Below are 140,590 nucleotides of genomic sequence, written 5' to 3' on the forward strand. Positions count from 1 at the left end.
CCACTACTGAAATTGTTAAGTAAGCAAACTTTGAGTTACATGACATGTAGCAGGATTTTCACAGATTGAAATGGTGAAAAAAAAAATGTTGACAGTGTATGCACGTCGGGCTTGTTCAAATAGTAATTGTTGAAACCGGTTTCAACAATTATCTTAAAAATATTAGCCGGGGGGAAGTCCACCTCAATGGCAGGAGACTAACAGCATTTGGAGCATCCAGCCAGTAACATTGAGAGGAAGATAGCACCACTACTGTGCTACAGAACAGCTAGTGGGTAGGGGGGAGTGAAATATTGTCACATTTTTAAAGGGTGAATTATCCCTTTAATCCTCACCTGTTATCTAGCCTCATACAACCACAGCTGGCTACAGTCATTGCAAACAAAAGCTATGCTGGTTTTCGACGGGGCTGTTTACCGATCAGTTTCAAATCAGTGCATTGTCTAGTCATTCCTTCGGTGAAGCCGGTGTGTTTTGTTGTTTAATGGACGTGAACCTCCTTATTTAAAGGACAGGGTGACACTTTCTTTACCTTATGAAGTGCTGAAAGAGAGAGAGGAGATGGCATATAGTGAAGACTCCCACAGAATCAAATTAAGACATGTTTGAGAGAAATTCTTTTGAAGGCTGGTTTATATCCCAGAGAAGATAACCAGTAGTACATGTAGACACTTTTAGTTTATTTTTTAATATCTTAAGTGTACGCTGTCAGTTCCTACAGTTGAGATGAATTGTTTTTACAGTAAAACTAATGGTACTTATTTTTTCTTTTTTATATATGTTTAGTGAGCTGTGTTTGCAATTAAAAATACATTTGTACAACCGCTGTTGTTTCCTTTGAGTTGATTCTCCCTTTTTCTTGGTATATCGTAATGTTTACATCCAGCTGTCACCCCAGCACACAGAGGCGAGCATGGTGGAGGTTCGGCTGTGTAATACATTGCTGCGCTCTAATCTGGGTGGTGAGACTTGTACCCTGAACAAAGACTGAGCAAAACTGTGCACTCTGTAGTTGCATGTGCATTTTAGTTTTGGAGCACTTGCAAAGTGATGTTAAACCTTTTTGAGTGGATTAAGGTGGTTATTTTTAAGAATGTTAGTGAGTGAAATAAAATTTTGCAAAATGGGTGAACTATCCCTTTTACCGCCTTTCCCAAAGATCAAAAATAGATGCACATGAGAATGTACATGCTTGAGGCAAATGAAGATCATTTATGATGGCCACACTCACAGACTGCCGACAGATTTCTCAGAGGTTTCTCCTAATTGGCCCACCAGAGAATATTCAAATGCATATTACGGCACGGAAAACAAAATGAAAGAGTTAAGTGAGAAGCATGTACCACAGTGAGACATTCCAAGGCTCATTTCTCAGAAGCAGGATTGCACAAACAAGTAGGCCATGGGAAAATAGTCATATGTCACACTGGCTGTAAGTGTGTGACATATCCATGATGGTAAATTAGAAGAGGAAGAAATCTTATTCAGAGTCTCCACACTGCATGGAGGAGGCTGGACTACAGCACAGCCTTTCTCAAGAAAAATGAATGTTGTGTATTCATTGTGATGCAAACACTGAGTCTGAAGCTGGTCTAACAGAATAAGCCAAAAACATGATACTTCATCAGATCTATATTTAACCATGCTCAGATACAGTATGTGGTGACTGTAGTGTGGCATGGTTTGTCAGTGGTTAACGTCCCAGCGCTGTGCTCCGTCCTGGGTGAAGGTTGTGGGTTTCCTCCAGGAGCCCTAGGAGAACTTTGTGGTTGCTTGTAGGTCATAATAAAAAGTACCACACTGCACTTATAATTTAATCCACTAGGTGGCATTGGCACTCTTGCTCTCGTTTGGGCTGCCTTGCCTCCCCTGTCATGGTGTGAAGAACATGTTAGTTTAGCTGGTGCATTGCTCTCTCCTGTACCTGCTGCCCTGCACAGGTGTAGCCTATGGAATATGGAAGCCCATTTCTGTGGCTAAATTGTGAGATTTGTCTATAAACTGTGACCTGATATTTCAGAATGCTGAGGTATTTTTTCCCCACTACTGGCCTTTTTCACAGCAGCCATGTTGACATGAAATAGCAGGGTAAACACAGGTGCTACTTTTTGCATTTGTATTTCCAGGTGGCCAGCAGGAACAACAGCAGGATCCTTTCTCTGTTCGACCTCAATGGGACAGAGCCTTCATTGATATCATTAGTAACACCCATTACCCTGCTATTTCATACCAAAATGGCTGCTGTGAGGCCTCTGTTGTGACTTAAGATCTCAGAATTTGGACTTTTTTCCTCTCACATTTGTGTTTTAATATCTCAAAAATGTGAGTTTCTTTTCCTCACATTTTGTTCCATCAATTATGCAGTAGTTTACAGGCTATATGCATTCATTTTCTATGGGTTTTACCGCCACGGGTCTCAGTCTGTGGTTGCCCATTGGTCTAGCCTTTCTGTGCAAGATGGATATTATAATAAAGGACTATTTTTTTACACTAACTGGAGGAATCACATAATATCAAGACAAAGCCATAATTTAATAATAATAATTTAACCATAACGCAGTTAATGTTGCACTATCTCAATGCAAATAACAAACTATTTCTGTTGAAGAACTGTATCTACTCTCTTCTCATATCATTACCAAATGTGAGCAAAGCTGCTGAGTGAGGGGATTATTCTGCCCCATTTGTCACTCTGTTTCATATCCTCCAACACATTCCTTGAGGCACTCTGGAGGATGTTTCTCTCTCAAAGGATATCATCTTATAGTCATCACCCTGGCAACCACTTTGCTTTGCTTAATTAAATATTTGATCAATTAAGAATGCAGTTTGTGAGCAGGATGTAGATACATACATACAAAGATAGGTCTATATGTGTGTGTGTGTGTGTGTGTGTGTGTGTGTGTGTGTGTGTGTGTGTGTACTAACAGTATGTTGGGGTGAGGATGTAACAGTATGTCTGTGTGATTACTAACAGTAGTCATTGTTGCTCGTCAGATAATCCGATATAAAGTGGTGCCTGCCACATATAATTTTTTTCTTGAGTCTTTGCATGTCATAACATTCTCATTCTAGACTATGGTAGACCTGTAACAGATAAAATCTTGCCGCAAAGGTGATACGTTTTCTTGGGTAGCTGCTGAAACAAAGAAAGCGCCATCCGCTGACTAAAGGAGGTAACTACCACAAGTACAGCAAGTGAAACTGCAAGAGCATCCATATGAGCTCTGTTTCCTACAAGTGAGGCAAACACAAGCAGTGAGAAATGAGCCATTCCCTTAAAAATTTGCCCTGACTACTTAAAATCAGTTGTAGTTCTGACTTTTTTTTGTTGTTGTTGTTGTTGTTTAGCGCTTCATTTTTTCTTATTCCCATAGAAATAAATGGCCCTCAGCAAAAAGAACACAGCATGTCAGCTGCTCAGTTTTTGAGTTAGAGATTTAGACACTCCTGGATTAGATTTTCAGATGTTTTTCTCCTCATAGTATTGCCTTTTTATGTTCTCCTCAGCAATTTAAAGGATTTGAAGTTGTGTAGGTGGCGATGAAGTTGTTTTGCGCTTATGTTAAAGTAAAAAAAAGTATTTGGCCCTGAAATGTGAACATCTCATGAATTATTTCAGGAATCAGAGCAAAAACCTACAGATTTTGTTTTTGGATTTATGTCACTGCTTCCCCTCCTTACCTTGCCCTCAGGCTATAGCGCTGAGATCCAAACTCTGACTAATCTGTCAGTCAGCACAGACACATGTAAACGCTGCCAACAATAACACAGATAGTGTGCTAAAAATGACCTGTCTGGCTGGGAGTCTGACGGTCTGATGGTAATCCAGCATCTTTGATTGTGATACTGCAGGCTTTACTAATTTCATTCCTATTATTTGGTCCAACAGATTTGGCCAAATGTTATCACAAACACACTGTGGCTAAATGCAAGGCTGCTGACATCAAGATATGCCATAGTAATGTCAACCTAAAAATATTTTAATCCTTTTATACATCAGTGCTACTCTCTTACAGATGATCATTATTCTTAAGTCACTAAGTTTTGTCTGAGGATATTCTGGAGTTCAAACATGTAAATAACTGGACACTGTTTATTTACCATTTTGGTCTGGATCTAGGACTCTATTTGCGGTGATGTTTCCTCAAACAGGACTGGACCTGGTCTTGGAATTGACTTGGACTCTACTTTTAATGTGAGAAATGCATACCTACGTAAATGCTTTTGTGAAAATATAATTGATTTTTTTTTTTTCTTTTGGAGGCTGCAGGCCCACAAGATGATCATAGATTGCAGCACTTGCTTTACCCACTTTACACTGAACACTACATCACGGCGTATATAGGCAGTCCATCACTTAAATGAAATTACTTCAAGATCTGTAGTGACAGCCGTGTGCCACGCCCCTCTTTGCTACAGTTGTTTTGATTGGTGCTCCCGGCGTCAGGACTGGCCCAAGACTGCCTGTCCCGCAGCTGATGGACGTCACTTACGTGGAGTTTGTTGGCGGCACGAGCTGCCGATCACACCGGGTGGGCGTGGCTTCCATCCCCAGGCTGCGGAAACAGACTGAGAGATCAAGAGGCACAGAAAGAGGCAGGAACAACTGGACCAGCAAAAACCACCAGAACCAGCAAAACCACACCAGTGCTGACTGGAAACACTGTCCACAGCAGGCCTGAGGAGATGGGGGACAAGTCGGGGACCAGGTAAGAGAACCACACTCTTGACTTGATTTGTTTGCTCTCCAGTATCAGAGGATGTATGTGGCAGGGTAACCCCAATACGCTCCGCGCTCTCGTAATGAGGCAATTTAACGCCGAGCTGTGTTCAAAAACCTGCAAATTTCATCTCTTCCTTATAGCTAAACGCACATATCTGGTAGGACGTTGCAACCGACCTTTTGAAAATCACAAGGGGCTTGCTATAAATTCGGCGCACATAACTAAGCAGAACAAATCTGCAGTAAAATGTAAACTTTTAGAACTGATTCTCAATGCTCGCTGCCGGTGTCTAGTTTGTAACACGGGAATTAGTGTGTAACCAATTATTAAAGTTAAAATTGTATCGAAATAAGTCTCACTATGCGTATAGCATCAGTGCCGAATGTAAAAGCGAGTCTTACTACTGTATAAAATATTGAAGATAATGTTCTGCCTCGTGTATGCATTTACCGACAAGCGAGGCCACGCAAAGTTCCCATATTTTTCAAAGCAGACTGGCGTGAGACCGCTCGCCATACGAGAAAACGGGACGTATCGGCGCTAGTTGCAGGAGGGGTGCGTTACAAAGCGGAGGAGGGAGGCGTACAGTCGATGTAATATTTATCTCACACATTTATCATGTAAAACTTGGTGCCGGTGCGGGGCTCCGTTCGCGGTGGCGGTGGCGGTTTGTGTCAGGTTCGCCACAGGCAGGGCGGGGTTGGCAAATCGAACGAACCTCGCTTGAACCTCTGTATACATTCCTGCCTCGACAGCCTTTACGTAAACACGAATACCGTCATGAATATGCGGTGCGTCTGACATATGTCACTGGAGCTGGCCTAAATTGATGTGGTGTGTTTTATTCTGCGAGCCGAGGCCCTCAGCAGTTGGAGTGTAAACACTGTACAGCTAGTTGGGCTGAGGAGCCACTTCCTCTCTTCCTCACGACTGTCGACTACAGAGAAATTGGGCTGTATCAAACATGTCACTTTGCCTTGATCCGGAAACTCCCATCACTGCATTTGGGGCGAGGATGTAAACACACTACACCAAAGTTCATGTGGATTTGAATGTCTGTAAAGTTAAATACCTCACACAGTGCCGAGGAAGATGTCACTTACTGACTTATTGCCAGTCTCTACTATCTTAATACACTGCATTTGACGTGGTAATGGTCAAAGGACGCTCTTCTGTGTGTCATGGTATATTTTTTTATCTATTTCTTTAATCATATGAAACATGAATCATGTGATTAAATGTGCGGTCACCACTATAAGTTAACTTATGAGTCTCATCAGACCACTCAGCTAAGCTCACCTTTGTATAAATATATAAATAGCACCATTAATGAAAACTGCAGCCCAGAGTGCTTCACATTGCAAGATTAAAAGAACACAGACACAAAATAAAAACAATAGACAACGCTAAAAATTTATGCTAGACTAAATATTGCAACAATTAAAATGATAAAATTTTAAAAACAAATAAATAAAAGTCAATAAAATAAACACAAAGATAAAAATAAATATGAAAACTATTGATTAAAATCAAAAACTAAGGCTGTAACATTACTTCAAAATAAAAGCCACATTGAAAAGATAGGTCTTTGAGTTGTCTTTTTAAAATACCAAGCGAGCTTGCTGTTGTGATATCTCGGGGCAGCGTGTTCCACAGTTTAGGGGCACAAAAACAGAAAACAGCCTCATCAGTACTTTTATGGGAACATTTAAAAGATAAGCTTTGGGGAACCTTAGTGATCTGGCTGGAACATAAAATGAAAGGAAATTCTCTGGCGGAGCAAGGTCATTAATAGCTTTATAACCAAGTAAAACAACTTAAAAATGAGTTCTAAAAGCTACAGGTAGCCAGTGGCAGATAAGCATCATAGAACAATGTGAACTTTATGATCACAAGTTCTCTAACCATTTAACATTTAACTGATTTGGTCATAACAAAGATACAGCCAGTAACCATCAGCAGAACTACAGTGTACATTGTGGTAATTAACCATTTTTAAATGGAAGTTTGACAGTAAGATAACATTGTTTAGATCAACCACCATTTAAGAAGCTGAGTGGAAAAAGAGCAAGAGGGACGGGCTTAGGGAGCTATAAGCTACACACACTAAGACAGGCCTATAGGTCTGACCACAATCTCGAGTGGAGAAAAATACACAAAAACTGTAAACTGACAGCTCATATGTGTTAAAACGTACAAACATAGTTACTTGAAATAAGGCAACAACCCCATTTACTGAAGCCGTGTTTATGTCACTGAAAACTTCCTATTTTGCACAACTAACCTGTAACATAAAACCTCCAACCACACCACAAATGTGTTAACAAGTGCTTTACACCTGTCAGTAACAAAATTGTTACATATAGCCTTATTAAATGGGAAAAAATGCCTGAGTACACTTAAGGTAACACTATGTGACCTAACCAAAAACAAAATTTAATCATAAACTTACCTGCCTGACTTAATCTAGCTTCCAACAAGGTGTCTGAGGTTGAATTACTTCAAGGGTGGGATGGTGCTTACATTATTAAGTGTGTTGATGATTTTATTATCATGATCTTTTTTTTTTTTTTTTTAACAACCATGATGATGGAATTTGTGTTTCCCTCCTAGAATACTAAACTAACTAGTAGTTTTTAACGCTAAACTGAGCTTTGGTAGAGCGTTGGGTTGTCCTGTTATCTGGATGTGATCACATCCAGATAACAGGAAATCTCCTCATTAGTTTCTTGGTGCTCCCCTCGACTGCTAATCGACAATACTGGGTTTCTGTCTCACCTTTCACTTGATGGCAAGATGGCTCACCTGATTCGACCATTATCACACCATTGAATGGACATTACCAGTCATAATCACCCCCACAGGTATGGGTTAGTGGGTCCCTACTCTACCTTCAAGTGGCTCAGAGGCTGTTAGCATCTGTTCCTGTCATCAGTCTGTCTGAACCAGTCAAATGGGACTTTGGAACCAGATGTACTGTAATGAAGTGTAAAAACAGATGAGGTCAGGAGGTGGTTGGGATGGTGGAAGGATAAATCACATGGACCTTCACTCTGGAGCCCCGGGATCAAGTCCTGACTTAAGCAAGAACCGGGTTCATTTTTAGCTAGCTAACATAAGCAAACGTTGCTAACCTGAACTATTAGGGCTGGGGTGATATGTTTATCACGATACCTTGCACCACGATTGCAGCACGATACCTTGGCCCCGATTCAATAAGTATTGCGATTCTACAAATATTGCAGTTCAAATGTTATGATTTATTGTGATTTTTATTTTTTGAATTATCCTCTAGTTTGTGGATGTAAAGTTTCATGAGGCTGTTATTATCTTAAAGGTCACTACAGGTCATTTTATACAGTGATGTCAATTTCCAAATAATCTGGTTTCACTTCAGTGAAATGACTCCTATGGGGGCTGACATCAGCACACATGACTCAAATGTGGCTCATTGAATCCCCAAGAGTCTCAGTTTTCCAGTCAAACCCAACTGATGCAACTCCAAGACTGTTTAGGCCCCAGTCTGCACAAATACACCATTTTACAACAGGCCACAACAACACAGCTGTAATACATGGTTTGTGGCCCAAACTGCAGAGGAGAGCCATGGCTGGAGGTCAGAGGTCAAGGGACTTCGCTGAAAATGGCCATGCCAGAATTCCCCTCTGCAAAATTTAGTCTAACTTTAGAGAGATATTTAGTCCCCTTGTTGTCAAGCTAACATGACACGCTTGGTACAGATTTCTTAGGTCTTCCAGGTTCATAAGATACCAATATGTTTACTTCAAATTGATTCATTAAGGAAAAGATCAATTACAATACACATTTAGCAGACGCTTTTATCCAAAGTGACTTACATGTGAGATTTTTATACACCACAAACAAAGATCTATTCAGTAGAGAACAACGACATCAAGTGCTGTAAAACTCTGGTTCTGATCCAGAGGACAGAGGAGCCACAAGTCGAACGTATAGAGTGCATAAAGTGCACAGAGGAAGGAAGAAAGCATAAAGACATTTTTTTTCCCAATTATATGAGGGATTACCCAATCCATTAGGTGAGAAGATGTTCCCTAAAGAGCTGGGTTTTTAGACTTCTCTTACAAATTGAGAGGGACTCTGAGATCCGAATGGAGTTTGGAACCTCGTTCCACCACCAAGGAATCACAGAAGAGTCTATCTAGTGAGCTAGCTAGTGTTATTACGACTAACAAAGACCTTTCCCTAACCTTAACCAAGTATCTTACGAAAGATAAGCTAATGTAAGCTAATGTGACTTTTGAGTGGTTAAGAGCAATTGACGACAGGAATAGATGATAACGACCCTCTATCCCACTAGAAGGTGTAGCAGGGACCTACTAACCCATACCTGTGCGGGTGGATACGACTGATAACATCCATTCACTGATGTGATAACAGTCAAAGAAAAAAAGTAATTTCCTCAGAAAATGGGTTGTGCCACTTGTTGCTTTTTAAATGTGCATTATCCAATTTGTTCGCGTTTGCTTAAGGACACGTTTAATTGGCAGATTTTTTAAAAATGCAATTTGGGTTGCTTTTCCCCCACACAAGACACCTTAATATGGGGCTACGATTACTGCTATTGTCACTACTATTGTCAGTACTATTTGTGTGGACAATCTCATTTCATTCAGTAGAAATGATCTCAGTTTGAGAATGTACAACAATGACTGTAATCCTATCTTCCACTCTCAGCACTGTCGTCTCCCTACTTACAGTGAAGACACTGAAGCTGTCTGTGGGCCAGCTTCTGTAATATGACTTATACTGAGAGCCACCACTGTATGTACATGACTACTCACTTGACCAGCAGGGTGGTGTTACAGAGGAATTAGTTGTAGTTTAAGTGGTGATCTCCGTGTTTCTCTCATTTTAAAATGATGTCCCCGTCTTTGGTGCAAAGTGCTCATATCTGTGGTGTTTTCTTTCTTTTTTTTTTTTTTTTTAGCAGTTTGTCTCCATCTGTGATGTTAAGCACACATCGCTGTGGTTGTTTTTTTTTCTGTCTGCGTCTTGGCCGTTGACTGCTTGTTGCTGGGCTGCTCCTGCCTTGTTTTCAGCAGTGGTTGCTGTCGGTGCTCATGCAAAACAGTATTTCTGCTTTTCCCAAGCAAATCACAAATGAAAATCACGTCACCTCTTGTGTGGTCTCCAGTATCGTTTGGAGAAAGCTTTAACACGTTCCCTTAGAATTGTGTTTCCTTTTCTGTGTGGGGAAACAGGCCAGTCAGTGTTGTTCTGCTTTCTGCTGGTGACGCTCCAGTGCAGTGGAGGGTATTTAGGAGCAACCAGGCAGCTCTACTACAGTTCAGATAGGAAACCCATGTACTGGATAAAACTTGTTGAACTAAGAATGACAGTACAAGAATAACTATTCAAACCTGCTGATTTGAATTTTGTTCCTACAAAGTGCACAGTCCATCTCTGAGTTATTTCTTTTGGATTTTTGATAATCAATACAGTTTCTGTATAATTTGCAATACCAATTTGGAGGCAGGACTTAATTCCATAAGTGAATGCATGGATTCATGCAAAATCTGGTCTTCTGAGAGTAACCTGACTACTAAAGTGCATGTAAATGTAAATGATATTACAGGTTATTGCTTTGCATTGCATTGCATCAATTCAGGAATTAAAACAAAAATCAATTTCAGAATGGAAGAAAAACAGGATAGCAACACTTAAGTGAATTGATTTTTATTTCTATACATTCCTCTGACCATCTTGTGAAGATCTGGTAGGTTAAATCAGAAGAGCAGAAGCAGCAAATAACAGCAAATGGTGAGGAAACTTGACAGAGGGGGGAAATTTATATATAAAACTGGAGAAAGCATGCAAAAGCAAGTTGTCTTCCTGTTTAAACTTTCGCAATAGCTCCAATACCATCTAAATCAGCCGTGTTTCGCAGTGTTTTAATATGCAGAGCGACTGCAGCATGGACATGACAGAGCAGTTCCAGTTCAAATAGCTAAAGGCAGGGAACAAACATGCCATATGTTCACTCAAATGTGCATCTGTGCAAATTAATGTGAAAACTCAAACATTGATACTGTGCACAAGTGAATCTATAATGTTTCACAAGATATTAGCAGACACAAAAACAAGCACCCTAACATAAACCCTATTCTGGGTGCTCCCTTTAGCCCTGTTGCCTTTAGTCTCTATTCCTTCTCAACTCTGTCCTCTCTCTCTCTCTCTCTCTCTCTCTCTCTCACACACACACACAAATACACGCACTAATCTGTCTAAGTGAATTGCACGGTGGCTGTTGTAGAGCTACATGTTGATAAATCGGCCCATACTGGAGACGGATGGGGTGTCTTTACCTTTTTATCCATGCCCTTTTTTTAAAAAAAAAATTAATTTTTTTGCTCATGCATGTTCCCACTGGTCTCTTTGTTCCTCTGTATCTCTCTGTGTTTTACAGTGTGCATATTAGTATTTGTGTGTTATCTGTTTAGATAAGCTTTGTGTGTATGGAAAGTATTAAGATAAGTGTGTTTGTACATGTGATTTGTGTGTGTGTGTGTGTGTGTGGAAGTGACGCTGACCACTCCCACATCCCCCCTCGACCAGTGGAACAACTCCTGGAAAATACCGCCGTCCTGTTTTTCACACTTCGCCCGCTGTGTGTGCGGTGTGTGTGCGCGCTAACTTTAATGTCATGTTTACAACATCGCCTCTGCTGTTTGTGTGTGTTTGTGCGAGTGAGTGTGTGTGCATGTGTGTGTGCGTGTGTGTGTGCGTGTGTGTGTGTGTGTGTGTGTGTGGCTGCACAGTTGATACTAATTGTTGACATTTTCTCATGCTTCTAAATATGCACTCTGTGTGTTTATAGAAATATCCTAATCTTATTTGCTTGAGAGACAGAGGTTATTCCAGATAGTGAAATGATTTTGGGAATTTTTGCATGGCTGTAACACATGACAAGCTTAAGACATTCATAACATAATGGAACTTTGTTTTGTAGAAAGATTTACACTCCAGCTCTAAATTAGAGACTTGGGAACAAAGAGCGTTTGTAAGGAGTGGCATTGATGTATTGTATAAAAAGAGTGAAGTCTTTATTTTTAGGTCGCACATTACTGTGATGTCATATCTTGATGTACGGGCGAGCACAGCAGCAGCAGTGCATTAGCTGCAGTGTGTTTTGCAATAACATTTGGCTAAATCCGTTGGCCCAAATAAAAGGACTGCAATTTGCAAAGCCTGCAATTTCACAGAGAAGGGTAAGGTAGGAGGGCTGAAAGGACAGCTCGATGTAAAACCAGCAACAAAACCTTTAGGTCTCCCTCTTATATTCACCAGATGTTCATGTTTCAAGGCCACTTATGGTTTTTAATTTTACAAAGCTTGGAAAATCAATGGAGAACCACTTCATTTTTCTGCCTTTTCACCCATGGAAGGTCAGTTTTTGGCAGTGCGGTGAATTCTGTTTCATTTACATCTGAGTTAAGGCTCATTTCTACTCCCTTTTACAGATCAAAATGAATACATCCGTTTCAAACAATGTAACCTTCACTGCCCGCTTACTTCCATGTTTCCTTTATGTTGGCATGGATGTGAAGCAATTAATCCACTAGGGGGCAGCACAGAGTCGAAAGTTTCTGACGACAAACTTGGCAACGGCGGAGGAAGTCGTAATCGAAAGAGGCAAAAGTGGAGGCAAAAGTGGAGGCAGTGTTGTAGACAGCGGTGGTCTGTAAGGCTATTAAATACATTGCAACATTCTTTTGTCTCTCACTCATAGACCGGTCTTGCTTTTGGCCACATTGCCTCCGTGATTTCCGGTGCCGCTGCTCCGTTTCGTCTGCATCCATAAGCTTCCTGAAAATGGCCACAAATACGGACAATGGCCGTATACATATTCAATGTTGCGCATAAATGAGCCTTTTTAAGTACTTGATCACAGGGCTGTAGTGCAGACTACCTCAGCAGAGTCCAAGGTAATTCCAAGGAAAGGTTCAGTCCAGTTGTGAGTGAAGACCAGATCCAAAGCAGTTGGAGGCCGAGTCAAGACCGAGATCGGTGTCGTGTCGACGCTCCCCTGACATTCTTTGCAGTGATTGGCTGTTTGCCTTGTTGATGTCATAGTGCTTTTTCTGTAATAATTTTCACTTTCTAAAAACGTCAGTTTGTGTAAAGGTGTAAAGCAGCCCTATTCAACTACAGCCCTTTCTATTTTTTCTTTAGCCCGCCAGACGCTACCTGCACATCAGGTACATGTCTCTGAACCACAGACCTATATCTGTGCTGAGTTTCTTTGAGACATCTGAACCACATCCTGTGTGTGTTGGAAACATCTTTATGGTATGTCACCTTACCTTTCCCGCGCACGTACGTGCTGTGTGTGTGCTGTGCCACGTCATGCTGGCTGTCTTTGCACCGCGGCCTCGGGTTCGCCAGCATCAAGCTAAGAACATCCTAACAAGCCAAAGAAACATAAAGTTGACGCTGAAAATTGCCAGTTCCAGAGTGAATGGACTGACAAGTATTTATTTACTTTATCAGCTGCAACAAATACTAAACCGGTGCGGTTACTGTTCCACGGATTCATCGCTGTGATGAAGGAGTACGATGTGAAGAATCATTGCAAGACAAGTCACGACTCATTTTCTAGCAGTTTTCCTGCAGGCTCGGAGGAGCGCAGAGGGAAAGCACATAACAGGGACTGCTGACATCTTTTCAACAAAGTCAAGTGGCTTCTGCTCGCTTTTGCACACAACAAGAGAGAGCCATGACCACATCCCTACGTGTTGCCTGGACACTTAGCAGACACAAGAGTCACAAACAGGGACTGTACGCTTGCTGTTATTGATGAAACGGTCACTGATGCAGGTGACCAGTTTATTCCATGAGGTAGTATATTTATTAACACTACCCTCAGTTATTTATAGCCGTTAATTGACAAAATATTGTGTGTGGCCTCCGTGCCTCCAGTGATTTTCATATTTGGCCCCCTTGCTATTGAAGTTGAATAGCCCTGATGTGGTGACAATAAAGAATTTGGCGAAAGTGCACATGGGAGGGTTAGAAGATGTGCTTTTGAGACTTTCCTGAGTTGTAAGAAAGAATCAAATGGACTCCATCTTGCTCAGACATAATCAACTGAATTTGAGGCAGGGCCAACAGGTCGACGCTTGACCTAATCACTTTAAACACTGTCATTGTCTTTCAGAGCATTTTAGCGTGGGATTCATCCCGCCGCGCACTTAAATAGATTAGTGCCGGTGTGTTTCTTTAGGGTAAGCTGTTCACCCTCGCCACCGCTAAACCTGTTTGTGTTTGTGCGCGCGGGCATGTGGGTACGTGAGTGTGAGGCTTAGTGATGGAGGGATGAAGGACAGAGGGATGATGATGATGATGATGAAGAGTGCCCTGTGATCCTGCTGTTATGCCCGGGAGCTACTCACTATCAGGATTTTAGGTATGGCACTTGTGGTGTGTGTGTTTGTGTGTGTGTGATGGTGGTGGGGTCTTGCTGTTCCTGGCAGGAAATGAGCATGCAAAGAGGAAGTGTGAGCACAGAATGATTAAGCAATCTTAACACTCCGTCTCTCTCTCTCTCTCTCTCTCTCTGTCTCTCTGTATGTCTCTGTCTTTCTTTGCAGTCTTCATCAAGTCTGTCATTGTTTTTGGGTTGTTCTCTTATTGTGATTTTTATTTTTTGATATCGTGATTTCTAAATGAGCGAGGTGCATTTAAAAAAAAAAAAAACATAAAGCGCCTACAGCTTCTACATGCTTTTAAATAATTACATTTGTTTTGATTACACAGTACAGCATTTTTTCAGTGTACTCCAGTCAGTGTTTCCATATTTTCTGTTGTACAAACAATATTAAAAATAATTTTGTAGAGGCATAGTGCTTGGCTGAACGGAAAGGCAGAGCTTCCTCGAGTTATAGATGGAGAGGAACGATGGTCAGATATCATGTGATTGTTGTGCGAGAGAGTAAAGGAAGTGGCTTATTCGAAACCGGAGAGAACTCCCCTGTTAATTTGCCTGTAAGCAAATGCTTCTACATGTGTTTGTGTTCTGTGTATCTAAAGCGAACCACAAAACCTAACAAGGTCTTCTCGCACGGCCTTTGTTCCATCGTAGAAGCGGTTTACAGAAATCCACCAGTGGCATGCTGATAACGAAACCCGCTGTGTCCAACCGTTTTAGATCGAGACAAGCAGACACCAGCTTCAGCTTTAGACCACGTCCTGCTTGCTTCTGTCCCTTTGTCCGTCCATCTGTCTGTCCATCCAGCACCTAACTCCAGGGTAATGCATCTTGACATCTGTTAGTTTGATTGCCACAACATTTGGCAAGCACGTTCATACTGCCAAAAGGATCAACCCTGTCAGCTCTGATGACCTTAAGAACGCATCATTTTGACAACACATACGCCGCATTTAGAAAATGAGCCGCAGATTCAGGCAACACAACACGATACAGACGCATGCAGCCTGCAGAAAAATGTGAGTGTTTCCAGAGGACACTTGAGGTGATGAATGTCAGCCTGTTGGGCTTAGCCACTGAGACTGCTGCCCTTGAACAGAGCTGGTCGGTAGCAAGGCAGTGTTAGGTGTTCTTAAAAGGCCACTAAGTCAACTGTCTTTTAAACCTGGCTTTTATTTTGGAGTAATGTTACGGCCTCAATTTTTCAGTTTAATCACTGTTTTTCATATTTATTTTTTTTTTTTTAATTTTTTTTTTATTTTAGTTTATTTTTAGTGACTTTTATGTATTTGTGGTTAACATTTTATAGTTTTTGTTGTCATTTTTGGTCTAGCACATTTTTTATTATTTTCTATTGTTTTCATTTTTATTGTATTTTTATTTTTGTATTCTTTTAATCTTGCAGTATGAAACACTTTGTATGAAAGGTGCTATATGAATAAATTTGAATTGAGTTAGCGTTAGCCTTGCATTGTTTTTAGCCGACTTTACGTTGACCTGGTAACGTTACTCTTCTTCAATCAAAAATGTATTTTCAGGGTCTATAAACTAATTTTTTGAGTGGCTGTTTGCAGTAACCAGACACATTTGTCACTTCTGAGTGTCCTTTGAAAACACCTCCATTGTCGTTTGGTATGTTGTAGCACATCTTCTAACTGCTGCATGTTTCTGTATTGAGTTGTGTATTGTTTTCTCAACTTGCTTGAGTTTTGTCTGTTTGCATGTGTTTTCTTCAGCTACAGTTTGTTGAGCTCTCAAGGCCACCGCATTTTTAGCCCGTGCTCTGTAGCTCCAAATCTGTTGGACAGATTGCCGTACTCAGGCAGAGTGTTGGGCACATTCATGCTCCTCAGAGTATGAACCCTGTCAGTTTTGGTGACATCATGACCTGTGCTGTAGTGCCACCATCCGGAAAATGTCATGTCTGTTTGCACGCAAGATATCGTGAAATCGAGGTAGTTGCCATTTGTAGCCCCCAAAAGAGGATTCCTCTTGGTTGTGGTGACCCTATGACCTGTACTCTAGCAGCCTTGAATTCCTGTAACCTGCACCAAGCCAGCAGGACACCAGCAGCAGAGGGCCCACTCTAGTTCATCTAGCTAGGAGAACAAAAGTGGTGTTGATGTGCAGGTTTTCTTATGTGCCACTTTGAGCTTCTGAAAGTTTAGCCGTGCTCTATTTTCTTTTTCCTGTTGGTTTGTGGTGACTAATTGTTGAAGAAATTACACGGTTGGAGTCGTGGATTTCTGTGCGGATTTCTGTGTTTGGTTTTGTTTTGCTTTTACCAGTCATACCACTTTTTGCGCCGTTCGGATTATTGATTGTTCTCACCAAAGTTCATAGCCGCAGAGCTCATAATTTAAAAGCAACGCTTAAAATTCATCCCCTCTCAGCTAAAATGCATTATTAGCACTGCCCAGATTCCATACCTGTCACATAAAACTGCTTTGCTGGCCCGGTGTAGTTATAACAAAAATATTTGCTGGAAAAAAACATGAAATTCATGCATAGATTAGTCACTGTAGTTGCAATGCGTGGACACATAAGAGGGAAATGCTGGGCGAGCAGGTTTCACTCGACAGAAAATCATACAGTGTTAGATGGCCGGCCCGACTGTGGCTCCTTATGCCCATATGTTGTGTGAAAAACATGGTGGATATCTTTGCAAAATTATTCAAAGGTATTTTAGTTTATTGCCATGACACATTACCATTGTGCAATGCTATTTTCAGCCTGCTTCAATTTGGTTATTGTATAACAACCTCTAACAGGGTTCTTACGCAAGCAAAGAACCCTGTTAAATATCCTTACCCATTTCACACAGGAAGCAAAGGAAACAGAGTCCATATTACAGAGATTTACAGACCATGGTAACCATGGTAATAAGGGTCAGGACCTGATTTAGGAACATAATCATTAACAGTTCCTAAGTGGGTGTTCCTATCCTAGCTTAAATTAGGATTTTCCTGTTTGAAATTTGGAAAAATCTATGCTTCTACGCTTCTTATCTCAATTTAAGATTGGAGATGGGGAATTTAGTGTATTATGGCCTGTGATGACCGATTATAATCAAACACAGTGCTCCAATATAAAGACAGGTGACCTGGTCTCCCTTGATTGATATCACTGATTGACATTGTGTGTAACCAATGACAGAAGTAGTGCAGGAGCCTCACAGGCAACCAGGAGGGCACTAATGGTGAAAAAACGGGTAAAGTTTTTGTTGGTTTTGTGGGTGCAGCTTTCATGGACTTTAATGTAATTAATATAGTGGTGAGAATTTTAAATGCTGCTGTGGGTTGGTTTAGCCTAACCTCATTGCTAATGGGTTCTTATTTAGGGGTTGCTGACCTCAGTAGCAACATACCATTCTGCACTGAGTTATGTAAGTGGTTTTGGCTCAGAGTTTGTGTTATGATAACAAGTTGTTGTTTTTTTTTCCTCGAAGATAAGGGATTTGCAAGAAAGGTTTGAAGTACACTACTGACTAAGGAAAGGCCATTTCGGGCGATAATGTGCTTATGTATTTGTCCTCTCAGTCCTCGCCATCGTTCCTCAGAATGTGCAAGGCAGCACATTCCTGCACAGCTACATGCTAAAGGTCCTCATTTAAAACTACAGCTGTCTGCATATCCTGCAGCAGGAGGAAGAACAACAGTAGAGATCTGCAAGGCAGATAGTTTTTCTCATCACATCCTCATGCCAAGTCACTTCACACAGGATCTGTCTCTCCAACTCTTCTCTTCACTGTTGTGGTGTATAAATATGTGCATATACATTAAAGAGCCTATATTGTCAAAATGTGTTTAATTTGTGTAAAATAAAAGCTTCACTCACTGCTGCCATTTCTTTAGCTCATCCACAGCAGTTGCTCTCTTGTGTTATCTTTATCAGAAAACAATTCCCTGCAAACTGTGAAAACAAAAACAAAAGTGAAAATTAATCATTTTAAGACTAAAAGGTTAAAACTGGGGCGCCCCGGTAGCTCACTTAATAAGAGTGCGTACCACGTGCTAAGGCTGAGTCCTGATCACAGCGTCCTGGGTTCAAATCTGACCTCAGGCCATTTGCTGCAAATCATCCCCTCTCTCTCCCCTGCCTTTCCTGTCTCTCTCTACTGTGACTGTCAAATAAAGCAGAAATGCCAACAAATAATCTCTAAAAAAAAAAAAAAAAAAAGGTTAAGACTAATGAGAAAAAAAGTCCATCACACACAAAGCGATGTCAAGTTAGTCTGACCAGCAGAAATAACCCCCTTTTTGTTTTGTAATGGAGACAGTTATACTGGTATAACTTGCAAAACTTCCTGATGAACTGCAACATTTTAGTTGGAGACATGAAACAGGGGTTGACACACTGATTTGCTAGATTTGCCAGATGTCAAACACGTGATAGTTCACAGTTAATTATTTCTGATAAACACTGCAGGTTTTTTTGTGAATAAAAGTGTGAGGTTTTGCCGGCACCAGCAGTGTGCAGAGCTATCTCCGTTCTACATGTCGACTATCTTTCTTGCTACACACCTGCAGAGAGACACCTCATGAGCAGGAGTAGTTCGTTTGCATTTGGCAATGTTATGAAACTGAGAAAAGCAAGGCAATCTTAGCATTTGTGAAGCTATAAGCAGCAAATGTTTGGCAAGTCTACTTCATAAATTAATGAAAGGACTAATCGATCATCAAAATTATAATAGATTAATTTTATGTTGAATGATTAATCGATTAATCCAGTGGTTTTCAAACTTTTTCATGTTCCAGATGCCCAAACTGACTTTCATTAAGCCCACAGACCCCCATTAGAAGTGCTTTTGCCCTCAGGACCCTGGCATGAAAAAAACAGATTTTGCTTATAGTGTTAAACCTGAGCAAATTCACTTGATTTCTTTCAAAAACAACATTTTGTTGTTGGTGTGTAAGCATCTTCACAACACAACACAAACTAAATGCCTTTCGACAATATGGTGACATTTATACCGCAAAGCCAGATTTTTTTTTTTCTTATTTTCAATCATGCTTTTGGAAATAATGCATCCCAAATGTGGAACTGGTGCTTGATTGATTTTGAAAAAACACAGCAGTTTTTGGTATTTTTATTCTGGCTTTCTTTGCAATGACTCCATTTCCTTGTGAAATCATTAAAGTTTCAGCCACTGTATTCTAATCTCATCTAATCTGATCTAACAGGCACACACGTTCATAGACAGGCCCCATGCTGAACTGTGTTGTCCATTCTGGTCTGATTGTTGGTCTGCATATAGCTATAGACATGATGTGAGCCAGCCTAAATTTGTACACGCAGATCTGAATGATCTTCCAGTGCAAATTTAGTTCTAATTTATCACGTCCGTCCTTTCTGTCTTCAGCTCATTGAGCTGTCAGCCAATCAGTCCTCACTGCTGCTTTTTATTCAGACCAGTCCCTGAGGGCTGGCTTTCTGGAACTGTGTGTGTGTGTGTGTGTGTGTGTGTGTGTGTGTGTGTGTGTGTGTGTGTGTGTGTGTGTGTGTGTGTGTGTGTGTGTGTGTGCGTGTGTGCATACATGAGTGTGTGCATATGACAACAAATGTGATGTGCGTGTGCATGTGTGTGTGTGTGCATATGACAACAAATGAGATGTGATAACAGAGTGCCGCTGGTAGGGCTGGGCAATATAAGTATTTTCATCACATATTTAAATTTAAATAAACACTACTCATGTGGACATGATGACCGAGCACGTCATCAAGCAGGCCAGTAATATAACAGCTACAACAGTCTCATAAATTCAGAAAATGTCACCAGGGAAAGACATCACTTGTGTCAGATCATGATATCACGATATCCAAAATCCCAGATGATATCTAGTCTCCCATCTTGATATCAGTGTAATATCAATTTATCGCGCAGCCCAAGGTGCTGGTGTGTGTTTGTCTGCGATGTAATCCACTGTCAGGGCTGCCACACACCCCTGTAAAACCTGGACATTTACACAAAAGGTTTCCAGTCATGGAAAACACCTGGAAAATTCAAGAACTTGATAAAATGTTTGGGGAAAATTGGTGAGAGCTTGGAAAATAACAAAGTTCACCTGAGATGACATGTTCATACATTTTCCTCAGTCCATAAGGCACATTTTTAGCCACTGATGATTTTTTGACACATAAACAACATGCCGTACAATGTACTAACTACGTATAACAAGGAATAATTTAAGACGTAAATCCAAGATCTCTCCTAAGACCAGTTTCAGTAATTGACTGAAGAATTTAATGAAAAACAACTGTTGTTCTACCAGAACTAGGCAACGTTTTTATGTGAAAATGAAGGCAGATTATCAGCGTCAGTCAGATGGTGTGGCAGAGGCAGAGCAGTGTCCCATCCCCAATAACTGAGGGGCGGTAGATTTTCCATATTGGCCCAAATGGTGTTGGTGTGGTCACTGATGGGAAATCTTATCTACAGAGGAGGCGATGAATCCAAGCTTCACAGTGAATGGGAAATGTGTCTCCTAAACAGCAGTGAGTCACCAACAACAGGCCTGTTTCCATTAAAAAAAAAAAAAAAAAAAAAAAAAAAAGTCTTTGAAACCCTAGAGCCCATGTTATTTCTTCATAAATCTGGGGGGTGATTTTTGTTTTTATTGTCATTTTGTTGTACTCTAATTTTAAATATATAATTATAATATAATTTTCTTTTTTTCTTTTCACATTTTTTTGGTTATTATCTTATAATTGTTAACTAATTTTGTTTGCCAATTTTCCAGGTTTTTTTTTTATTATTATTATTAATTTATTTATTTTACTAATTTTTGCTGTAATTATGTGGTCATTTCATGTAGTATTCTTGCAATTTTTTTTAGTACTTAATTTTAATTTTTTTGTCATTTAATGTTAAATATATAATGTTCTTAAACTCAAGTGAATTTGCTCCATTGCTTGAAGTTGTTGAGCATCAGGAGGCTGGTGGAAATTGAGTTAAAGCGACGTAAGCGCCTGTCTTACACACCAAGTTAATCTGTTTGCGAGAGCTGGATTAGGAATAGTTTGATGCACTCCAGGTTAATGGAAAAGTGTTGCAGTGCATTATGAAAATAAAGGAGGGAAGGAGGGGTGCAGGCTTCTGTAAGTGGTGTATTTGACCTTGTCAGAGCTAACTTTGGCACATGCACACTGAACCATAAATAATAAAACAGATAATGAAGCTGAATGAACGTTTCCATGGTTGTTCTGGGATCAAGCTAAAAACAACCAAAAGACCTTGCCTTCCAGCCTGGCTCTGAGTGTGTTAGTGTGTGTGACAGTGTGGCTTGACATGAGGTTTTTTTTTAACAGACATTTGTGTTCCAAATCCTGATCAGTGTTTATCTGTGGAGTCGAGAGCAGCACAGATCTCTGATGCTCAGTTTACATGTCATTTGTCTTACAAATGAGCTACGAGTGATTTTACGTCATGCTGCAGATGCACTAAACCCAAAGTGGTCCAAACCATAGTGGAAAAGTTGACTTTGGGTATTTGGTTCATTTTAAGTTCATGCTTCCTAATTCCAAACAAGCCAGTAAATAAAAGTCTCATGAGCTCAGTTAACAAATCTGAACAAATCTGATTCCACTCCTCATGAAAATGTCACTATGCTGGTGACCGGCTCTGCTTTACTCAGTGCGCTGGTTTGAAAATGTGGCCTTGGGACTGTGAAAACAAGGCACTTTTAATGCCATTATTATCAGTTCATTGAGCACCCATCAGTCATTAGAGAGGCTGTTCAGTACACTGGGACTATTGATACAACGCTCAGTGGTTTGACCTCAGGTTTCAAACAAAATTGATCTTTGGTAGAGTGTTGGGTTGTGTAGCTGTTTAGTCTTTACATTCACTTTCACAGTGTGGCAAAACAGCTCCCAAAATAACAATATGAGAACATAAACAATCACAAATAAAGTGGATTATGCCAAATAAAGTGGATTTTGCCAATATGAAAAGTCCCACTACCTATTTTTGAGGAAATGAAACAGCTCGTTTATTGTTATTTATTGTTATTTATTATTGAATTGGAAAGTAGATCTTGAGTAAAGTGTTGGAATTTTGAAAAGTCTGTTCTTGATGTTGATTTTCCCCACACCTTGACTTGATCCGAAAAATAAGACCTTGAATACATGGTTGTTTTTTTTTGGTTAAGATAAAATAAAACTGATTATTAAACTCAGAGGAATCAGAGGTGCTTCAGGTTCCTGACATGATGGGACACATGATGACTCTCTCAGATTGTTTATAGCACAAAAACAGTAACTATATTTATTCTCTCATCTCTCCACAGAGTGTTCAAGAAGTCCAGCCCCAACTGCAAGGTAGGGTGTGTGTGTGTGTGTATGCGTGTGTGTGTGTGTGTATGTGCTTGTGTGTGCGTGTGTGTGTGTGTGATTGTGAGGTGGGGTTATTGTCATCTCCCTGGAGATTCGTTACTCCTTCCTCTCTCCACCTCTGTCATCACTCTCAGTTTGTAGCTGTTGTGGATTCATCACTCTATTTCTCTCTTTCTGTTTTTATGTTTTCCCCATAATTTTATCTTGTCTTTCTCTGAATTGGCTCATGGTTTTATATTTCGTTTCAGTTTTTTAAAAAATATTTTCTTTATTCATTTCTTTTGCTCTTTAATTTCTAGTTTTGCTTTTTTCTCAAGCTGTATTTAATTCTCTCTTTCTGTGCCTCCCGTTTCCCTGTTTTTTTTCCCCCCTGGGCCCATTATTTGTTGTACCTTGATCTCTCTCCCCTTTTCCCTCTTTTCCTTTTCTCTTTTCCCATTTTTATCCTTTCTCTTTCTTTCTTTCTTTCTTTTTCTTTCTTTTTAACTTTCTTTGTCTGAATGGAGGCTGTAGATGTAGGTGATGTCATCTGCAGTTTCCCACCAGCAAGCAGGCTGGTCTACAGGAAGGCTGTGGACAGGCTGGGGGTCAGTGTGTGTGTGTGTGTGTGTGTGTGTGTGTGTGTATGTGAGAGAGAGGTAAATTTGTGTGTGTGTGTGTGTGTGTGTGTGTGTGTTGATTTATCTTCATTATTTTGTTATCCCACAGCTCACAGTTTATCTAGGGAAGCGGGACTTTGTTGACCACCTAGACCACGTAGATCCAGTTGGTGAGTGTTTAACACACACACACACACACACACACACACACACACGCACACACACACGCTCAGATCGATCTCACAAGGCCATCATTAATGATAATTAATGCACATGTACACACACACACACACACAAAGAAGTTGGTTTCTTTGTTGAATGGTGGTAGAACAGGTGATGATTAACGCTGAACAACACACACACACACACAAACACACACACCTCAGCTGTTGAGCTGACATTGTTGTTTTAAAGTACAGGCTCTTGGGAGTTGTTCACTTTTGCCATGGTAGCACATCACATCGGGGAACATTCTGTGTGTATTTGTGTGTGTTTGTGATGAATGGGACGAGTGGAATGGAAAATTTCCAGCTGCTAAATCTGTACTCAGTCTGAAAGCTCATGAAACTGCGAGCGCATTTCCATTTCTGCATTCAAGTGTTACCTGTATGTGGATGTCTTACCTGGATTCAAGGAACTGCAATTATTGAAAGTATTAGAAAAGTAGAGAAAAAAGTATGACAAGTCAACATTTTAATGCAATTTCTGGCTGTAAAAAATCTGATTGTATTTATTTATTTATTGGACTTATTTTAGTTTTATGATTCATATCATCAAACTCAAACTCTGTTTCTTTTATTTATAGTGGGGCGGCATAGCTAAACTATCGTTCATTTTGTGATAAAAGCACCAAATTTGGTACACTCATTGCTGAATATATGTTGAATGAATCTGGATATTGGGCCACTGCAATGACTGTGGCAGCCATTTTTAAAACTGGCCACCAGTGGTTACTGGCATGGAATGCTTTGCCTACCCTACAGCTGCTGTTTCATGTTTTCAGCACCACAAATATAATTTAGAGACATTTTAAAGTGGGAAAAAGCTTTATTACAATGTAACACAACAGAACATAGCTACATACAACATAGCTACAGCTTTGCTACATACTTGCTACATTCCAAGCTAGCTACATGTTCCAAACTAACTACCTAGCTTAACTACCTAGTTTTGCTAGCTTAAATATTTACCTCTCCACTGTTCCCCACAATAATTCTTTTTCTCTTTAGCCTTTATCTATGATGTTCAAAATGTATACATCCAAAAACTAACATATTTTATTCATAATTATTACAGTTGATATAAAATGTTTAGGCCTACCTTGATGGACTGTCCACTGCACTGCTTGTTGCAGAAAGCATATTACAGCTAGCTCGTTGGCTAGCTGGCTTGCAGTGGTGGTTGTGGTGGTGGGGGCAGAAAGTGTTTGAGATACTGAGTGTGTATAACTGTATTTTTTCTTAATTTAATGTGTATTTACATTTTTAAAATATTTTAATGAATCATTTTAATATTTTTATTCATTTTAACAAATCAAATGCCTGCTATGGCCACTAGGGGGCGATTTGGTGATGGCCCAATATCCAGATTTGTTTGAAATATATCCACCAACACATCTACCAAATTTTATGCTTTTATCACAAAATGAACGATTGTTGTGACATATTGAGCTAAGCCGCCCCACTATTAACAATTATAACACCTATCGTTATTTTTGAGAATGTTAGCTGGGGGTCAGTCCACCTCAGTGGCAGGAGGCTAACAGTTAGCAGTGGGAGCATCCAGCCAGCATGTCTATCCCGTTAACAACAAGGAGCGTGCAAATTAAAATGCAACTGAACTTGTTCAAGTGACATGGAGGTTTTTTTTTTTAATAGCTGTATTGAGGAAATTATTGAAACGTGAAACATGTGCTCCAGCTGTAGCCACTCTAGATAACACATAACGTTCAGACAGTCTCACCTTTTACACACACATGTACAAAAACACACAGCACGTCTAGATGTAGGTTGGAGTGTGATTTATTTTACATGTGTGCTCTCTCTAGATGGAGTGCTGCTTGTAGACCCAGAGTACCTGAAAGACAGAAAAGGTAAGAAAACAGAGGTGGACACAGCTGGCAAATTGGTTTATGACCTGACTGTATATCTTACTAAGGCTGAGGTTAGACTAAGGGACTTTTCCTCCAGTTATAGGTCTGATTCACAGACGGGCTGAGTCAGTGCAAGCCTACAGACTTTGGTCCAGCTGGAGTGGACATTGGCATAGAGAATCCAGAAGTGTATGAAGGGTGCAGCAGCCACTACAATTACATCAAATTATATACCTGACCCAAATGGTGGTTTATACAGGGCAAGACAAATGTGAACAGATCCTGGGAACAGCCAGTGAGAGTGTGACTGACTATGAGTGAATAACATTATGAGACATCTGTGTGATCTCTATCACAGCGATGCTGCCGTCTTTTCAAGTGCCACTGGTTTTCAAACTGGCAAGAGGACGGCGTCCCCAGGAAGACACTAAAGAGTTTCAGGGGAGGCCCAGAAACTGAAGGAGAAAAAGATCATTCATTGAGCATTTATTGTTTATTAGCTATCAATTTGGTTTCACATTTGGTTAAAAAGGTAGTCCAGAGAGGCAGCGGTTCTCTGTTTGAATTTTACTAATTTTCCTACTTTCCAGCAGTGAGACAAACTAAAAGGTGCCAAAAAAGAAAGAAAAAAAATACAGAAAGGCTTTTTAACTTTATTCCCAACTCAAGTGCCTTGGATTTTTTGCAGTTCTTGGAAACTTTGTTATCCTGTAATGAGGAAGTTACAATGGTGGTGACAAAAGACAGTTGAGAAGCGCCCGTTGCGACTCTTTATAACTAAGAGGAAGCTTTGGAGTCTTTTCATGTATGTGTGTGCAGTTTGAGGCTGTTAAACAACAATATCAGGTTGTATTAGCTCAGTTGTTGGATGTCTCTAGGATCAAATAACAGCTACCTGATCCCGTCGAGAAATTGAGCTAAAATAGGCACATCTGTCTCCACTTTGTCCAAAGGGAGTCCCCCAGTCTCAAACTTTGAAAAGTGCTGCTCTAGCATTTAAAAGTACCCAAGGCTTAACCAGCTGTCTGTATTTCTGACTGATGGAGTGTGTAATTATATATCTGATCCTTCCCATACCTCTGTCCGTGTCATCAGTGTTTGTGACCCTGACCTGTGCGTTTCGTTATGGTCGTGAGGACCTGGATGTGCTGGGTCTTTCCTTCCGGAAGGATCTGTACATCAGCACCTTTCAGGCCTTTCCTCCCCTGCCAGAGGAGAGGAAACCTCTGAGCCGCCTGCAGGAGAGGCTGCTGAAGAAGCTCGGCCAGCATGCCCACCCCTTCAACTTCACCGTAAGCTCGCCGCACGCCAGCATGCCAGCACGCCCGCCCATTCAGCTTCACCGTTACACCACCGCACAACATTTAGTTTCACTGCTCACGCTGACGTGTCCATCGTCATGCCAACAGTACGCTGACGTTACAGACAATAATGAATGAATCAGTCTTCCACTCCATGACATTTTGCTTGCGGAACCCAGTGGTTTCAAAATCACTGGCAAAACGTACAATGTGAAATCACAAATGACAACAAGCACAATGTTTGGATGTAGGAGTTCCTCAAGACTCCTTCTTTATGCAGAAACATGAATAAGTATGTTCTCATTAATGTTTAATTCTATAGTCTTCATTTGAATCATCTCTTTGGCGTGTGTCTTTTTGCCAAATGAAGTCAAAAAGCCACATTGTGTTTCTCATTAAACCAGAGGTGAAAGCACTGAGATGTTTCAGTGCCTCAGTCAGTTTGTGTGGGAGAGAGCCAGACTCTTTATTGGAGCCGGCTTTGTGAGACAAGCGGTTGGCACACCTCCTTTTGTCTTTGTGTGTGGGCCGTTGGCAGATAAGGTCAAAAATGGATGTCATTTTGAAACCAGTTGCGTTAGATGTGGTTTCATCTAACAGAATTGGTTCTACACATAAAAAACACGTCACACTCAGTCTGTTGCAGTGAAACACAGAAGTAGAAACAATGAAGAACAGAAGGTCATTGATTTATAAATACTCCACTGAAGGTGCCACATGTAGTGTTTTGAATCATCAGCCTAAGTAAATGAGTCCATAGTTAGGTTAGTTTTCTCAAAATGAAGACTACATTTCCCTTCAACCCCAGAGCTCCCTGTCCCACCTCCCTTCCCAAGGCATTTTTGTCTTTATGGTAAAGGACAAACTTATTTTAAGTCATTTTTCTCTCTGCTTTTCACTCCTGCCACCATCTACCACTGCTTGTCCTGAAAGTTTGACCTCCATTTGCTATGAGACTACAGAACCCTATTCCTGTTTTGTGCTGTGCGTGTGTGTGTGTGTGTGTGTGTGTGTCAGATCCCGCAGAACCTGCCTTGTTCAGTGACCCTGCAGCCGGGCCCAGAGGACACTGGGAAGGCCTGCGGGGTGGACTTTGAGGTTAGAGCCTTCTGTGCCAAGACTGTGGAGGAGAAGATCCACAAAAGGTACATTACACTCAAACATCTCAGAATAACATCAAAACTGATTTACGTATAGTCCTATCTAGAGATTTTTTTTTTCTAAGAGACTGAAGGTAGGGTTGGACCCAAAATGGCCTTTAAAGAATTTTTTACATAATATAAAGTGTGTGTGTGTTTGTGTGTGTGTAGGAACTCAGTGCGTCTAGTGATCCGGAAGGTTCAGTACGCCCCAGAGAAGCCAGGCCCACAGCCCATGGTGGAGACGACCCGCAGCTTCTTGATGTCTGATAGGTCTCTACACCTAGAGGCCTCCCTGGATAAGGAGGTGCTCACACACACACACACACACACACACACACACTATGACGTGTGTTTGATTTCTGGGTTACACACATGATTATCTTATTGTCTCTGTCCTCTCTCCAGCTCTACTACCACGGTGAGCCCATCAGTGTAAATGTCCATGTCACCAACAACTCCACCAAGACTGTCAAGCGGGTGAAGATTTCTGGTAAGGGCAGCGGATGTTATTGTTCGCATTAATCCATGCTAACATTCGCTACGTAACATTAGGTAGTGTACAAATCAGGAGGTATAGATCTTATTTCACAGCAGCCATTTTGACATGGAACAGCAGGTAAACACAGGTTTTAGTAATGACATTAATTAAGGTTCAGTTTCATTTAAGAGTAGCAGAGTCTCTGCAATGAGCCAGCATGAGCAGTAGCAGGATAGCCCTGGCTCTGTTAGACCCACAGAACTAGAATGGAGTACAATCCGTCTTTCCCACTCATATAAACATACTAGGATGGTTGGAGCGGCAGCCATTTTTTATGTGCGTCGTCGTCATTGCTCACCAGGCCGAGCCTCCACATAAACTGACTTCTGGCAAGTCGCCCCCTCAGTTGCCCCTTTTCCACCAGAAAAAACCTGGTGCTAGTTCGGAGCTGGTGCTAGAGCCGGTGCTTAACTGGTGCCAACGAAGAACCGGTTTGCTTTTCCACCGGTCAAGAGCAAAGTGGAGCCAATTCAGAGCCACGCCATGACGTCTTCGGAAAACGTGATGACGGGTGCGCGAGACGTTCGCTCAGAATCACAATAACCATCATGAATGAATGAATGAATGATACTTTATTAATCCGTTGCAGGAAATTACATTGTCACGGCAGCTTCACCACTTCAACACACATAAAACTGCACACTCATACAATCCAGCGGCTGCAGCGTCTCTGTCTCTGTCCGCCCGTCCTGTCCTGAAGCCGGTCGGGATGATGTTGGTGAGCCGCGTCTCAGTCAAGCATATAACGCTGCTTTCCCGATACAGTTTCTGGCCCCGGGTGGAGCAGGATCTGGATTTATTAGCGATGCAAATACTGCTTGTGTCTTTACAAGCCAACATTTCAATACAGAGGCGAAAAAAACAATTATTGCCGGCTACCTGTCGGATTCGCGATCGGAACGAATGACAGCGATGTTTAGTTATAAAACGGGTGCTTCTCATCCTTAAATCTAATTTGCTGAGCCGCGTTCCACGCCGTTGTAAAATCATTATAACCCGCGGCTTCTCGGGGATTATTGTTTATGTTTATAGCGTTCGCAGTTCCTGTTTTGTTTTGTAACCCCGCCCACCGATGACGCGGTGGGCCGCGTCATCGGTTCTTTCTCTGGCTCCTGTTTAGCCCCTGCTCGGAGTCGGTGCTTGCCTAGCACCAGTTTGGAACCAGTTTGGCACCAGTTTGGCCCCAGCTCGGGCGGTGGAAAACCAAAAAACTGGTGCTAAGTCAGGCACCGGCTCCGAACCAGCCCTGGTGGAAAAGGGGTATGTGAGGAGAGAGATTCTGCAGTGAGAACCAAAGCAGTGAAAAGATGTCTAGCCTCTCAGCTGGTGTCTGTTAGCCATTTAAAGTTAACAAGCACTTTCCTTCTCCGCTACAGTTGGGTTACACTGCCACATTTTATTGGCAACAAGCTGGCAGGCCTAACCAAGGCTCATCTGGAGGTATCTCCTAACAGAGAGGGAATTTAGCAACATGACTAGAAGCTACCTGAAAGATGACTGACAATTTTTCGGCCCTGTAGGCTTGAGTTGAGCTGTAGTTGTGGAGCCTGCACTGCGCCTGGTATGGTGCACCGATTGGATCAAGGCCAAAATGTAACCTCTATTGCTCAACATTGACTGGAACACAGGAAATAGACCTTTAAAAAAAACCCAAACCTAGCGTTTAAGATCAAAACAGAGATAGCAAGCTGACTAAATAGTATGGTTAGCTATCTGACAAGCTGATACTATCTAAATACAGAATCAATCAGACGTGTCAGTCATAAATATAGAGCGGGCCTTGCATCAGCCGAGTCCCAATGCCCATCCTGAGCCCTGAACAGACTTCAACTGACGTCATCTGCGTAATGAGCCCGAGTGTGTGATGAGTGTGAGGGCTTGAGGAAGTAGAAATATGAGAAACGTGGGATAGCACACTGTGACATCACGTTACCTTGACAACACCAGTTGTTGCTACCCTATATGCAATCTGTTGGTTGTTCACTCCCCTTTACACAAAATAGTAATGTTGTGGGATCAAATAAGATGACGATATGTATCTATTTCTGAAAAAATAACCACCACTTAACTGATTATATGTGCATACAAACACCTTGTCACCTCCCTCCATGTATTTTTTTTACATCGTGATAAGTGTAACTATATCAGATATAACTGTATGTAACTATACAGCCTCATCAAGCCTGCAGGTTTTGCATCAAAGGCAATCATAAATCAAAGTACTACTATCTATTTTTCGAGAAATTTTGTGTGGCTAATTAAATGTCCCCTTTCATTTAATAATTGTGTCACCAACAGGATACCATTGTGTACCCACCTAATAAATTATGTTTTGTATTTACTGTTCCAAAGTTATGTTTGAAATATAATGACAAGAAAATTTAAGACTTGTTCATAGGGAATTTTATGCCAACTATTTTCTCAAAAGCAAGATTTGGATGAAATATACCACAGTTTCTGCTTTGCATTAAGATTGTTCTAAATCCGTTTGCCGGGATTTCCCACCCGCGGTCATCCAACCTCACAATGTGGTGGATTGTGGGGACTTCCCTCAAGCGAAGCCTGCAGGACTGCAGACTTAGGGAAAGTGTTCATAAAGTGGCAAAAAGTCCTCAAGAGAGCCCTTGTGCTTGATAATTTCACAGGGGGCCAGCCTTGAACCCTCACACACTTTATGGGGAACGTGGGTCAAAGTGTGTCAGTCTGGAAGTGCAGACATTGGGATTGAGCCATCATCTGAAATCAGTGTATTTCCACTGCCGAGGTTTCTGTAGGAGACGAGGCTCTCGTTTTTTCATGATCTTTGATGTGGCAAAGCTGTGCAGTTGCTGTCCTCAGTCTGTTCATGTGTTGTTATGTGTGTGCACTCATAAGAATCATCTTGTGTCTTCCTGTTGTGATAACCCAGGCCTCTCCTCTCCACTCCGTCCTCTCCCTCCCTTGCCTCTCCTCTCCCCTCCTCTCCTCCTTACAGTTCGTCAGTATGCTGATATCTGTCTATTCTCCACTGCTCAGTATAAATGTCCAGTAGCCCAGGTTGAAGCAGAGTGAGTACCTCCCTCTCGATCCTCCTTCATCTACCCGCCACGCTTTGTTCTGACCAGAAGTGTAACGGACGTACAAACCTAAACATCTTTTCTTCATTATTTTTGTGACCGTTCAGTGAGACCCACTTTTCTCTTTTCAAAACACAAGGGATAATTCAAAAGATCATCATGCTATGACTTATAGGCAATTTAATGCTATTAATCAGGAGTGTGACATCAACAGTGTATTTTCACACTGTAAAAGCTTCTGTGAAATCTGTGTGTTGTGCACAGAGAATATACAGCAGATGTTGAAACTATTGGAAAATGCTGTGATCTGTGCCTCTATGTTTGTGTGCAACTTCACTCTAAGAATATGAGTGGCGAAAGGAATTGGGCTACATTAGACACTCCTTTCCACTTTGGTCTGAACATTGTCCTGCTTTTCCTCTTTTTTCACCCCTTTTTTAAACTTTCCACTGTTCTCATTCGTTCTTCATATCATTCTCAACAATACATGCCAAAGAATTTAATTTTTTTTTTTTTTTTTTTTTTTTTTTTTTTACATCTGGTGTGTGGAATTTGTTGGATTTCAGCTGATGGAGTCACTGTCTCTTTACCATGCGCGCACACACTCACACAGACATGTTGCCGCTGATGGTTTGTGGTTTCTTAGTGCTCCAGGTGACTGAGGTAGTGCTGTATTCCAGTGACACCTACAGCAAGCCTGTAGCACATGCCTCCTCACGGTGAGTAAACCAGTGTGACACTGCCTGATTGGGGCCAACCGCCACTGGCAGTCAAGCTGGATCCTGACATTTCCCCTCCCGGCCAATCCTTTATCACCACACTACAATAAGTATCCACTTTCTTAGGGGGACCATTCCTTTTATACAAAATAGCTGACTTCTCGAGACAGTATGTGACAAGTAAAGTGCAAGAATAAAGATTGCAGACAGGGTAGAGAGATTCAGTTACTGCCCCACCAAATGCTACTTTAAGACACTTAAAATGAAGGTATGAAGCATTAGGCCTGCAGGGATTTTGGAGTTCACCAGTAATAATGTCCAGAAACCGTCCTGTCAGCCCTATGCCTTGCTGATGAGAGAAGCCAGAAGAGAATGGCAACACTGGCTCGAGCTAATGGCAAGTAGCAATATTGATGTGCTGGAGGACATCTCAGGATGAGCCCAGACATGATATGGATGGGCTGCAAGAGCAGAAGACCATTCTGCCTTCCGCTCTTGTTCACAAAGACCATGAAGCCAGTACAGGATCTCGAAAACCGGACCACTCCAGAACGGAAAAATGATGGCTGATGTTACAAATCTGTCACGATGTGTTGACGTCGGGTTAACAGCATGAGCCCATGGATCCATCTTGCCTGCCATCACCTTGGTGAATATAGGTCTTGAAGAATTCACCTAAAAAAGTGGATACTTAGAATATACAGTGATTGGCGTAATTGTTGAGCTTCTTTCCACCTCTTCACCCACTTTATTCACAATGCTTTCCGTAATTTGTTCAAAGCACATTTAGAGATGAATTGGTCCTTCAAAGAACAGGGCCTATAGTTATCTAGCATCTCAGATATGCTCCTGGCAATCATGCTTTAAGTATGGCTAGGACCAAAAATGTGCACACCTCAGAGTAAGAGTACCTGCTTGCTTCCCTGAAGCAATGGAAATTATGGTTTCAAGTATAAATTAATTATTTAGCCATGGACTACATTGCAGAATGTAGTCCATGTAGTTTATGATATTAAATGTTTTCTCAGCAAATACATGGCTACCTCAGACCAGTCATACAAACAAATCATAAAGGTCCTGTACACACACACACACACACATATATATATAGATATATAACTGCACTTTTCTGTGCACAAAGCATGAACATTTCTATACACCTATTAGTTAATCTGGTCCACTGAGAAAATTTGTTTTCCTAAAATGAATACTGGCAAAAAAAAAAAAATGCTGTGGGGAGCAGTTCCTCTCGTCCCATCATTGTCAGTCTTCATAACACGTCCTTCCTCCCATGCAAATTCTGGTGGAGGTGGTGGTTTCCTGAATGCTGATGTATGTTCCTACTTCCAGCTGTTTAAGTTGGAGCAAATTTGCATTACTGAGAAATGCAATGCAAAGCAGGCGGGACCGATTTCTTTGTCTGAGATGCTTGATGACTATGGGCCTAGGTCAGTTTTTTTAAGAAGCCAACATGAGGTCTAATGAATCAGCCCAGCAACTGAATCCGTGTTTTAGTCGCTGTGGTACATCAAAGTAGAAAATGTTAGCAGACATTAGAGAGGGTTTTGAAAAGCTTTTTAACTCACAAGAGAGAAATCAGATACCCAGCTTTTTTTCTTGACATTAAATATTTGTGGCGGAAATTGTAAAACTGACTTCAGGTCAGCATCCAGGCATAACCATTGTTATTCAACAAATTATCAGTTGTGTAGTTGACCAATTTTCATTGCTCTGCATTGTTCATAATACTCAGTAGTATGTATTTGTGACCTAGAGTTAACTTTGAAGAGCTCTTTTCTCTCTCAGCTGTTTTTTCCTTTCCTGTCATTCCATCACAGTTCTCCTCTTCTGTCCTCTGCTGTTATGAGATGCTGTGTGTTTGCTGAGTTTTACACATGATCTGATTTTACTCTGATTTTCTATGGCACAAATACTGAGTGGTGGACAAAATACCAGAAGACCAGACACAAAAAAGAAGCTCTGTGGTGTAGGGATGGGCAGTATATGGATATTATATCAGTATCATCTAAGACCAGATAACGTCCGGGATTTTGGATATCGTAATGTTATGATATGGCCCAAGTGTGGTCTTTTCCTGGTTTTAAAAGCTGCCTTACAGTAAATAACATGCAATTTTCTGAACTTAATAGAAAGTTCTAGCTGTTCTGTTATTTACCTCTACCTGCTTGGTCATCAAATCCACATTATTACTGACTGTTCCAAAAAAATTCAAAAGCTCATTGTGTAAAAATATTTTTACCGACCTTAAACTAGCATTTAGCTGACTGGTGCTGGATGGAGCTGTTGTTTAGAGTCTGGCTTATAGAAGCAATGCTATGCAGTACAGAAGCATAAAATAATCATGTAATAATCCCATTAGAACCATCAAGATTTTTCAGATGATTTTGTTTAACTGTTTAACCGACGTCGTGACAACGCGGTCTACTGCTTCAACTTGGCATCACTGAGCCTCACAAAGCCACTATTTATGGCAGGGGCATTATTATTACTCGATATTCATGTATTGTTTCCATTATTTTGTCCACCCCTTGTATCTCTGTTGGGACTGAAGGATGTAGGCAGCTCAGTTAACAGCACCAGCAGCGTTTCTTCTTGTGTATTTGCTGTGATCTTGGTAATTCGACAAAATTCAAATTATTTTCATGACATTATTTTTGAAAAATGTAACAAACGCTAACGTTGACTGGATATTGAGTATCAGGTTCCATTTGTTGACCCCCTGTTCATGCAGAATGTCCTGAGGTTAAGGCTGGACCAGGACAAAAGAAAAATAGACCAAACTAATCCATCACTCTCTGTTTGTCCTTTCCAATTCCTCCCCTCCTTTTGGACATTTCACCCCAACCCACCCCAGTGACCAGGTGTCTTCCAGCTCTACTTTCTGCCAGGTGTACACTCTGACTCCCATGCTGAGCAACAACAGGGAGAAGAGAGGCCTGGCCTTGGATGGCAAGCTGAAGCATGAAGACACCAACCTGGCCTCCAGCACCATGTACACACACACACACACACACACACTGAGGCACATAGTACATATACTTACAGATATACTGTATGTACTGACCAGCATGCACACACACTGTTACTCGTATCTTTTATGTGTGTGTGTCTGCTTTCCATTTGTTGCAGAGTGAAAGACGTGGCCAATAAGGAGGTGCTGGGAATCCTGGTGTCTTACAGAGTCAAAGTCAAACTGGTGGTGTCTCGTGGAGGGTATGTGAACACACACACACACACACACACACACACACACAGTCATGATAGCAACATTTTTTTTGCCTCTGTTCATGTATATTCTACATGAACTGGTTCGAAGCAGGCAACTACTTAATGTATTTACATCATATTTATCTCTTTATGTCATATTTATCTTATTAACCAGGTGTAATTCTTTATAACTGACTGCATTAACACTTAGTGGTTTTTAGTGTTGGTGAATGTTTTGCTCTATTTACTTAGTGGTACGTTCATGTTCAGAATCTTGTTGGTCACACAAATTTTAGGTGACTTCAGATAACCAGAGTGTAACTAAACTGCAAGCCCAAATCTCTGTGAAGGCTGACCTCTAATGGTGAAAAGCAGCAGGAGATGCCATTTCCCATAAGGTACAACAGGTGCTGACATCACCTGCAACCAGAGAGCAGGCGTCTTACTTTTCACTATTAGAGGCCAGGCTTCACACAGAGTGGAGGTTGGGGTTCAGTTCCCCTTTAAAATTGATTGTGTTAATAGTTAGTAGTCTACAATTTGCACAGTTAGAACCATTTTATGGCTGAACTAGCTAACATTATGGACTGGTGAGTGAATTTTAAGATTTAAGATTTTAATTTTAAGAGACTCTACAAATCCCACTGATCAGTAGTCAGTGGGTTTTTTCAGGCAACAGAAGCTGGAAGATTAAAACGGTGTTGTTTTGTGTGTAGGGATGTAGCAGTGGAGCTTCCTTTTGTCCTGATGCATCCCAAGCCGACAGACCAGCCCAACTCTCGACCGCAGTCAGGTAGGACACACACACACACACACACACACACACACACACACGCCTACATACTCATACATAAACAGCTTTACGTAAGTTGACTTTGCTGTTGTTGCTTCCACAGTTGCTCCAGAGACTGATGCTCCCGTGGACACAAACCTCATAGAGTTTGACACTAAGTAAGTGTGTGTGTGTGTGTGTGTGTGTGTGTGTGTGTGTGTGTGTGTGTGTGTGTGTGTGTGTGTGTGTTTCACATTGTCCCAAGTCAAACCTTTTTTTTCACTCCTTGACTCTGGTACAGTGCATGACTACAGTTTGAATCACTGTCAACTGTTGGATTTGCACGGAAATAAAATATGAAGCGCTCACATTTGGATGCAAAATAAGCAAGTGAAAAGCAGCCCGGATGGATCTGTGGTGCCAGATACATGCCTGCATCCTCTTCAGTCCAACAGCAGGGGGCAGCAGTGATTAGGACTCTGGTACACACTGGGAATTGGACATGACTACCTTGGGAGAAAAGAGGAAAACCCGCCAAAAAACCATGCAGCCTGTAACACATTAATACTCTTTAACACAGAGAAACACTTGCTGTGAGGTTTCAGTGTCAGCTCTTCCAAACGAAAGAGCAGCAGCTTCACTGTGCTCTCTGCAGTTTGCGGTAACGTTAAGCAAAAACAAAGGGAGGAACCCAGCGCAGAGGAAGCAGAGCGCACCTCTTTCTCCTATCGAGCTCCATTGCTTTATCACTGGAAAAACAGAATTACGCCCTAAACCGCAGGGCTAGGATAATATTCTTATCTCTCAATTTGATACTATCACAATACTTGGCTGAATCAATTTGTATTGTGATTCTTAAGTATTGCAATGCTTCAAGTATTGCGATTTGATTTTACAATTTATTGTGATTTTTTTTTGGTTTGCTTTTTAACACAAGATTATGGTTCAAAGTTGAGTCATACACTTCTAGACTGGATATCATGAGTCATGTTTCCAAAAACAATGATCATCAAATATTTTAGTATTTAATCGCTCAAGTATTGAGATTCTACAAGTATTACAATTGTGATTTTTTTTTTTAATTATATCAATTCAGGAATTTAAAAAAATCAATAAAAAAATAATTACAGTGGTCCCTCGTTTATCGCGGGAATTACGTTCTAAAAATAACCCGCAATAGGCGAAATCCGCGAAGTAGTCAGCTTTTTTTTTTAAATTATTCTAGATGTTTTAAGGCTGTAAAACCCCTCACTACACACTTTATACACTTTTCTCAGACAGACATTAACATTTTCTCACTTTTCTCTCTTGTTTAAACTCTCAAAGGTCTACAGTTCCTTAGCCAATCAGGACGCAGAACACAATGCTGTAAAAAAAAAAAAAAAAGAAAGAAAGGTGAACCGCATTATAGCGAGGGACAACTGTAATTCAAAACAGAACCGCAATACTTCAGTGATATATTTCCCCTTACCCCCAACAAACAGAACAGCAAAAAAATGCACTGTAAATCACCGGTCCCTATTTTTAAAGTGTTCATTTTTCCTTTAACATTTAAATATTTCATAAAAAATATGTGAATTTAAACGAAACTTATTAGTAAATGAAGTCACTGTGCATTTTCTTGTATTGTTCCGATCAATAACCAAATAATTGGTCATTTACAGATGTTTTTGTGGAGTTGTTTTGATACACCAATCATAGAAGCACAATATTTTATCTCAAAATTGACTTGCTTCCAAAATTTCGAAGATACAACTAAATAGAAAAAAAGGAATGAAATAAATTACATAAAATAAGAAAAAAGGCAGTTTAACTTGTCCAGTGATGGATGTAGTTCCTCACTATCCTCGGTGTTTTATCCTATCAGTGATGTAAACAAAATGTGACGTTCACTCAGTGACAAACCAAGATGGAGATGTTTTTTAGATGGCTCTCCCTGACACGACTCCCTCTCTGTCTCTCTGCAGTAATTTCTCTCAGGATGACGACTTTGTCTTCGAGGACTTTGCTCGTTTGCGGCTGAAGGGAATGAAGGATGACAAAGATGAGGATGACCACTTCTGCTAGCTCTTCCTCCCTTTGCTAGCGGGCCTCCTGTCTGGGGCCGGAGGTCGCAGGTGGGACGCCGGTGTCTCTCCCCCTGCAGGAGGCCACAAACCAAGGAGACCAGGAGAAGCAGAAGAGAAGAAGAAGAGGAGGAGGAGGAGCAGTGAGCCAGACCTTTGTAAAGACCCTCCTCCTCCATCCTTCTTCCTTTCTTACTTCTCCTTCCATCTAACATGACATTTGTTGATTGTTCATTTTTCGCTGTTTTATTTGGCTGACATCAAATGCAGAATAGGCGTCCTAGAGAAGGATTTCCAACAATTCATCCTGAGGGTGATTCTCTGTCTGGCAAGATAAATCAAGCACATCCCAGGCAGTTTAAAACATTAGAACCAACATATAATGATAGAAATTGATCTGTTTTTTGATTGGGAGGATTGATGAATTCCCATTCATTCAGACCAAGCAAGGCTAGCAGGGTCAAATTGACGTTGACCAGGGGTTGGTATTTCATATTCCATATGAATTTAGATTACGACTTGACATGAATTTTTCTCCCAGAGTGAAATGGCATTTTCATTCCTCACATATTTTTACTGTATGGTTTAGTCTGTGTGGGCTAGCAGATGTTCATGATTGTAACACAGTTTGTAGTAACGCTTGCCATTTAAATTCTGGGTTCTTGATCTCAAAATGGATCTATAATGGTCATACAACCATTATAGATAATGACATAATAACTCATTTTTTTAGGTTGGGAAAGTAGATGTCATTGGGGACCCAGTCTGAAAAGGCTGCCTGAAAGCAAAACTGAACTTTGGTAGAGTGTAAGGTTGTACAGTTCCCTGGTTGGATAGAGGATGTTTCACCACCATGTGGACTCATATCACACCCAGGGAACTGTACAACCCAACAACCTACCAAAGATCAATTTTGCTGTAAGGGAGCTGTGAGTGAAGGTGGAGGTCCTGGGGCGGTGCTGCTGATTTCCTTGTCTAGACAAGACGAGTCAAACCCAGAGTTCCTACCAACCCACCCTGAGCCTGTTTGGGACCGCGGCCACTATCCGAGAAGTCACTTGTCAGGTTTTGAAGGATCTTTTTCATGCAGCCCCTGTGATCCACTGGAAAATTCACACTGTGTATTTCCTATCTACCTGAACGCACGAACATTTGCAACATCTGGCAGACTGCAGGGGCTGATCCTCGTCTGGACACCATATATGTTTGTAAGTTAAACATTTAAAGTCAGTGTATATGCTGCACACAGTTACATAGAGGGAACACGATTGTAAGTTTTATGCAATTACTGTTTATCATACTATTATTTACCAGGTTATTATTATGATTATGCTACTCACACTATATCGTGTGTCCTGTTAAGATTGAGCATAGGCCACCAGAGAGCGAGGTCCAGATTCACAGAGATTATGACGTGAGGACAGTCTGCATTCTTGTATTTGGCACGCTTTACCCTAAACGCTTTTATAATTTGAGCGTCCTCTGATCTGCTTGAAGAATGGCGTGGTGTTGGACAGCTCAGGTTTGTTTAGTGGCTGTATGTAAAACACAAGAGTGTCAGTGTTGCAGCAGTCATAGTACAAACTTATAGTCAGAGGCTCAATGCCAACTTTATTTGGTCTTTGTCTGTGCTACAGTCATTTGTCGGACTTCTCGCCAAGTATGACCGAACTGTGCAGAATGCTGATTTGCATAGCTTTGCCTACAATTAACACGCGTGGCCAAAATAATGAAATTTCCATCTAATTTACATATGCATGAACATGACAGGCACAAAGAGGCTTTATTCTCTGATGAGCACCAGTAAGCAGCTACGACTCAGCGTGAACAGGAGAATAGGACGGCATTGTGATGCGGTGATGTGATGTGGTGAATCTGGGCCTCAGAGTTGTGCTCGCAGTTTGAGAGGAGTGTATTTCCAATGCGTCCAAAAGCCTCGACACAAAGAGTCGGGGAAGCAGTGAAATACAGAGAAAACAGCTGAGAGGCAGTTCATCTGCAATGTTGATCCTTAATATTTTGAATTTTGCCAGATATACAATTGCTTATTTTTTTAAAGTGTTCATATTTTTCGGTGTAATGTGGTTGATGATGATTGTTGACGACACAAAATGAATATAGATTTGTATGGTAAACATTTCTTTGTACGCTACTGTAAAAGGGCCAAATATAGGAGATGGTCATTGCTTCTAGCAGGAATAGTGTGAATTTAGCCAGAGCCGAAGCTACGTGAGGTTTAGTGGAAGTGCTGCTGTCTAACTGCAGGTTTTCATTCTTCTGACTCCTCTCATTGTGACAGGAGTTTCCTTTAACACAAAAAAAAAAAAAAAAAAAAAAGATAGAAAAGTGGCATTTCTTTTTTGTTACAAATCAGCTGTTGTCTTCAGGTATCAGTAAGGCTGGTCAGAGCAATGGCAGAGGACGCTTAAGTCTTTACCGCTTCCTGTCCATCTGTCCTTAACCTCTAATAATGCAAACATAAAATAATCTATATTTGAACAGAACAAGGTAAAGGGGTAGGGGGTACAATGAATAAAAATAAATTTTATTTTTGTTGTCATATTCAAGAGATATATACGTATATGTTGCCATTATATATTGTCTTTATTTTTTCATCTTGTTTCAATGTGTATGGAATGTGGAACAACAGGGTGAACTAACAGTAACAAACCTCCCTGCTGTAAATAACCATATTAACTCTCTGTAAAACAGCGTATAGTAGCTTGCATCTGGCTGTGGACCATCCAACAGGACTTTAGTTTTCTATTGTGGACCCATAGAAAGTGCACTAATTATCAAAAAATCACTGATTTAATTATTATCGTTGTTTTTTACTCCAGGTTAGAAACAATCCCGTCCAACAGTTTAGGTAGATCACCATGCCCGTGCTTGTTAGTGTAGGTCTGGCTTACAGTTTGAACATTATCAGGGTTGTTTTTTTTTTTTTGGAAACAGATGCCAGTACCAATATTTGTAGACTGAAGCTGCCAATAGCTGATATTAGATGTCAGTGTCTTCAGAAACGAAACATCTGTCCCATAATTTGACTCTTGTCAGGGTGGAACAGCTTCTGAAACAACATGTAGACCATAGTGAGTTTCTCCAGTGCCACGTCACTGCAGGTTTCTATGGCTACAGGGCGGATGACACTGGGTGTCTGATATCTGATTGTATTGGTTTAAACCTCGTCTAGACAGACAAATGATTAGGAAGTAGAAATGATCCAGTTTGTTCTTGAATATCATTTTAGAGCTCCTAGTGCTTGATCAATACTGTAAACCAGACATAGATCTATTGTGTAGCTATCGGGTTTTGGAGGCACTTCCATTTCTACTCCGACAGTAGGAACTAGCTAATGGATGCTGGCCTTCGTGCTAAACTCATCTGTTCCCATAACGTTTCAGAGTATTTAGAGATCTTGTGGTTGAACACACCTTTTGTTGCTAGTTTTGCCGGATAATAGGAATGTAATTCTTAGACATCATCACCTTTGCTAATGGATTTCATGTGAGACCCTCCACGCCGTCCGATCGGCCCAGCTGGCGACTGATGATGGAAGGGGCTGTGTCAAAATGATACTGGAGTGCAGAACAGAATGCGATGCTACTAATAATGCTACTGTTGTGAATAGATGCATGGCATAGCAGTCTTACGATGAACTGGCAACAATATGGAGATCAACTTCTTTCATGTGTGACAGAACCTTCTAAACCTCAGCCCCCTACGGACCATGTAGGTGTGTTTTCGCCTGGTCATGCTTTGCCAACTTGTTGTCTGCCAAAACTACATCTATGTACTCGTCTTGCTACAGAATGGACTCATGGACACAGATAGTTTAGTCGAATCACTGATGTCTTGTAGAAACCTTGTACCTCCACAAAAGTCAAATTCAGGTATCGAAGAACTAAGTTATCGTGGATTTTTGTCCAGTCGCTGTCTCTTGTGCTCCATGCTAACACTTGAGCATACACCATATTCATATTGTTGATAGTTTGCTCTACATTAGTATACATTATGCTGAGGGCTTTTAGGTTCCATACTAAAAATTTAGCATACACAGCATCGAGTGCCTGTAGGCTGATATTAGTGTCCAAAAACCAAGATTGTGAGAATTTAGCAACTCTAAAAATACATGTTAAATAACACACAGCTCTGTACGTTTTATGTAGGAGATGGGTAAATTTTGCGAGACATATGACATAAAATGTCTTTAAAAAACTGTTTTGGACCACATTTCCTGAAGATAGTGGGCGATGGTGGAGTATAAAGTGTTGGTGTTATGCCCATTATCATTTTCAGCTACTGGCGACATAGACGATTTTGGTGTGTTATGTTGTGATTACCAAGCAGATATGCTAAACAAAGGAATCCATCTAGCAAAAACTCATTGGATTCCTTTAAAGGGATAGTTCCCTCATTTTGAGCTATGTGATATTATTTCATTTGCTACAATGAGAGGAAGATAGCACCACTACTGTCCTACAGAACAGCTAGAAGGGGAGTGAAATAATATCACATAGCTCAAAATGAGGGAACTATCCCTTTAACAATATATTTTCATTGAGTTGTCTTTTTCATGGAGTCACAAAACACGAACATGGATGGACAGAGTGCCATGGGGACAAGAGGTTTCAGCAGAAGGTTTCAACAGGACATCACGTCTTTGCAGATATGGGCAACACTGTTGGCTTCTTCATCATATAAAGGTGCATACAGTGTGTGTGTGTTGTGTAACACACACCAGCGCCTGTTACACATTCATCTTTTTTTTTTTTTTTTGTAAATCAAAACTGGTGATTGTCCCATGTATGTGTTAAACTGTCTAATGGAAAAAACTGTTTTGTTCCTGTTGTTAGTTTTTGTATCCATGAAGACGCACGCAATCATGTCAGTTTGTAGATTGTGTATCAAGTCCGATTTTCTAAAATCCAATTTTAAGCTACTACAGCTAGAAGGATTCTACTTGGTAATTTAAATAATGCACAATTACAGTAAGATAAAGTATATTGTTATTAAGGAAACCAAGATACTGTATAAGCAATATGTTATTTTAGTCAATAAAACAAAAAAGAAAAAAAGACAACATAAAAAGCGTAAAAATGATTAAAATGTGAAAAACATTGAAGAAAATATGTTGCTTCTTTATTTTGTACTGCATTTTAGAAATGATAAAAAATAACAGTTATACATAGTTGTCAAATGTCTCCTTCTTTGTCTGTGGTTGTCTGTGCGACTACCAACACACAGTTTTACACCTGCCCAATGGAAAACGACATGAGGTCATGAAGCAACGTGCACAAAGACAGAAACAGTTTACACCGTTACAAAAAGTTTCTTCACTTGGAAGTTTGTGATGCTCACCATTTTCCAGCTATCTGCCTTATGCCTTATTTACTTGTGTTTCAGATTTTTCTCACCAGTTATTCACAAGAATAATTAAAGTACATCAAACAAAACAGAAAAAATCACCCAAGTGCAAGACGTATAGCCAATGTCTTTTTTCAATAGTGAGAGCAGTGTTTGTTCCTTAACCCCCTGAAACCTCAGCAGATTCATTTGATTTCCTTTGAAAGCGCAGGAATACGCAACTTACCAAGAAATGACCCAAGAATTAGCAAGACATTAGTCAGAAGTTACAAGGAAAAGACCTGAAAATTGGTTTTCTTGTGAAAGACATCTGAACACTGTTCAAATGTCTTAAACTAAACTCAAGGAATGTGAGGTCCATCCGGGTTTCAGAGGCTTAAGCAGCCGTCCACTTTCGGAGGACATTTCTAGCTTTCAGTCCTGAGCAGATCACCATCAACTTGGGAACTTTCTTCTTCATTCCAGTAGTTTCAAAGTCCCACTTCCTTTTTGCATAATTGTAATTTAGGTGAAGAGGGTCAGTGAAAAACTTTGAACACCAGCTCACACCAGGTAAATATAATACTACAAAAAAATCTTAACAAAAAACAAAACAAAAAAAAGGTGTATCTAACACTGCTGTTGTACCCAGCCACCCTGCATCTGTGTTATGTCTGCTGATCCAGCATGATCTCGCAGGTTCGTCCCAGTTCTCCCAGTTTGACCTTGGCGTACTCGGCTCTGTTCAGTGCCATCTGGCAATCCTTCCTGGCAGAGTATGTGGAGCCTTCATGGGGCTGGCCGGTGGCTACCTGGGGGGGGGGGGGACAGGAGAGTCACTGTCTGGTTTATTTTCCTGGTCACTGGCTAGGTTTCCATCCAATGATGTGAATTAAACTGAAACTAAATCAAATTAGACAAGCTCACTGGAAACATCAAAAACATAATGTCATTCCAATGAGTAGAAAAGCCTCTGAAAGCGGCATTTAGAGCATCGTGGGGCGCCAAAACTCTGAACTGATGTCCAGGAGAATAATACTACACAACTAAATCTGAGCAAAATGTCAAGAGTAAACTCAGCTCCAAGGTATCAGATAGATAATCAGTGTTGTACTGATCCAGAAACTCTACATTAAATAAGTAATTCATTAAACAAAGTCATATCCACTATATGAGTAAATCCTTGTATCAGTCCAGCCTCAGTATTTACTACCATAACACTGGTTCAACTTTGTAGGAAATAGTCTAATCAAGCAATGATCCCTTACAGAGCCCCGCTATTAAAATGTCCACCAAAAGAAAAGAAAAGGAAGAAAAAAAAGCTAACCCTTTTCTTTTAAGAGGTTTATTTTTCCATCTGAAGAAAATGCTTTTTCTTTTTAAGTTTTAGAAGTGAGTTTTTTGGGCAGTCTCGAGATTTTTTTTCCTTACAATTTTTGCTTTAATTGGTAATTTAATTTTAAATGTTGTAACAATAATAGGAAATATAGTTTTCAGGAATTTTCTATTTTTTAGATTTTTTTTAACCATTATTTTCAGATTTTTGCATCATTTTCAAGTAATTTTATTCCTCAGTCATTTCTTCTTCATTTCCTCATTGTCTTTTTTCTCCATGTATTTTCTTTTGGTTTTAAAGTTATATGGTGATTTTTAAACTTGCATTGTGCAAAAATGGACATAAGGAGCATTATTCTAATGATTTGCAGACTTGGGGGGTGAAAACTGTGAGTGAGAGGGCGACAGACAGAGCGAGTGTGTGACCTGTGTGAGGTAGCGGATCTGGCCACTCAGCTCGCTCTCCACTCGGTTGACTGAGCTCTGGAACTGGACCAGCTGTCTGTCCAGGAAACTGGCGTTGTGCTTGTCTTTAGAAAGCTCCAGAACAATATTACCTGCAGGAGCAACCACAGCACATCATACATGTCATTTCAAACTCAGTATCAGTCACCAACTGCACACTGTAGAAACACTTTATAACAGTTTTGCCTGAAGGATGAAAAAAAAATCAACATCATGTCACACTAAACATTTTTACTCTTAGTGAATACAGTAAGTCTAAGCCTGTGGCCCTTATGCTTTCCATTGTTTAGCTTACAGTGTGTAGAGAATCTCACCCCAGACTCCATTCAAATATATGGCGGTTTACTGCCTGCTTTGCTCATTAACGTATGTCCACATCACATGAATCATGACTCAGCACCTTTTCTCAATCATCAGGAGAGCCAAGGAGCCACTGCTCACCTCAACATACAATTACTCCACCAAGCACTTTCTCTCAATAAAATGCAAACATCCAGTAACATAAGTATAATACACATATCCTGCAAAATTGCTTCAAGATATTATGCAGTGATATTATGCAGACTGTATGATGCAGGCTGTGGCCTACTAGAGAGGATGTGTAACCTACTGTGGATCTGAACAGTGATCCCAATGCAAACCAACACAACAGGCTGAATACATTATATCTCAGTTCTTCAGTGTTGCATATAAACATTACTGTATATTATATTAGCTAGATGAAAAGTTTGTTTTGAACATCACCACAGCACAAGCTTTCATTCTGAATGGGCGTTTTGCTTGATGTAACTTCCATGTGATCACATTGAAAGAAAAAAAAAAAAGCAAGAAGCAGCACAGCCAGATTGCTGTTTTGCTGTCTCATAACAGGGAGAGGATTAGATAGAGAGATGCACTTTATTGATCCCAAATTCTTGTGTTCCAGTTGCAGGTTGTTTACACACTGAACAGAAACAAAAGTAAACTACACAAAATATACCTCTCAACACTAGGACAGAGATATATCTTCAGAAAACTTAAGCACAAGAAAAACTTTGCATTTATAAAAAATAAACTATACCAAAATATATCTATAGACTTTTGACCTTTGAGCCATACTGTATGTGTGTGATTTCTCACCAGCACACTGGAGGATCATTGCTATCTCCTTCTCCACATCCTCCAGAGCTCGGAGCCGCTCGTTCGCCATCTGCAGCCAGAAGAGAGGCTCTGTCAGTCTGACAGGGAGCAGCTGATGAGCCCGCCTGCCTGTATGTCTCAGAGACAGAGACTGTAAAATATCATGAAATTAATCTTGTCTAGTTGACTTGCAGTGCAGCATATAAACCTTTGGAGAGATACCAATAATAAGATACCAAAGATATTTTAATTTCATGTATGTTACTCTACCATTTCTGAACTTTCAACCTTTTTCACCTCATCAAGTAGTCCCAAAGCCGATTATGCCCACATAAAAAACAAGCCTGATAGCACTTTCTCCCCAAATAATTGTAATTAAATGATAAAGAAATGGGTACCAGGACATTACGCTTATTAAACTGACATAATCCACTTTGTTTGTTCAGTTATGCACAAAAAATGTTATTTGTCTGTTCAATGTCCTGCATGTGTGCAGCTGATTACTTCAACAAGGAGGAGCACAAGCTTCTCCTTTTCTACCCACTGTGTCATCTATTCCCTCGTCTTCCTCTTGCGTAATTTCTCTGTCGTTGTATGTGTTGTTCTGATTGGCCCCCACTTTCCCTCCCTGGCTGTGAACCATTTCACCATCTTCTGCATGTGAAAGCAAACCCTCCACACCACCAGCTGCTGAGTCTCTGCAGCTTTCATCTAGTCCACACAGCCCGCCCAAGCTGCACTCTGATCTCCTCCACAACTGCAACACTTTATGAATCACAAAGAGCTGGGCGGTCTATATCATAATATAGGACTAGATATCATCTGGGAGTTTTGATATAGGTGTTGTCTTTTCCTGATTTTAAAGGCTGCATTTTAGTAAAGGGCTACATTTTTGAAGTTATGACTCTGCTGTAGCTGCTCTGTTATTTACCTCCACCTGCTTGGTCATCATATCCACATAAGTAATGACTGTTTATCCAAAATCTACATCTTACGAGAGCACCATCAGTCTTCCCTACTATATCGTCACAATATCAAGGTATTAGGTCGAAAATATCGCGATATTTGCCCATATTCATGTACACCTGCACACCAAGCATATCTCAGACAACATTTAGGGCACTGCAGAGACGAAGAGGGTCTGACATGTTATATTTCATATAGCAAACAAAACTTGTCCGCTAATACTGTACCCTTAAAGTTTAAACTGGATAATAATAATAATAATAATAATAATAAAACTCGCTGTCATTCCTCAAACCAGGTTTGTGTGAGCTAGCACACCACAACGCTGCCACTCCTGGAACAAGACCCCCTTTTTCTTGTTTGACTGTCAGTGTTGTATATTTATAGCTATAAAAAACAAACTCTGGACGCTTTCACAGTTTAAATAGTTTACATTACTCCCGGATAGCTGACAAGCCAATGGCAAACTCCAGTTAGCTTCACTAGCTCGTCCCTCTCTACACCTCACCGTCACTTTGTGTTTAATCTTCCCCTAAATTAACTTGAGTTTCCTAGGATAGCGACGGATTTTGTTTTCTCTTTGTTTTCTGAATGTAAGTCAATTAGCAGATCCGTCACTACCCTAGGAAACGCAGAACCCCTTCCCGAAACATTCTTTATCATGCTCTTCATCCCTTTTGGATTCACGTGCTTGTAAACCTGCCCCTGGTTAGCCTTTGTTCCCGCTCGCTCCCTTCTTCTAGCTAACCAGTGTACTTGTTCGCTTCCGTGATATTTACCTTCCCTGTCCGCTCGCTGGTCAGTTTTTACTCAGCTGGACAAAACAGGCTGAGCCAAACCTTCTCCCTTGGTGTTTTCTCCCACACAGCAGCACTCCGGTGCTCCGCGAGCCGCCCGGACCAGAGGAGGCAGGACAACAACAAGGAGCTCAGCAGAAACACGTCACCGCGTCGCGCAGTGATGAGGTAGATCGTGGCGGTGAGGCAAGATGGCTACCTCTGCTTGGCTGCATGGCCCCTCCAGTATGCGTCTAACGGAGGGTTTGGTGTCCGTGCTGAAGGAGCAGCGTCCGGAGTACCTGCCCGCCCTGCTGGCCAACTACAGAGAGCATGGCGTCTTCCCGACACAGGTCAGAGGCCGGGCCGCGGCGGCGGGCTGGCGGGGAGCCGGGCTCCCGGTTAGCCCGCAGCCGCTGCATGCCGGACGGCTTTGTTGCTGTGCGCTCCGGTCGCTTCCATCTGGAGGAAGAGCAGCTCGGCTGTGACACAAGCCGAGCCTCGTCTCATGTTAACCTGTTTCTCTGTGTGTGTGCAGGGTGCAGCAGCCGCCGGGGGGCTGGTGGGCTTCAGCAATGCCAAACTTGGCTCCAGCAAGACAAAGTGAGAAAATTAATGTTTTAGGCTAATATTATACTGTCATGGTGTTGTTGATACATGTTAAAACAATGCTGTTAATGTGATAACCACGTGTAATATTTATCAGTGCTTTACATAATGTGTTTAGTGTTATTCCTGTTTATCTCTCCCCTTACTAAAGTTTGAGTCTTGTACCTCGCAGTAAGAGCAAATCTTTATGGACAGTGGGACTCAGAAAATAGGCTTATCTCCTGATCTGATACTATCACGATACTCTGTTGACGATTTGATTGATGTATTGCGATTCAATATTAAGATTTGTTGTGATTTTGGATTTTTGAATTCTCTTCTAGTTTGTGGCTGTAAAGTTTCATGAGGCTGTGATTACCCTAAAGGTCACTATAGGTCATTTTATACACTGACATGAAGTTTCAAAAAATGCTCTGACTGCAGTGAAATGGCTGCTATGGGGGCTAACATCATCACACAGGAATCAAATGTGGCTCACTGAATCCACAAGAGTCTCAGCTTTCCAGACCCAATTTACTCAACTCCAAGACTGTTTAGGCCACAGTCAGCACAAATACACCATTTTACATCCGGCCACAAGAACACATTTGGACTGCATGGTTTGTGGCCCAAACTGCATGGGATTAGCATGAGGTGGGCACGTCTGCAAAGGGGAGAGCCGTGGCTGCCCAGAGAACCCATTTTCATCCAGAGATCTGGAGGTCAGAGGTCAAGGAACTCCTTTGAAAATGACGGTTTCTCCCTCACCAGAATTCAGCCTAATTCTGGCGTTATATTTCTCCACCTTGTCGACAGCCTAGCATGATATGCTTGGTACAAACATAAATAAAGAATTGGATTGGAAAATCAGTAGTCTACAGTAGTCTATGCAATGTACCTAAACAGACATACATAGCCTACATGTAAACCATAACTAACTCTCGTGGATTGCGTCATGACAGATGGGCAGTGAGTTAAAAAACACAATATACAGTTAAAAGACAATCTGTGCAATGGCAACAATGCGTGTAACTTATTTAATGCATTCCATTAGTTTGGTTAGCCTCATACGAAGCCAGTATCTGTACTTTAAATTGATTCAGTAAAGGAAAAAAAAAAAAAGATTAAAAATCCTAAAAAAAAAAAAAAAAAAAAAAAAATTGCGACACTTAAGTGAATTGATTGTTTTTTCCCGCCACCTCTAATGTATAGAACACAGCGACAAATTCTAATCAAAATTGACGCCTTCTTATCCGAAAAATGCCATATTTCACAAAGTAGGACTCTCTAACCTTTGCTGATTCCCCAGCATCCTCTCTTCACTTTGCAACAGTTAATTCAACAAAACTTGGACTTTTAAAGCAAGTTAATCTGCTTTTCCTACCACTGTTAACTTTGACAGCCAGTTTTGGGTTTAGTGTCTTGGGTTTAAGTCTTTTGACTAAAATGCATTTTAGTTTAGTCACATTTTAGTCATTTGAGTTACATTAGATTTGGTCTAGTTTGACAAAAAGGTCTTCATCAGTGAAAACTAACCCTACTGAATTATTTATTAGATGTTTTTCCTCTGTAAATAACTCATTAAATTATTTGGAGTTCAATGCCATGCTCTCTCCATACCAGTATGTGCATTTTGGATCGTGTATTCACGCTCTGTCACTGTGTGTGTGTGTGTGTGTGTGTGTGTGTGTGTGTGTGTGTGTGTGTGTGTGTGTGTGTGTGTGTGTGTGTGTGTGTGTGTGTGTGTGTGTGTGTGTGTGTGTGTGTGTGTGTGTGTGTGTGTGTGTGTGTGTGTGTGTGTGTGTGTGTGTAGGTTCGAGGGCCTGTGCCTGCTCTCCATGTTGGTTAAGGACAGTTCCAGTGAGCTGTTTCAGCAGCACTGCCTGTCCTGGCTGCGCTCAGTGCAGCAGGTCATACAGGTAAGGTGCACACAAATACACACTCGCACACTCTTTGCTTGTGATAGACTGTGCAATATATGTCCAGTTGTGTACATACATGCACGACATCTGTGCTTGCATGTTGTACAATAGGGCTGCATGATATGGCAAAAAAAAAAATCATATTGCAATTATTTTGACAGATATTGCGATAATATTTACAATTTTAGTGAGAGTGATCATTTTTGAATCCTAATTTTAATTTTTACTGGGAAAAAAACTAGTAAAAAGATGATGATAGGAGGAGAATTTGATTTGTAGGCAGTTCTCCACAAAAGTTCATTTATAATGCCGTACTGTCACATTTTGCCTCTTATCAAAAAACTTCAGCTGCTGCACTTTGGATATTGCACTGATCCATATTGCACCTTCGATATGATTTCAATTTAGAATGAACTGAGTGATGATCTTTAGTCTGTCTCCTACTTTTCCTCCATCTCTTTTCTCTCTTCTTCATCCTCTGCCTGCCACGGATGCTCCTCCTTCCTTTGCTATTCTGACTGTGTCTCCATCTCTCCTCTCTCCTCCGCCCCTCTTGATCTCACCCCCCAGTCCCAGGCTCCAGTTCAGACTATCCATCTAGCGGTGAGTGTTCTGCAGGACTTGTTGCAGTACTCGGCCCAGCTAGCGGAACTGGCCAGGGAGGTTGGCCTCAACTCCGTCCTGGGCATCCTCACCTCTCTGCTGGGCCTCAAGACCGAGGTGAGAGACTAACTGTGAAACTGTACAGAGCAGAGCAGGGACAATATGCTTGTCTCCCGATTCAATACTGTCATGATACTTCATGATAAGGTCACAATGGGTCATTTTATACAGTGATGTCAAGTTTCAAAAAATGGTCTCACTACAGTGAAATGGCTGCTATGGGGGTCTAACATCATCACACATGAATCAAATGTGGCTCATTGAAACCCACAAGAGTCTCAGCTTTCCAGTCAAACCCAATTTACTCAACTCCAAGACTTTTTAGGCCTCAGTCTGCACAAACACACTGTTTTACAACAGGCCACAAGAACACATTTGGACTGCATGGATTGTGGGCCAAACTGCATGGGATTTCATTCAGAGATCTGGAGGTCAGAGGTACTGCGCTGAAAATGGCCAGGCCAGATTTTCCCTCACCGAAATTGAGTCTAACTTTGGAGCAGTATTTCGTCCCCTTGCTGACAACCCAGCATGACGTGCGGTTTCCTCGGGCCATCATAATTTTGCCCTGGTTGAACTGTGCTCAAGAGAAGGGCTTTAACTTTATGGTTGATTGGGGAAAGAAAAGTCAACTGAAAATTGTATGAGGTGATTGAGGAGTGAAAACCTTTTTCTTTTTTAAATTATACAAGTGGCATGAGTGTTATATTGTCTGATATGTTAGTATGTGGCAGTGATTTGACAGGGTCCACTGGATTTGCCTGCTGGGTCATCTTGGCTGGAGGATTCAACGGTTCCATTAAACGCATCCCAGTTGATTTAAATTAAGACCTTTACTATTGCATAATCGAAATGCTCTTTCAGAGACCTTTGCATAGGTTTCAGTGTACAGTTTTTTTGTCTTATAGTCTAAATGCTGTTTCAGAGTCTGGTGGAAACTCTGCCACTTTCTCATCTTTTTTCCATGTGTTCTGCCTGTGATGACAGTGTGAGCTGGCAGCCATGGAGGGGATGACTGCCTGCATGATCTACTACCCCAAAGCCTGTGGATCCCTCAGGGTAAGGGGTTGTATAGAGGGTGATCCCAGTGGGATCTTAAACCCTGCAAACCAGGACTGTATTGTCTTCTTGTTGATCACACTAAGACAGGGAGAGTTTCATATGCCCAACATGGACTTGATGTACCTATAACAGGACGTCAGGTATTTATACCTGGTGTCCTTTTTATTGATCCATTACACCGCTAACTGTAATATAAGGAATGTGCTTCCTTCTCTTACAGGACAAACTCGGAGCCTATTTCCTCTCCAAAATGGACAGTTCCAACAAGAAAACACAGGAGGTTTGTGGTTGTCGGCATCGGTCAAGTTCTTGGCTCTGGTTTTATTTTATTGTCCTGCTAAATATGTCTACTTTGTGTCCCTCTCCTGTCTCACACACAGATGGCCTGTTACTGTTACGGTCGCCTGCCCTGTCTCGGGGGGGTGCTGGAGAGAGGTGTGGGTGCTGGCAGGGCGGAGGGCTGGGCCAATCAGATTCACTGTCTGCTGGCCTCTGCCAATGGCTTGCTGGCTCAGATGTACCAGGGGTCAGAATCAGGTATCAGGGCTTTAATTTTGAAAATACAATGCATATATGAGTAGCCAGTATTTACAAATCGTATCGGTGGGTTTCTTCACCACTCTAAAAATAAAATCTTTGACAGGCCACATAACTGTGCCACCAGCCTGTGTGTGCCTTTGTGCTCCCTTGAACACGACTGTAATGTTTGCTGCTGTGACAAGTATAAGATGAAAGGCTGATGTAAAGCTCGCTGTGACAGATGGAACGGTGCAGTATGAGGGGCCGGGAGTGGAGCTGCCTTTCCCACCTTTCGACCAATCAGACCCTCTCCTGCTGCTGCAGCTCCAGCACAGATACTCCGCCGTCTGCCTGGCACTCAAACACACACTCAGGTAGAACACCCTCACACACTGTACTTTACAGGCCAAATCAGACCGTTTGGAAACACACATGTTAGCGATACTTCTAGGTAGATAACTGGCTTACAGTTTGCAGTCAATCACTATCTTGTCTTTATGTGTCAACTGTGCAAACTTTTATTATTTTGGTATTTTATTGCTTAACATAATGGTTCAGCAATGGGGTTCCTGCTTGGTGCCGGATGGTTATATTAATACAGCAGAATATCTATACATTTATAACACTTAGAAGATCATAAATAGTGTTCCACTCATTTAGTAACAAATAGATGAAACAGCTCCAGCGCTGCACTGACAACAGTCTCCTTAACGCAAGACGCATGCTTCTTGCGTTAAGGAAGCGTTGTAATAACTACAGCCGCAGTTGGTGGTGTCTTAGAGAACTCAGAGAAATTTCTTTCTTCCCTTTTTCCTTTTTCTGCCTTTTTTCTACCGACCATCCTTTGGTTTGCTTCCACCATGTACAAATATTGCCAGTAAACCCATCCAAAGACCAAACCCACGTACACAACCACAGATCCCAGCCACAATAACCATGTCCCAAATATCACAATATACAGCCAACCATGCACACAGACATGTTCACAAACAAATACACAACAGACAAACAGTTTTTTCCCCTTCTGTTTTGCATTCTTTGTTTTTTCTTTCTTTTCTCTTCCTTTCTACCCTCATTGCTGTCGATCACACTGGTTATGTAAGACTGGTGTTATTAGTGTTATTACTACTATTATTAAATAATATCATTCCCTGTCTCTTAGGAGCTCGTTTATATTGTATTTCAATTGTTATATGTACTTTATATTACATGTATTTACATTATACTTTTTCCTTTTTTGCATTTGTCAAAATGTTTTTTTTCTTCCACTCTAAAGTATTATAATAGATATATGAAAAGTAGAACTGAGTGTTAAATCACTTGTTATGTATTTGTCTTGCTTCACCAATAAAAAAGTGGGTTTTTGTCCAAGTGTATTAATAATAATGTGAGTGCACAACCTCTGACAGTAGGAACAAACCCAGTGTCAAAGATGCCTTTGCTTGTTTGTTGGTGTCAGAGTGGATCCAGCCTCAGCAGTGCGTGTGCCAGTCAGACCAGTGCTCAACCTTGTGTGTCGGGCCCTCGCCATCAGCTCCAGGAGCATAGTGAGTACACACACACTAACTCTTCCTCTCTGATAACTGTTTTAGAAATGGCGTGCTTGCATGTTCCCAGTGATTACTTGTCAGTCAGTGTGGCCACTATCGTGACACCTTCTCTGTGGATTTTCCTCTGGTGATGTTTGAGACTCCGCAGGTGATACTACTTTGTTTGTCTGCTCATTCATGGTGGCTGCCATGTGGCCGGGAAATGCACAAACTTTAATGAGCTGTATAATAATTATTGACTGAATGATTTGGTGACTAAAATGATAAAAAGATCTGTTTTTTATATCTGATTAAAAGTTTCCATGAAAATATTGCATGTGTACAGAAACACAGTCAGACTATGCAGAATAACTGTAGTGAACCCAAGTATTCAATTTAAACTGTGTGTGTGTGTGTGTGTGTGTGTGTGTCAGAATGTGACAGGAGATGGAAGTTTGAGGCTGCTGGTGTTGCCCTCCGTTCACACCAGCACACTAGACATCCTGTCAGCTCTCATCACAGTGTGAGTACTCTGTACTATTCAGGCGACTCGGAAATGTTTAAAATGCACCTCACACTGACAGTGAGTCCAATGATTCTCTTCTGCAGTGTTCATTATAATTCATATAATTATGTATACACCCTACCCCTCCACTGGAATATGTGGATAATGCTAGCAGGTATTTCAGACAAACCATAGCATAATCTGTATTTTTGCTCTTTCAATTCCTGTGTATTGGTATTCAGCAAGTAAGTAAAGTTGGTGAGGAAAACATTTTACAAAGAAATGGAAACAAAAGATGACAAAAGGTAAACTAAAAAGTAGACTAAACAAATATACACACTTTAACAAGAAATATATATGTCAAGCACTAACATTAATTTATAGTGTATCTCTCATCTACCCCTTTATTTACTCTTACTTGTAGTAGGTGCATCTTGTCCCTTCATTACCAGAAGATGCTAAAAGATTATTATGTGCTGCCTTTTCCTGCCTTTGGAGTGTTAATGTGGAGTTCAGTTTTATGACGGGGTGGCACTGACGCTGAGTGCTGTGTGTTGTGTGTTGTGTTGCAGCGTGCGCAGCAGCATGGTTCAGTACTCCGCTGTGCTGCAGAGGCTGTTTTCCCAAACCCTCTCTGCGTGGGCGCCTCAGCCTGAAGCCAGCCCGGGACAGCAGAGAGCCTTCAGGTAACAAAAGGGTTTCATACATCACTGTCATGCTTTAATTTGTGTACTGCACCAGGCTAATTTAAAGCTTGCTTACTTCAGTGAGGAAGATGTTTGCAGTTGAATTCAAATTAGAATTCTCATGGTGACACTTTAGTAATCCTCAAATAATGTCAGGCTAACGACTGTGGCAGCCGAGGGGACTTTAGGGTAAGATTTACATTGAAATCACTGGAACAGCTGAGGGACAACAAAGTGTCTTTTAACAAAGGGTGTAGGGAAGTAGATGAGATGGGGGAATCTAAACCAGGGAAGGCTTTTCCCATCTGTTGCTCGGCTTTGGCCTTGTTGAGTCTGAAGAGCATGGCAAACGTGCATTTAGGCCACGTCCAAGTCCATTTTTACTATTTTAACGGCAGAAAAAAGAGTCATTGCCCCATGTGCAGGGATCAAAGGGTTGTATTTAGTCCCTTAATTAATCATGGTTGTGTTTTGGGCATAACATGCAATAAACCAATTGAAATGCTCATTCCCATTAAAAACTAGGTGCGACTGCGCCCTGGCTGATTGCTATCATAATGGCAGATTTGCCTCATAGGAAGGAACACCTCCCTGCAAAGGAAATGGATGTGCTTGTGCATGAAGTGAAAGCACACAAGCAGGAGGGTGGGCACAAGTGCATTTGCTGTTTACACAACGTGGCTGCTGGACGGGAAAATGTCTTTGCTGGTTGGACACTAAAATAGACACTAGATAGATAGGGCCCATTATAGTGATCACTCATGAGCAAAATGCACATTTACCAGTTCATATCCACTGTTCATGAACGAGAGGCAAATGAAATGTGGACTTCCTTTGGTAAAGCAGTTTTATATTTTCCTTGGCGTGGTTTGAACTTTGGCTGGCAAAACTGTTGTCACATCCAAGAGCCAAGAAGTGGGGATCGTTGATCCCACTTGGCTGTCAACATGGTTGTAATGAAGGAACACTTTATTTTAGCCATTACTGCCCAGCCAGTTTTAGAAAGCAAAACCTTCTACTGCCCACTGCAACCGTTCTCCTCTCCTCACCAGTAAAAATTCCAAAATCCTTCGCTGGTCTTAAGAAAACATTTTCCCATGGCAAAACCAACAACCACTGAGGCGGACAAGAAACGTAGCAAGCAAACTGATTTCCTTGTGTATCACATCCTGGACGTCTCACATTCTGCACACCACGATATAAATTTCAATGAGTCACACCAAGTGCATCTTATTGGACAGTCACCTTCGCACTAAATGCATAGACATAAAAAATCAGTTGCATCTGGTGGCGGAAAAAATTTGTTCAAGTTCACATATGTTCAAGGCTGACTGGTCACTTCCACACCTCGTCATACTTTTGCATGTTTGATATGACGCATTGTTACTTTTTTCATTTGGTCTATTTGGCTTACATATGTCTCAAATTAAAGCAGAAAAGATATTTAAACCAAAGTGACATGCTTGTTTATTTGTCAAAGAAGAAAGGGTGTGACAAGAAAAGGTGCCGTTCATTAAACAAGGAATATCCTTAACTATGAAATGTAACACTGATGGCAGTCATCTTCCTTCTGTCTGCATCAAAGAGAATTAACAAACGCTGTCGTGTATTTCAAAGAGTGCACCCTACCATCAGATCCTGCTGCTGATATGTCTGCTATTATTAGACCTTGTTTGCCTACACAATCCACTGATCTGATAAGTTAGCTGTAGCTTCCTATGAGGTACCACAACGCCTCGGTAATAGTAATTTCCATTAATGCATATCGTGTGTTGTTGAGTTTATTTCTCTCACTTAAAATGAACTGCTTCAGAGTTCACTTGGAACCGATCCGACCACTTCTTCTAAGTGGACTCATTCAAATATTTGGTATTAACCAGGGCTTGATTAGAAGGGTGATCTCCCCTGCTGAAATGAGCTGCACTAAGGACGCATACACACCAGGGTCCAATTTGGCCACAGTAACCACAGCAGGTGAAAAAGCTACCTTTGGAAGAAGTTGCATCTGGTGTGACTTGGAAGTCTGAGTCATGGAAGCTGTTGGCCCTGGTTTACCAAACCACCTAGAGACAGTTTGTGCAGTGTTACAGGCAGCCATTCAAGGTTACACTGCAAAAAGTCAAACTCTTACCAAGAGTATTTGTCTTATTTCAAGTAAAAATGTCTTATTTCTAGTCAAAATATCTCATTACACTTAAAATAAGACATGATCAGCTCAGAAATAACTTGTCTTTAGACAATTTTCACTTGTTTCAAGTGAAAATTTACTTGAAACAAGTTAAAATTTGCTAGAAACAAGAAACATATTCTGCCAATGGAACAAGCAAATTTTTACTTGTGACACAAGTGAACAAGTAAAAATTTGCTTGTTCCATTGGCAGAATTTGTTTCTTGTTTCAAGCTAATTTTAAGTGAAAATTGTCTAAAAACAAGTTTCTTCTGAGCTGATCATGTCTTATTTTAAGTGTAATGAGATATTTTGACTAGAAATAAGACATTTTGACTTGAAATAAGACAAATAATCTTGGTAAGATTTGACTTTTTGCAGTGTAGTTTGATCCAGGGACTCATGGTTTTGATTGGCTGATCAGAGAGACTGGCTAGAGGGACAAAGTTTAGCAACAAGCAAAAAATGAAGACTGTTTATAACAGACGTTGGAATGCTGTTGTGTTAAACAGTGACTGAACAATGTGGGGTTTGATCCTTAATGGTGTATTCAGCAAAGATGCATTTTAGCAGTTTGTGGTGCTTAGCAGGTGTTACTCTCAGATCCTGACTGTGTATTCCTATCATTTATTTCTAATGTGTCTCTTGCTTCATCCCATAGTTCAGTGCGGGTAGCCGTGTACAGAACCTTAGAGCTCTGGGTTCAGGTGGGCGGAGCCTCCAGCAGCATTCTTCAGGGAAACCATACCCATTCTGAACTCCTGTTTGGCCACCTGCTGGGTGACATCACACCGGGGGCGGAGTCCGTCAAGGTGAGCTCGCCTTTAGTTGGTGAATCATTGAAGTAGAGGAAATGACAGATTAGACATCAGGGATATAATCCACAGCGTGCTGTGTGCAGTCGAATGCAGGAGGTTTTGGAAAACTGAAAGAAAAGATGGGATGGAAGGCATTGTTTATGAAGTGCAAATCCACACACTTCACTCACATTGGTTTAAACCTGATTCTCTGTGATTTTTGCACAATTCTGAAAGAAAATATAATATATTTGTGCACACACCCTTTTTAAGCTGCAGCATCTAGTTTTTGTGATCAAAAAATTTGTATCTTGAAGGGTGTTACTCATCTGTAGAGCTCAATGTGTTCACGTTCTTAGAGAACAATATGTTCTGGTAGAATTTTCTAGTAGAATTTCTTATGTGAAAGATAAGGTGAACAGCATTTTCATAGGACTTAATTATTTTCTAGTAGGAAACTTGTAAAATGGAGTAGAAGAGTGAAACAGCATGTAAACTGTTTGCAGCTTCGAGCCGGCCCATCATCTGAAATGCTGGTTTCCCAAAAGCCCGGCCCTCGGCGCACAAAGTCTTTAGTTATAGTGGATGGTGGGCCTTCGCTCCAGAAGAAAGGAGACCTTTTGGCCAATCAGGACACTTGCCTGTCAGCCCTGAAAGGTGAGATATTGCCTCATTATGATTACAACCTATTATCAATACATTTGCTTTAGAGACATTCAGACATTTGGTTACTTACCAACACTGCTTTTTGACTTCATATTTATTTTGTTGTAAAACTGGCCTAAAATTTATTTGTCTAACCTTGGTATTATTGTATTTGAAAATCAGATATAAAATGTATTAGATTTAAATGTTGAGTTGTCTTTAAACAGCTGATCTGGTGTAATGACACTGATGTTTCCATCTTTACAGCACTGAGACAGATCGTAATGACCAGTGGTACACTGCTTAAGGATGATATACACAAGGTAATGCATGTGCATGTGCCTGTCTGCCTGTCTCTCTGTCTGTGCACGTACATGCACTAATTATTTTTTTATATGTTTTTTTCATGCATCTCTTTGCATCATCATTCTCTGTCCCTCCAGTATGTTCACAGCGTTATGAGCAGTCACTTTATCTCATTTATGATCCATAAGAGAACTTAGGCTGCATGTGGGCTACACATTAGAAACAAACATGATGTTATTACCATATAAACTAGACCAACTTGATTCAATAAGATCAGTCAGTAAGTCAATATTACTGCAATAAAAAATAGCAGCCTCCTGGGGTTCAGGTTCATCTATCCATGTTGACCCCACCTATTTCTGTCTGACATTACACTCCGCCATTTTGAATTTTTTTATTTGTTTGTTCCTCTCCTACAAATGTGGCCCATTCAGCATTAAATTTACCACATTAACTCTGGGAACCTACTTGATATCTCTAGTTGATCTTCCATGCCATTTGCCTTCAGGGATCTTGCAAATGCTAGCCAGAGTTCATCAGCTGTTCATTGAAAGTAAAGCACAAAACACATTTGCCCGTGTGTGTGCATTATACAGAAGCTCTTTCTGTTCCAACAATAGGTGGCGCTATTATCGTAAAAAGTTTACATCGCAGAATAAGCTGTGAGGATTTGTGTGAAACATTTTCCAGATGTTCTCAGGTCATGTCCAATTCATCATCTAAAAGTTAGCCATGATTCGCAGAAAGCTGTGTTCTTATGCATAAACACTCCTTTTCAGTAAAATTGTAGTCAGACTTTAAAATTATCATCAAAATTCCACCGTAGGTCTGAGAGAGCTATTTTTTTCCGGCGCATTTCATACCCACCTACTTTCTTACCACATCCTCATCCTCCTCCTCAACAGCAAGCCAGCTAATGTTTTCTGAACTGTTTTTCTGTGTCCCTGCAGCGTCTCCATGACGTCGTCCTGCCGCTGTGTGTCCGCCTGCAGCAGCAGCAGTCCAGTAGCAGCGCTGCGCTGGACTCTGTAGGGGGGATCAGTGGTCAGTACAGCAGCGCCCCCCCTCGACGAGCACTCTACAGGTATTACTGTGACATCGAATTTGTTGCTCATTAATGCTGGGATTATGTCTTCTTGATTATTCTTACCAACGTATAGCTACCAGACAACTCCTGCAACTCAGATTCTTGCTTCATCAGATTAAACTTTATAGATCGCTTTGAGGAAATGAAGTAATCGCAACAGCATAATGAGACAATAGAGCAAAAACATAGAATCATTAGGGCAACAGAAGGTCACAAGCAGATGCAGCTGAAGGTTTGACTATTAAAATGTATGGCCACCTATTAAAATAATATTTCTGTTTATTTTGATTAAATATTCATGCATGGACCCACAGAATCCAGGAAAAAAAGATTTACTTGGCAGCAAAAAGTCGAAACTCGACGAACAAACAAAAGGGCTGTTTTTTGTAAAAATTCAGAATGGCAGAAAATCTCCCTGACACCCGTGGGTCATGTGGCCTGCATGGATAGATGTGTGATCGAATGTAAACAAGTGTAGCTGGGTGTTGTGTGGTGGCCTCAGTGTTTTCTCTCCATGGATCCGCAGACTGCTGCTGGCTCTGGTCCTCGTGCCGTCACCTCGCTGCCCTCCTCCCGTAACCTGCGCCGTGTCTATCTTCAGCCGTGGACGCACCGACCGAAGCCTCAAGGTGAGGCTGCTCTGAGACGAAGTGACAGACTGAGTGTGTGGAACAGGGCTGAGGGGTACAAGTGTGTTGGCTCAGTTACATCCTCGCTGTTCAGGGGGGAAGGCTCTTCAAACATCATTTGGATCATGGCAAGATCCATCCTTATTTAACTCTAAGCTGTTGTCTTGGAGGAAGGTGGACTTGCTTATGACCCTGTGGAGGAAACTTCATGAAGACCACATGAAGCTGTTTAAAGCATTTTTGAAAGGCATGCCAAAATGTTTTGAGATCCTGTTTGGTGAAATACAAAAAATTAAGGGAAAGAGAACTAAAATATACAAAACACTGCTCTGATGTCACCCACAAAAGTAGTAGTTTTTCTACCATTAAGGTAGGTGAAGATGGAGATGATAATGCAACTCTAGTGGGGGAGCCTTTGTAAAGATTAAAGAAACTAATTCTCTCTTTATCTGTTGCTGTCAATCATGGCAATTTTGTTTGAAAAAAAAAAAAAAAAAAAGCCACACTATAACCAGACGAGCGTCACCGACATGTTTTATGAGAGGTCTAAATATATGTTTGGATGGTCAGAATATAAACAATACTGATCACTGGCCACTGACACATTTTCAACCTATTAGGCTACTTCCACAATAGCTTATTTCTAAAAAATTTCACCAGCTGGTGGCACTTGAGGAAAGGTCATAAAGTCACCAAAACAGACAAATTTCAGGCTCTAGGCAACATGAATGTTGTCACCAAATGTCATGGTGATCCACCAGATAGATTTGGAGAAATGGGCCTAAATAAAAAGAGTTTTGCATCAGTGACACAGTGCTTGTCTTTCAGTGGAAGTATGACAATATCATCTGAGGTGTGTGATATCTCAGAGTAGATGAACAGGTCTTTCTAGTAGTTTGATATTGCCTGCCTAAAGCCTTGGGTCATCCATGGTGCGATGCAAATGTCAATTCAGATGCTGCATTTGACTGTCAGATCTAGATTATGGGTCCATCCTAGCCTCCATGTCAGTCAAAACTGACAAACACTTAACGTCCCGCTGCTTATGATTCAGATTATATGTTGTTCTGGTTGCCCCTAATGCGCCTCTGATAAGAGCAGCCTTAATTTAAGTACTTTGTTCAGATCTTCTACAAATGCAAAACACACTTTGACAGTCAGTGTTAAACAGACGCACAAACACACAAATACTTGGAAAGGAAAAATACAGTAAAACATTCAAGTCCCATTGTGACAAAGTTAGACTGCATTAAACAAGATGAAAGCACACGCTTGTATTGCTAACAAACTCTGACTCTGGCAGGTCATTTTATATTAAAATAATGATTTGAATGTGCTGTGTACTGTTGGTGAATGCTTTCTTCTCTGTGAGTCAGCGAGGATGATAACTGAAGATATGTTGTAGCATGTCTGTCTAGAGGTCTTCACTTACTAATCCATAATGTAGCTTTGCTGGCAGTAGGGCTGGGCAGTATGGACAAAATCAAATATCGGGATATTTTTGGTAAAATACCTCACCATTATTATGATGGTATTGTAGGGACGATCGATACGATGAACATTGGTTAGTAATGATGACGACGCACGTAGAAGTAGTTAATAAAACAGCTAGAACAATCTAAAAAAAAATCTGAAAACCGCATCCGTTTACTGTAATACAGCCTTTAAAACAAGAAAGAGACAACATTTATGCCGTGTCACAGTGTTACGATGATCAAAGTCCCAGACGATATCTGGTTTTATATCTCAGGTTGGGTGCATTGCTCAGCCTCAGCTGGCAGGTTGGTCAGAGTGAAAGTGTTTCAGTATGCCACACATCCTGCCACAAGTGCTGGTGTGCAAGAGAAGCAAGAAAAGACTGTGTGTTTCTGTAAATTATGATTGTAAAAATCTGGCTTTTACAGTTAGTGATTGACTCTTTCTGTGTCGGCCCCCACCACAGGTGTCTTCACTCTGCACTGAGGCTCTGACCGTCTGTAACTCACTCCTCCACCCCCGCAACCCATCCATCTCCTTGCCCTTACCACCTCTCACCTTCAAACCCACACCTACCGCCCCGGTCCTCCCCCCCTCCCAAGGACCCTCCTCTGGACTCACTCTACCCACACTCCTGGGGGGCCCCTCCCCTGGCCCTCCCTTCCCCACTCGACACTCCCTCAGCCTGGGTCCCGCCGCTCTGCTGGGCTCCCTTGAAAACCACCTCTCCCTGGTTCCCACAGGGCTGCCAGGCCAGGCTCCCACCCCAGGAGACATGCTTCTCTCCCCTCACGGCCACCCCCAGCCAGACCTGGCTGGGCTGGGCCCCCCCGAGGGACAGAGGCCTGTGTTTGTCCGCTATGACAAGGAGGAAGCAGAGGATGTAGAGATATCGCTGGCCAGTGATTCAGACGACAGCGTGGTCATCGTTCCTCCGGGGATGCTGAGCATGGAGAACCAGCAGGATGAAGCGTCAATAACCGCAAACTCGGCAGCACAAAACCTGGCCTCCATCACCCCCGGGGCCACTAGTGTGGCGTTACCAGGTGGAGAGGGCGGGGCTACTGGGGTCACCACCACCACTGCGCCAACAACAATTGATGGGGTTTCACTTGCCAATGACCTCCCCTCCTCCTCCTCCTCCCTCCTCACCACGTCAACCACCACACCCATCAACTCCTTCCCTCCTTCCAGCGCCTCTCTGGTCTCCCTGGTCCCACCACTGAACTCCACCCCCCTCACAGCTCCGCCCAGCGCTCTGGGCGAGTCGTTACCAGGTGGGCCCCAGCTCCAGCAGATGCTGATGCAGCCCTCCACGCAGGGCCAGCCCAGTCCCATGGGCCTGCCGCTGCAGATGCACCAGCTGCAGAACCAGTTGAACCAGCAGGGACGGCATCTCCACCAGCACCAGCCACAGCCCGCCAGCAACGAAGACTCAGCCGTCATCAACATCAACAGCTCAGATGACGAAGAGGAGGAGGAGGAGGAGATGGAAGATGATGACGAGCTGGAAGAGGAGGAGGGTATGGAGGAGGAAGAGGAGGAGGATGGGAGCGATTTTGCTGAAGATGAGTTTTATGAAGGGGAGGAGTATGAAGAGTATGACGAGGAGGAGGCAGAAGAGCTGGAAGAGGAGGAGGAAGAGGAGGAGGAGGATGGAGATATCCCTCCACTGGAGGGAGCAGAGGACAGGAGGGGAGGGCTAGGAATAGAGGAGGGGAAGGTGCTTCGAGGAGCAGTTGAAGAGGAAGAGATAGGTGGTTTCAGTGTGGAGGGAGAAGCAGAAGGAGGAATAGAGGAGATCCAAGCCAACAGGGCGCTGTTTGGAGAAGAGAGGATGAAAGTGCAGGAAGTGGAGAGCATTGGAGTCCTGGAGGAGGCCAGGGAAGGAGAGGGAGAGGAGGATGAGAGTGAACGGATGGATGACCCCACTATGCCTCAGATCCTCTGTGTGACGGGAGGAGCGCTGGATGAGCGGCAGGAGCCAGAGGAGGAGGCAGAGGGAGGAGGAGAGGGAGCACCACAGGAGGAGGGCCGGTCGTGGGAGCAGGGAGCCAGTGAGGCTCAGCTGACTGCCTCCTCAGAGGAGGGCTCAGCCACTCAGAATCAACAGGTAGGTCCCACAGTGTCCAGATACAGTCGTCTTAAAAGCCACTTGAGGTGACTCTGCATTAAAACTGTATTTCATCCCGTGGTTGTCAGCAAATATGGTGTCATGGAAAAGATCACATGTTAAAACTGCATTTGAAAGCAGCATTCATCCTGTAAGAGCTGAAGATGAACTTATGGTTTTGGTCATTTAGTTTCCATGTGAAACTCCGTTATCAGACATTTTTTAGACATTTACTTAAAATGTTCTTTGAATTTTGAAATCGATTACAATTGTTTTCTTTCAGTACATTTTTACATTTTGATTTACATTTTTAAACTCCTCATTTTTTTCATAACCGTTTGATACACGCAAATCAGGAACAGCAAGCAGTCACAACACCATGGATACCAGTTCTGCACATCCCAAACTGAGAATATAATAATGATAATAACTTTATTTATATAGCATCTTTCCAAACCAAGGTTACAAAGTGCTTTACCGTAAAACAAATAACAAATAAATACACATAAAACAATGATAAAACAAGCTATTAAAAGATCCCATACAACAATAAAAACATACAAGTTACATTAAAAAGCACTGGTTAATAAAAGAATAGAATAGAGGAATAGATCAGCTAGTCCAGCTGCAGCTCTCTCTCTTCTCTCTCTACTCTTCTTCATGGCAGCTTCGCTCTGTTGTTGCTGTTGGATGTAAAAAACACAATGTCTTAATAAAGTGTTGGGCCATAGTAATATTTCGAATTAATTTTACAATAAAGTGGGGCCACACACTTTTTTTCTTAGATTTATTGTTTAAGCAGTTTCAGGCCGAGCCTTGGAGAGGGCTTTTTAATGTTGCTATGGTTACGTTACGTTACGTTATGAATTTACAGCGGTGATTAAACTTGAGCTGAACAATGTGCGCAGTACACAGTTTTAATCAGGAAATAGTATTCACCCAGACCATGGTACAATACATTATACAGAGTGATAACATTTAAGTGCACAATATTTTGAGTGTGACCGGTATTATCCAGAGGAAGAAGACGAATGTTTTGATAGTTCAAATTTGTCAGTGGATTTCTTCTATGGCCTATAAAGTCATAAATAAACATAAAATTTCAGGTGAATAACCCCATAATTACCTGCTGGATATTTCTAGCTATAAACAGACTCCCATCACACACCACCCTCACTCATGTGGAAACAGGGAAAGTACTTCTCTGGTCTCTATCTCAGAATAGTTATTAACAGTTGGAAGTTTTGCATCATATTTCCTGTAACTTTTAATTTAAAATCCCGTCGCACATCAGCAGCTCCTTGGTGTCGTAGTGTTCATCTACCCGGCAGTGTCCTCTCCACTGGCTGTTGAACACTGAGCTCTGAAGATGGAGATGGTTTTGTTTCAGAGTCACTCAAGTGAAAAGTGGGTTGTTGACTTGCAGTTGATTCTGCTCAACAGGAGCAAAGAGGAGAAGCTGCACAGGAGGCCGGCGCCAGTGACGGCCAGCCGCCCGATCAGCAGGAGGAGCAGCCAGCAGCCAAACCAGACGGCGACTCGGCTCCCGCACATCCAGAAACCTCAGCCGCCGCCAGCGAGAAAGAGAGTGAGGAAGAGGAGAAAGATGGAGAGAAGATAGAACAAGAAGGAGCGGAAGAGCAGGGGACACCAGGAGAAGGAGAAGGGGACGCAGAGGATGGAAAAGGAGTGAAGAGGAAGAGAGAGGAGGATCAGAAGGAGGAAGAGGCGGGGCAAAGCACAGAGAAGAAAAAGGTATGTGTATTTACTAGAACTGTGAACTGAGCATATTTGTTTTATTTCTTACACAATATGTCCTTTTCCCATATATTATTCAAGCCATGATTGCTGATCTATGATACACTATATTACCAAAAGTATTCGCTCACCCATTCAAATGATCAGAATCAGGTGTCCTAATCACTTGGCCTGGCCACAGGTGTATAAAATCAAGCACTCAGGCATGCAGACTGTGAAACAAGACATTTGTGAAAGAATGGGCCGCTCTCAGGAGCTCAGTGAATTCCAGCGTGGAACTGTCATAGGATGCCACCTGTGCAACAAATCCAGTCGTGAAATTTCCTCACTCCTAAATATTCCACAGTCAACTGTCAGCTCTATTATAACAAAATGGAAGCGTTTGGGAACAACAGCAACTCAGCCACGAAGTGGTAGGCCACGTAAAGTGACGGAGAGGGGTCAGCGGATGCTGAAGCGCATAGTGCAAAGAGGTCGCCGACTTTCTGCACAGTCAATTGCTACAGAGCTACAAACTTCATGTGACCTTCAGATTAGCCCAAGTACAGTACGCAGAGAGCTTCATGGAATGGGTTTCCATGGCCGAGCAGCTGCAGCCAAGCCACACATCACCAAGTGCAATGCAAAGCGTCGGATGCAATGGTGTAAAGCACGCCGCCACTGGCCTCTAGAGCAGTGGAGACGCGTTCTCTGGAGTGATGAATCACGCTTTTCCATCTGGCAATCTGATGGACGAGTCTGGGTTTGGAGGTTGCCAGGAGAACGGTACATTTCAGACTGCATTGTGCCGACTGTGAAATTTGGTGGAGGAGGAATTATGGTGTGGGGTTGTTTTTCAGGAGCTGGGCTTGGCCCCTTAGTTCCAGTGAAAGGAACTTTGAATGCTTCAGGATACCAAAACATTTTGGACAATTCCATGCTCCCAACCTTGTGGGAACAGTTTGGAGCGGGCCCCTTCCTCTTCCAACATGACTGTGCACCAGTGCACAAAGCAAGGTCCATAAAGACATGGATGACAGAGTCTGGTGTGAATGAACTTGACTGGCCTGCACAGAGTCCTGACCTGAACCCGATAGAACACCTTTGGGATGAATTAGAGCGGAGACTGAGAGCCAGGCCTTCTCGACCAACATCAGTGTGTGACCTCACCAATGCGCTTTTGGAAGAATGGTCAAAAATTCCTATAAACACTCTCCTCAACCTTGTGGACAGTCTTCCCAGAAGAGTTGAAGCTGTAATAGCTGCAAAAGGTGGACCGACATCATATTGAACTCTATGGGTTAAGAATGGGATGACACTTCAGTTCATAGTATGAGTAAAGGCAGGTGAGCGAATACTTTTGGTAATATAGTGTATGTGCTTGTGTTATTATTATTTATTGTGTTATTATTATATATTTATTATTATTTTTAGTTTTTTATTTAGTTGGTTAGATATTTTAACAGTTTATTTCTTGGTTTTTGTTTACACAAATCTAACAATTCACTGTATAAACACCTTTTGACCGATAGATATGTCCTGTCCTTTCAAATGAAAATATTCAAGGAATCTAAAAAATAAAGAAATATATAGCTACACAAATAAAATAATAGTTATAGTTTAGCATGTTGGTAACTACATCATATAATGATACTGCCAGTAGTAATAACAACAAAAACAACCACAATGTCGAAAAAAAAAAAAAAAAAAAGTTGTTAGGGGTCTGTGAACTTGCAGGCACATGCTACTTGTCCAACAGCCCTAGTTACACACAAACACCAGAGACATTTTAGTCAGCCATGAACGTACATCACTAAGGAAATGTTGCCATAGCGATGTAAACTTATCAGTCGCCTCCATCTAACCATATACTTGCTTCATAAAATACATCATATTGTGCACATGTTCTCTCCGTCTCATCAGAAGTTGTCACGTGGCCACCAGTGGGACAGGAGACAAAAGACTTTATGTAATGAAAGAGGTTATTATTGCTTAAAATAAGATGTTGTGTTTCCACACCAAATAAGGCAAGGGTGGCTTTAGTATGGATTTAGTCAGTCATTGTAGAAAGCAGATCAAATATTAATTGCCAAAAATTAGACGGCTTAGAACACATCCAAACATTCAGATGTTTTTAGCTCTGTAAACAAGGTTGAAGATTCTGCAACAGTCGAGAAATACTTCCCTCACACCACGCAGTGCAGCTGTATGGTTACCCATCAAGTGCATGATGGGTAACCAACTGTCTTCAACCCTTCGATCTTCAAACTGATAAAACGGCATTTGCATTTGTGTAATTGGAAAAATACCGTAGTTGTTTTTTACACTTTATGTCAAATTTGTTTGGTTGAAGGTTGAAGATTGACTGCTCTACATGTTATATGAAGCTTTTCACTCAAGATATCATTCGGCCTGGATCAACACATCCTGCAGTGCAATAGCTCTCTGCCTGATCACAATCTGTGTTTTAACCATGGTTGTGATTTTTGTCACGATGCATTACGCAAACCAGCACTTCTTTAACCGTCACCAGACCTGTAAAAGACACACTTCTCCTCAGCTGACGGTGTGTGATCTGAGCTGTTTGCGGATGATACTGTGTTGTTCTGTACTGACCGAAGAGTTATCTACAAGGCATTATTATGTGCTGCTTCTGTAGCAGGGCAGGAGACACTGTATATCAATTAGCTATTATATAATCTATACATAATAATGGCCATGTCCAGGCAGGATCCTGCATGGACTTGGTTAGATTGATGAAAATGTAGTCATTGTACTGGATCATGGAAAGGCAGAGGAAGACAGCGCACAGGACGAGGACACACAGCTCCACGTCGAGCGTCCACTTGTTCAGGCGGACCCCCAACACCATGAGACACGTGTGGTCTGTAGAGCCCGAGGAGCCCCCGGTCCCACCAGAAAAACACCCAGTAGTGTTGGACACCACCATGTCACCCAGCCTTTACCGAGCAGTGATGCAACTGGCAGTGCAGTCTGGTGCCGGCTGCAAGGAAGTGAAGCCGTGATGACATCAGAGAGTGTAGTTAATTCCCAAATTTCTATATTGGGGAATATATGAATGATATAATATGTTTTTGTTTCTTTTCTATTTGTTTTGTTTGAACCAGTCTTCCCTCTCTCCTCACTCAGATGGATGATGAAGCCATGGCCTCGATGTTAGCTGATTTTATCGCCTGTCCACCTGATGATGAAGATGGTGCCTCTGGATCCAACCGCTCATAAAAAAAAAAAAAAGAGAGAGAGAAGAAGAAGCCAACACAAACTGGACTGATCCAGTTTAGACTGGACTGGTAACAGCAGGTCTAGGCTTGTCTGCTGTGCACATGAGCGGTGTGCTCTGCTCAGGCTGTTTGAGGTCAGCACTGAAGGACCTGCTTCAGGTCAGTCGGCCTGATTTGGGCTCAGCGTCTCCTCAGTTTGTTGCATCCACATCCATCCAGACTTTGATTGGACAGCGTCTCAGATGATGCCTTCATTTGCATGCTGTCAGAGTCGTGCAGTCATCGAGCTTCATTAGCACAGCTCCAATAGGCCTTCTTGGATTACATGGTCATTTTGTATCTGCTCTGCTTTGCTCTTTGAGCCACATTCGGTTTTCTTTCATATAATAATCATGTTGATGCTACTGTTAAAATACTGGGAACAAATATTTCATGATTACTGTTAAATTCAAACTTAGTCTTGAGTGGTATGAGAAACAAAGCCTCAGTGAGTGCATGTCTTGACATTTGGACTGGGTTAAAAGGCTGTTGTGGAGACAGCAGATACTGTTAGGACATCACTAGTGGCTCCTCCACAGTTTAGTTACCTCATACAGGATCTCTCTCTTATTTCTTGACATCTTATTCTTTGTTCACAATGTTATTATACTCATAAAAATGTGGCCTCCAGTTTCATTCCTCTCAATATTTTTGCCATCTTCGATCATTTTCTTTCTTTTGGGAAATATTACAATTGAATGTGTCACATCTCAGCCTGCTTTCTAAAAGTTTTGCAACCGGCAAGGACTGGTTTCACAGTTGTACAGAAAGTTTAAAGAACTAGCTACCCAGGGAAATTCATTTTATAATGTTCAGCCGAGCTGTCTCAGCAGAGAGGTAAAGCTATATAAAATGTATTTGATTGGGAGGCTTGTTTTCTTTAACACTAGACATTGTTCTTGTATACAGTACATATTATCTTAGCGTATGAAGTGGTGGTCTTGTATTTCTATGTTTTGTCGATAGTGTTTGGTTTTGTTCTTGGTATACATCATTAATGCTCTTTTTTTGTCACTGTTGTGTCATATCCTTTGTTATAAAAGAAATAAACATCACAGAGAGGAAAGTGGTGATAACCAGAGGGTGTTATTGTGTTGGATCACAGATTGAGCGCATCCTGTGAGTCGATTTGAAAGGTTAAAATGCCTGCTAGTTCCTGTTTTTTCAGGCCCTCAAAGTGATAGGTCGGGTTTTTCCACATGGAATTTTTAAAGTGTAATGCGTCCACAAAGTTTGGTCCATTAACTCTTTCCATGTCATTAGAGCAGGAGCTTCACTGCGAGTGTACGGCTCCAAAACAAATGAAGTAGATAGAAAGTGGAAAACAGCACAAGGATGCACAACCCACAGCAGAAAATAGTTCCTCCATTTTGGAAACAGCAGCCAAAGTCCAAATCTGCGTAACATCTTCGATTAATCAGACCATGTCAAAGTGGTGATGATTATTTTTTAGAACAAAACCAGGCACACCAAAGAGGCATTAATTAATCACTTTGGAGGTAATCTGATTTCCTCCCCCTTTAAACGGCTATATGGCTGAAAACAAATGGCTTTATTGGACCTCCTTAAAGAAAGCAGAGTGGTTCAGCCACCAGTGAGAATGAAATTCAACACATTTTGGGCGTAGACAGGGGCGCTGCCAGGAATTTTGGGCCCCATGAAAAAAAAATACATATATATTTACATGATGATTGTTTAATAATTTTATATTGGTTTTTACCTATTTTTTGGGCCCCCTGTTAGGCAAGGGCCCTTGGAATTTTCCTAACTTTTCCCCGATATACGCCGTAGAAGCCAAACATGGCTCACTAGATCAGATAACATCGGAGAGTCTGCTCCAGGTGCTGGTGTCTGCTCTGCTGGCGTTCTCCCGGAACGGAGGAAGAGAGAAACTTATCTCCACATCTCCACCCAAGGCCCTCTGCCAAAGGTAAGTGCCAGTCATGGTCGAGTGATTTCTGTTCATTTAGCTGCCGCAGTGATCCAGGCAGATGAGATGAGAGCAAGGTTTGGTTAATTGTCCAATCCAGACTGTGTTTAGGAATGACCAACTCTTACCATAACCAGAGAGCAGAGGTGGCTGCAATGCAAAAAAGCTTAGATATTTTTTTTTACCCCTGCAGGAAAAAACTGCCTTCATCCATTTAAACTTAAACTTAAATCTTAAAAAATAGGTTTGATTTTTAATGTAACGGTAAAGTTCAAAATAACTGGATAAAGTTAACTATGATAGAGCTGCATATTGTGTTACCACTAAATGATACTGCACTATTAATCTCTGCTAAAGTGTTTCTGCTGGACAGTTTGTGTTGAAGTGTCAGCATGGAGCCTTCTGTCTCTGCATGAGTGAGGCATGAAACAATGCATCAGGGTGACATGGATGACTTTTCTTTCATTGCTGGCTGGACCCAGGAGGGGCCAGCCCTCGAGACGAGTGTGTCGCTGAGTGAGAGTGTGAGTGATCAAAGTAACACGATTGGTTGGCTGAATTTTGGAACGTCCCTATTGGCTGTTGCTCTTTCAAAATGAATTGACTCACGCCGCAATTAACCACAATTAACTGAGCGATTCAGTGGAAAAAAAAATGTTTGCATGGATAAATTCTTAACTCTCACCTTGTGTGTGATGCTGACTCATCCTTGCAACCCACTTAACAGTGATGTGTTTGTGTGTGTGCATGCACTCTGAATGTTTACCCTGCGATGTCAGAGGGACATCTGGTTCCACAGATGAACATAAATACAATTAATTAAAAATGTCCAAAAGCCTTTCACCTACTTGGCATTAATAAACATCTTAGAACGCTCTATGAGGTCAGACCTTGCACACATCATCGCAGGCAATGCCAGGAGACAGGCCTAACTTTCAGTCACCTCGAGGGGAAAAAAGTAGAAAATAACAGCATGAAGAGCTATAAATCAATAATAACACATCAGAGCCACATGACACTTAATAATGTCACACATTCAGAGGGGGCACGCCTAGATAAAGATGCATATAGTCATCAGAACAAGGAAGTAGGCAAACCACCACAGCATCATAACTATCATCACAACTATGTTGCGCTCTGTTCTGACGGTGAGAAAACTTCAGCGCTGTTTAACTGGAGAACTGACGTTTAAAGCAGCCTAGTTTGGAAACGCAGTGCACTGGGTGTCGAGGGGATGGTGAGAGATAAGGGATTCACTCTGATGAGTTCAGATGAAGTTCAGCACTAGGAAACATCTAATGCTTTCCACCTGCTTTGGATTTTTAACCCCAGAAAAAGAGACGTATTCATTGAAAACACGCATTCGTTTCATATCGACGTTCCCTTATATCGATGTAATGCTTTGGATTTGTTTTTGCAATGTTCAGCTGCAGTGTTTTGTTTGCATATCTATGTACCAGTGAAGTTGTTTACATATTTTACATCTGCTGCCACTGGCATGCCAGAGACAGAGCTCCATTATGTGGCTGACTGTATGAACCCCATATAATAACCCGACTTCCCTTTTGCAGTTCGGTGTGTGTATATGTGTGAGAAGGCTGTGGTCTGATTATTGACATAAACAAATTGGCTGTGTGAGAAAGAGAGAGAGAGCCAGAAAGAGAGAGAGAGAGAGAGAGAGAGAGAGAGAGCCCTGCTGAATAAAGAGATTGCAGCTAAAGCGCATCTGAGAGCAGTTGCTTAATTTTCGCCCGCAAGAGGAGATTTTGCAAACATTTTGAAACGCTAAAAGATAACTGTCTGTTGACAGGGCTATGGCTGACTACTCATTACAGGCCTCAGGTTGAGTTTTAACCCAGGAAGAGAGAAGAATAAAGAGAGGAGGGCGGAGGAAGGAAGGAAGAAGAGTGTCAGAATACAAACAGTGAAAGGGAAAAGAAGGGGCCAGACCGGTGACCCAGAAACAGAGAGGAGGAGGGGAAAAACGGCAGCAGAAACATACTGGACATTACTCTGTGTGGACTAAGGTGAGAATATTTGCTTCCATTTGTTTTTTTTAATCATACATACACACTGACTACTGTGATTTCTGTCTTGTGTAATTATTTACACAGTTCTGCTCTTGTGCTGTTCCATTGCTATGTGGAGAAAATGCTCCTGCTGACTTTTCTAGTATGGGTCATTCTATGTTTTATTTATCAGTCTGGATTAGTTTGTAGCTGTGCAAAAGCATGAGAGTAGCATTCATCTGATCTTCATCTGTTGAATGCTGATAACAGTAGTTATGGACTGACGCTGATGAGAGCTGACGTTTTGCATCACTATTCAATACCTTTGAATTTCACCATTTTCAAGCCTAGAAACCTACTCAGGAACTCCCGCCCATTTTTCAGGTCAGGGCGTTTGAAGCCTTTGAAACACGTCCAGGGGGCTGGGGCCAAGCACAATAAGCAGTCTTTACCTTAGGTAAACTTCAGAGGAATTTCAATTTGAATGCATGACATTTTACACGGTTGAAAGGAGCAATGCTTCAATGTCAGCCCTAGTTTTCATGTGGAGCAAAAAAAATACTCTGCAGAATTTGAATCCACAACCTCAGGTCTGAGACCAGCGCTCAGTCTTAGCGTTTCTCAACGGGACAATGGGCACTGGAGGGCAATATTTTTAAAAGAGGGGTGTTGAGGTGTTCTTGTTTTGTTAGAGGCAACTTTACACCAAAGATGCACAATGAGACGGGTTGAAGCTTGCAAGTGCCTGCAGAAGAATGTCGTGAGCAACATTATAAAACCTGCCAGTTTATCCCAAGACCAGATGAGATCGTGTATCGTTTCGATAGCAGCGTCTCTTTACCTCTGTTGCTCTCAGCAGTCACAAGTGCAAACCAATAGGACAGACCAAACCCTAACCCTAACCCTAACCCAGTAGGATTTCAGTTTGGGAGAGAAACACAGTTTCATTCAAAGGGATATGGTGGACGAGAGAGGATGTTTAAAGGTTTGTGAAGGTTTTATTGGTTGAACTTTTAATTTACAGCCACGAGTGCAGGATGGCGTCACCAGACCTGCTGCAACCTGCAGTGAAGAAGCTGGTATAGAACCACCAACAGCACGGCTCACACTATCTTATAATCTTATCACACTAGCTTATAATATAGGATAACCTGCATATCCTTCTGCTTTTTTCTAGAAGCCTCAGAGTTTTTCCCTTGGTAGGCTGTCCAAACATCTTTTCTGGTCCCTATGAAACTAATGATAATGATATTCCAACTGTCTAGTTAAATCAAATCTGTTATTTGGCCTTCAATGACATGCTTTTGATCGAATGAGCAAACACAGAGGGAACAGCCTACATTTAATTTGGTGTGCGTGTGGGGGGGTCTCTTAAAAAGAAACATCATTTTGTCTTTGGTGCCTTCACCTATAGAACATTTAACAAATGGCTTTACAGACATCATCGAGGGGCTACAAACATCAGCAGGGTGCAAACCACCTGGTAACAAGCATAGAGACTGAATGGGTAGAACAAGTGTGAGCTCAGCAAATTAGAGTATTTCTGTGATTCTGGTTCACCATGCCATGGCAACAGCAGAAGCTCACTTTATACTACTTCACAAAACTTGAAAATGTGACATTTCAATACATCCTTGGTCTGCAGAAACATAAAATGCCAACATTTTTTGGTATTGGTACTCAATGTGGAGATCATTTCCTTACGGTAGCCCTTGTTTCTTGTTGTTTGATGCATGAGACATTGTGAAACTCCCCTCTGGACTGACTCACTGTAATATCAGACAACATCGACTGATTGAAAGGTTGTTCCACTGCCACTCATTTGGTCACCTTAGTCAGAGGTGGAATTCATTTCTCTACAGAGACAAAAGACAGTCAGTCTGGTTGTCTGCAATGTGCTGAAGAAGACTGCTACCAAAATGGGGAGGCTCAATCTCGGCAACCTAGAGCACACAGTCACTTTTATAATTTCTTTTTTATTGAATAAGTACATACATGGACAGACAATACACAATCAAAAGAAAGAAGACAGAATTAAAAATAAAGCGTAATTGAAACACAGTCACTTTTACCACTGATGAAATGCTAAGGAAATAAAGTGCTGATGCAATACGTGAGCTCATTTCCCACCTTAACCTCCCACCTTAACTGATCATTGTCGCTGCATCATGTTCAGTCACCATGAGAAGTGTAGCAATGCAGTTAGACTAACTGCAGTAGGAATGTAGTTAGTCATCAAGTTATAGTGTTTCTCATGATCCACCAGCAGATTGTTTTTTGTTTTTTTTTACACCCCCAGACTGGCTTTCAGTTGAGAATTTAAATACACTTACTCTTAAATACTGTCTTGATGAAACTCAGGAGGAAACGGAATAGTTAGTCATTGTTTTAGTTACACTATATGGACAAAAGTATGGGGCCACACCTCTTAATCACTGAAGATGTTTCATTCAGTCATCATGTAGAAAATGTAGAAAATCCAGCAGCTGGCCATGCAGTCTGCCTTTACAAACATTTGTGAAAGAATGGCTCGTTCTGAAGAGCTCACTGTATTTGAGTGTGGTGCTGTAATAGTAATGTAATAGGAATCCACCGCTGCAACAAGTCAGCTGGTGAAGTTTCTTCCCTCCTAGATATTCCACCATCAGCTGGAAGTGGGATTAGTGCAAAGCTGAAGCGTTTAGGAACCACAGCAGCTCAGCCAGCAGGTGGCAGACCACATGAAGTTACAGAGCGGGGTCGCTGATCATAGTGCGTAAAAGTGGCCGACGCTCTGCTGACTCAGTAACTGAAGAGCTCCAAACCTCCTCTGGCATCAACATCAGCACAGAAACTGAGCGCCGGGAGCTTCATGGCCGAGCGGCCGCACGCAAGCCTCACATCATCGAGCACAACACCAAGCATCGGATGGAGCGGTGTAAAGCATGCAGCCACTGGCCTCTGGAGCGTGGCAGTCTGATGGACGAGTCTGGGTTTGGTGAAATCGTTGAAGGGAAATCTTAATGCTTCATGCAAACATTTTGGACAATTCTCTGCTTCCAGCTTTGTGGGACCAGTTTGGTGAAGGCCCTTCTCTGTCCCAGCAGGACTGAGCTCCAGTGCACAAAGCAGCTCCATAAAGGCGTGGCTGGCTGAGTTTGGTGTGGAAGAACTTGACTGGCCCACACAGAGCCCTGACCTCAACCCCATCCAACACCTTTGGGATCAACTAGAACAGAGATTATGAGCCAGGCCCTCTGATCCAACATCAGTGTCTGACCTCACAAATGCTCTTCTGGATGAACAGGCAAAAACTCCCACAGACAGTGGGAGTGGTGGAATGTGAAGGTGGCCCAATACTTTTGTCCCTATAGTGTATTTATTTACCATCTGATATTTCCAACCTTTTATTTTTAATTCCTCAAATCTTCCAAAAGTGAAGTCAGAGTTTGGTAAACCTGGCTTCTCTCTCCGTGCACCTTGGGCATGGAACAAAATCATTTAAATACATTCAAAACTATATTTTAAAGAATATTTTAAAGGAAACTTGATGTTGTCTGAGGTAACCCTGAGCCTGACCTGCCTTGATTGTGAACTATGTCCGAACTTTGATATGACAGATCAATCTGCACTTTTTAATTTGTGGTTGTTTGGTGTGTTTTTGGACGAGTAGTGTTTAGCGCTCTGCTGCCCTCTTGACCAGGACTCCCTGGTAGAAGAGATACTGTTGCTCAGTGGGATTTTGCATGTGTGTGTGTGTGTGTGTGTGTGTGTGTGTGTGTGTGTGTCTGTAGATGGAGGTCTACACTGTAACTGTGGCAACTGGTACATCAGAATATTCCGGCACCAACAACTACATCTATGTGACTCTGGTGGGGGAGAAGGGGGAGAGTGAGCGCACCCTGCTGGACAACCCCGGCCTGGATTTCTGCAGAGGAGCAGTAAGTGTGTGTCTGACCCAAGGCTATTACAGTTTGGCATATTTTTGCATTTTTTGTGTTTTTGTGTTTTTTGCACAGGTGCAGTTTATGGTGCATTTAAGAAAGTTCAGACAATTTAGACTTCACTGAGGACACATGAGCAAACAAATGAACTGACGAGGATGAAAGCTATAAACATTTTCTCTGTAATTTTTGTTCATTTTAGTTTTGTACAGACACAACACAGTTTCAGTCAGTTATCGTTTTTTGTAGTAAAGCCTGATTTTCATTTTTATTTCAGTTAACAAAAATGTTGTTCACCTTGTTTTTCATTAGTTTATCTTCTCTCGCTAAAAGAAGGGGAGGTTGCACAAGGTGCTTGCGGGAAGTTGCAATGGAGGTAAGAAAGTAAAGGGAATCTTGGTTTGATTGGTGATCAGTTCTCATTTTCTTTCTTCTCTTTTTTCCTCTACATCCCCGATTCTTCCATGCCTATCAGGTGGATGAATACAAGGTGTGCAGCCCCTCCCGCCTGGGCTCGGTGCTGCTGGTTCGACTGGAGAAGCAGAGGTACTGGGTGGAGGACAACTGGTTCTGCCGCTATGTGACCGTCAAGCCTCCAGACGAAGACAGAGTGCTGACCTTCCCGTGTTACCGCTGGCTTATAGGAGACATCAAGGTGGAGCTGAGGGAGGGGACAGGTACGGCTCATACTGGATGCCCGGGTGGCATAGCTGCTAGTTGCCCTGTGATTTTGAAAATATACTTGAGAGGAGTAACAAATGCCCTGACTGTCCTCACTTCCCCCCCAGCGGCCCCAGTGGAGCTGCTCTCTGGCCAACATGTGCCCCGTTTCTGTTCTCACATCACAGCTGGCGAGTTACAGCTTCTGTCTGATGTGGAAACTAGTTTTTGTGTTTTTGCCACCGTGGGATTTTGAACCCCAGGCTACTGTCACCTCAGTGCCTTTTGTGAAATTGAAGCTTGCTACACTTTTTCTGATCTCTGCACACCAACCACAAGCCCCCAAACCAAACCATGTATTGCCAAAGCAAACACGTCTTGTCAAACTCTTTTAAAAACTTTTGTTTTTGTGTTGGATACATGACATACACACCATCATTTGAAGAAACAACGTGAAGCACCAACTACACACTGACAGTGAAAATGATTAACTCTTGTGGCTGTTGTTTTTTTTTTTTTTTTTTTTTCTCAACACAAGGCAGCAGGTTGCAGTAAATTAATGTGTAAAATATGGATGTGTATTCTGAACATAACACACTATCAGTGCAAATAAGGGGGGGAAGCTTTTTTTTTCTCATATGCTCTACTGTAAGACTCCACTCCTTTTGTGCTAGAAAAAAGAAGAGAAAAAGAATTGAGCAAAATCTCTGTCTTTGTGGGTCTGGCCATCAGACCTCATCTTGCTTCTTCACCTTTTTTTTCCTCCTCATCCTCCCCATCCTCGTTTAGTTCTCACCCCTCATACTCTGGCCAACATTGGCTTCCATTGTTGTCCAAACCAGATGTTTCTGTGTGGCCTATTTATAGAGCTTAAGTGCTGATTTGTAAGTGAACTCATTATTTATTTTTTTTAATTTGCCATTTTAAGCTGAAACCATGAAGCTCCATGATTTAAAGTCATAGTTGGGGCTCATATTTATTGCCACTGTACAAGTAGATCCTCCATTTTTGCATCCCCACTGCCTTTTTAATACACTGGGGTCATACGTACGTCACTGCTGATTGGCTAACACCTCTGACACACCCACCAAATGAGATTATCACAGCCTTCACTGCAAAAACGCAAAATCTTAAAAGCTTGTTTCATTGGCAAAATTTGCCAGTGGAAAAAGTGAAAATTCACTTGAAATAAGTGAAAATTAGCTAGAAACAAGAAACAAATTTTGCCAATGAAACAAGCAAATTTTCACTTGTTTCAAGCAAATTTTCACTTGAAACAAGAGACAATTGTCTATAAACAAGTTACTTCTGAGGTGCTCATGTCTTATTTTAAGTGTAATGAGATATTTTGACTAGTAATAAGACATTTTTGACTTGAAATAAGACAAATAATCTTGGTAAGATTTTGAGTTTTTGCAGTGTTTAGCACACTGTTCCCAACATTTTGCTGCTGGTCTTGGGCTAAGAGGCAACATATTAATTGCTCACACAAACTGGGCCACAGCCACTTCCATTTTTTGTAGTTCCTTCAAACAGGGCCATGTGGGGGTCCTCTGACTCGGTTGACACACGGCCACGCCCACCTCGGCTTGTGTTCTGTACTACAGATTGTGGACCAGAGCTCTACTGTCTTTCTTTCATTCATTTGTTTGTCGGTGATGTTGCTTCTGTTGGATGTTGTTCGCCTCATGGTGACTGGTGGTCATAAATCAGGATTCCGAGTTAGTTTTCCACTGCCCTTGTATTTGCTACAGGGTGCTATAATACTCATTCCTCCTCTCTCTCTTCCTGTCTTTTTCTGCAGCTAAGAGATGGAAGGATGACTCCTTACCTCAACTGCTGACACACAGAAAGACAGAACTGCAGGAGAGACAGAAAATATACAGGTCCAACACACACACCCACAAACACATACATACATACACACAATGACACACAGTCACACATCTCTTCAGTTTCTTGTGTTTTTGTGTCGTATATATGTATAGCAATATTTTGCATCATATTGTGCGTGTCTGTGTGTGTCTGTATGTGTGTGTGTGTGTGTGTGTGTCAGATGGGTAGCATGGGCTCCAGGTATACCTAAATGCATTGACGCCAGTACAGAAGCAGACTTGCATCAAGACGTTCGCTTTGACAATGAGAAGAGGAGTGACTTTGAGGGATCCTTACACTATGCGTAGGCGATGCATGTGAACACACACACACACACACACACACACACGTATTTGTGCACTTCATCATATATAGTGTAGTGTGACTCACTTTGATCAAATCAAAATCAAATTTGAAAATCTAAATATGTTAGACATGGTGTAATGTAATCATTTCTGGTGAATGTTATAGGGTCTTACATTATCAAAAAAATAAAATAAAATCAGACTGGAGATTATTGTGTTGTCCGTTGTGCACAGTGCCAGCCTGACTGTGCCTCTGGTGTTGATTATCTTCTCATTACTTGAAAGTACTGTGTAAAGCTGTGAAAATAACCTCGTCCCAGATTGCTGGAGTTGTCTTTGAAGAAGCTGGCCATCACCTTTGGAAAGTCCTGGAATGATCTGGAGGATTTCAGACGGATTTTCTGGAAGCTGCGAAGCCCCATAGCTGGTGGGTAAATATGTGCTGCAGACTCTCTAAATAAATAATATCAATTAACTCACAGGAAAAATGGCTCTGGTAAAATACAAGGCCAGGCGGTTTTCTGTTATACATTCTGCACACTTTTTTTTGTGAACAATCCGCATTTTCCATCTGATATTGTCATTTTTAAGATAGGCAATGTTTCTAAGATGGAAGAAAAGCAGATCTGGTGATGTGACTGACATGTTGTTGGGTTCTGCTCCATGTTCTCTCTCAATCAGAAGGGTAAAGAGAGAGAGAGGGAGAGGTGAACAGAGAACAAGGAGTACAGTGCAGAACACAGTACAATGCATGTATCACATAGACAAGTGTAGTAATAACAACAGCAACAACAACAATAATAATAATGAATAACATTAAGAGGAAGAAGAGGAAGAAGAAAAAGACTAATCATAATAGGACTGATCATAGCAGGACTGCATAATAACAATAATAATAATAGGTCTAATAATGATAACTTAAATAATAATTAGTGCTGTTAGTGCTAATTGATGGTGTTGATTTTCTTTCCATGAGACAGCTGGTCAGGGGTCAGTGAGGGGCAGAGCTGGTGGGTTTGGTAGAGATGTAAAGCTGGATGTCATCAGCGTAGCAATGAAACTGAAGGCCATGGCGAGGGATGATGTGACCAAGAGGGAAGACATACAGGACGAAGAGGAGAGGACCAAGCACTGAGCCCTGGGGGACACCTAATGACAGACTGTGGCCCTGTCACCCACTGCCACTTACACCACTGCCTTATTTCACTGTAATCATATAGTATATAAAACTGTATTGTATCTGTTTAACCAAGAGTATTGTATGGAGCACTGGAAGGAGGACTGGTTCTTTGGCTACCAGTGTCTGAATGGCTCCAACCCCAGGATGATCCAAAGGTGCAAGCAGCTGCCGGAGAACTTCCCGGTCACAGCAGACATGGTGCAGGGCTCTCTGTACCCCAGGACCAACCTGGACAAGGAACTCAAGGTAGACCTTTGGAAGCAATATCTGTTCAGAAGTCTGTCTGTATGCAGGCGTGGACAAATAACATCTAAACACATAACAACCAGACTGGACAAAGATTACCAGAGCTTATAAATAAAAATGAAGTGTCTGTTGAAGTAGATTTATTACTGTGACACAGTAAATGATCTTGTCTTTAACCCCAGTCTCTACTTCACAACATGCTGAGTTGTTGATTGAGAGGATCCCAGGTAAACTAAAAAAACAGTTGGCTTTTGGCTTTGTGCACACAGCGGCACATGGTACATGGAAGTGAAACATGCTCTCTTAGCTTCACTCAAAGAATAACAGAAAATACAAGAGACATTCACCCGTTTGAAGAGGAAATCACAAAGTAATAAAATATGCATTTTGGGGGGTACCAGAGGGCGCAGAGGGAGATTCAGATTACTCCGTAAACCGCTCATTTTGCCGGAGGGAACCTATCTACAAGTTCTAGCAAAGGTCAAATTACTTGCTTAGATAAAGGAATCCCTAAAGCTGACCTGTTTAAGTTCCTCATTAAATCAAAAAGTTTCTTTGTCCGTCAGTAAATATATTATGTGGGCTATTACACAATGACCTTGATTATAGGTTAGTCCTTCTGAAGTGTTGAAAACAAAACTTCAACATGGTAGATATTCTCCCTTGTTATTTCAATTGCTGGTAGCTGGCAAAATGTCAATTTCTTTTACACCAAATATCACAAAAATAAACGTATTTACTGGAGCTTTAAATGATCCCTTGCCCAGTTCTTTCCATCTTTTTGGCTGGAATTGGAATTGGAGCAGCATAAGAGACTGCTGTGTCTGTGAGTGAGTGAAATACACTTTTGATGTGAACAGCCAAGCTCAGTTCAATGCAGCAACACATGAACAATATTAGTGTAACTAAGAGATGTACTGATGAAAATAATTTTCATACATGCCAACACTCCCTACACATCCAATTTTTAACCCTTCGTTCCATTGCGCCCTGTCCCAACTGCTAATTTCTCCCGTTAATTATCTTCAATTTTCATAGTGATACAAATCGAATGGCTGTTTTCAACTTTGTAACTGTAAATGTGTCAATAGAATCACAGACTTTTTTCAACAGTCGGACAGAAAGAAGCAGATGATGCAGACAGAACTGTACTTTATTTCACTATTAACCTTATTATTTTCATTTATATGCCTTCTGTGATTAAAAAAAGTACTATAACAGGCTAAGACCTATTCGTGTAAGTGATGAAAACTGCTTTGCTAAATAAGCCTAAATTCACAGTTTTTTACTTCTCATTTATAAACATTCTATAAAGGCTGATTGAAAATAGCAGCATAAACAGCAGCAGTTTCATTTCCCTATAAATCTATAATGCCGTACCAGAGCTACATAGAGCGACAGTCAATGTCACACATTCACAAAGCGCTCACTGCACAAAGGGGCAAGCCAAGGCAAAAATGTAACCGTCAAAACAGGGAAACAGGCAAACCACCATAGCAGCATAATCATCAAACTGAATAATCAGGATTTGAAATCTGCTGTTTTGACCTAGTCTTGTTTTACATCTGTTTGGTCTTTTCTGACTGCGACTGACCATGCCATTTTAGATAGCATAGTTTCCCATTATATTTCTGTCTCTCTTTCCATAATCCCTATTTCATCTCATACTTTGTCCTTCCTCCTCTCTCCTTTACCTCCCAATTCCCTGCCTCTCCTCTCCTGTCCAGGCTGGTAATATCTACCTGGTGGACTACGCCATCATGGAGGAGATTCCTGTCAATGTGATCAGAGGTAAACCTCAGCACATCGCAGCTCCCCTCTGCCTTCTGTACCAACACCCAGATCAAGGACTCATACCTATCGCGATACAGGTAGATAGCATTCACACTCATCAAGAATAATCAAGCACTTAAATATGTGACTGACACACATATCCGTCTAATTATTGTTATAAAAGAACTGGTATGTGCTGTGGTTTTCTGTGGAAGAACTGTTCACCCATCACTAAAATCAAAGGAGAAAATAGAAAATTGAAAGAGAGACTGTTAAATAGATCATAATTGTACTCCACTAAAAATAATCAGGCCATAAACAGATGTTAAATAGAAAAAGGAAAGTGAAAAAGAAATGTTCAAGCTGAACATTAATCAAATAGATGAAAGTATGAAAGTGAAAGACAGTTTAAGAGCAGAGGCATAAAAGAAGGAGGGTCATTCCATGTCAGATCATCAAATGGGTGTCACTGTGGCGACTCAGATTTCAGTGACATTGATCCCATAGTTAGAAAAACATGTTTTATGAGCACTTTTCAAATTTCCCCCGCTTTGGAAGAAAAATAATTTTTTGGCGAATTTTCAAAGTGGGGTACTGTCTTACAAATGTTGACTTTGTTTGACATGGATCGTATGTCGATTTGCATTTTAGCACCTTTCATTTAGTAAATATACAAAGTTTCATTACTCCAGGATGAAAATTAATAAAGTTACAGCACACTGAAGTTGTGCTATAATGCAAGTCGGCAACTGAAGTTCGTTGAAAACTGACCAAACTCATATGACAGTACCTCACTTTAAAAATTCATCAAAAATAAAGTTTTGGTCAAAAATAGCTGAAATTAAGAATTTGTTTGTTTCAGATATAGCTTTATCGGATGTGCGATTTTCTTAGAAATTCCTGAGGTCATGGTGACAAATATATGAAAATTCTGATGATCTGACATGGAATGACCCAGGACCATTATGGAGGGGGATGAGATGCCACAAATGTCCTGGGCTAGACTTGCACCCAGAATGTTGCTGTTACGTGGTATGTGCTCCTGACCACTGAACCACCTTGCCCCTCCTCCAGCTGGGGCAGGTTCCAGGCCTGGACACGCCCATCTTCCTGCCCAAAGACCCGCCCCTGGCTTGGCTGTTAGCGAAGATCTGGGTCCGTCACTCTGAGTTCCAGATCTTCCAGGTGCTGTCTCACCTGCTTAGGACTCACCTGGTGGTGGAGGTCTTCTGTGTGGCCACACTAAGACAACTACCTGCTGTACACCCCGTATTCAAGGTACAAACACACACACAGCAGTGATGATATGGATTAACATTTCACTCAAACCTCAAAATTTGATCTTTGTCTAAGGCTGGGTGATGTATCAGTATCATATCAATATCATGATATAACCATGGATATCATCTGGGAATTTGCATGATATTCATAATATGGTGATATGGCATTAGTGTTGTCTTTTCCTCATTTTAACGGCTGCATTACAGTAAAAGGGATGACATTTTCTGAGCTTAGACTGCTTGGGCTGTAGTTTTATTTGGCTCTAGCTGCTTAGTCATTATTTCTTCATTGCGGATGAATTTTGATCAAAAATCTGTGTGTAAATGTTACTGTCACAATATCAGAATCAAGGTATTCATTTAGAGATATTGTGATATTTGTTGATGTTGTTGTTTTTCATATTGCCTAGCCCTGCCCTTGATTAATTCAAATCTGAAAACTTTATGTCCAAAACAATATTGACAATATTGGACAATGAATATTTAGGTGCCACATGCCGCTAAACCCTAGGCTAAGTCCCTTTATGATGACTGTTCAAATATAATTATTTGGTCAGTGTGATGAATTATTATTCGCAGGTCACCAAACTATCAGTTTAGGGGTGATATTTGTCGGGGATGTTCTCTGATTATTTAAATTTAGCTGTACACTATATTTTGTTTGATTTGTGCTTGATTTTTATTATATATTATATTTATTTTAGTAAAGTTTTTGTATGACAAAAACTATACTGCCTCTTTTTCAATGCAGGAACTTTCCACAGGGACTAGGAACCTTTCCAGGAACTGTTTGCATTTTGACCATGGGGACCAGGGTCTAAATTTAGCTCTAGTCACTTTAATTACCCCATAAACAGTTCCTGCTTGGGGGGGTAGTACTTACAAATGACCCTGGAACTTTGGGGGTGGCGCTCGCAGGGATGACCATCGCTGATTGGTCAAACACACACAGCACAGATGCTTCAACTTGTGTACTGCTTCATCCTTGAAACAAGGAAGTACTCTAGTATCAATACAGGAATTTAGGATGGGGGGAGGGCATTTTTCTTTGATAACAGTAAAAGTAAAATGAGGCTTTGCGGTCTGCTTTCCAACTCATAAAAAGAGAGATAGATAGGGCAAGCGAGGTGAGATCACAGACGAACGAGAGAGAGAGAGGGGGCGTGGCGGTGCTGTGCATGAGAAAGCCAGTTTCTGATTGCTTCATGGCAAGTATGTTCTAAAGCACAAAGAAATGACAAACACCCAACTGATGATTTGCTGTGGAGACCTGCGCTCTTAGTTTCACTTTCTCCTCTGCATTTCTCCTCATTCTCTCTCAGACACACACACACAGCTGAAAGTCTACTTTTCTCTCATAGGCAAGAGAAAGCAGGGCTGCTCACCAGAAAACAAGACGGTAAAAAATGTCAGTAATCTGGAGGTCGAAATAAGTTAAATAGCCTGGTGCTTCATGATTGTAAAAATGACACTGCCACTGCCGCACACATCAGTGGGCTAATTTGCCTGATCTTCGCGGGTCTTTGTAGAAGGAACCTTTTAGTTCTTTGAGTAGTAGTCCCTGGGATTACTTTACCCAGGTACTTTGGGTGGAAAACCAACCTCATTTGGACACACTATGGACAACACCACATCTTTTATAACCCAAATGTCCTCCATGAACCCTAACACAAGTAATTAAATAAGAAATCCCTGAGCTCAGTGGGTCAGTTTCCAGTTTAGGTCCAGTTCAGGTGGAGTTTGAGTAGGGCAGTAAAGCTGTAGTTTGGTTTGGTTTTGCTTTGTGGTCTGAACAGTTCTCTATATCTCCCTGCTCTAGCTCCTGGCCCCTCATCTGCGCTACACTCTGGAGATCAACTGCAGGGGACGCACTCAACTCATCTCTGCTGATGGCATCTTCAAACGGGTCTGTCTGATCAAGTAGATTTGACTAAGGCGTTCAAATGTTTAAATTTATTCCGTGCAGACTTGACTTGTCATCGACTGTTAAAGTCTCCCTCAGAGCATCCTCATTATGCCAGTTACAGTTTTAATGACAAAAATCTGTGTGGTCAGTTATGAGATGTGAACTTTTGTTTTTGAGACCTCCTAGTGGTGAACTCAAGGCACTTTTGTGGATATCAGTGCTCACTCACTGAGGAATGGGGCACAATGAGCCTATTTGGCCTAGCCAATCTGTGTACAGTATTTATGCAAGAGGGTCCAATGATGCTTAACACCAAGTTTAATGTGATTCAGATGGACAGCTGAGGAGGAGTTACAAAAAATGTGTCATGGATAGTAATAATAATAATAATAAATTTTATTTGTAGCACTTTATATCAAACAAATGATCTACTTACAGACGCATGAAACATTTAAACTAATACAACATTTAAACTAAGATAGAAACACAGTACATGAGCAGTGTCAAAAAAGGAAAATATGAAGAGCTAAGGAAAAATCTAGGTGGTTTGTTGTTTGTTTGTTTGTTTGTTTTTTAAACTTGGGGATGGTTCAGTGGGAGCACCCCACTGCCCCCACACCAACAAACAACACACACACACACACACACACACACACATTTATTTTATACATACATAAATTTTATGCAGCCAACTGAGCAGGGCCATTTAAAGTTTCATGTTCATGATGAAAAATTCCTTGAATCTAATCTAAATTCCTTGAATGACACACAATGAACATTGTGAAACACAGATTAGAGAATGTTATGACCTAATATATCCAGTTAAAGTTAGTTTAGTATGCCAGAAAAACTCATCTCATCAAAAACTTCAATATTACTGAAAATAAAAAATATTTGCAACCCTGAAATAACCAGCAAAGGGAGTAAAATCTATGAATGAACAAGTTTTTATAAAACTTCTATTGGAATAAATACATAGCTTGTATAAGCCTATTCTTTGAGTAGATGTGAATATTAAGTGTTTTAATAATGCTTACAGTATAAACTTTACCTTGTTTTATGCAGCTAGCAACTGAGCATGTTGCGATGTTGGTGCAGGTTAATTTCCTCAGTCACATGACCTGCTCCACTCCCAGGTTACACCAGCCATCTATTGTATAAACTATATCTGTGGTCTCCCCTAAAATATTTTGCTTTAGAGGTGGCTTAGCCTGGGGTGAATTTTCAGCAGCACAGAGACTACTGAATGATCACAGAAATATTACAGCAATATTATAGGAACAGTACAGGCAGCACTGTGTGCCTTTTGATCCTTTTCCACTACCACATATTGCTAGTTGTTACTTTGATCATGAAGGTGACTTATATACTCTATAGAGTATATAAGCTATACTATAGTTCAGATTTGAATATTCAGAGTACATAGATTAGAGAAAATTATAGATCCAAGATGAATCTTACAGAAGGCTAGGACAGAGGGGAACAGGCACAGTTACAAAGCTGTTTGGTATTTCAGCACCATGGACAGCTCCATTGATTTATCAATACACAGCACATTTAGGCCACTGATATTTCAGAGCTGTTGGGCCATGGATTCATGGATTCTGCACAAACCTCAGTCAGATGAAGGATCAATGAGTCAGGCAGACTAGACTGCCATATTCAGGGAAACAACCCCTCTTTTTTCTGCTACTAGGGGATGGAGAGGGGAGGTGAAAGGTTAACAAGGGGAATGCATTTTAGTCATTTTGCTAACAAGGGGGATGACCCAGTAAACAGTTTTACATTAACATTGACCACATTAAGGATAATGTTTTTGGAGTCATGATTGTCCATTTTAGGGTGTGTGTGTGTGTGTGTAGGTGGTGTCTACAGGTGGTGATGGTCTGCTGATCCTGGCCCAGAGGGAGTACAAGGTGCTGACCTACCGCTCCCTCCAGCCCTGCCTTGACTTCCATGACAGAGGAGTTTCCCAGCTCCGAGATTATTTCTACAGGGAACACAGTTTGATGCTCTGGGAGGCCATACACGGGTAGACAACACACACATCGTCCCAGTTAGCAGATACACTAGAAAGGCCAGTAGATTTTGGAATAGTAAGCAAAGCCATTTTGATCTGACATAGCAGGTAAACACAAGTATTACTAATGACATTAATGAAGGTTCTGGTCCATTTCAGTCTAACAGAGCCAGGGTCCTGCTTGTGTTTACCATGCTATTTCATATCAATACGGCTGCACCAAGACAATACTAGTCATGAAAATTCAAGTCAAACCACTAGACATGCCGAGTTTTAATACCTTCATTTCTGCTAATGTTACTACTGTGAAAATAAGACACCAAGTCTTCAGTGTCTGACTATAGCATTCTTCATGATGGATGTATTTCTTTCCTCCTTGTCCATGGGCATCAATTCAGTGTGTCTAAATTTGATCTATGTTTTTAATAGTGATATCTTGTCAGTCTCTACATCTGGCAATGCATTGTGGTTATCAAATAATAATACTTTCTTGGTCCCTCTTTCTAAGAATTTATTAAATTGACCAAATAATAATTCAAATAATAATATCTTATCAGTCATTAGTCAATAGTTTAGCAGATATCAGTAAGTTTGGAAGATTTGGTGGTAAATGATATTAGATCCAGAGACATTGCCTGGTTTACCTGGTTGCTTCACATCAAAGTCAGTCAAGCAAGTTAAGAGTTCATTGCATTTGCCTTTTTATGATCTATCCTGGTCTCTGGAGGAAATGTTGAGTGATTAATGTTTGAGATCAAGTCAAGACTGAGTAAAAATACATCCGGGTGTATGACTGACACCATTAATATGTGTGTCTCGAGAATGAATACCACAACTCTAATTCAAACTTGTCATAATGAGTGTATATGGTGTATAAGGATTGTCTGTGAACATCTCTGTCTCTCTCTTTGTTAGTTTTGTCTCAGGTATGATCAGGTTGTTCTACCAGTCAGACAGCGAGGTTCTGCAGGACCCGGAGCTTCAGGCCTGGATAAAAGATATAGCAGAGGAAGGCTTCACGGAGCTGCCTAGTTTTGGTCAGTCATCAACACCAAGTATTTTGATCCTAAACATAAAACAGCTGCATGGGAAAGGATTCAAGACAATCACCTAAAGCAGGGGTATTCAATTAAAATTCAAAGAGGTCCAGTTACTAAAATTTCCTCCCAGCAAAGGTCCGAATCTTACAATATCTTAAATTTAGACATTATTGATTGTTGATTATTGATTCACAACATATGAGACACAGTGGTTTAGAATTGGATGCAGGCAGAATGAACATGTATTGGTCCGTCCATTCATCTTTAAATGTTCGGTTTTCACTATCTACTTTTCTCATTTCGGAGCAAGCCATTTTCTCATCTCATCTCCTCTCTTCCACTATTCTCTGGTGCTGAAAGGTAAACAATCGATATGATTGGCTTTACTCAGGGGCTTTAACATAGCGCGTGGTTTGGTATGTATGGCTATACTGCATTGTCTTTGCAAGAGTAGTGCGTATCCGATGATGTCAGTCATCTAGATTTCTAAATACATACACCTCCTGTCCATGTAGTAAATCACAAACATCATATATCTCTGCCAGTTTTTAAACACACCTGGTATTCCCAAATTGTTGGATATCTCTCTGCATGCTTGGGCTTTTTTAATGAGATCCCGGTAGGACTGTAGTCTGGTGTCCCACAGCTCTGCACACAGAGAGACAGCCACAATGAGGCTTTCCTCCATTGTTGTTTTGCTGTTCTGCCTAAATCCGCCAGATTTTTTTCTGATTCCACTCTTCTCTCCTATTGGACGTGCAAAGTCAAAAAATTTTCAGCTTGGGTGCAGTGTGCACGGGCGCTGGTGCCAGCCAGCTCGGCGCAGACCAGTGCGCCCTTGCGCCTCGCAATCACATACACAATGAATGGCTGCGCTGGCCGAGGTCTGCGCCCTGCATGCACTATGTGAAAGCCCCATTGCTAGTTTAGCTGCGCATGTAGTCTGTAGCCACGGCCGTCAGAGAAAAAATAACAACGAATGATTTATTTAACAATATTAGAATTGTCACGGGTTTGGACAGAACCGTCACTGGGTCCGTGCCCGGACCGCGGTCCGCCATTTGGTGATGCCCGACCTAAAGCCTTTATTCCCTTTGCTTGGTCATACCCTAACCCTAACCCTAACCTAACCCTAACCCTAACCCTAAGTCTTTGGTCAGATTCTGCCAACTATTTATTACACTGACCAAAACAACCTGAACAAAACAAAGCACAAGACATAAAATAATGGGTCCTTAGACCAATGGGCAGTAGCCAAAATGCATCCATATTCACAGTAGTGGGTCTACTAAAGGCCACACACCTAGCATATGTAATTAAAAACATAATATTCATTTTAAAATGTTGAATTTCAAATATAACCATAGAACTTGAATTGGTAGAACAGACATTCCAAATTAATGTAGCAGGATGGACAGAGCTGCAGAGATTTTTAGGTGCAATTCATCATTGCTATTGCAAAGTAGCTGTTGCACCGGGCTAGCTTCCGTATTACATTTACTAGTAACAATAAACATTTTTTTACTACTTTTAGCAAGCAGTCACAGCACGGCATAGCTTCTCATCTCTCAGGAGGAGGTGACACACTTTACTGCTCAATACATCCATCACTGTAGCAGCTCACCAAAACCTAACCGCCATTTTATTCTGAACTAGGACAACAGAAAACAGTTCCATTCTGCTCCATTCAAGTTCTGTGAATAATAAATGACATGCTGAGAGTCTGTGTGTGATACAGTGGTGTGATACATGGTGGATGTATTTCAGGTCTGTCCAGCGAGCTCCGCACCAGAGATGAACTTTCTACCCTGCTGGCAGTCGCCATTTTCATCAGCACTGCCCAGCATGCTGCTACTAACAATGGACAGGTGTGTAACACACACACAAACACACACACATACAAACACACTGACACAAATTGGTAATCACTAACCCTAACATTTAACTTACCCTAACCTAAAACTAGTTTTAAACTTAACTGTAAACAAAGTCCGTTTCCGAAACTAGCCTGAATGCTGTGTCATTGTGAATTTTGTGTAGGAGATAACCACCATATGTGAGTGATACAAGTAGGTCTAACTGCATACTCGCAGTGTAACACAACACACCCACCATACAACATAACATGCCCCCTGAAATAATTTCATGAGTTTACGAAGCAAAACTACTGGGTTAAGTTTAGGTTAAGGCCATGCTTTTGGGTTAAAATACTTTGTCGTCATGGTTAAGGTTAGGAAAAGGTCATGATTTGGGTTAAAACACTTTGTCACAACATGAAATGAACACTGGCATTGCTTCTCACAGGAATCAGACTCCAGTCTCCCACCTGAAAGTCCTGTCTTTTATTGACCCATCGGCCACCCCAACTAATGTCTTGCTGACCTACTTGTACTGTTCTCAAAATTTACTGGCTTTGTAATTTGCTTTTTGAGCTTTTTATTGCAATACTTCCGGTTGCTAACACACGATAATGCACATTCATTTTGGAAATGATGGTCCAATTTGGAGTAAAAGTGGTCATACAACAGGGTATGCTTTTAAAACGTGATTAACTTTTGATTGGAAGGTCACTGTCTGGAGTTTGGTGGAACCAGCTTAGTGCATCATCAAGCTAGAACCACAGCCATGCATAGCAACAGCAATATATAAACTAGATGACAGTGAACTGTTTTGGTTTATATTCAATGACTGGTCATGTTGTGTTTCAAGACTACAGTATTTGCAAAATTTTATTAACACTTAAAATGTTGTAGATGATGCGATTCAGCGTCAGAAGACAATTTACAGAACTAGTACAACTTGGGTAGGCTCGTTATGATGAACGCCTCATATAAGTATAGAAATACAGGAACACACACAACCAAAATACACAAAAACATACACAGACATAGCACGTTCTATCTGTCCATGTTTTTCTAGTTTGACTGGTGTGCCTGGGTTCCCAATACCCCCTGCACAATGAGACACCCCCCACCCACAGATAAGGATGCCATTACCATGGGGATGATCATGGACACCCTTCCTGATGTCAGCCAATCCTGTGTGGAAATGGCCATCACCTGGCATCTGGGGCGACCACAGCCAGATGCAGTAAGTCCAGCACCATCTGCTTTGTAGTGTTATGCATCAACACCTGTAGAAGGCTGAGACTAGAGATCTGTGTGAAATGTTAGAAAATTAGCCGGAGTGAAGTCTACCTCAGTGGCAGTACCACCATCACATCCACAGAGGTAAAGTTCCTTCACTCTAATCTCTTTCTCTGTGTTTTTTTTCTTCCCAGGTTCCTTTGGGCCAGTACACAGAGCAGTACTTCACAGAGGATCAGGCCCTGGAGCTGATTGACACGTTCAGAAAGGAGCTGAAGAAGATTGAGGAGCACATCCTGAGTCAAAATGAAGGAGCTGAGCTTCCATACCTTTACCTCCTGCCCAGCCGCATAGAAAACAGCATTACCATCTAGAAAGTCAGAGGAATGCCAATTGGAGGACACTTTATCATGTCAGAAAATCATCAGCTTTTATGTGGCGTTCACATCACGTTATTATGTCATATTCACAAGCAGGTGACTGGGTAACAGCAAGCAGGCAGTGTCACCAGTGAAGCTCGAGGCCAAAGCAGAAGTGACTAACATTTACCTATAGCTTTGTGATACCAAACACAATATAACATAACCCCCCCCCACCCCCCCTCATGAAAGTCAAATGAAACAACAGTGGGTCTCATATTTAATTTGCAATTTAACACATTTCTGTTACATTTTAAAAATTGTTTGTAAAGCCTATATTAAAAATCATGTAAATCCAGCCTTTTGTAGTGTGTGTGTGTGTCCCAGCCTCACGGTATTAACCTTGTACAGAACAGTATGTTTTCTGTGGTTGTTGATGTCGTGCTTATGTCCCAGTGCTGTGATTGGCCTCCTCAGTGGAGGACTGGGCTTTTGGCTCTAAATCAGACTGGTTTCCGAGTTCACATTCTCTCGGCTACTCAATACAGAGACAAAATGCTTACAGGTGCATGGGCATTGTGGCTCCACTCTTTGGCTCTTTGCTGCTCTGCCTCCAAAATATCAACAACATACTAGCATTTGTAAATAAAATCTGGCTTCAAAATTTATTTATTTATTTTATTTAACCTTTATTTTGACAGGGAAGGTCCATTGAGAGCGGGCTCTCTTTTTCAAGGACGCCCTGTAGCAGCAGAAAACATAGGGATTACAGACACATCAAAAACAAAAAACAATGCAGTAAAAAATACAGGCATAAAAACAAGGTAATAAAAAAATTTTTGTGACATAGTAGAAATCAGGCTAAATGAAGCAGGTGCAAGCCTGGGTCTGGGCCCCCGCTACTGTATCGTGAAGTAGTCTTTTAAAAGCTTCGAGAGAGATAAGTGTATCAATTTTCAGTGAGTCTTGTAATTTGTTCCAGCGATATGGGGCATAGAAAGAGAAGGCGGTTTTTCCTAATTCTGAATTTATATGAGTTGGAGCCTGATGTGTGACTGTGAGCGGGTGGGGAGACCTGTAGGGCAGAAATTTAAAAGTGAAGATAAGTATGGGGGGAGTATTCCGAGAAGTGCTTTATAGATGAATAGTAAGCAGTGCTGTTCTCTGCGGGTGGTGAGAGATGGCCAGCCCACCTTGCTATATAAAATTCAGTGGTGTGTTGAGTAAGGGTCCCCGGTGATAAAGCGTATGACACTGTGGAAGACAGCATCTAGGGGTTTCAGTGTTGAAGCTGAGGCATGCATATAGATTACGTCACTGAAGTCAAGAACAGACATTACAGTGGCTTGGGCAATAATCTTTTTACTCTGCGATGAGAAGCAAGACTTATTTCTATATAAGAAACCAAGTCTAGGCTTAAGTTTGTTGGTGAAGTGATCCACATGATTACGAAAAGAAAGCTTGGAATCCAGCCAGATGCCCAGGTATTTGTAAGTGTTGACGATTTCAATGAGTTGCCCATTTAATGTGTGAATCTTCAGAGAAGAGTTGTTTTTGTGAGACCTTGTGAACAGCATACATTTAGTTTTGCTAGAGTTCAAAACAAGTTTATGAGCTACAAACGACAGTTGGAAATGGTTGAAGGCAGATTGTAGATTAATAACAGCTGAGTGGAGAGTAGGGGCGATGCTATATAAGATAGTATCATCTGCGAAATAATGGACATTGCAGGTAGGAGAAGGAGGAATAATATTGTTAACATAGAGAGAAAATAGAAGGGGGCCAAGAATTGACCCTTGCGGTACACCCTTGTGCAATGGAAGCGAGTGGGATCTAGCTCCATCTGCAGCGATTATTTGTGTTCTCCCAGAGAGATAGTTGGAGAACCAGTTGAGAGAGAGGCTGTCAAGTCCGATAGACGAGAGCTTGTATAGCAGGATGTTGTGGTCTACAGTGTCGAATGCTTTTGACAAGTCAGTGAAAAGAGCTGCACAATGCTGATAAGAGTCCAGTCCATTAATAATGTCATTGACAACAAGTGCTGTAGCTGTGGTAGTGCTGTGACCGGGTCTGAAACCTGACTGTTCTGGTTGAAGGATGCTGTTTGAATCTAGGAAGGCCCGTAGCTGAAAATTTACAAGGGATTCTAAAACTTTAGCTAGACAGCAAAGCTTTGAGATAGGGCGATAATTATCTAAAGTACTGGCGTTACCGCCTTTAAGTAACGGAACAACCTGTGTGGCTTTCCACACGGTAGGGATTTTACCAGATGAAAATGACACATTGAAGATGTGTGCAAGTGGTGCAGCAATTAAGCAGGCACTCAGATGCAGGAGATGTGGGTCAAGGTCATCCTCACCCTTGGATTTCTTAGGGTCAAGGTGGGTGAGTGCTTTCATTACCTCGGCATGGCTTACCGGTCTCAGTGTAAACACTGCTGATGGATTGGATACAGCCATGGATACTGGATCTGGGGCAGGGACAGCTGGGATCATGCTAGTATGGAACAAGTGACCAGAGGCTATGAAGTGGCGATTAAAGGCATCTCACATATCTGATTTGTTAGAGATACAGGTATTACTGCATATTATTTGAGAAGGGAGAGAGGAGCTAGGTGTAAAATTTAGAGATTTTATGGTCTTCCAGAATTTGGCAGCATCACCTTGGCTGGAAGCAACGGAGGATAAGTAGCCTTTGACCAGGCCAGATCTCTGACATGGATAGCTTCAGATAGGTCAGCAGAGAACCAGGGATTGGAGCGTTTTTTAATACGGAAATTCTTGTACGGGGCATGTTTATCTATAAGAGAACTAAAAACACTCGAAAAATACTCAAAGGCCAGCAGAATTAGGTCAACCCTTTTTAGGTCCGCATGAGACAGGTCAATTAAGAATGCCTGCTCATTGAAATTTTTAAAGTTGCGCTTTCTAATGGTGCGTCCCCTGGAAGTCTGCCCTTTGGTCACCCTCACACAGGCTATAGGGCAGTGGTCGCTGATATCCTGAGCTAGGACACCACTACATGGATTTTTCTGTGGCCTGATTGTTAGAATAAGGTCAATCAACGTGAATTTAGAGTTATCTTTATTATTAGGCCTAGTAGGGAAGGAGATCAGCTGGGATAGATTTAGCTCCAGGCATAGCTCTTTCAGTTTAGATGAGCAGGGAGACAACCAATCTAAGTTCAGATCACCCAGAACAATTAACTCAGAGTTGATGAAGGGAGAAAGTAATTTTCCTAGCTCTTCTAAGGCCGAGTTAGGGGCAGAGGGAGGACGATAAATCCCACTAATTGTAAAATGACTATTGCCCTCGACACCAGTATTCAGAATGATACATTCACAACATTTGGGCACAGAGGTTAGAGAGATTACGCGTACAGTCAGATGATCTCTGGTGTAGATTATGACCCCTCCCCCTTTTGTTTTCCTGACTGCTCTAAACATATTGAAACCCTTAATGGCTACGTCTGAGTCTGACACTCTTCCAGAGAGCCAAGACTCTGAGATAACTAAAATGTCAAGGTTTGATTCAGTAATCAGCACATTAATAATTTCAAGTTTTGACAGCAAACTCCTTATATTTAAATGCAGGAATTTAAGCCCATTACAGCAACAAAAATCATGTACTGTCCTGAGATCCCCGTGATGGGGTGGATCTATTGACTCAGCAGAGCTAGGGACAGGAAGGGGGGCTGACGATCTAGTTGTAAGGTGAGAGGAGGGTCTAATTGGAATCAAGCTGAGCGGGTTACTATAATTAGTAGCGGGTAAAACAAGTGATCTGTATGGTCTGTTTGTCACTCTTACAGGGATGCTCTTGGGTGTAGTGGGGCTGCTACGCAGGTAGGGGGAGCTATGTGGGCACGCTGTGAGTCAGGCGGTACATGAGTTGACCGTCAGTTCAATGTTGCAAGTTAGGAGGCGTGAGCCTTCACGGTTTGGATGTAAACCATCTCTCTTAAAGAAGTGAGGTCTGTTCATGAAGGCAGCGAAGTTGTCCACGAAGGGGATACCTTTGTGCATACAGTAGCCCTTCAGCCAGATATGGAGCTGACCAATGAGGAGCCAATGAGTGATGTTATACTCACTTTCTCCACTGTTATTTACAGCCTAGGAATAAAACCATTCATGTACGCCCCTAGTGGCATTTACAATTACAAGTAGGATATATGGGAATTTTATGTTGGCTCCAAAATCTCCCTCTTGGTTTCTCCTATGTCTTAACCAAGTTGAGACCCCCCAAAATGATCTGCCAACCCACAGGTTGAGATCGACTGGGCTAGAGAGATCATCCTTCAACCAGAGGAGCTGGGTTCATGCCCTCTTGACAGCAAGCATCCACCCTGCTCAAGTGTCACTGAACAAGACACTGCATCCCTAACAGATCCAGAGGAGCTGACCTGTAACTGACCTTAAAGGTGGGAGGCTAAAAGAGAATTTACCAAGTTGCATCACAATATTCCTGTGCAGTCACTCATACAGCAGCACACACCTGGCCAATCAGAAAGACACAGCCACTCTGTCTTCATTACCCTGTGTGTTCATGAATGCATGTTTTTCTTTCATTGATTTGTTTTACATGAAGAGTGATCAGCCTTTTACTTCAGTTTCCTGTAGTTTATTTAAGACCATAAGAACCAGATTACATCCCAACTTCTTTATCAAAGACAACACAGTAAAATAATGAACTTGTTTCCATTGTGGGTATGGATAGAAAAACATTGCCAAAGCAACAGAATACAGACACAATATCATAGAGGTGTTTTTAGTAGCCCTTTCTTCATTTTTTATTCTACAACTAACTGAACTTATTCCACATCTGACATCAACATCCAAACTTCCTTTCTGGTGCTCCTGAGTCTCTTGACGACCTGTTTCCAGTCATCAGGTGATGTATCCTGCCCTCTGGAGGCCATGTTGGAGTGGGAGAGACTAAACTGACCTGCTAGGTCTGCAGACCCAGTATGCTGGCCGGGAAGACCTGCCACTATTCTCATTGGATAAACATCATCCTAACCTTAACCTTTACCAACCTAACCAATGAAGGCAGCAATTATCAGCCAGTCAGAGGCAGAGTAACACGGGCATGCAGGCCAAGCAACTCAATTTAGAAACCATACATGAGAATTAAACAAACTCTATTAACCAGTATATTACAGAAATTGCTACATTACACTATGTTCAATTTTCATTTGAAATCTTCAGGAGAAAGTTGGATGATTAGTCTAGTCTGTGTGACTGACAGGAGAGATGATCAGAGGGCTGGAGTTTTTACCACCATCATTAAGACAGGGATTTAAGTATGGGTAGAGCTTCTCAGTGAAGCTGCAGTCAGTATAGGAGTAGATAAGAGCTGCAGCATCTACATCATAAAAGGAGACCAGACCCTCCTCATAATCCACAAACACCCCCACCTTCTGAGGCCGAGACTTCAGAGAGAGAGGGACATCAGGGCCAGCATTAGCTTTGTACTCATTTTCATTCCTCAGCACTACAGTCCACTAGCCATTCTCAGGACACAGTTTGATTCCTTCCTTCCTGTTGATGGACTCTCTGGCCACTCCTAAAGTCCAGTCTGTCTTCCCTTTAACCTGGACCTCGTAGTAAAATCTTCCTGTAGATACGCTCTGTTTTCCTAAAACACAGACACAACGGGAAAACCTCTTTGGCTTGTCTGGGAGATTCTTCTTTACATCACCATGCTTTACTTGTTTCCCATCATCAGACAGGATGAGCTTGAAATGTGCTGTATCAGGATCCAGAGTCACATCCACCTCAAACTGCTGGACCCTCTTCAGCTCAGCCTCAAGCAGCTTCTTCATCTCTTTACTGAGCGTCTCCTCCAGCTGAGCCACAGCTCTCCTCACTCTCCCCTCATATGATGAGTGATGGACTCTGACCTCTGTCCAGTTCTTGGTGTGTGGAGGAGCGCTGAGGGATGGGAAGCTTTGGAGGAGGTGCAGGTGGTCTTCAGTGTGTGAGAGCTGCTCCACCTCAGTGCTCCTCTTCTTTAGCTCAGAGATTTCCTCTTCCAGCTCTTTGATGAAGCCTTCAGCCTGTTTCTCTGCTGTTTGCTGCTTCTCTTCAATCATGTGAAGGAGCTCAGCCTGGCCTCTCTCAACAGACTGCATGAGAGCAGTGAAGAGCCGCACACCGTCTGCTGTCTCTCTGTCTGCTTCTTCCCTGCTGAGCTCCACTGACTCTTTGATCTCCTGAATCTTCACTTGTCTCTGCTGGATCATCTGTTGGATTTCAGCCTCTGTCTTCCCCAGCTCAGCCTTCTTTCCTTCAGATTCTTCTTCCAAAGGAACAAAGTCATGTGGCTTGTGGTCTAAAACAGTGCAGAGCACACACACACACACCTGATCAGTCTTGCAGAAGAGCTGTAGCACTGCATTGTGCTTCTTACACATCCTGTCCTCCAGGTTGTCCACAGGATGAATCAGCTGATGTGTTTTCAGGCCTGTGATCCTCTGATGAGGCTCCAGGTGAGTCTCACAGTAGGAGGCCAGACACACCAGGCAGGACTTCAGGGCCTTCAGTTTGGTCCCGGTGCAGACGTCACAGGGAACGTCTCCTGCTTTGGCACATGGTTGGTCAGAGCGGTCGCTGGCTTTCTTCTGAGCCGACTTCCTGAACTGAGCAGCCATCTCAGATATGAAAGTGTTGACATGCAGCTCAGGTCTTTGGCTGAAAACCGTTTTACACACAGGACACTGGCACTGGGCATCAACATCCCAGTGCTGTGTGATACAGTTTTTGCAGTAGCTGTGACCACATGGTAAGGCGACTGGATCAGTGAACACATCCAGACAGATGGAGCACCAAAACTGATCTTCAGATAGCAGGCAGCTGGCAGCAGACATTTCTACACACTGAGACCTAAAGTGAATGAGAAAGTGTCAACACTGTGATAAAAAAAAAAAAAAAAAATTATGATAGCAGCATAAAAAACCTATTTCATTAAAATTAACAGAACAGAAACAAAAAACCCAAAACAAAGAACAGGGGGAAAACGCTGGGTGCAAAAGAGTTTTGTGAAACAACACTGTGCTCACAGAAGTAAGGGAAGAGCACAAGTAGAAAAATAAAACTTTTCACATTACACTTAGCCCAGGTCTACATGCCCAGTTAGCTCTGAGCTAATTGTCTCTTCTAACTTGCAACACAGAATGTGGGATATCCCCACTCTCAGCCCCTCTCCACAGCAGGTTAGACCTGATTTTGTAGGGATGTCCCCAAAAATCAGGGTTCTGGTCTGCAGTGTGAATCACGGTTCGAATCAAGGTTACAACAACAATATAATACTTTTGAGAAGCAACACAATGTTTGCTGTCCAATCAGTTAACTAAGCCTTGAGCTAACTGCAGCCTGATGCTTAGTTAGCCTAGAGCTGAGGAACCCAAGTGTGAAAAGAGCAAAGAAAGTCCAAGCAGTGACTCCGCTGGTGTTCAAGACACTCTTCAAGTGTACATGTGGGAAGCTAAGGACTGTCCAGTAATTTAAAATGCCTTCATTAGCAAGTGCAGAAACACTGGTGGCATTAATGACCCCCCATACTACTCACAAACTGAACTCTCCACTATCACGGCTTGCTATGGAATCCTAAAATACACAGATCCTGGAGACACACTTGGTGGCTCTATCTGACAAACGTCCACTCACCAAGCCTGCATCTCTCTGTCAAAATACACTGAGGCCCTTTTCCACAATACACTTAGCCCTGGGTTAAGACCTTCATTAGCTAGCAGTCATTTAACACTTGAAGCTGGAATATCCCCACTGTTAGCCCAAAGGTTTCAAAGGATTACACTGAAACCTTGTAAAATGAAAACAGATGAACATCTCATCTAGACAGGAATACAGCTCTATTTGGTGTCATTGCTCTTTGTTTGAGCATATTAAATATTATCTGCTATACTCACAGCTATTTTTATTTCTTTTTGGAAATAATCAAACTCGTCTTGAGTGCACCGGTGGTGTGGTGTTGATGTACTTTCATTTTCATTTCTGCAAAGTGACGTTACACTCTCCTCATGTTCCACTCTGCCTCCTACTGCAGTTAGATAAGTCATGTTGTTGCTTTTTTTTTTTACTCTGGTTACAGAAACATACTTTTGATTTCATTCATCTGTCATTTTTTAAAACTCCCTTTTCAGCCAAATTGTCACCAAGTTTCTGTTTTTCTTGCTGTGCAGTTGTTCATACAGCAGCTCACACCTGGCCAGGCAGAAAGACACAGCCACTCTGTCTTCATTCAGCCTTAATCATCACAGTGTGTTCACAAAAGGCTGTGTTTTTGTGGCTTTGATTTGTTGTACAGTAAGAGAGTGAGCAGTCTTTTACTTCAGTTTCCTGTAGTTTATTTAAGACCATAAGAACCAGATTACATCCCAGCTTCTTTATCAAAGGTAACACAGTAAAATAATGGACTTGTTTCCATTGTGGGTATGGATAGAAAAACATTGCCAAAGCAACAGAATACAGACACAATATCATAGAGGTGTTTTTAGTAGCCCTTTCTTCATTTTTTATTCTACAACTAACTGAACTAACTCCACATCTCACATCAACATCCAAACTTCCTTTCTGGTGCTCCTGAGTGTCTTGACGACCTCTTTCCAGTCATCAGGTGATGTATCCTGCCCTCTGGAGGCCATGTTGGAGTGGGAGAGACTAAACTGACCTGCTAGGTCTGCAGACCCAGTATGCTGGCCGGGAAGACCTGCCACTATTCTCATTGGCTAAACATCATCCTAACCTTAACCTTTACCAACCTAACCAATGAAGGCAGCGATTATCAGCCAGTCAGAGGCAGAGTAACATGGGCATGCAGGCCAAGCAACTCAATTTAGAAACCATACATGAGAATTAAACAAACTCTGTTAACCAGTATATTACAGAAATTGTTACATTACACTATGTTCAAATTTCATTTGAAATCTTCAGGAGAAAGTTGGATGATTAGTCTAGTCTGTGTGACTGACAGGAGAGATGATCAGAGGGCTGGAGTTTTTACCTCCATCATTAAGATAGGGACTTAAGTATGGGTAGAGCTTCTCAGTGAAGCTGCAGTCAGTATAGGAGTAGATAAGAGCTGCAGCATCTACATCATAAAAGGAGACCAGACCCTCCTCGTAATCCACAAAAACCCCCACCTTCTGAGGCCGAGACTTCAGGGAGAGACAGACAGCAGGGCCAGCAGCAGCTATGTACTCATTTTCATTCCTCAGCACTACAGTCCAGTAGCCGTTCTCAGGACACAGTGTGATTAACTCCTTCCTGTTGATGGACTCTCTGGCCACTCCTAAATCCCAGTCTGTCTTCCCTTTAACCTGGACCTCGTAGTAAAATCTTCCTGTAGATAAGCTCTGTTTTCCTAAAACACAGACAGCAGGGGAAAACCTCTCTGGCTTGTCTGGGAGATTCTTCTCGACATCACCATGCTTTACTTGTTTCCCATCATCAGACAGGATGAGCTCGGGATTTGCTGTATCAGGATCCAGAGTCACATCCACCTCAAACTGCTGGACCCTCTTCAGCTCAAGATCAGCACACAGCTTCTTCATCTCTTTACTGAGCGTCTCCTCCAGCTGAGCCACAGCTCTGCTCACACTCCCCTCATATGATGAGCGATGGACTCTGACCTCTGACCAGTTCTTGGTGTGTGGAGGAGCGCTGAGGGATGGGAAGCTTTGGAGAAGGTGCAGGTGGTCTTCAGTGTGTGAGAGCTGCTCCACCTCAGTGCTCCTCTTCTTTAGCTCAGAGATTTCCTCTTCCAGCTCTTTGATGAAGCCTTCAGCCTGTTTCTCTGCTGTTTGCTGCTTCTCTTCAATCATGTGAAGGAGCTCAGCCTGGCCTCTCTCAACAGACTGCATGAGAGCAGTGAAGAGCCGCACACCGTCTGCTGTCTCTCTGTCTGCTTCTTCCCTGCTGACCTCCACTGACTCTTTGAGCTCCTGAATCTTCACTCGTCTCTGCTGGATCATCTGCTGGATTTCAGCCTCTGTCTTCCCCAGCTCAGCCTTCTTTCCTTCAGATGCTTCTTCCAAAGGAACAAAGTCATGTGGCTTGTGGTCTAAAACAGTGCAGAGCAGACACACACACACCTGATCAGTCTTGCAGAAGAGCTCCAGAGGTTTATTGTGCTTCTTACACATCCTGTCCTCCAGGTTGTCCACAGGATCGATCAGCTGATGTGTTTTCAGGCCTGTGAGTCCTGTGATGAGGCTCCAGGTGAGTCTCACAGTAGGAGGCCAGACACACCAGGCAGGACTTCAGGGCCTTCAGTTTGGTCCCGGTGCAGAGGTCACAGGGAACGTCTCCTGCTTTGGCACATGGTTGGTCAGAGCGGTCGCTGGCTTTCTTCTGAGCCGACTTCCTGAACTGAGCAGCCATCTCAGATATGAAAGTGTTGACCCGCAGCTCGGGTCTTTGTTTAAAAACCTCTTTACACATGGGACACTGACAAGGAGTGTTAACATCCCAGTGCTGTGTGATACAGTTTTTGCAGTAGCTGTGACCACATGGTAAGGCGACTGGATCAGTGAACACATCCAGACAGATGGAGCACCAAAACTGATCTTCAGATAGCAGGCAGCCGGCAGCAGACATTTCTAAATGAAACATTAGCATTGTAATGTCATAATGTTTAAATATTTATATTAAAAAACAAAATTTAGACAATACTAGAGCACTAAACCAATTTTATATATAGTACAATATTTATATTCAAAGTGCACTTTACCAAAATCTTCAGCTGACAAGCAAAATGAAAACAAGGAAACATCCGATCTGAGGTTCAATTATGTTACGGCTCCCAGTTTAAGAACAGTAAATCTCATCTGCTGTACTCACTTGTGTATGTCTAGGACACTTCTGTGTTTTTCAGATGAAGGCAGGATGACCTTTGTTATATTTTCTCTGAAGAAAAAGAGACTTTCCAGAACTGCAGCAACACGGTTGCTCTGAGTTTCATTCACTTGCACTTCAGCAAAATGACGGTGAAACATTCCTGTCTTTCAGGTCTTTCTACTTCAGTTACTGCCAGTGAATTTTTTTCATTCTTCTTTCCAATGAGTGTACAATAACAGCATTACAGCAAACAGATGACAATAGGTCATCATACAAGCATCAGTACACTAAATATCCTCTTATACCCTCCACTTCCCTCAACCCCCTGCAGGTGAAACTTGCCAATTTGGGTGAGATTTTACTTTTACTTACCTATGCTATACAGAACATATACTTATAAACCAACCAATCGGAAATCAGGACAGTGTGAAATTGTTGATGAGTCATATTTCAGTGGATCTTGCAGGAACGTGCCACAAGTAGGAGGTTGAATTTCCAACTCTGCAAAATCTCTGAAGCGATTCCATCAGTGCAGAAAACAGCATTACTAGACAGTTTAAGACTGACTGATTTACCAAATATATTGCAGTTGGATTTAATTGAAGATCTGAGACCTGATACAGTTAATAATCTAGGACTGTCCATTTGAGGTATTTACAGTGGTATGCAAAAGTCCCTTTAGGAAAATAACTGCATCAGTTTGTCACTTGCTGAGCTTTTGACGCAGCAACTTCATTTTAACATATGTTATACCTTATGGAAACAGAAACATCTCAGTAGTGAAATCATTTTTATTGGTCCAACAGAAACATTTTTATGTGCATTTAAACAAAAATAGGCATGTGCATAAATTTGGGCACCCCAAAGACATAATTCCATTCATATTTAGTAGAGCCTCCTTTTGCTGCAATAACAGCCTGTAGACGCCTCCTATTGCCACAGACAAGTCCCTGAAGTCCGGCAGATGGTATTTTGGGCCATTCCTCCATACAAAACGCCTCCAGTTCAGTCAGGTTTCTTGGCTTCTGTGCGTAGACCGCCTGCTTCAAATCAATCCATACATTTTCAATGATGTTAAGGTCTGGGGTACGGGATGGCCATTCCAGAACATTGTACTTGTGCTTCTGCATGAATTCCTTGGTGGATTTTGAACAGTGCTTAGGATCATTGTCCTGCTGAAAAATCCAACCCCCGCATAGCTTCAACTTTATGACCGGCTCTTGAACATTCTTGTCAAGAATCTGCTGATACTGAGACGAATTCATGTGGCCCTCAACTTTAACAAGGTCTCCAGTACCTGTGCTAGCCACGCAGCCCCATAACATGATGGACCTTCCACCAAATTTCACAGTAGGCAATAAGTTCTTCTCATGGGATTCAGTGTGTTTTTTTCGCTATGCATACCTCCTATTGTTCTGCCCAAATAACTATCTTAGTCTCATCTGACCACAGTATTTTTTTCCAAAATGCTTCTGGCTTGTCCAGATGTGCTCTTGCATACCTCATGCGACTCTTCTTGTGACAAACACTCAGGAAAGGCGTTTTGCGCTTCACCCTTCCAATGAGTTTTTCCTGGTGCAAAGTACGCTTAAATGTGGAACGATGAACAACTACACCATCAGCAGCCAGATGTTCTTACAGTTCTCTGGAGGTGGTCTGTGGCTTGTCTGTGACCATTCTTACCATCCTTTGCCTGTGCCTTTCCTGTATTTTTTTTCGGCCTACCACATCTTGACTTCACAAAGCCTGTTTCTGTGGCTATCCATTTCTGCACTACATTTCTGACTGTGGAGACAGACAGTCCAAACCCTCCAGATAATTTCTTGCACCCTTCTCCTAATTCACAATAATGAATTATCTTAGTTTTTAGGTCAGTGGAGAGTTGTTTAGAGGCCCCCATGTTGCCACTCTCTAAGAAAGAACCTAGGACAAGCACAGCCAGCAATTACCTATGTTAAACAGCTTTTTTCATGATTGGTTCCACCTGTCTTTGTAACTGAAGGTCTAACGAGCTAATCAAAGCAATTTTGTGCTGCAACCTGTCAGCTATAAATCCCTACAGGTCTTGAAATGAATGCGATTAAAAGGGTGCCCAAACCTTTGTAGGTAACATTTTTTACATTTTATTTTATTATAATAAAACTATGTAATGCTACTCTAAGAATCTGGAAAACACTCAAATGTCTACATCTCTGTAGGAAAACAAATCTTGTTGCTGTGATCTTCTCTTATAAAGGTAGATCAAATTATCATGAAATCTCAGAGGGGTGCCCAAACTTTTGCATACCACTGTACATACACCCAGAATAAATCAACTTTAGGAAATTGTAGTTTGGGGCTTGATCAGGGATCATGATGGTGAAGTTTACTGAAAAGCTAAAGCTACCCAGATGTAATACCCATTCCTTCACAAATTACAGATTACATATAATGGGATTACAGTAAAGATTACAAGACTAGTATCTGTAAAGTGTTGCACAGGAAGTAGTATTAGGAGTATTTACTGAGAGTTACTGTTCACAACATCCAAATATGTATCTAAGGTTGGACAAGCCATTCATACAGCTGTTGACTGAATACATGAGAATACAAATGTCTGTCAGGCAGTTACTAACCTTAGCCTGGAGCGTTGATTTGTTCTTGTGTTCAGGAATATGTATTTGAGATTAGTGGTGTCAAGAGATTTAAAAAATTGAGAGATTAATTAATTATGATCTGTAATTAATTGATCTAATTAATCTCTTTTTTAATCTCACCTAAAATTGCTGAGAAAAGCCCTCAAGTTGAGGTATTTCCCTTTAAATTCATTACATTATTGTAGCAGATCAGTCCGATGCGGGTCGGGGGGACGACCCCTCTTTTTCAAGACCCTTTTTTGGAAAAAAAAAAAAAAATTCTATATGGACAAAATCTTGTTTGAATAAAAAAGCCACCGGTTGGCATCAGGCGAGCCGGCCGCGGCACCGGGTCTGGTCTGCCGGATCTGACAGGTGAGCGGCGCACACATAGCCTACTGCCATATCAATTTTTGTTCATACGCGGCTGCAATGACTGCGCAATGCGGCCATTCGCCGGTAATCGCGGCATCAGGCGAGCCTACCTACTGGTTTACATATGCACAATACACGTGTATTTGCTTAGACCCCCAATATTAGACGAGGGCGTTTTTTCAGGGCATTTTCAATGGAAAAAATATCGTCTTATATTCGGATGAATACGGTAATGTATTAACTTCGATCACGCAACCTTTTCTTCCACCTCTTCTACTCTCCTCTCCTCCCCAGTCAGACACACACACACACGAATCGCGACACCCCCTCCTCAACATGCGCTGCCTGTTTACAACGGACTCGGACTGTTGGGGCGGGTGTTAATCAAAACAAACCAATCATGTCTTGACCTCTTCACAGGTTGCTGGCCTCTGATTGGCCTGGCCTGTCTCTCTGACTTAAAAAATAAAAAAAAATCAGACTGGTGAGGCCAGCTGGACCGGACCGACAGCTGATTGGCCTGGCTGGCGACCTGTTTAAAAAAAAAAAAAAAAAAAAAAAAAAAAAAGACGGGCAGGCCACCGGGCCAGTGACAGGCCGGCGCTTCGGGAAATCTCCCGGTTTTCCACCCCCAACAACTTAAGCACAGGAAGCCCAACGCCTACAAACCGATTTTATAAAAAGTAAAGTTAGAGATTAAAAATTAGATTAACTCGATTAAAAAACATAACGCGCTAAATATGACTGTAATTAATTAATCTCAATTAACGCGATAATTTGACACCACTATTTGAGATATCTATACTGAAAAGAGCTGATGTATACAACATGTTTTGATTGAACAATCAATATATTTAATTGACTAAAAAGATACTGAAAGGCACACAAATTTATTAACAATACTTTCTTGGGGCATGTACAGACAAATAGAAAAATATAGAGAAGAAAAAACTGGACAAATTGATCAGACAAACGACAGAATCTAAACAGGCACAGCTGAAGAATTAGCACCAGAGTTCACTTATTTGATGGCAGACTGTCCATTGGAAGTCAGAGAGAATGAACAGCTATGCACTATGGCACTCTAGAGACAACTTTGCTGGTTTTAAATTAACTTTGAAATGCTTTGATAAATAATTGTTAGTTTCTGCAAGGCATGAACGAATCACAATTCATTCAGATTCTATAGAACAACAAAAAAGTGAAACAACGACTAGTGAAAGTGAAAGAAAAATGATTTTCCTAGACCCAAAAAATCAAATAAGGAAAGTGAGGCATCTGTGATCAAGAGGTAGAACTAATCTCTTCTTAAATATATTAACACACAGGACAATTCCTGCGCTCTCAGGCTGCATCCAGATAAATCTTGGGCCATTTCCATCCCTGTAGCTTCTGCTTAGAAGTTTAAACACCAAAGACAAATGTCAGTGAGCAGACAAAGGATTCAAAGATGACCACGCTGGATTTTCTAGAGCGTCCAAATGCAGCGTCCCTCGCTGCTATGAAGCATCCCTCAGGAGCTCCTCCACCCCGCACAGCCACTAGTGCACCAGGTACTCCTACGGAGACAGGGCAACAACAGGAATATGTGGAGAAATTAATAGATGTTATTATTTAGGTCACAATTACAGCACAAATTCTTTTAATCCATTCTTTGCCAGGCATATAACGTACTGTATATAATTGACAACTTGAGAAAAAAGGATTATACTATAACTACACACATCTGTACCATATACCCTTAGGGACACTAGGGAATTACCACACATTTCATTTTATCCACCAGGTAGAGAGACATTTTCAAACCACAATAAGGACACTTCTAAAACAAAGAGCTATTTTATTTGGGGTATTTCCAACATTTTTCTAACTGTAAGTGTTTGTTTTGTGCAGATTGTAATAAATCTACCAAGTTAAACGCATGAACCTGTCTCTAAAGTTCTTTCAACCTTAGTAGTAAAGTGTATTGCTGTTTATCAGCTGGACGGATGTAATCACCTTGCGCTTGTTGAGTTTGATTTGGCAAAAGGAGAAGGCTCCCACCAGAACGTAGATCCCAGCTGCTATGAAACAGTTGTAGCCGACCTGGTTGTAGAGGCTGTAGACGCTCTGGAGAGGGTTTTCACTGAAAAGGACAAAGAGCAGAGATGTTACCAGAACATTATGGAGGAGCCAGAGAGGCTCAATAAAACAGGTGATATAGAACAGGTGAATGAAAAAGGGATTTGTAAAATAACAAATAAATCAACCAATAAAGAGATTAATCACTTGCTAAATCCATTTAACATAATACATTAAAAAGAGTGTTAAATTAAATCTGGGAGTCATTTTTCATTCAACTTTTTCTTTGCATCCTCAGCAAATGTAAAAGCAAATCGCAGAGTGTCTCCTAAACCATCATAGTGCCCATCATTAATTAATATTTCATTGGCTGACAAAAACAGGAATTAAAAAAAGAATTTGTGCAGAATAGAATCATATCGAATGGATTTATTCATTTATAAATGTTGTATCTCCCCTACTATTGTCAGCAATTTCATGTTGATTCCAGAGAAAACAAGATGGTAAGATGTTAATTGTTTTCTCCCCTGCTATTTAAACACATTTCAGTCATCAAGTATTTCATTGGTGTGAACAACCTTCACTAGCAAGATGACTGGTCAAACAAGCTCCTGCTCTCATACTAAGGTCATTTGTGGCAGGGAGAAACAGTCAAGATTCAACAGATTTGTCCAATTTCCATCAGATCCTGCACCATCTTCTAGTATGTGTGTGTGTGTGTGTGTGTCATATGAGGCTGACATGTGAAGCTACTGTTCCACTATGACTCAGTCCAAACACACACTGGACGCTCATGAGCATTAAGACATTCCCACATGTAAAACCTCCATTCAACACTGTTGTGTTTTAATTCCTGTTTCCCAAAATAGTCCAACCCTGCCACAGAAGCTGTGGCTGAGGCTCCCTACACATTTTAAACTCCTCAACTCTAGACTTATTCCAAGACATTTCTGGATTTAAAGACTGTTTACTGTTCATGTTTGCTGATTGTAGCACTAACTCACATCCCCCTTCCCTAACAGTCCTACTGTAGCCAAATATTCAAAATGAATGCCCATTCAATTTCCAATCCATTGCCAGAGTCTGAAAATGGCCCCTAGTCAGCTGCCACTGTGAAGTTTAGTCTGAAACTGCCCTGCGTTCACTAGTTTCTGTAGGTGAAGGGATTTGAATCCACCATACCAATCAGACCACCTCATTTTTTTTAAGTAAATGTGTGATTCATGGGTCTGGGCTAGTCCAAGACAACAGGACTACAAATGTAAGCACATCACCACGCTTGGCTTGCTGCAGTGTTTGAAGGCTCCATAAACCAAAATACACCAAAACCACGAATACGACATGTTACGGCTAAAATGTCCATGTCTCACCGGGACTACATGAGAAGAAAGCTAGAGTCCAGTCAGTAAGCAGAGGACTTACCCACTGTGGAGGTCTTCCTCAGTCAGAGGCACGTCTTCGATCAGCACTGCTGAATGTGTTTGGAAGAATATCCCCAGCATTGCCTGAGAGGGGGGTGGATATGTATGTACTGATCAAAAGCAGCAACTCAGCTGATATTTATTATTCAGCAATACATTACAGTACAGCAATACATCATACAAAATTTTTTGAGTCTTTGAGGAATGCTCCTAAGAAAATGAATATCTGAATATCTACCCTACCAAGGATTGTTGTCACATCATTTATTTCTTTTAAATATGAAAAGGCAGTGTGGTGAAATGTTACGATGGTATTTGGGGGGCAAAAAACACTACGTCACTTGCAGGAGGCTAACAATTCTTGTCTCACTTCACTCCAGAGCAGCAGCAGCCACCACCGAGACTGAAGTAGATTGCTTGAGTTTGCTATTGTTTCTTTTTTCTTCATTGAACACATGTGCGCATGTTGGAGGACAAAAACAACAACTTTCTCCAGCGTACTAAAAGAACTGGCAAATCTTGTTGTGGCTAGCCTCTTCTTTTCCTTCGCTCCACTCTATCAAACATTTCATGAACCTTCCAGGCTCCTGCCAGCCACCGTAGGAACTGAGGACCAGCACAGAGAGCTGACATCACATGAGAAAACATTTCTGGCCTCAATAAAGTCAGTCATTTTAACACCACTCGGGGCTGTAAAATTCTACTACACATGATCAAACTCTAACTTTGTTTATTTAACTATTTGAGGGGATTAAGGCAGTTATTTCTCAGAATGTTAGCTGGGGGGAAGCCCAGCTCAATGGCAGGAGGCTAACAGTTAGCATGTGGAGCATCCAGCCAGTATCCAGCACTCAGTAACAATGAGAGGAAGATAATACCACTACTGTCCTACAGAACAGCTGGGAGGAAATTAATCTAATTATTTCTTTTAATGGATGAACTGTCCCTTTAAGCCTATTTATTTCTTCAATACTTTAATGTGGCAGTTCCTCTTTCTTTCTCACCCTTGCTCTTGTCTAATTACTTGCTCTTTAACACATTTGCAGGTTTTGTCTTTTCTGCTTGTTTTTCTTAGACCTAAGTTTAAAGTTTTCTTGCCAACACACACACACACACACACACACACACACACACACACACAGTTGGTAAATTCGTCACATATGTAATCCATCATCATATAAATGAGCCCAACAGAAGTGCTGATGGGTGGATTCACTGTGTGGACAAAAGGCAGTGAGCAGCTCCAGCCTGAGTGGCATTAAACCAGCACAGCTTTGAACGGGCTTTGCTTCGCCTTTCTCTCCATACGAAATAGAAACTAAAGAAACGACAACATGAAGGCTGTAAAGTTTGGAAAGTCAGTCTTACCAACATGATAACTCCCCAAATGCTGATGACCATCCCACATGTGGCAAGTTTGGGACCGCAAATCAAAAACGCCATGATTTAAAGAATTAGATAGGCGCTTCGAATAATAAAAAAAACAACAGAAATTTAAAAAAAACAGATTGTGTCGAAGTTTCTCTGGAGTTTGCTTGAGTTTGCCTGGCCTGACTCCTGTCACCAGTTCAGTCAGGTGACTTCGAGTACACACCGGAAGTGAATTTTAGGGGCATGTTCAAGAGTCCGAAAAGTTACTTTTGGTTTATTAATATAAATAAATAAATAAACAAACAAACAAATCGTGCCAGGGCCTCAATTTTAACCCCAGTAGCTATAGTTTGATATGACAAGAATGTATAGAGCTATCAGCAAACAACATTTTAACTTCTAATCATATTGTATTTTATGGTGGTTTGTTAGTTTGAGACACTGCTTTTCTCGTGCCCTATCTTTGTTTTCCTATGTTTGTAATATTATAACGTCATAAGTCATAATGTTACATGAGTAAAGTAACAATGACCCGGTGTAGCGACAAATAAATACAATCCCACACAATGTTGCATTTGCACCAATCAACATGCAGGCGGCATCTGTGGTTCACTTACGCTGCCTTCACGTACTGTCGGAAATATTCAGCGTAGGTAATGAACCAAGCTATGCGGCAATTAGAAATACGGTGCGACAAGTAAGCCCACCTCCTTTTCCCTGTCTTACCCTTCCCCTTGAAGTCACAAGTAAATAAACTATCACAAAAAAGAACAGTCTGGATTTTCCAAGATACCTGAGCAGCAGGAATGTGATCTTTATGAAACGAAGCACATGAAAACCTTGTCAAGGGATGGACCATCCGTGTGAAAATAGATTAAACATAAATTCACATGCTCATCGTAATTTTCTCCTCTTCAGTCTGCTTCAACACAGTGTTTCTGTATTGCTTGATCTCTAAAATAAATTAACCGGCACCTAAACGGATACGCTTGTACAATTCCTGGTTTGTTACGTTTTTACGGTTTTGGATCTTCCGGGGAGACTGTAAATGCAGCATGAGCCAGTCGGCTGTGTCTGGTGAGCTGTGTGCTGAGGCTGACAGGGATGTAGTCAAACCAAACGCCGTGCCACTGGAAACATGCTCCACACTGGTCACTCTCTGGGTTTGTTTGTGGCATCAGCGCTGAGATTAGAGGTTCCTCCGATATCTGCCTGCTGAGTCTGGAGGATCTGTGGAGGCTAAACCAGCTAGCCAGCAAGCACGCTAGCTAGTTAGCATCTTAGCTGTGATTCAGCCCCGTTCAACACATCTCTGTTACACCGCAATTCAAAAGAATGACCTCAGCCTCCACCAAAGTAAGTCATGTAAAGCCGTGCATTACTGGGATGCTGGGTGCAGCAGAGGAGTTTGTGTAGCCCCGTCAGATTAGCATCATATCAGCCGAAATAAATGTATCACAGTCCTGAAGCACCGTGCAGCTTAGAGAGGTGTACCAGGACACAGGCAGCGGATTAGATCCCGTTTCTTGGGAGGTCTTATTGTAGATTTGTCTTTTTCATTAGTTTTACCGTTATTTCTTTTTTTAATTTTTTTTGTTTTAAATTTCCTTTTAGTTTCAGTTAGTTTCCAGAGTGGGTTTGTCCGTTTCAGTTTAGTTTTTATCGTTTCAAAATGTTAACTTTCAGTTTAGTTTTTATTAGTTTCAATATTAGTTTGAGTTATTTTTTTATTCTAAAACGTCAGAATAGGTTTTCCAATCCAATCCATGACTCCCAGTCATGTGGGCGCACCAGTCTCAATAAACATCAGCACAACGCCTCCTCATGCTGGCAAACAGCAAAACTAAGCGCATTTTCTCTTTAGTTTTATGTTATTTTAGTTAGTTTTGTAAGAACATAGTACCTCAGTGGCAGGAGGCTGACAGTTCGCATTTGGAGCATCCAGCCAGTATCCAGCACTCAGTAATAATGAGAGGAAGATAGCACCACTACTGTCCTACAGAACAGCTGGGGGTATGAAGGATAATATCACTTTTTTCAAAATAGGTGAACTGTCCCTTTAAGATTGGCAGGTCCTTCCACAGGAAACTGGACTCACCAGTGTTTTAGGTGTCTTGCCTGTCTTGTGCCTTTGATAACTTTTGGTATAAAGCACTATAGACTAAGCTGTGTTGTGGTAGTTTACACATCACCTCACAGGGTGCTGAAGTTCATGTTTTTCAGACAATCACCTCTTGCTGACAGTTTGGTCTGCCAATATGCTACACAGCCCGCTGCAGTCCTAATGTGTGTGTTTATTTCACAGGTTGGGGAGATCTTTTCTGCAGCAGGAGCTGCCTTCACCAAACTAGGAGAGCTCACCATGCAGCTCCACCCAGTTGCTGACTCCAGTCCTGCAGGGTAGCACACACACACACACACACACACACACACACACACACACACACACACACACACAATAACAGTGAAGTTTACAGGTGTGATGACATTAACTGTTCATTTGAATGAGAGCATGCATAGAAATTTTGTGGAGGATTGTGGGAAAGTGAGCATCAAAAACACTTTAAAGTTGAGAGGGTGGAGCCAAAATCTTTACATTTTAGGTGCCTGAAGCAAGCATCACTTCAACAGAGGAACTAGTATTGGTTTAAAACTGCAGTATATTTTGGTGGAAGACTTTGGGAATAATAAGTCAGTCTCCTCCAAAGATTTATCTTGAGTCACATTTGAAGATGTACATAGTTTCACCACTGAGCAAGGTAGTATTCTAGTGTCAGATTTTGAATGTTCACAGTAATGCTCCACCCATGTCACTGAGAATGGTATGATCAGGTCTAGCTCTTCTCCTGGAGAGCTGTTTTACTTTGACCTGTGTCAGCTGCACTTTCCGCTGGATGTAAATGCTGTGTAAAGTCAGTGTAGATCCCAACTCTGTCTCCCCCCCAGCGCTCAGATGAAGAGCACGGTGAAAAGGAAGCTGTACGAGGATGGTGGCGTGCCTGACCCCTCTGACGGGCCCAAGAAGGTTATCAAGAAGGCTACCGCTGCCGTCGCCATGGCAACCCAGGGTGCCCCGACCGTCATCTCCGTGCCAACAGCTCAGGTTGTCATGGCAACGGGGCTCCAGGGCCCCTCCTCCGGCCAGCCACCTATGAAGAAGCAGAAGACTGCAGGTGAGTCACAGAAATAAAGCCAACATGACATTACATTGAGAGATTTTTAGCACAATGTGTCATCTATCTGAAAAAAAAAAAAAAAAAACAACAAAAATCAGTGAATGGCAGGCGTTAGTGACAGGTCCTGAGAATCAACAGCAAAGGCTTGTCTCTATACTGACCATTTTGTGCGACATTCAGTCATCACAAAGGGAGAAATCCACTGTAGAGGACCCAGAGATGGCAGTTTCTCCAGCAGCAGCAGCGTCTAAAGACTAAAATAGAGTCCAACCACAAGACATGTTGTGATGTGAGAAAGGGGCATGACTTGCTTATTTTCAGCTGAAAAAAAAAAAAAATCACTCTTATGATTGTTGTTACTACAGTTATTCAGGGTTCCTACACATTTTACATTTCACAAGTCCATACTTTCTCCAGACATGTTTCCACACTTCTCAGTAGATTTTTTTCAGGCTATATCAGACTGCCGGTAACTGTTTATAAATGTTTATCAGGCCTGTAAATTATTTTTTACAGACTGTGAATGGCTGCCTCACCCATATTTGATATAGCAAATGATTTAGCACATGATTTACATCCCACTTTTGCTTTGGATTTCGGATCTTTTGCTAACCATTTTGCATAATTTGGATGGGTTAGCCACTTATCTGAAAATTTGCATTTGTCCATGTTGTGGCCCTGGGTGGACTGGAGCTAAATTGGAGGGAGCAGCCACTGTTGTTGTTGGCCGGGCCGTGCGCCCACAACGCAGAAGCCTGAGACAGTCTGAAGAAGTTCTCATACTCTCAATGTAAAACATGGCTTCTACAAAATGAAAAACGCATTATGATTTATTTGTTGCAATTTTATAAATGACACATTTTGAAAAAAGTGTGCATAGAGACAATAGTCTGGAAATGAGAATGTTTTTCCAGACATTTCCCTCATTTGTTCATATATTTCCACACCTGGAAATGGTCCATATTACATTTCGTACTTTTTCCTACTTTTCCAAACTGCATAGGAACCCTGGTTGTTGCTTTCTCAGCCTCCAGTTAAAACCATCATACAGATACATATAGATGTACTAAATCAGTCACATTCTCTGGGGGCTGTTGAATGGCATTTTGGGAAGCAGTTAGGAAGCAGAAGTAGATAAGGAAGGTTGAGAGAAGTTGAGTACATCAAAAAATTAAATTAGAGCACTTCATCACAAACTAAATGGCACTCATTCAAGTGCATATAACACCCAATACCTTGTCATTGTCATCATATACCAGTTCCACGTGCAGGAGATTCACCAAAAGTAATTTTCACTCATGCCCTTTACCAGCTTGTTTCACATCAAGAGGTGTCTTGTAAAATGTTTAAAATTCATGAGGACAATTATGTATAGAAATTATTACAGTTAGATTTTTTGTGAATTGTACACTTAAATATTATACATTTAAAACAATAAATAAGGCATCATTTGGCTAGGTCTTGAGATGATGTACTGTGATTTTGGGCTGTGGATAAGCCAAAAAAAAAATGTGAACGCTGGAAGATTTAAGTTCAAACTTCAACTTTATTTGTCTCCGAGGGCAATGGGTATTGCAACATAAAGTGCAACATAAAAATGTAATCAGTTTTCCAGGGTTTGAAGACACTGGAGTGATGTCAGTTTTGCAGCTTTCATGTCCTTCACACTCACGAAAGCTGAGGAGCTGTAGCATGTACAGCTGATTTTAATGAATGAAACTGAGAAGGTATCCAGTTGGAGCAGCCATTCTGACATGTAATAGCAGGTAAACACGTGTTACCAATGCCTTTTAATAAAGGCTCTGTGCCATTCAGCTCAGGGCCCTGCTATTCATGCTGGCTACCTGGAGAGGCTCTCGTACAAAAAGCAGTATTTCATATCACTGCTTTGTTTTTTCAGAGAGTATCTCCATGATGTTTGGTAGTAGGGGTTTTCTCCATTTTTTTTTTTAGACATTACCAAGTAGTTTTATGTATTTGATGAATGTACCATGACTTTTTTTTCATCTATCTTTAAAGGGCAATTTGCTGGTGTCTCCAATTTTACTGGGATCTTTAAAAAAGTAAAGGGTTATTAATTTACTGTTTAATGTTGTTTAATAATGCCAAAACTGATGCTCCACTTCTGTTTTGTGCGTGTATGTGTGTGTGTGTGTGTGTGTAGATGTGACACTTAGTGCTCTGAATGACTCAGATGTCAACAGTGATTTGGTCGACATCGAGGGACTCGGTGAGGGTTCCAACTCCAAAAAACTCAACAATTTTGATCAAGGTGAAGTTTTAATTCATGGCCACAAGTACAGTAATTGCAGAAATACTCCCTATGTCAAAAACTTTTTTACTTAGTTTTTCAATTTATGATGTAGGTGTTGTGTTGAAGGTTTATGAAGACTGTAATCCAAGTATATTTTTCTTTGCTGAAAGTTTGGGCACCCATTACAATTAAAAACAATCAGCAATCAAGTATTTCTGCTAGTTCCTGTGATACGCTGAAGCCTTATGCTTATCATAGGAAATTTCTCTAATGATAATTTTTACATGTTTTAGTATCTCTTTAAAGACACGTTTTCCTTGACTTAAATTTTTCACAAATTAGCCATTTTACTGCACAAAACATTCAAATTGAACTGCAGTGTTTGAGGAAACAAAATCAAGCAGTTTTGTTTACAAGAATGACAAGATCCGAGTGCCAGTGGGCCTGGTTCACTAACGTGCACACAAATGTTCTTACTTTGTGCAGAGAAATAATGCTGGATTCATAACATATGTACTAGCCAATTTTATTCTTAGACCCGTTTGAGAATCAGAATCATTCTAAGTTGATAGACACGTATGTGCAAATAGCATACCACCATGCCCCATTTCTCTAAATAAGACAAGCCCCTTCTCAAAGAAATGTTAACACCACCACCATTCCCAGATATTTTTTCTTGTAAATTTGTAACTATATAATCCCTGAAAGGGTTTTTCCCATAAATTTATGTTTTCCTCATATTTTTTCTCCCTAAAGTGGCCCTAATACACCATTGTGCTTCTATCATAAGATGGCTAGAACCGTAAATAGATATCTGGACTAATGCAGCTTTAAGTAATGGCAGTTCACTACTGGATAAATGAGTGTGAATATCTTTTTGACCCTTACTGTATTGTCACAGCTTTCATTTTTTCTTCTTTTTTTGTGTCTCTCCAGATAACCTGAATTTAGACTCCAGTCTCATCATGAATCCCAGTGACCTTCCTCTCCTCTCCCGTTAATCTTTCACTTCCTGTGGTTGTCTTTGCTTGGGGGGTATCCCGCTCTGTGGCTCTTGTTGTGCTGGGTCTATCAGGGTTGTATTTGGATCATGTAAAACTTTACTTTTTTCTACTTTATTACTCTTGATGTCAATGTGTCCTTCCTTAGCTTTCACTTTCTGGAAAAGTCCAGAAAATCTCACATATAAAGGACTGATTTTAGTCAGCAACAAAGCTGTTCTGAGATTCATTCTTCTCGTTTTTAAAGAGAATCCAGTGATGCAGACAAACTTCTGGAGGTCTTGCAACAACTGCATCTAGAAGATAAAACACTCCTGTTCGGCCTTCCTTCCTCATCCAGATGCATCTATGTTGTATAGAGAAAGCTCTAGAAAATGAGAAGGCAGATGTTTGCCTTCAGTATGTAAATATTAGTATTTAATAGTATTTTTTTTTTTTGTTTGTTTAATTCATGTTGACACATTTTGCAAACTCATTGTACTGCCAGATGTTAACATGAGCCATGAGTGTAGTCCAAAATAACACGAGAGCAGGTCAGTATGAGCGATGATTTATGTTTTGTAAGTAAATTGTCGAAATTCTTTCCTTCCTCGGATCTTGATAGAAAGTCTCCTGAAGGTTACAAGATAGGGAATTTTTTTAGACAGTCAAAACAAAAAATTGTGTCCTTCAGTTTTGAAGAGTTGTAGTTTTAGGACCACAGTTGACTCTTGCCCATCACAGTGTGGTAAGGTGCAACCACATAACCATGTTCTGTTCAAGCCACAAGCCTTTCAGCATTTTGGATTAACCACAAACATGTTAGTGATTATTAACATCTTGGGTAAAGGCCAGTCAAGTTATTTGTGTCCTCTGATTAAAAATTCTGTTTGATCTGCTGCCTTTAAAGGTGTACAACCCCATGACAGACGTGGTTTGGTGGAGGCTTTGCTCTTAGAAAGGGAGTGACTGTGGAATAGATGCTCTATTGAATGCTGTTAAATAAAACAGATTTTTACATTTTAATAAATCTGATTTGGTCCAGGACTCTTTAAATTAAAGTGCCATTAGGGTTTTTCTCTTAATGTAACTAAATGCTGCTACTATCGAGTACTACTAGTGTCCAAATCAACACTACAATATATTCACTGTCAAAATGCAAACACACATGACAAAGGGCTAAACTTTTATTTATTTGAAATACATGAAAAATAGACTATAAAAAAAATAACATTGAACAGTATAACAGTATTATTTCACTCAATTAGGGATAATGGACAATTACAGGACAGAATAATATAACCACAGCACACCAGTGCACAAACCATTTCTGTATATGACAGAAGTGTTGAGAACACTGCACTTCTTTAATTCAGTTCTTTCTCTCACATTATCATAAGCCATAACACAATGATGTGTCACGTAAAAGGGTAAGAAAGTGGTCTTAAGATATGGAAATGTGATGTGGTGTCATTGACCTCACACAGCTATCCCTGACCACAGCTAAAGAAACCTAAGATCAAATTTCATTTTGTTTGCACATTATTATTTTTTCAATAATGTATTTATAAATTAATTGTTGATTTATAGGCAGTAACACAGCCCAGGGTGTCCCTAGTGAGTTTGAGTTTCATGATGGTGTAAATGATGTTTGAGTGATAAAACATTTATGAGTAAACACTGAATACTTGGAATATTTTCGGTATGAAAACGGAGTAATTTAATAGTTTACATTTATTATTGGCAAAGCAGAGGTTAAGGTCAAGGACCAGTTCAGGAGAACCAACACCAGCCTTTGAGCACTGAAGCTTGACAACCCCTGGTGTAGGGGGTTGTCACCAGCTTCAGTTTAAAAAAAAAAAAAAAAAAAAAAATCAGTCTTCAAAGACCCATATTCATCAAAACATAACAGCCAATATTCAATAAATTAAGCTGTACAAATAGATAAAAGCTTCTTGGCCACAAATAATTTATGAGGTAGAAATATGTTGATTTGTGCATAGTAGGAGGATGTGTGTGTCTGACTGGAGCAGCACAATCATACTGGCAGCCTAGACAAGATAAATACCAGTAATGATGTGCTGCTACTGCCTGGTACACTGACTGGTAGCGTCACCATACACACGCGCGCGCACACACACACACACACACACACACACACACACACACACACAATCTGCACTGAAAAGGAGATGGTGAAAAATAAAAGCAGAGGGTCCTTAGACAAAGATGGCAGGCTGATCCATCCTGATCCATCACAGAAACACCAGGACAGTCAGAAAACACTAGCTCATCCATCCATGCAGTTTTTATGAATGATGTTTTGAATGATAAATACTAAATATAAAGTGCAAAACTGCTCCAAGTTATTTTGCAAATATAGAAATTACACAATAAATGAACTAGCAGGTACATCTGAATATCATATGTTGTTTCTAACATACATGTTTCCATCATGGTTGTATTACCATTGATTGGTTACATTAGGCTGGCTTTACATGGTATAACTAAACTGCAACTACACAACACAGGACAAACATCCAAGAAATAAACTGAATTGGATTTGCATCTTCCGTACATTCCACATGACAGCAACAGAGAAAGTTGCACTGTGTAAAGCCAGTCTTAGAAAACCATTTGTGTTGTTTCCTCTATGGTTGCATAAGCATCGGTCAGTACATTACAATATCATATGCGTTATTCTGAACATGTATACATCACTGTTTTTTTCACCATTAGCTGGCACATTAGAGTTTTTCCAAGGTCATGTCTAAACTGACTAAAGAGTAAGAACTTGCCTAATGCTGTTCAGGTCTTGAAAGACTTGTTCCATTGTGCCTTCTCATGAAACAGCGCATTTATTTGCACCAACTTAATATTTATTAATGCTAGTTCTGTCTTCTGATATTTAGGATTTATTCACTTCAGCCCAACTGATGGAAATATGCCATTTCTAAAAAATTATATTTTGAGGCATTTCAAAAATATAGCTTGCAAGAGGCAGCTATCCTGCAGTAGAACAAATTATAGCGTACTGTCATCCCAGATAGGCTTACACAATGTTCAGAAACATCCACTACTAGATGTGCTAACAGCAGGCTAAAATTTGAATTTGATGAGAAATGTGAAGTGATTCTGTAGCAACAACTACATTTACAATTCACTGTTTTTCTTTTTCTCTAGCTCAAGATGAAAACAATGACATTTTGCAAATAAATGGAAAAAAAATCTTGATCCTGATTGGCCAACAACACCAGCAACTCCTCTAATTCAGTGAGGTAAAATTCTGAGTTCAAAAACTGCAAACTGGCCTGACTGGACAGATTTTAGTAATTCATATTCTCTTAAATATTCAGCAATCAAAAGCAACAAGATTTCAAGTTTTGCACTGACAGTTTTTATTCATTTCTAGTAGAGGTTCCCATTTTCCATTTTTGGGGGTGTTTTCTTCAACAAATACCTGATTTTATCAATGTGTGTTAGCAGGAATACTGTGTGACCTCTTACGTGAGAGCAACACAACAGGTAGAATACTAATTAGAGTCAGCCAATCGGCAGGATGCTCTAGTCTATTTGATAGTTGTTGTTGTTGTTTCTCTTTAAAGCTGTTAAATTTTTTTAGAAAATGAACCAAAACATGGATTTTTTTCCCCTTTAATTTCTTAAAGTTATTTTTTTGTAAGTATATGTTCATCTGACGGCAGGGATGTAAAGCAGAAGAACAGGATGTGTCCACAGATTGCACACCCTCATCTATAAACCATAACAATAAAACACCAAAAATAAATAGAAGAATCAGGGCACACAAAAAGACACACACACACACACACACACACACACACACACACACACACACACACACACCAACATCGCAGAGGACACATAGAAACACTGAGCTGTATGGGAGAAATAAAAAAAAATATAATAATAATAATAATAATAATAATAATTAAAATAAAGACAAACGGGGGGTTATTACACATTTGAACTAGTTATCCTCTGGGTGTGTGTGGTCCATTACCAGTATCAGAAAAGTGTTGGGAATCCCATGGCTCACGGTGGCAGCACATAATGATTTGGAATGATGCGTCAGATATCTGCAAAACATGATGTGCTGCTAGAGTGAACCCTGGACACACTGACTACATGGCATTTACATGGTGATTGTCCATCATGTTTACTGGGGGACAACTGGAGAGATATAGTGAAACAACACATTAGTCCAACACCCAAACAGATCACATTTAAATTAAGACATTATTTCCTCACGTCTTCCAGTATTATATTTAGGTGCATATGTATTTTCATGTTTAATACTTTGGTTGGTTTATACAAAGCCTGTCTGAATGCAGACTTTCAAAGATCAATTGTGAAAACCAAAATGTGACTCAAATTTTCTGACAGAACCGCAACTTGATAGTGTTTCCTACTCAGAAAATTTAAAATGTTCTCTACTATTTCACATGGAAATTCTCCAAAGCACTAAAAAGTAGAAATAAAAAGACAACTCATCCAAGCAAAAGGGATGAAATGTGAGAGGACAAAATAGTGGAAAGAGAAGTGAAGAATACACCCCAACTACTGGCTATCTGCTTTAAGGATTACTCTAGGGAAAAAAAATGTACAAAGCACAAAAATATCCCAATCAAAAATATCCACAACTATTTTTATGAAAATTGAATCATTTTATTTTATATTTTCCTTCATTGCAGCTCATTTTACTCCCCTTGAGATTTCCCCTTCCTCTGCCTTAAGATAGCAGGAAATACATTTTCCCTCTATCCACAAAAATGCATGCAGAGCAAAACTACAGCTAATTTTACTTCGTGTAAATTAAATTGGGAATTAATCTAATTTTCATACATTTTTATTTGCATTACATAACTGCAGCATGCAATATTATTATATTACACACTATACACAATATTAAACAAACTCTAATATAATATGGAGAGCAAAACAAAGAATCTACCATAGGGAATTATGTATAATTTAATTCAGTAATTGCAAAAAAAGATAATGCCATATTAATTGATATTTTATTGGAATATTGCCATGTTTTGTCTATGTTCCCACTCAAGTACAAAACCTGTAAAACTTGTAAAAATAAATAAAAAATTAATTCAGACCTTGCCACCTTTGTTTAATTTGTAAATTTTAGCTGGTGTTCACTATGATCTATGCCAGTAGGCCCTAGTTGTTTTTCCCCTATCAGCTATATTTTATCATTCAATAGCCTTCTATAAAATATCAGAATCTAAGCTAATAGAGTCAGAAAACAGAAAATGTATAGCTGTACATACATATTTCACATAATCTTTTCTGTACAATTTTCAAACTACTGAAGACCTGGAACATACCAATTTCTTTTCCCAGACTTTCCAGGCCTGTGTTGGAACCCAGGAATTTCAGCTGTTGGAGGGAAAAGGGGGAAACAGTTGACAAAAGCTTGTATATCAAAGAATGTCACTCTTTAAAATAATAAATAAAAATAAACTAAGGAAAATAGTGAAAAGGATGAAAGGATGAAATGAAAAGTGAGGCCCGAAGAAGAGACAGAAATTAGATAGGAGCAGAAGAAGGAAAGAGTGGGGGGGTGTCATTAGCTACACTGACCTTGACAGTGTCATTGATACTGAAACCGCAAACTGACCTTAGGAAGGAGGGAGTTTTAGACTTAGAAAATGAATAGATCAGAGAAAGAGCAGATGGAGGTGAATCTGTGTGACTGGTGACAGGGTGGTGGCGATGTGTGGATCCTTAACTGTTTATCTATTGCTGATGTGGCCTTTAGGAAATAATCCAAACTCACATGATCCACTATTACATATATCTGCTCCTCTGTTGCAGTCAACTATATTCCAGAATCAAATCATTTGTTGAGTAAAGCTCAATGAAGCTAACAGTGCAAAAGGAAACAGCATAAGAAAATATCAAGCACTGCTGAAGAAGGAACAAATATATTCATAACAAAGTCTGGGTGGAGGAATTATCAAATCAGCCTGTTTTTTCCATTTAATCAAAATGCAATACAGAAACTCTACTTTTTTCTTAGCACGTTCACAAACTGAAGGCCCACTGAATGTTACCAGAGCAGATAAATACATTTCCAGTCACTGAAAATAGATGAGAAAGAGGAAGTGCCGAATTTATCTGATTTTACAAGCTGATGCTGCCGCCTTTGAGGACTGCCAACGTTAAATTAGGGTCACCCTAAGTGGTTAAAATATTAAAACAACAAAATGAAAGAATACCACCCTAACTACCTATAACCTAAGCCTGTTGTGTAGCATTATACATTTCTACTTTGAACCAACCAAGGAACTTAAAAAAGGGTGATAACATTTTCAGTGAATACTGTAAAGTCAGTCTCTGTGCTATTTAGGTCTTCAGTAGCATATTCTAGTTTGAGTTTCATTATGTGGAATCTGTTAAGATGTTTTAAACAGGGGTGTGCGTGTGTGTGTATGTGTGTGTGTGTGTGTGTGTTTGAACAAGCTGAATAAAATAGTGTTGCTTCAAATTCCATACACCAGAATACATGACTGTATAGTCCACAGCAAATCAACAAACTGACAGCTACAGGGAGCAATTACAAAACTGTAGAGTAATTAGGGCATACTGACACCATATGATGAGTTAAAAAAAAAAAAAAAAAAAAAAAGTTTCCAGGGAAGAGGAGAAGAGGGAAAAATGGCTTCTAAGCACCACACCCGCCCTGGTGTACTTAAACTTTTCACATTCAGTAAGTTCAATTTACACAATAAAAGTGCCAATATACATGAAATGTTTTGCAACAAACAACTTACTACAAATTTGTCTATTTTCTAGTGAATTTTCTCTCCTCAAAAACAAAACAGAACCCAGGTTTTGTATGTATGTTATATGTATGTAGGCCAAAGTCAAAAAGACAGCATTTGAACTTGACTAACTGGAGGAAAAAAAAGCAGATTTCATATTCTATTTCATATTGGAGCCTCACATTTGGCCCTATAATATATATGTATACATTATATTAAAGTGGTTTTGCTGGTGGCAGATAACTGGATTTGAAACAAGAAGCTCATGTCAGTAGTTACAGCAGTGACAGGCGTTAGATTTCGACTCAGCCTCATTCAAAAAAGCAGGAAAAGAGAGAGGTTGAGAGAGGTAGAAAGAGAAGGGGAGAGCGAGTCAGAGAAGGGAAAAGAGCGCAACAGAAATTAGGTCGAGGGAAAGGAAGAAAGAAAGAGAGAGGGAGGAAAAGCAGAGCTGAGAAAAGCTCTTTTCCTCTCTGTAGCCTGTTGGGTTTCTCCATTCAAAGCAACAGAGGCCATTTTAAAAGCAAACAGAAAAGAAAAGATTCACTTACCATCTGATGCTGGTTAATGATATTATAAACAAAATGAAGGAGTCAGTTACTAACTAACCCTGATTACCACCTACTACAGTTAGATATCTAAGCTAAACTGCCTCGTCACTTCATCCTCACCTTCTCCCCCCTCATGTTGTGTGGATGCTCTTACCAAAAGGCCAAGATATTCTGTCACTAACCAGAAGCTGCGACTAGTTCAAAAATATAACTATCCCACAATCTACAATTGTAAGAGCTGAGATACAGAACATTTGCACAGCACAAAGATGTATCAAAAAAAAAAAAAAAAAAAAAAAAAAAAAAAAAAGACGTCACTAAAACACACACACACACCCCATACAAACACATATCAATGGGAATATACCCAGTCTACTATGATGAGAGGGAGAGAGGAGAAAAAAGGCCTGTTAGGGATTTCTGGTTGCTCCTGCTCCTGTTCCTAGTAGGGGTGAGCTTTGGTCCCAGTCCCAAAAATTGGCCCCCAAAAACTGAGTGTCCCCCCTCACCCTTTTCTTCCTAGCCCTACACGTCTTAACCCCATAGCTATCTGAGTGTGTCTCTCCCAGTCTATGTTGACTTCAGTCTTCCTCAGTGCTGCTGCCTCGCTGGAGCTCCAGCTACACAGACTGAGACACTGAGGAGGCTCAGTAGGCATAAAAACCTACAGGGCTGCAGCCTTTTTCCCCAGCCATCACTTTCTACAATACAAATCAGCATTTTTGGAGGCGCCGAAAAATCTGAAAAAAAATCACGTCATCCTTCCGGGCGTGTACAAGATGTGTGTGAAATTAGGGTTCGGTCGGTGCTACCATTTGTGGGCAAAAAATTAATTTGTGGAAGGCCAGGGGCTGCTGCGGTGTGCTGAGCGCTGTGCTGTAACCTTGCCAAGCTGCTCAGCCGCCAGACTGAAAGGAAGACTGAGGAGAGAGGGAGGGAGGAAGAGGAGAGGGAGGGAAATAAAATGGAGAAAGTGTGGCTGCGAGAGTAAGTTCTCTATGCTTTCAAACAGGGCGACATCAACAAGATTGCAGAGCTTTGCTTTCCAGAATAACGCATGGCATAAACCACAGCAAGGAAATCGAGAAAGCACAACAGGCCAACTCTAAGGTACTGAGACAGAAAGGGCAAGAGAAGAATGACGCCGATCAAGAGAGAGGTAGAGAGGAATTAATGGAGAAATATGCTGTACATTGAACCGAGCGCTTAGTGTAACGTGTGGTTGAGTTGCAAGTAATGTAATTTGGTCATGAGATGGGAACTGGCAGGAGGGAGGCCGGCCCTCATACTGCTGAAAGTGCTGCTCTCAAACTACATCGCTTTACCAAAGAGAACAGAGGCTTTTCCCACCCCCTTTTCTGTTACGCACACACACACACACACACACACACACACACACACACACACACACACACACACACACACACACACACACACATACACACACAATTTGAGAATAAAGACCAAGGCCGTACTCTCATAGTGTTTAGATTCTGTGTTAAACTGGCTCATGCAGACAAGACTAAATTTCGACCACGAACGAATCCTCATCGAATCGACTCAACCAGTCAAATTAATTGTACAGTACCAGCTTGTGCTCCTCCACAACACTAGTGACCAAACTCTGAGAGAGTCCCGGGCATCCTTAAGGGGGTTTCAGTCGAGAGTTCCCAGTATAAAGAGTTTAATTTCTCTATACTTTCATTCACTAACAATTATCACACTTGGAGAATGCATGTTTTCACTCTCACCACTATAATCTCCCCAAGTACAATGCTGACAGATACTCAGTTCAATTCAGTGCAACATTAACAACTAAAACCTCCCAGTATGTTAATAAATGTAATCAAAAGCAGAACTGTGCAGTCTAAATGTGGGTCTACATCACATAAAAAACATCTGAAAAGTGTTTCTAGGGCACAAATCATTTCAGCATCACATCCACAAGGTAAGATATGCTGTGACATTTCTAGTTAGAAATTTAAAAAATTAAACACTTTAGTCATACACTCAGATATCATAGCTGTGTATGTGGCTGCAGCAGAGTCTTCACAGTACTGATTTAATTATTGAATGAAACACACTTTATGGGCTTTTTTCTTCTCTTTTACAGTACAACACTTCTTAATCCTTTTTTAGTCTTATTCTTGGTCAGCTCTTTGGTTTGTGGTACATAAAATGAGAATAGAATTGCCTAGATTATATAGTATAGTTTGACCGAATGATTATACTTGTTTTAACAAATTTCAGTTTGTTAAAGCACCTGTTTTAGCAGTATTCATATATAGCTCAAAATAAAATCCACAAGTCCTCAGAAATATTTTCTGAGACAAGACAATCTAGTTGAGTTATCCTGTAACTCACAAATAACTCAAATCAGGATTAGATCAGCAAACCAGAGTACTTCTGCAGCTCACATTTCATATAATTTTTAAAAGCAGACAGGGGTCACAGCCTGCTGCTGAATCCCCTGTGCTATCTGAAATGTATCGCTGAGTTCCTGGTTCTGTGACAATTTTTCTAATATTGAGGGTATGCTGTGGTTGCATGTTTGATATTAACAATAAAAGTTTTAATTAAATGGATGCTGAGGAGTGGGGAAACCAGAGGATCAGCCAATCAATCAGTCAATCTGGGTTCAGGGTTTCTCAATACAATCTCAGAGCCCTTGGTAGATTCACATACAGCTACACCAAGTTCAATCCCGTATAGTTGGATTTTCCTGATTAGATATTAAATTGTAGAAAGAGATATTGCCTTATAGTGGCGAAACTGAGAGCTGTGACTTCCGCAGGTTTACATTCTAAATTCTAAAATTAAGCTAAAATTATAAAAGAAACGATTTGTCATTTTGCTTGGGACCCCTGGATCCCGTCATGGACCTCTTAGGAGTCCCCACACCTCATTTTGCGAACCACCGCCTTATATGAACAACCACACCTTACGTATATGTATTTTCTTTATAGTCTCTTCTCATACGATTATATTTCTCCGCATTTGTACTTAATACCTGCCTCGTGAATTCAACGCCAACTATTGCAAAGTCACAAACTCTCAACCTTAAGTCGTATTTAAAATGTGACAGTGATTTAGAAAAAAAGATTTTAACTGCTAGACCTATAGTTTTCTCGGATTGTCTGAATCCAAAAGGCGTAAACGGTGAAGCATTATTATCACATTAGATTATTCCACCTGTACTAGGCCCACAGTGTCAGTGTGAATTGTGGAAATATTTGACTCGGAACAATGTGCTAATATGATGGCAAGACGGCGGGGGCTGGCTTCAAGGAAACTGCTGACTCAGAGGGTTTTTTTTTTTTTGGCAGTAACAGACGGCAACTAATTTCGTCTCTCTTCATATTTTAAAACGACTCGTCTAAACTAAACAAGCGCTCATTTTCTTCGGTTTTAATGTCCAGCCGCGTTGTTTATGGCTCGTTTAAATTCGGTTAAAATGAAATTATACCGTGTATTTAGCAGAGGGACTAGCGTTACAAGGGGTGGGCAGGGGTCTTTGGGGAGGGGGTTGGAACTGGGGGAGTGTCCGCTTACTAATATCTCCTAAACTCTTTTGTTGAGAAATATAAAACAATTCCCCCAATGTTATAGAGAGAAATAGGCTACAACTTTCTAAGCGGCTGACAAAGGCAAAGTAAATGCTGTTCCGACAGAAAAGCCTCGCTGTGAAAAGCACAAGTCAGCTTTTGTTTGAGACGTTACAGCCAAGCAAGAGGTTAGAAAATGGTCACTAGCAAAAAGTTAAGCCTGAAGCAGCTAAACTCTCTCACACGACAGCTTGTTAGCTACGCTATAAAAACAAACCACCGTGTTGAATCACTGAGCATAGAAAACAACTTTAAATGAGCCATTTTTATCTGACCTAAATTTAAAAAAAAAAAAAAAAAAAACCGTGCAAAGTAGAACTTAATGGACCACTTGCTTACCTTAAGGGAAAATAATCTCCAAAAGAAATGTCCTGTCAAAATATTCCCAGTCTAATGGTAATTAGGAAAAAGTGAAATAAAGTGGTGTGTAAAATGTATTTGAAGCCAGGCTCTCATTCTGTCAGTGGAGGGTTTGAAAGTGGCGCCAACGGCTGCGCTCAGCGGCTCCCCACACAGCCGTCACACACAGAAAAAAATAAATAGAAATTTGAACACACATGAGACATTATTTCACCGATTGCAAAATGTGCCTGTCGGTCAGACTAATCGATACTGGTGGTTCATTTTGTATAAAATCGCTCCTGCGATTTTTATTTATTTTTTATGTTTTATTAAAATACCCCGTCAGAGGCTGTTCCAGACGTGGTGCAGGACGGGAGATTTAGAGAGGCGGTTGTGTTTTGAATTTCCAACAACGGCAGAGAAGTCGGCAGACAGAGGAGGGCAGTGTCTCCCCCTGCAGGACGTGTGTGTGTGTGTGTGTGTGTGTGTGTGTGTGTGTGTGTGTGTGTGTGTGTGTGTGTGTGTGTGTGTGTGTGTGTGTGTGTGTGTGTGTGTGTGTGTGTGTGTGTGTGTGTGTGTGTGTGTGAATAATAGTAATTAGAACAGTAACAACTACAACAGCAATATTATTATTACTGGCAGTAGGAGGAGGAGTAGTTGTATTTTAATTGTTGTTTGTAGTAGTAGTGGTAGTAGCAGTAGTAGTAGTAGTAGTAGTAGTAGTGGCAGTAGTAGTAGCAGTAGTAGCAGCAGTAGTAGAAGTATGTTTATTGTTCATGGTAGCAGCAGTAGTAGTTGTAGCAGTAATAGATTACATTGATTCAATTTTAATGTCACTGCACAAAGTACAAGTACTAAGGCAACAAAATGCAGTTTAGCATCTAACCAGACGTGCAAAAAAAAAACAAAAAAAAAAAACAAAGTGCAGTGCAGCGAATATAAATATATGTGTATTATCTATGGTACAGTATTTACAGTGGCAGAATGAACAGCAAGTAGAGCATAGTAGAGTCTCTGGAGTCTAGTGGAATAGTGATAATAAATAGTACATATAATAAATGTAGGAATATGAGCAGTATATACACATATGAATAGTATATATAGGTATGAATAGCATATATACATATAGCCATGCATATATACAGATGTGGATGCTATATGAATGGCATATACAAATATGAAATCTTATATACAGATCCTCCAACAGTGATGCAGTCCTCCAGGCCAGTCAGGGAGTAGTTCACCTCCCTTACTAAAATTCACGCTTTATGATGGCTATGATAACTATGCTCCTAATCATACTACCATAAAAGTGTCACTTTAATACTGATGTATAGCAACATGTAAGTGAAATTTATTAAAATTACTTTAGTGATATTTTTAAATTTATGTATATATATATATTTTTTTAAATATGACAAATTATTTTCTAGCCACCCAGCAATCCAAAGTAAAGAATGAGATTCAAAAATTAATTAAGATTGTATTAAATATCAAAAATAGACAACTGATTTGATAAGACAGATGATATGTTAAGTCATATTATCAAAATATATGTTGCTCGAATACTTAATTTACATTACATCATTTCTCGAATACTGAATACCTAAATAAAGAAAATAAATTAAAATTGCATTCAATATTAAAAATTAAAATAACCAGAGAAATATTGAATTTCTTAAATACCATTACATATTGCTGTGGTACTTCATGGTAACCTTACTATAGTATTACCACTGTGTTGTTATTGTTGTTTTTAAGATATTTTATTGTAACTACGATTAATTGCTGGTAATACTGTAGAGTGATGTCATTCTACAAGTGTTTGTCACCAGAGCTCAATGTGCCAATAATATGCTGTGTGATGATGCCACATAAATCAATGACAGTTGTGACTGGGTAATATGTGTGCTGAATTCAGGACAAGATTGTTACGTTAATCCGAGTAGAGGAGCTGCTTGGCAATTTCTCAGCGTTTGGGGTTCATATGTCTCTTATGTTTCATAGTGCGGTGTGGTACAGTCTCATCTCTCCATCTCTCAGTATGAGACATGAACTCAGTGTGTTCCATATTCTCTGTGTTTGAACGATTAACATGATTTTCCAGTAGCTGGCTGCTTCTGCAAGGACACATATTAGTGTTTTGATGCCATTACCACCCAGGGTCATTTTATCACTTTGGTTTCATATAACAAGCGCTGGTGTGATCATCTTACATCCACGCACTGTCATTTCTAGGTCATATTATCCCAGAGGGGAGACCAGGTTTCCTGCAAGCCAGTGATAATGACATTATTAACGGAATGTTTCCTCAGATTGGGCATACTTTTCAAGACATTGGCTTCCACTGCCTCGCTTAAAGACCATCCCACTGATGGAGTGTTCATCTGACATTACTTTGACTGTGGGACCATGTTCAGTGTGGACATGTTCATCGAATACAGTCAGTCTTTGGTATCTTCTGTATGCTCTGATGATGACTGTTTTGTCTGATGACAAGTTGATACAATATGGCTGATATATTGACAGAATCAGTTGTATCACTGTAGGTTTTGGTGTGAGGTTCACTCTCTAGATCCATGTTCTTGTATGGACAGATGATTCAGTTTCCCTGTTAACTAAAAAAGGTGGTCTTCAAGTCTCTGGGCACCTGTGTCTGGAATGATAGCACTGAAAATAATTTGTTTTCGAGAAAAACTAGTATAAGATGGATCACTACATACAGAGCATGGTGTTTTATTCAGATCTTGAGGTCTGTAAATGCAACATGGTCTCCCACCAACTTGTCGAATACAACCATTTGGGCAGGAGCTCTTGGCATCCAAGGTTAGGTGTCTGAATTTGACTCTGAGGGAGGCGGACTGTATGGACCAACAGATTTCGTCAGTTATCAGGTTTAGTCAGACAGTGTTATTATGAATCCATATGTACAATATATGTACATGGTTCACTTTAGGGTTGTGGTTGAGTGAGGGCCTTCCCATATGTGCTCACTTGGTTAAGGTTAGGGTCTGGTTAGGTGAGGGCTTATGTCAAAAATATTTTAACCAATCTGTTTGACCTACATATTTGAAAAATGCCTTCCTGACTAAACCTGATAGAGCCTATGCAGGCTGTGTACATGAGCGTCACATTTTGACACCTAGGGCTACTGTCAGCATCTAACCTGACGCCTAGGGCTCCTGCCCAAGCGTCTGTGTTAGACAAGTCAGGAGTGAGATCAGCCTGGTCACTCGATCTTTTGGCTGTGTCTGACCGAGTTAGAACAATGGCTGTTATTTTCAACTTTGGAGATGTGGCACACAATCATACAGTATGTATGTATGTTTTTTTTTGTTTTTTTTTTTTTAAATAGTTGGATAAAAATGAAAGGCTAAATACATTTGCACTTCATGTTGTGGGCTGATAAACACAGCATTAGGTTCCACATCTAGTTCACAAACTGTAATATAAGCTGCGCAGGCTGGAGGGGGTAAGGCTACAGAGTTGTACTTTATTACTATTGTTATCATTTTCTCTTTTCATTTCATTTATAGTTAAGTCTTTCTGGCATTGGCATCACTTTCAGTGTTGACACACCATGTTAATAATAACTACAGCAAACATAATCAATAGAAATTATAATCTACTAGGCTATAGTAGCCCTAATTTCGTTGCATTATTATACGTATATGATTGTGCAATGACAATAAAAATCTATCTATCTATCTATCTATAGGAACTGGCAGCAGGAACTGTCTGTGACCTCCAGGCCATCCCCCATTCTAACCCTTTCATCTCATTTCAAGCCAGGAAAAAAACTCAACTCATGATAGCGTATGCGTATTCAAAGGCATTAATTAATAGAGTATGCACAATCTGGCCATAGCAGAAGTGGTGGGCCCCTTCACTAGGGCTAAGAAGTGTTGTAGCAATTTGCTGTACACACATGGCAGCCATATTTGATTCATGTCACATTTTGAATTGGAGACCTAACCCATAAACAGGCAAGCAGATGGAAACAGAGGGAAACTACACTGGTCTTTAGATAGATTTGGACAGACATTATCTTTGAATATGGTGGTGAGATCAACAACACTGGAGCATGTCCAAAGACCACAGCACCTGGACTGGTGAACAGGTCCATCCATCCTTTGAACAGGTGTGGGCAAAAGTTTACATGTGAGAAAGTCAACAGCAATAGCTTCCTCCACCTCCACTTGTTCATCCTTGTTGGGGCTAGATAGATGCAGTTTACCAGTGCTAACAGGAAATAGTTTTCACATGGAAATTTCCAACAGTTTGATTGGATTGAATGATCATATATGTGGTTTACCTTAAAAAAGGGTTTAGATATTGATTTTTAGTTCTGTTAAAGACACTGTATAATGAGTCTAAGGCTACCATTCTCACTGGCAACAAGGCGTAGAAGACAAGGCTGTCCAATGTCACCTTTTCTCTTTTCTATTTGGAACCATTAGCTCAGAAAATACAAATATCAGAAAAGCTCAAACCAAAAAGGGAATACATCCCATAAGATTTCACTTTATGCTGATGATAGGTTTTTATATATAGGGCCCTATCTTCCCCCTAGAGTCCCTAAACCCGTTATTTGGGGATTTAGCATTGTGTAAGAGGCGTTCCCCCGCAAAAGTTGCTATCTTGCACACCTGCCGTTATCCGTAAAACACCTGCGCTACCCACTATATTATGCATAGGCATGGTTTGGGCGTTACACCAATTAAACCAATCAGTGTGCCAGGTGCCATTGCCTTTAAGGGCAGGCTGCGCTATCCTAAATCCGCAAACCGAAACCTGTGATGGAGAGAGGGAGATAGATTTTCTCAGGGAATCAACTGAGGCTAAAGCAAGGTGGCTTTACATATATACATATACACTACTCACAAAAAGTTAGGGATATTCGGCTTTCGGGTGAAATTTCAGGATGAACCTAAAATGCAATATAACCTTTACAGGTGAACTGTAAACTGTGACCTTCTGTAAACTTTTGAATGCACATGTCCAACTGTTCAATGTTTCAGTACTTTTTGCACAAGTTGCTGTTCTCTAACAAAGAGTTTAACGGCAAAATTCACATCAGGTGTTTGATGCTCCAGCTCATCGAGGTCGTATCATTAGGGAATGGCTGCTGGAGACTGGGGTACCTCAAATGGAGTGGCCTGCACTTTCTCAGACCTGCATCCCATAGAAAACCTATGGGATCAGCTGAGTCGCCGTGTAGAGGCTCGGAGCTCTGTACCCCAGAACCTCAATGTCCTGAGGGCCGCCTTTCAAGAAGAGTGGGATGCCATGCCTCAGCAGACAATAAGTCGACTTGTGAACAGCATGAGGCGTCGTTGTCAAGCTGTAATTGATGCTCAAGGGCACATGACAAGTTATTGACACTGACATTTTTTGTTGTGGTATATCCACCACTGTTGTTGGCTTTTGTTTCAAGAAATTGTTTGAGATTAGGAAATCACTAGTGTATGCTTCTACTTAAATGCCCTTCTTTCATGATATAATATCACTGTAGCGTGAACATTTTACATTTTCCATAAATTTCACCCAAAAGCCAAATATCCCTATATATATATATATATATATATATATATATATATACACTACTCACAAAAAGTTAGAGACAGAGGTGGAACTATGTGTAAACTAATTTGCTGACAAGGTAGATTGGGCAAATAAAATATTAAAAATGAAAATATAGCACAGCTGCTGGCTTATGATAAAACAATAAAACACACTGGCATAAGTGTCCAAGTTAAAACAGTCTTTCCTCTAAACAGTCTATATGAATAATGTACTCAGTCCATTCCGACAGCGTCCCGGTGTCAGTCCGACCGCGTGCGTGGTGTGGCTCCATCAGGGCGCGCATTGAAGCCGCCTGGGCGCGCTCTTGTAAAAGCCCAAATGGGATAGCGGGTGGTCCTGAGCACCCGCTATCCGCTTTCCCTAAAGTGTGTGCTCAAGATAGCAATTTTAGGGATAGTGCATAAAACACGCCCACTGGCACACCTCCAGGCGCAAATACGGAGTCAGCATAATGTATAGCGGGTAGCGAGAGTGCAAGATACCGTTTAGGGATGGCGGAAGCTGCTAAATGCGCAATTCACGGGAAGCGGGTAGTAGCAACTGGTAGCGGGTGGCACAAGATAGGGCCCATAATCTAAATCACACACCCTCTAATCTGCCAGTTGTAATAAACATATTCACAGAATTAAATATCCGGGTATAAGATGAATTTAAATAAATCATCTCTGATCCCCTTATACACGATTTTGTCAGATGTCAGGGAAGATTTGAAATACCAATTGTCCAAGAGTTTAGATAAACTGGGGTGCTCCACAAAGCAATACTAATTGAGTACTGTTGTACCGGGGGTACTGGAAAACCAGGAGATCATGACAGACTTGAAATCTCACCAAATTATACAGTGGATGGACACATCGCATAGGGTAATTGGGACAATATCTTTTTTTCTTTTTTCTATTTTGAGTGAACTGTTCCTTTAACAATGCATATTGTGGAAAAGTAAGAGCATTCATTAAGACAAGGTTGTAAGTGACATCATTTACAAGAAGCAGACTGAAATTGTAAATGTTTGATTTTGTTGCCAACCGGAGGGAATGTTTTTCAAAGGGCATTAGTCCAATTCATAAAGCTGACAGTTATAATAATTTGGGCAACTTTACACAATATGACTTTTGTTAAATTGTCCCATAAAATTAAGAAATGCAATTTGCCTGTATCTTTATGGATGAACCATAATGTTTACATTTTTCAAAATATTTGCTACATGTAATTAATAATAATGATGATAACACTGCTATTACTACTACTACTACTGATAATAGTAATAGTTTTATTTATGTAGTACTTATCTTAAAACATTTTGCAAAGTGCTTTAAATAAGAACAGTGCTATTTCCTTTGATTCTCATAAGAGGGAATAGTATAGAAGGAATAAGAATAAATAGCCTAACACCAGCATTCAAAAGAATTAAAATGATACAGACAAAATAAAACAAACAAAAAAAAAAGACAAAGTATAGTATTGAATGAGAGACAAATTCAAATTAAACAGTCAAGTTAAAGTAAAGTCTGTTAATGCTCAAAATGAATCAGTATTAGATGTAGTTGGTTAGGATGAAGACCCTGACTTAACACTTAACATTATTAATCCACACCAGTCCACTTGCTCTTGAGGTTGGCTCTGTTTCCACCTGCTTTGCTGTCTTCTTGGAACAGCCCCACCTCCCTCTCCATGGCTTTAATGAAAGATGGCTGCTCTGCCTCGGTGAGATCCCCAACACTCAGACCAGCTGGAACAAAAACACCAGTTACTCAACAATGACCATGAAGCAGAAATGTGGCACTAACATGGCTGCCACTGGCAAGTAGGACAGTCAAACTGTCTAGTTATGACTCTGTGGAGTTCAACGTGAACATCTTTATTTTTCAGTCCTGGACCACAATCAATTAACCACAATTAATTCTCCCCTGGCCCCCCAGGCTTAATGGGAATTGCTGGCACTGCAGTCATGTGAGGACCCACAAAAATATCCTCTGGATCTATTTGCTTGCTGAGCCATCATCAAGACACACAATTACATTTAATCAGGATGTACATTTTTCTCTTAGCATTGTAAAAACAAATTTTTGCAAGCATGCTGGACTAAGAACATGAATTCCACATTCAAAGTTATACAAAACATTCATTTCCAAATAATTTTACATGCAGCAGTTTATAATTTCAAGTTACACTGGTTGCGATCACTCATAAACTCATCCATTTGAGGGGTTCTTTTGTGTCATTTTGATCTTTCTAAATTTGGCAGTAGGGGCGGGGACATGATTTTGGCAATGATAAATGTTATTTGTGGAAAACATATTTGATATTTGTAGGGTACCAATGTAATATAGTTTCAATTAAAATTATATAATCAACATAGAAATCATCATTTGGTGTTCCCCACTCTCAGTGTTATTAATGGTCAATCCTTTGGTTTCAGCACATTTTTTCAGGTGTCTTGGAGCAGATATGCCGATTTAGAGCTGTTTGTTTTGCTCATCCGATCACAAAGGATGAAAGTAAAAGGAAACGGGAAAGGGAAAATATTAATCCTGATCCTGGGTAAGCACTTTAACTCTGTATCAGCAGACAAATACAGGCCCTGCTCAAAGAGACACTAACAGATTTCTGCCATGATGAGGTTTGCAGGTGTATCAGTTTTGTATTTATTCACTTCCCAGATTACATGTCAAAGTAGGAGTTGTGGCAGGCCAACAATTCAGTCATCATTTCATACACTCAGAGGTGCTGCTGGAACTGTGCACATAAAATTAGATAAAAATGCCCTGGATTTTCTTGAAGCAGTGTTTTTGTTGCATTGTCATTTGGGCTGTATTCGACTCACAGCTTCTAGGGTCGATTCAGAGTTGGCCTTTTAATATAAAGAATCAACAAGTGGCTGACAGAGTGGCTTCAGTACTGTCCTACGCAATTCTCTGGTTAATTAATCCAGTTAACTGAGCATTTCCCAGTTCTCAAAGGATATAAAAACTTCATATTTTTCCATTGCCTATTGCAACATACTTCCAGTGCATTTTTACAAGAACATGTCTTGTGTTATTGTCATACTGCAATATCCAGAAACTATCCAAAACAACAACAACAAACAAACAAAAAGACTGTTCGACTCCACCTGCTGAGTCAACTGCAGATGACACTTCAACTTGTTGACTTTCATGGGGCAGCCCTACTTGTCACGTGGATGGGCTGTTCATTCATTCATTTATTTATTTATTGAAATACAGTGGTGAACTTAAATTCATTCATTCAATCATTCATTCATCATGAAACAGACTCATTCCACTGTATATCTGACTTTTGCCAGTCCTCCCTCTCCCTGTATATACACCGGAGTGTTATTAATTTCCTCCTTCTCTTTATTGTCAATCCTTTCTTCTATCCCTCCCTCTTCCGCATCCTCTGCTTTCCCCATCATCCTCAGCGGCCATAGCAGCCCACCTTGTTGTTGGCCGTTGTTGTTTGCTGCCTGACAACAGTGAGCTCCACCCTTCTCTTTAGTCAGGAAGTAAAGGAGAGCATTGAGCCAGGCATTGAATGAAGCCAAGGGCCTAGTGATCTTATAGCACATGGAGACCATGGTCATAGTGTGACAGGGGACTCCCTTGGTCACTTTGAGGATGAGGAAGATGGTTCTGGTGACGTGGAATGGGAAGAAGCAAAGAGCAAAGAGGAGGGTGATGGTGATGATGGTCTTGATGGATTTGCGTCGGCGATGGGCATATGGGGAGTGGGCACCAAGAAAAACTGAGAGTCCTGCATCTCTTTCCAGTACCCCTGCTAGTCCATTGCTTCCTCTTCTTCCTCTTCCTCCTGCTATCGCAGCTCTATTGCCTCTTCTTCCTCCTTCCTGTCCTCCACCACTCCCAACTCCATCATTTCCTCCTTCTCGCTGACCCCTGTGGGACAGCGGCTGGGAATGCAGAGTCCTAAATATGGTCAGAACCACATGAGAGTAACACCAGGCAATGATGGAAAATGGTACAAAAAATCCCAACAAGTGGAGTATGATTCCGTAGGGCACATAGTCAGAAAACTCCTTATCTATGGCATCGTCCCAGCAATTCTGGTACTCCTCAATCCCCTGGCCCCAGTTACCATGGCTACCATTGCCATCCACTGATGATAGCTTGAGGTTTAGTCCACCAGCACTGCTGGCATTGCTGCTAACCCCTGCCGGGCGAGTCACATGGCCGGTCTGGGCGAACCGGAAGATGGGGCAGGTCAAAGTGAACACCACACCCCAAACCAGAACACAAGTCCACTTCACCGCCCTTTTTGTCTCCAGTGTGATGGTCTTCATTGGGTGGCAGATCCCCAAGTACCTGTGGACAGAGATGCAAGTGAGGAAGAAAATGGAGCAGTAGAGGTTAAAGTAAAAAAGAAATCGGACCAGCCGGCACATGAAGTCCCCGAAGACCCAGCGGTCTCGCATGATGTAACTAGCGATGAGAAATGGCAGCGACAGGCCATACATGAAGTCTGTGGAGGCCAGGTTGACCATGTAGATCAGAGAGGCGTTCCATCGCTTGGTCCGTCGAAAGGAGCGGTAGAGGACCACAGAGTTGAGCGAGATGCTGAAAATGAATGTGAATGAATAACAAATAGGGAGGAAGATGTATTTGTAGGACTCATCTATACTGCAGGAGGCGGGTGGAGGGATGGAGGGAGGAGAGGAAGAGGAGGAGTTGAAGAGAGCATGCAGTATGGTGACATTGTTGATGCTGGGAGGAGCTCCTTCTCTCGGGGCCATGTTGAGGGATTGGGCGGTTTTCATGGCTGTGGACTTTGGATTCCTTCACTGGCGTAGAGTGACTTCTCTTTCATCCTCTCACTCTTTGTGATCTGTACCTTTCCTCTTGTATGAAAAACATCCTCGACGCTGGATTTTAGGTGGTCCAATCCATTAGTAGGTGTTCACCTGGAGAACGAGAGAGATTAGTCAAGCATTCACAGTCATGACTTCAGCGACAGTAAATGTATTCAGTTTCATACAAGCATGTCTTCTATAACCCTCCTGGAAGAACTACTATTCCTCTAACTTTCATTTCCTCGGTCCATAGTGAGGAGAAGGATGGACCTCCCCCACCTCCCCAGTTTCTCCCCATTTTGACCGCTGACTGGCCCCTTGCACAACTTCCTTGTGGCTGTTTGCCCTCCTGTTGTATGCTGCTGATTCCCAGTGCTTGTTTGCCTTCCTGTGTACAAGTGTATTCTGCTGATTCAGTCTCTTCTCACCCCATTAAC

General features: G+C 41.1%; 7 protein-coding genes, 1 long non-coding RNA gene and 2 pseudogenes across 18 annotated transcripts; 4 read left to right on the forward strand and 6 right to left on the reverse strand.

The window, feature by feature from the left end:
• Nucleotides 1–4,561: 4,561 nt before the first annotated feature.
• Nucleotides 4,562–40,407, forward strand: arrb2b (arrestin, beta 2b). Of its 4 annotated transcripts, none has more exons than XM_030076920.1 (15): nucleotides 4,562–4,712; nucleotides 22,485–22,515; nucleotides 23,037–23,117; nucleotides 23,239–23,299; nucleotides 25,177–25,221; nucleotides 26,317–26,513; nucleotides 27,540–27,667; nucleotides 27,833–27,968; nucleotides 28,070–28,154; nucleotides 31,177–31,249; nucleotides 34,853–34,990; nucleotides 35,128–35,211; nucleotides 35,922–35,998; nucleotides 36,102–36,156; nucleotides 37,945–40,407. In XM_030076920.1, the coding sequence occupies exons 1-15, from the start codon at nucleotides 4,690–4,692 to the stop codon at nucleotides 38,042–38,044; spliced, it is 1,314 nt and encodes a 437-aa protein (XP_029932780.1). In that variant the 5' UTR covers nucleotides 4,562–4,689; the 3' UTR covers nucleotides 38,045–40,407. The 4 variants fall into 4 exon arrangements, with proteins under 4 accessions (XP_029932780.1, XP_029932781.1, XP_029932782.1 ...); XM_030076921.1 differs by lacking the exon at nucleotides 31,177–31,249 and adding an exon at nucleotides 31,905–31,977; XM_030076922.1 differs by lacking the exon at nucleotides 23,037–23,117.
• A 2,756-nt stretch (nucleotides 40,408–43,163) lies between these two features.
• On the reverse strand, nucleotides 43,164–48,203 carry med11 (mediator complex subunit 11). 4 transcript variants are annotated; one of them, XM_030076927.1, is made up of 4 exons: nucleotides 48,114–48,203; nucleotides 46,309–46,378; nucleotides 45,151–45,281; nucleotides 43,164–44,201 (listed from the first exon to the last, which is right to left on the reverse strand). In XM_030076927.1, exons 2-4 carry the CDS (start codon nucleotides 46,376–46,378, stop codon nucleotides 44,058–44,060), a joined length of 345 nt encoding a protein of 114 aa, XP_029932787.1. In that variant the 5' UTR covers nucleotides 48,114–48,203; the 3' UTR covers nucleotides 43,164–44,057. The 4 variants fall into 4 exon arrangements, with proteins under 4 accessions (XP_029932787.1, XP_029932784.1, XP_029932785.1 ...); XM_030076924.1 differs by having other exon boundaries at nucleotides 48,054–48,187; XM_030076925.1 differs by having other exon boundaries at nucleotides 46,309–46,459; nucleotides 48,054–48,187.
• pelp1 (proline, glutamate and leucine rich protein 1) lies at nucleotides 48,156–69,764 on the forward strand. Its single transcript, XM_030076919.1, has 19 exons — nucleotides 48,156–48,403; nucleotides 48,589–48,653; nucleotides 50,452–50,557; nucleotides 51,131–51,280; nucleotides 52,211–52,282; nucleotides 52,506–52,565; nucleotides 52,666–52,822; nucleotides 53,046–53,178; nucleotides 54,264–54,351; nucleotides 54,768–54,856; nucleotides 55,411–55,524; nucleotides 58,353–58,503; nucleotides 58,995–59,145; nucleotides 59,401–59,456; nucleotides 60,390–60,523; nucleotides 61,053–61,155; nucleotides 63,098–64,744; nucleotides 66,188–66,499; nucleotides 69,632–69,764. The coding sequence occupies exons 1-19, from the start codon at nucleotides 48,263–48,265 to the stop codon at nucleotides 69,722–69,724; spliced, it is 3,822 nt and encodes a 1,273-aa protein (XP_029932779.1). The 5' UTR covers nucleotides 48,156–48,262; the 3' UTR covers nucleotides 69,725–69,764.
• A 1,817-nt stretch (nucleotides 69,765–71,581) lies between these two features.
• Nucleotides 71,582–93,369, forward strand: alox12 (arachidonate 12-lipoxygenase). Of its 3 annotated transcripts, none has more exons than XM_030075668.1 (15): nucleotides 71,582–71,692; nucleotides 77,475–77,621; nucleotides 78,100–78,301; nucleotides 80,089–80,170; nucleotides 80,341–80,463; nucleotides 80,785–80,891; nucleotides 81,718–81,890; nucleotides 83,618–83,761; nucleotides 84,738–84,941; nucleotides 86,763–86,849; nucleotides 88,712–88,881; nucleotides 89,785–89,906; nucleotides 91,677–91,777; nucleotides 92,829–92,999; nucleotides 93,190–93,369. In XM_030075668.1, exons 2-15 carry the CDS (start codon nucleotides 77,475–77,477, stop codon nucleotides 93,367–93,369), a joined length of 2,013 nt encoding a protein of 670 aa, XP_029931528.1. In that variant the 5' UTR covers nucleotides 71,582–71,692. The 3 variants fall into 3 exon arrangements, with proteins under 3 accessions (XP_029931528.1, XP_029931527.1, XP_029931529.1); XM_030075667.1 differs by lacking the exon at nucleotides 71,582–71,692 and adding an exon at nucleotides 73,401–73,719; XM_030075669.1 differs by lacking the exon at nucleotides 71,582–71,692 and adding an exon at nucleotides 74,746–74,780.
• Nucleotides 93,370–98,011: 4,642 nt separating this feature from the next.
• On the reverse strand, nucleotides 98,012–101,314 carry LOC115376179 (E3 ubiquitin-protein ligase TRIM39-like; annotated as a pseudogene).
• A 1,003-nt stretch (nucleotides 101,315–102,317) lies between these two features.
• On the reverse strand, nucleotides 102,318–103,969 carry LOC115376178 (E3 ubiquitin-protein ligase TRIM21-like; annotated as a pseudogene).
• A 4,101-nt stretch (nucleotides 103,970–108,070) lies between these two features.
• Nucleotides 108,071–112,281, reverse strand: LOC115376181 (ribonuclease kappa-A). The gene is made up of 4 exons (XM_030075672.1): nucleotides 112,050–112,281; nucleotides 110,683–110,765; nucleotides 109,198–109,324; nucleotides 108,071–108,758 (listed from the first exon to the last, which is right to left on the reverse strand). Exons 1-4 carry the CDS (start codon nucleotides 112,122–112,124, stop codon nucleotides 108,741–108,743), a joined length of 303 nt encoding a protein of 100 aa, XP_029931532.1. The 5' UTR covers nucleotides 112,125–112,281; the 3' UTR covers nucleotides 108,071–108,740.
• An 812-nt stretch (nucleotides 112,282–113,093) lies between these two features.
• Nucleotides 113,094–119,571, forward strand: zgc:92664 (chromatin complexes subunit BAP18). 2 transcript variants are annotated; one of them, XM_030075670.1, is made up of 5 exons: nucleotides 113,094–113,408; nucleotides 114,358–114,452; nucleotides 114,975–115,225; nucleotides 117,393–117,500; nucleotides 118,419–119,571. In XM_030075670.1, exons 1-5 carry the CDS (start codon nucleotides 113,388–113,390, stop codon nucleotides 118,481–118,483), a joined length of 540 nt encoding a protein of 179 aa, XP_029931530.1. In that variant the 5' UTR covers nucleotides 113,094–113,387; the 3' UTR covers nucleotides 118,484–119,571. The 2 variants fall into 2 exon arrangements, with proteins under 2 accessions (XP_029931530.1, XP_029931531.1); XM_030075671.1 differs by having other exon boundaries at nucleotides 113,097–113,408; nucleotides 114,999–115,225; nucleotides 118,419–119,564.
• On the reverse strand, nucleotides 115,431–129,896 carry LOC115376183 (uncharacterized). Of its 2 annotated transcripts, none has more exons than XR_003929787.1 (3): nucleotides 129,758–129,896; nucleotides 123,823–123,874; nucleotides 115,431–115,482 (listed from the first exon to the last, which is right to left on the reverse strand). It is a non-coding gene; the product is annotated as an uncharacterized LOC115376183 (long non-coding RNA). The 2 variants fall into 2 exon arrangements; XR_003929788.1 differs by lacking the exon at nucleotides 115,431–115,482 and adding an exon at nucleotides 122,515–122,559.
• Nucleotides 129,897–138,620: 8,724 nt separating this feature from the next.
• LOC115376282 (P2Y purinoceptor 3) lies at nucleotides 138,621–140,251 on the reverse strand. The gene has a single exon (XM_030075773.1). It carries the CDS (start codon nucleotides 140,118–140,120, stop codon nucleotides 138,621–138,623), a length of 1,500 nt encoding a protein of 499 aa, XP_029931633.1. The 5' UTR covers nucleotides 140,121–140,251.
• Nucleotides 140,252–140,590: the final 339 nt, after the last annotated feature.

Source organism: Myripristis murdjan, chromosome 18, assembly GCF_902150065.1.
Source record: "Myripristis murdjan chromosome 18, fMyrMur1.1, whole genome shotgun sequence".
NCBI lineage: Eukaryota > Metazoa > Chordata > Actinopteri > Holocentriformes > Holocentridae > Myripristis > Myripristis murdjan.

Excerpts from the sequence above, each read along its gene's own strand:
- LOC115376282 (XM_030075773.1), bottom strand. The coding sequence starts at position 140,120 with ATGAAAACCGCCCAATCCCTCAACATGGCCCCGAGAGAAGGAGCTCCT.
- pelp1 (XM_030076919.1), top strand. The coding sequence starts at position 48,263 with ATGGCTACCTCTGCTTGGCTGCATGGCCCCTCCAGTATGCGTCTAACG. Across the intron at positions 52,823-53,045 it reads GTACCAGGGGTCAGAATCAG|ATGGAACGGTGCAGTATGAG; the intron begins GTATCAGGGCTT and ends TCGCTGTGACAG. Across the intron at positions 64,745-66,187 it reads CAGCCACTCAGAATCAACAG|GAGCAAAGAGGAGAAGCTGC; the intron begins GTAGGTCCCACA and ends TCTGCTCAACAG.
- med11 (XM_030076927.1), bottom strand. The coding sequence starts at position 46,378 with ATGGCGAACGAGCGGCTCCGAGCTCTGGAGGATGTGGAGAAGGAGATA. Across the intron at positions 45,282-46,308 it reads AATGATCCTCCAGTGTGCTG|GTAATATTGTTCTGGAGCTT; the intron begins GTGAGAAATCAC and ends TTGCTCCTGCAG. Across the intron at positions 44,202-45,150 it reads AGATCCGCTACCTCACACAG|GTAGCCACCGGCCAGCCCCA; the intron begins GTCACACACTCG and ends CCCCCCCCCCAG.
- zgc:92664 (XM_030075670.1), top strand. The coding sequence starts at position 113,388 with ATGACCTCAGCCTCCACCAAA. Across the intron at positions 115,226-117,392 it reads GAAGAAGCAGAAGACTGCAG|ATGTGACACTTAGTGCTCTG; the intron begins GTGAGTCACAGA and ends GTGTGTGTGTAG. Across the intron at positions 117,501-118,418 it reads ACTCAACAATTTTGATCAAG|ATAACCTGAATTTAGACTCC; the intron begins GTGAAGTTTTAA and ends GTGTCTCTCCAG.
- alox12 (XM_030075668.1), top strand. The coding sequence starts at position 77,475 with ATGGAGGTCTACACTGTAACTGTGGCAACTGGTACATCAGAATATTCC. Across the intron at positions 80,171-80,340 it reads GAGAGACAGAAAATATACAG|ATGGGTAGCATGGGCTCCAG; the intron begins GTCCAACACACA and ends TGTGTGTGTCAG. Across the intron at positions 88,882-89,784 it reads CTCTGGGAGGCCATACACGG|TTTTGTCTCAGGTATGATCA; the intron begins GTAGACAACACA and ends TCTCTTTGTTAG.
- LOC115376181 (XM_030075672.1), bottom strand. The coding sequence starts at position 112,124 with ATGGCGTTTTTGATTTGCGGTCCCAAACTTGCCACATGTGGGATGGTC. Across the intron at positions 110,766-112,049 it reads TTTGGGGAGTTATCATGTTG|GCAATGCTGGGGATATTCTT; the intron begins GTAAGACTGACT and ends CCCCCCTCTCAG. Across the intron at positions 109,325-110,682 it reads GAGGAAGACCTCCACAGTGG|TGAAAACCCTCTCCAGAGCG; the intron begins GTAAGTCCTCTG and ends TGTCCTTTTCAG.
- arrb2b (XM_030076920.1), top strand. The coding sequence starts at position 4,690 with ATGGGGGACAAGTCGGGGACCAG. Across the intron at positions 23,300-25,176 it reads AGACCACGTAGATCCAGTTG|ATGGAGTGCTGCTTGTAGAC; the intron begins GTGAGTGTTTAA and ends TGCTCTCTCTAG. Across the intron at positions 35,212-35,921 it reads CTGGTGGTGTCTCGTGGAGG|GGATGTAGCAGTGGAGCTTC; the intron begins GTATGTGAACAC and ends TTTTGTGTGTAG.